Source organism: Orcinus orca, chromosome 13 (assembly GCF_937001465.1).
Source record: "Orcinus orca chromosome 13, mOrcOrc1.1, whole genome shotgun sequence".
NCBI classification, from domain to species: Eukaryota; Metazoa; Chordata; class Mammalia; order Artiodactyla; family Delphinidae; genus Orcinus; species Orcinus orca.
In genome coordinates, this window is record NC_064571.1 from 76,486,837 (window position 1) to 76,616,698 (window position 129,862).

Genomic DNA, 129,862 nt, shown 5'->3' on the forward strand with positions numbered 1-129,862 from the left:
TGCGACACAGTCAAGTGGACACAGATGCTGATGCTACTGGTCCATGACGAGGTTTTGAAACCACTGCTGCAGAGTATCTGCCTCCCTTTGAGGTGGGGTTAGACCATATCCCCTCTTCCAGCAGTATCCTCACAATCTAGAGGGGAGCACCCATGACTCTGGGGCAGGTGCTACAGCAGTGACCAAACTTGACCTGCTTGCAGACCATGGGGTGTAGAGAGCCCATGGTTGAGTGGCAGGAACCCTGCACGGCCAGGCACAGGGCCCATGCAGCCCACAGCACCTCCCTGGGCTTGAGCTCCTTTTAGAGTTCACAGATAAAGCATTGCACAACATTACACTGAAAAGTATTTGTTGCTTATCTGAAATTCAGATTTCACTAGGCATCCTCTTTTTTGTTGTATTTTATTTTTTGCTCAGTTTGGCAACCCTAGTTTCTTTGTGAAACGGGGTACCACCAAAGGGGGTGTGAGAAGGCTTCAGGTGGGCTGCACAGAGAGGGTAGGGCACTGCTGCTGCTGGTAGCATAATGACAGCTTCCAGGCCATGCCACCAAGGGGGAGCAGACCTGTTTCCCCGGGGCTGCAGGAAGCCCAGCCTCCAACCCTGGATGGGGACTAGGGTTGGGGTCGGGGGGTGAGTCAGCTTGAGAGGAGGCTGGGGGACATCACAGCTCACGCCAACTACAGAAGGATGTCACTCTCAGACCAGCCCTGACACCAGCAGTAAACAGGAAGTTCCCTCCACCCACAGGCTCACTGCTCTTCTTGCCAGGGTTAAGATGATTCTAAACCAGGATTCAGAATAGTCACTAGTGCTGGCGTTCAGCACCCCCAAGCGGGATGGCCAAGCCCCCAACCCAGAGGTGCCCCCAGTTTTCCAGCTCCCAGCCAGAAGAGACCCTCACACCCACCCAGTCCCCTCCCTGTGCCAGGGCCCAGACCAGAGAGAGAACTCCAAACCCGGTTTGGCGAGAGGAAGAGCTTCTCCCAGGCTGTCAAGGTGTCCAGGAGTAGAGGACGGGCGCGGTGCAGGGTGAGTGGCGCCCCAGCCCCGGGTGCTCCGTTTGCTGGAGGTCTCACAGATGCTGTAATGTGTGTCGGCACCTCTCAGTCCTACGTGGCCCTGTGAGCTCCAAGGTCATGGGCAGCACAGGGCCGTCACCCACCCTGTGGCCCCACCCCCCGTAGGCCCCATGTCAAGAAACTAGAGGAATGAGGGGCTGCAAAGGCCAGGTCAAGGGCAAAGGCCACTAGTGCTGAGGGAAGTGCGGGGCCGAGACACCCCTCGCACCGGGCCCCCTGGGAGCACAGGCGGAAGAGGAGACAGAAGCCTGGCCCCAAGGGCAAACCACTGGCCACTTAGCCAGCTCCGCCCCTCACTTGGTGCTTGGCAAGTCACTTAGCTGCACCAAACCTCAGTTTCCCTTGTGTAAAATGGGGAGATGATACTACCCCACCTGCCTCCTCAGGCTAGTGTAAGAACCAACTACTTGTGAAAGGATTTCATAAACTTTAAAATGCTGTGAGTTAGGGCTCTCTTAGTTTCAAGTGTGAGAAAACCAGACATAAACCAGATGAGGCAAAAGGAGAGTTTACTGGTTCAGAGTATCAACAGCAGGACAGGGAAAGGTGGCGCTCTCCTCTTCTCTCATCCCTGCTTCTCTCTGCAAATCAGCTCCTTTCTCTGGCAGACTGGCTTCTCCCACGAGCCTGGAGCATCTCCCAGCTTCACCTGCCACGAGGTGCTTCCCTCATCTATTTGCGCCAACATGAAAAATGCCAAGGAGGGCTCTCATCGGTCCCACCTGGGTCACGTGTCCACCCGTGGATGCAGGGTACTAGGTTTAGCACCCTCTTCTAGAACCATATATTTGGAGATCTGGGAGCCTTCGTTCCCCAAAAGAAAAGAGAAAGGGGGAATTCCTCAGAAAGGGGGACAATACTGCAAAGGTATCTACTATGAAGGTCATGTTTTATCAGTGGTATTATTATTATCGTTGGCATCAGCCACATAACCTGGCCACATTTTTCTAATTCCCCTTATCCTTGGGCAAAAGAGTGGCTAAAGGCACAGGCTCTGGAATTCAGACTGCCTGGATTCCAATTTGGGGTCTACCACCTTCTACCTGTGCGACATTAGGCAAGTTGCTAAAACTCTCTGTACCTTCATTCATAAGTGTGTGAAGATTAAATGAGTTGATACATGCAGAATGTGAAAAGAAGTGGATGGTATCTCCCAGGTGTTTGATAAACGCTACTCGTTACTATTGTCAGAAAAAAAAAAGTGGCTTAACCAGGAACATCGCTGCTCACTTACTTCCCAGCTTTCTTCCAGAGTGCTTACAACTTCAGGAACTGCAGCTCACTAAGGACTTCCTGAGCTGTGTGGTATCCCTGAGAATTTTACAAGATGATAGACAAAGTCTCTCTCCTTCAGAAGTTCACAGCCAAGTAAGGGGGCAGACATATAAAGAGAGGGCTTTCCTGCAAGTTGGCTTGTGCTCTTCAGAAGTGGATGCAAGGTTCTGTGGGAAACCACAGAGGGCGCTGGGTCCTGAGGAAGCTGCCAGGAGGAAGCCACACCTGAGCTGAGACCCAGAGGACGAGCAAGAGTTTGTGAAGAAATGCAGTGAGCAGGGCACTGTGCTGATTAGTCCTCAAGCTGTGGTGTCTCCGCTCCAGACCCACGTAGATCCTCTGCTTCGTGCCGCTGGGGCTGGAGCCCTGCAAATTCCACGCCTCCCTTGTCAGGGGTCCCTGGTATGTTCTGCCAGTAGGTGGCACCAGAAGCAGACTGGCAGGCAGAAGGAGGGAAGGCGCTCGCTCCTTGTTGTTTGGTCACTGTCCTGCCAGCTTCTCCCCTGCACGAGCCCACGGGCCGGAAAGCAGCAGGGGAAGCCTCCAGATCTCTGCCGCCTCCGCGGCTGAGCAATTGACAAAAAGCGGGAGCCGAGAGGCTGTGCAGAGAGCAGCCAGGAAAAGCAGTGGGGAGGGAGCGTCAGAAAGACTCCCAGGGGACAACAGCAAGGTCAAGGTGAGGGTGGCCCTCTTACATAGCACTCGATACCAGCAAGGGGCAGCTGGGGGCAGGAGCCAGCGCCGGAGCGGGTCAGAAGCAAACCCCAGACCCTGGGAAGTGGGGGCCAGAGGCAGGGCCTGGGTCAGGGAAGCTATGGTGCCAAGGAAGCCACTCTGCCTTCCCAGCGCTGGTGGTTTGTTCAGACATCCCCGAGGCCAGACCTGGGGCCAGGGCTCCGAGTGCGGCAGGTTACGGGAGGGGACCGCTCTAAGGACAGGGCGCCGTGACTGCCCGCAGACAACAAGGGAGCTGGCTATCCGCTGAGTGCCCTGTTGCCCGCATGGACAGAGCCCTGAGCCCCTCCCCCATATTAAGGGGCTAGGTCTTTACGAGCTCCTCTCTGAGATGCACTTCAGAGAGGGGCGTGAGTGCTGTGACCCGAATGCAGGAAACGTGCACGTGTGTATCTGTGATGAACAGTGGTGGGGGTACTTTTAGAACAGGCCTGGTAGATTCCTATGAGGTTGGTCATTCCCTTAAAACAGCTTGTCCGTGGCGTTGAAAACTTCTGTCTTCAGCACTCTTATTCACTCCCGTGGCTTCCATTTCCACCTTTATTTCTAAATATGCATCTCCAACCTTGACTTGGCTTTTGAGCTCCAGATACACAAACCCCCTATCTTCACAGGAACCGCCTGCAGCACTTCAAACTGAACAAAGTAAAACACCTCCTTTTCCTTCAGACCTGCCCCTCCTCCCCCTTCCCTGTTTCCGTAAACCATCACACGCTCACCAAGTCACCCAGGGGCAAACCCCGAGTCCTGGCTTCCGTCCCCGCCCCCTCACCCACAAGCAAGAAGACCAGGCCAGTCCTCCTTGCCGTATGTCCCAGGTCCCTCCACGACCCTCGCACCCACCGCTACCACCCCAGGTCCCCTCCGCAGATGCTCTCACCCTCAATTCCTTACAGCACAAGGAGCCAGATTCATCTTCCAAAGCACCACTCTCCTCCCCAACGCTGCAGTTTAACTCAAGCCCGGATGCCTCACTCAGGGGCCCCCATTGTCTGAGCCAAACTGCCCTCACAGCCTCTCCCTCTCTTGACCCCATACGTACTCAGCATGGCCCCAGCACACTCCCAGAGCAGGCTAGCCAGGGGCACGCTCCCACGCTGGAGCGGGAAGCCGGGTGATGCAGACTTTACACCTGACTGCTTGCCCGTGCAGACGGGGTGGAATCTCTCCCTGTCTGAGTCTCCCTCTCAAGAGGCCTCCCTCTGGGCTGCGATGATTAACAGCCGTGAGCGGCGCCAGGATCAATGAATCGCAGAGAGAGATGGGCTCCTGGAGCAGGGTCAGTGCACAAAGGCAGTAACTCAGGTTCCCCCAGCCTCACACAGTGTGTCCCTCACACAGTCCCCAGGCGTGTGGGAGGGCCCGGGACATGCGTGCGCCCAGTGAGAAGTGAGGATGAGGCCGGTGCTCTTCTCCGACAAGTGGCTATCTTTCTTTTTTCTCTTCTCATCATCTAGACTTTTTTTTTGTCTTATAGTACTGAACTATATAGAGTCAGATTCTGTGGCACTGACTAGGTGATATATCGATCTTATTATCTCTTATGTGAAATCAGCCTATACATGCCATTTACTCTTAGATTCAGGAATTTTTATTTCTTTCTATATTTTTGAAGGTTTTCTTTAGTTTCTAACTTTGGCAGGTATATAAAAATCGTTTTAACTTTTGCCCTTTATATTGTGTTTTTGAAAGAGCAATGTATTTGCTCTTTGCTCTGTAAGTTTTGAAATGGCATTTAGATAAAACTATAAAATTCTGCTTTTTAAAAATTAATAATGTACATTTTTACCTTCATAAATTATAAAAGCTTTTCGTTTTTAAACAAAAAAGGTGTGTATATACAAATCCAAACTTTACTTTCAAAAGAATACTTCATTTTGATGTGACTTTCAAGGAAATTGTGTGCCTCTTCCATTATTTATTTAATTTAATTCTTAATGTTGTTCCTAAATATTTTATCTTTGTTCCCAAGGATTCTGTTTCCGTGTTAAAATTAGGGCTCAGAGTGATGTGCTTAAGAAACCCAGTTATATTCTTTCATTCTTCACCTAGAAAAGGCATCCTTTTCAAGGTCCTTTAAATCAGTTAGCAACCAGACCACTACTCAGCATGATCCCATTTGTTTTACGCACACGTTCACACACACACACGTGTTTGTGTATGTTTGGAAAATTTCAGAAAAGGTTAACTGTTGTTGCCTGTAAGGAGTGAGATTTGGAAGTGAGTACATGCTTCTGTGGCTGCTGGTGTTTCTGCTGGCAAGTATGGTCAAGGAGGTATTTGTTTCTTCTGTGGTTGCAAAAACAGAAACCTCCTTGGCTGGTCTAACTTTGTAGTTGCAAAGAGATAGAGTACAGGGCGTCCAATTTTTTTACGTGAATTGCAGTGGAGGTGGTATATCCCTAAGTCAGCAGCTGGGGCAATGATTTCCTCGGCAGGCCAGTTCTGTGGCATTGTTATAGGGGAGCCAGTCCTGGAAGTTCAGTGTCCAGTTTGGCCCTCCTGCCTTTCCAATAATTTTGTAATCACCTAACTCCCTGTGTTAAATCTCTTTCTACTTCAGTTGTCTGGAGTCATTTTCATTATCTGCAACCATGCCCTGAACTGACACAGTGGGTAGAGAGGAGAGTTACAAATCTCAGAGGAACTCTTCATATGATATTACCAATGTTCTCCTTTGTATAATTTACCTCCCAAGAATGAACAAGACACCCTGACCCAGATCCTGTCTTTGCACTGCAATACTGGTCCCTTCCTTGTCCTAGTTTCTCTGCCTCTTCAACAAGATATCTGTGTTCATGTATTAGTCAGGACTATTTGGTTGCAAGTGACAGAAACTGTTAATTCAATCTACTATAGGCAAAAATATACACATATTGTGTTAGACACAACCAAACAGCAAGAAGGGTTGGGATGGATCCATCTTTTCCTCTCTCCCTCATCTCTCCTTCTTTCACTCTCTGTTTTTCTGTCTCTCTGTCATGCAAATCTCTCTCTGTTAGCTTTTTCTCTCTTAGGCCAGCTGTCCCCTACAAAAATGTCATTTCGACTGCTGGTGGCTCTTAGCTCATATCTTCATAATTTGTAAGAGAAAGGAGAGGGACTTTCCTCCCCCAACTTCAGTTTGAAAAAACCCTGGGGAATAATTCTGACTAAATTAGTTTGGTTCATGTGCTTGTCCTTTGGATAAATCACTATGTCATGAGAGAGGCTTAGCTTGGTTCAAGCAGGGTCTGTTACTGGAAAAGATGAAAGGATGCTTTAAAAGAAGTAAATGACCACTATAATGTGAACCCTAGGCTGCTTGACACACATGCAATCCTATCTTTTATATATGCAATTCTAATAATGGTCATGCTTAGAAACTGTGAGTCTCAAATATAAAAAAGACCATATTCATTAGATTGTTTCCAGAACAGCTGCTATAATTTCTCTCCATGTGCCCATGCCCTCATATAGATCTAGTGACATACTGTTAAATTGGTTCTCTGAAAAGAGAAGAAAAAAAAAAAAAAAGCCCTGGTTTGTAGCATTTGCCAATTTCTATGATATAAATATTCGCACCATGGCCAATTTCGAGCTACAAGCAGTTTAACCACTAGCTTGCAAAATTCGTGCAAATTTAACTATCAGCTCTCAAGGTCTCATCATTCTGTCCCCTCCCATACTACCCCAGGGTTTGGTCTCATGTCACCTCAGGTGACAATAGCAAACTTGAAGCAAGCAGAGACTTAAAAAGTGCTTGCACGTTCAAGCTTACCCTCTCTTATTCCACTTGGAACCCTGACATCAATCATGTGCATGAGGTAGGTGAATGAGCTGAGTGGTGAGAGATACAAAACCAGTTGTCCTGTTCTTCAAGCCAACAGCCAGAAATGTGGTGAGGGGGTTATTGACCGAAGGCCTCCAAAACTGAAGGAAGGCCACAGAAGCTTGCATGGGCCCAGCCGAGACCCACGGAACTATCCACTGGACCCAGCCCAAATCGCTGACCTGCAGAATCATTGATTAATAAATGATGACTATATTAAGCCACTGTATGCTAAGGCAATTTGTTACACAGCAAAAGCTAACTGATACACTTATCCTATTCCCAAAGGGAAACAACCAAGCATTATATCCAGTTGTTACAGTCTGCTGTCCAGGATCTCTTAATTGTCTCTGTTCTTCTCTGTAAGTTTAAGATATGATTGAGCAACTCACATCTTAAGTGCGGAATTCAATTATCTCCAAAACACCTGGTAAACAATGCTGGAGAAAAACAAGATAACAAAGTTCCTTTCAGAAAACAGAAAAAGAAAGGCAAAATATCTAGTATAACGACATTTGTCATTATTTTTGGGTGCCCAGCATTTGAACTTTTTTTTTTTTTTACATATAAGGAGTCCCTCACCTTATGAAGCAGAACCTGTATACATCCCACTATAGAAGCTAAAAAATATTCCTCAGACTCCCTTCCAGCTTCGGTGTGGGCACATGACCTTGGTTCTGCCACTCAGATGCATTTACCTTTTGAATCAGAGAATTGTGATGTGAAGAGGCAGAAAACCCATTTGGTTTGTGAGTGGTGACATTTCTAGGGACAGTGTCCAGGTGCAGCATCATTGTGTGGGCAAGGCAAGCCTCAGGGTTTCACCACATAATTTATATGTTATGATCTAGACTATTGTCCCTGCCTTCATATCCTTCCAGCCTAACACACACAATACTCCTATCACAAGTTCTACAGAGTGTCGTGGGCAATGGAGAAGCTCTGGAGTCCAACTGCCTGGGTTTAAACCCTGGCTTTATTACCAATTGGCTGTGTGACCTTGAGAAAGTTCCTTAACCTCTCTATGCTATGTTCCCATCCAAAATGTGGGGTTAACCATAGTATCAGTGTCAGAGGTACTATTATTGTTATAAAGGTTGTGGTAAGGATTACAATGAGTTTCATACATGCAAAGAATTTCACATGATGGTTGGCAAAATGTAAGCGTTTAATAAATGTTAGTATTGCTTTATTACTTAATATCACAGTAATAAACTCCTTTTTATGCATAAATCAGTGTATGTTGTTTACAACTAAGAATGCTGCCAGATACAATTAGTCACCAATCCAGAGTTTATACCATATCTTGCTAAACAGGAGTTATAAGGTACAGCTACTTATTAAGTTTCAAATGAGCCACTAGGTTGCTAAAGGCTCTATAGACTGGGAGGATTCACTTTGTCCAGGTCCTCCACGGCCATTGTTGGGGTCTGCTCTACCTTAACAGCTGACCTGCTGTTGCTGCAGGTGTAAGGAGCATGGGGAATGTTTTGATACTCTAGCGCCACTCTGGAGCCACAGAAGACCAGAGAGGCTATCTTGAGGCATTTTGCCTAAATGTGTCATGCCAACATTTCTACATTTCTATGCTGCATCATGTTGTCTTGTACAATGGGGGAATTCTATGACCTGACGTGCTTTCCTGGGTCTTCCCCGTGGAAGTAAGCGAAGGTTCCTCCACCCTCAGATCCCCAAACATATCTGGAGGTTCTCTTAACTCTACATGACTCTTGTCCCAATACGTGCACATATGTGTTACCACAGATCCTCCAAGGAACAGATACCAAGACAAGATTAAATGTACAGGAAATTTATCAGGGGAATCGTCAATGAAGGAAAATGGGGAGGAAGTCAGCAAAGGCTGGAAGAGGTGTCAGCCCATGATATATGCCTGACCTGGAGTGAAGGAGAAAGGCAAGGAAGGATGGAAAGTTGGGAGGAAGTTTTCAGTGCAGTTAGAAGGAAAGCTGAGCAAGGACTTCTCAGGCCACAGTCACCCTCCCAGGAGTCCCCTGTCTCCCAGGAAAGGGCCTGCCATAGTATCCCCAGCTTACTCAGTAATCAGCTGGGAGTAGCTAGGAGAAGCACAGGCTCCGTGGACCCGCAGAAAATGGATTTCAGAGGAAGAAAGGACTTTTCAATACATTATACTGGTACAATTCACTAGACACAATGAGAAAAAAAGCTAGTTCCCTTATTAATGTCATTTAAAAAAATCTAAATGGATTAAATAGATCATGCAAAAAAGTTATAACAGAATGTAAAGAAAATATGGAAGAATTAAAAGACAGAAATATGTGGAAAAAGAAAGTCTGAATTCTAGAAGAAAGAAGACATAGCTATGAGAGTCGAAAGTGATTCTCTCTGGGATAGAAGCAAGAGGAGTGGGAAGGAATGGAACCGAGATCTGTAATATTTTGACTTTTTAAACAATTAAATACAAATAAAGTTAAGGAAAGAGAGTAAGAGAACATTACGTACTACATTTTTGACAAATCTGAAAGTTAGGAAAAAATAGATAACTTGTATGCTAAATCATTAAATAAATTAAATCGGAAGTTAAAAAGTGGGCTTCCCTGGTGGCGCAGTGGTTGAGAGTCCGCCTGCCGATGCAGGGGACACGGGTTCGTGCCCCGGTTCGGGAAGATCCCACATGCCGCGGAGGGGCTGGGTCCGTGAGCCATGGCCGCGTGGCCTGTGCATCCGGAGCCTGTGCTCCACGGCCAGAGGGGCCACACCGCTGAGAGGCCGGCATACCGCAAAAAAAAAAAAAAAAAAAAAGAAGTTAAAAAGTTTAGAAGAAAAACAACAGCCAAAAAAAAAAAAAAAAGGAAACTATCTGTCAAATTTCAAAGAACAGACCATTCTAATATTATGCAAATTATCAGAGAAAAGAAGAAAGTGGAAACATTGCCTAAATCATGAGGTTAGATGAGGTTAGAATAGTCTTAACCACCACCAGACAAGAACAGATCAAGAAAGAAAAATTAAATGTTGAGAATTCCCTGACTGTCCAGTGGTTAGGGCTCCACACTTCCACTACAGGGGTTGCGGGTTCAATCCATGGTCAGGGAACTAAGATCCTGCATGCCACACGCCATGGCCAAAAAAAAAAAAAAGAAAGAAAAATTAAAAGGTAACCCATTTATGAATATAGATGCAGAATTTCTGAACATAATATTAGAAAATTGAATCCAACAATTTTTTTTAGTTTCTCATTATAAAATTGCTTTATCTCACCAATACAAAGATGTCTAAATTTCAGAAAACCTATTAATATAACTTACTTACATATTAAAACATTAAGGGAGAAAAAATATTATCTCAACAGCTTCAGGAAACATATTTGCTAGAGTTTAATATTATAAACTGGGGTTTCTCACAACCGCCTCCTTGAGTTTGATAATTTGCTAGAATAGCTCACAGAATGCAGGGAAACACTTATGCTTGCCAGTTTATAATAAAGAACATAATAAAGGATACAGATGAACAGCCAGATGAAGAGGTACATAAGGCAAGGTCTGGAAGGGTCCCCAGTGCAGGAGTTTCTGTATCTGTGGAGCTGGGGTGCACCACCCTGTACCAACCCAGGAGCTACCTGAAGCCCATAACTTAGGGATTTTTATGGAGGCTTCATCACATAGGCATGATGGATAATTCACTCAATCTCTAGCTCCTATTCCGTCCCTGGAGAACAGGGTTTGGGGCTGAGAGTTACAAGCTTCTAATCATGCTTAGTTTTTCTGGTGACCAGCTCCCACCCAGGAGCCCACCCAGAGTCACTGCATTAGAACAAAAATGCTCCTATCACCCAGGAAATTCCAAGGGATTTAGGAGCTCTGCTAACTCTTATCACCCCCTCGTTACTCAGGAAATTGCAAGGATTTTAGGAGCTCTGTGTCAGGAATAGGGTCAGAGAACAAATATTAGTACAGAAGGTGCTCCATGCACCTTTATCACCCTGGGAATTACAAGGGGTTTAGAAAGTTTGTGGAACTGGGGTCAAAGACCAAATACTAGCAGAAGCTGGGGACAGAGACCAGTATATGTATTTCTTAGTATTTCACATATACCGTTCTCCTTTTGCCCTTTCAGTGGTTTCACGGAGTTGACAATTCTCTATATTAACTTTCTACTGCTAATAAAATTGCTGTGTGGTTTCTGTCACCTGACTGGAAGCTGACAAACCACCTGGGACTTGCAATTGGCATCTGAAATGAGGGGCAATCGTGAACTGAGCCCTTAACCTGTGGGGTCTGTGCTAACTCCAGGCAGTTAGTGTCAGAATTAAACTGTAGGAAACCCAGTTGGTGTCTACTGAAAATTGGAGAATTGCTTGGTGTGGAAAATCCCTCACATCTGGTGTCAGGAGTAGTGTGAGTAGTAGCAAAGGAAACAGGAGTTTCCTTTAGCATAAATAATGGAAATAAATAGAAACTTCCTTTTCTGTCAAACTAGGAAACATACAACCCACAACTCAAAAATGCATAAATGCTACCGAAAGCTGCTAAGTTTACTTCATACTCTTTATGAAGGTAATATGTTGTGAAAGCCCCTTGGAGTAGAGAAGGGAAATGAAATGCAAAACAGCCCAGAAGGAACAGATCCCAGAAACCCCCGCATGAAAACTTGCTTTTGGTAAAAGGCTCAACTTGAAGTAATAAGTCAGTACCCCTTGCGTACAATATAAGAGCCGTGATAGTAAGGAGGACAGGATAGAGACCTCTTTGGGGGGAAGCGAAACAACCTAGCAACAACAATATGAGAAAAACATTAGCAAAACTTTGTCCCCTGAAGCAAACCCCAACAAATAGGTCAACTAGAGAAATTCAAAGGCAGCCAGCTTTAATTCAAAGAGGGGAAAATAAAAACAGGCAGGGAATTGCTGCAAAACTTACCAGCTACAAAGGATCACCAATCAAGTTGCCATGAAATAGGTGAAAATTTTGACCAAACATTTGGCCATTACTTTCAAAGACTTAATAAAGAAATAGCCTCAATAAGGAAGAATGAATTTAAAAAAATATGTAGTCCCAGAGAAGAAATGGTGAGAAGACAAGAGAAAACTTGATCTTACACATTTGCAGAACTCAGAAAAGAGGTACGAGACAAAAAGAAACATCACAAAAATCAAAACAAAAGCAGAGGAGTACAGGGGAGGGGGTACAAATACAGTGGAAAATACAGTAAAATCTTTTGAGGATAGAAATGAAATAAGCATAGAAAAGAAACTATTTTTAAATAAATCCTAAAGACATTGATACACAGAGAAGACAGACAGTGGAGCTGCAGCAAGCACAGAACTGGAGTCCCCAAAGAAGGAAAACAATACCATGGAACTGGACAAATCATGCAAGAATGTTCCTGAAATAAAAGGCAACTTGACAGACTGTGCACCGGGGGAAGTGAACACAAAGTGGTCAGTATGTGCCAAAACATATTAGATGTTAAAAATAAAGACACAATCCCCCTTCCTCTTTTCCTCTTTCTTTTCCCTTTCCCTTCTAGTCAATTCCCTTCTAGTCAATTCAGTCCCAAAGACATTTGGTGGCAAGAAGCAAAACAGGCATGCATGGAGGGAGGGGAGGAAAGCAGTGATGTTGGAGCCTCAGCAGAGTAAGGAGGACATCTGGGTAAAAGAGTGCAGTGGACGGAACGTGTCCCCCCAAAATTGGTATGTTGAAATCCCAACCCCCAATGTGATGGTATTAGGAGGTGGGGCCTTTGGGAGGTGATTAGGTCATAAGGGTGAAGCCTTCATGAATGGGATTAGTGCCCTTGTAAACAAAAGGGTCCCCGGAGAGCTCCCTCACTCTCCTTCCACATGTGAGGACACAGCGAGAAGTCAGCAGTCTGCAAGCTGGAAGAGGGTCCTCACCAGAACCAACCCTGCCGGTACTCTGATCTCAGATGTCCAGTCTCCGGAACCGTGAGAAATACATGTCTGTTGTTTATATGCCACTTAGTCTAAGGCACTTTGTTATAGCAGCCTGAACTAAGACAAAGAGTGACCCGTCCTGTGAGGTTGGAGCCTAAGGAGGGTGCCACGTGGGGAACAGCTGGCTTGCAAAGGATGTCACAGCCCGAGTGGAGTGAGGTAAGTGTCCGGGCTGGAGCCTAAGTGGGTGAGGAGGGCTTCCGCATGGTGGGACAGCTCAGCACAGGGTGTTGAGCCCAAGCAGCATGATAATGGCACAGGATGGGAGGCGGTCCAGCATGACATTTTGTGGCCTGACCAGGGCCTGGGGCCGTGCGTACTCAAGCAAAGCTCAGAGAGCTTTGGCAGGTTATCAGGGCCAATGTGTAGGTGATAAGAAAGGCAGACAAGGAGCCATGGGTAGGGGAGATGTAAATGTGGAACACTCCGCCCCTGGACTCAGGAACCAGGGTGCCCAGCGCAGTGTAGCACACAGTGCCCAGCACGACCAGGAGACCGCAGGCTGCTCAGACCATGCAGCTGGCCCCAGGGCTGTCCCTGGGGACCAACACAACTGTGGAGACACAAACGTGCCAGAGCTGATCAGGGACACTGCATTGCAGGTCAATTTCCCTCCCTCCCCAGTGTCCCACCCCCAAGCTCTTGACGGCCACCCTCTCACCCATTTCTTCTCCCCAACTCAGGACTTCAACAGCAGCTGCCTCTAGTTGATGAGAAGCAGACGCTCTGAGCCTCCTGCAAGAGTTAATGATTACAGCAGCCCAAGGGCGTCTGAACCAAAGGACAAGCAGGCGGCACCTTACTGACTCAGACTTGTGTAAATGCAGGACACATGTTCCCAGGACAACTCAGCCAAGTTCCAGAAAGGAGAGGTTCATGCAAGCTCCTAGGATTCACTCCCTAAAGCCGTTCTTGCTGAAGAGGATTCTGCACTTAAAATGTAAACTCCAAGCAATCGCAGATGGAAAGACAGAATTCTTTGTAATGAGCAGATCAGCAAAGATATCAAGAGTTTCTCCTTGTGGGTCAGACAACATGGGATGAGGGTCACAGGTAAGAAAGCTTCAGAATTAATGATGAGGAACATATGGACAGGACTGGACAGGACTGTTTTCATTAGTCACAGCTGGATAAGGTTTTCAGCAATTTCAGAGATTGGGTGACTGTGGAACAGCGTTGTAATATATTTTCTCTGCCATGGTAGAAATGTTCTCTATCTGCACTAATACAGCAGCACTAGCTACATGTGGCTATTGAGCACGTGAAATGTGACTAGTGCAACTGAGGGTCTGCATTTTTAATTTTACTTAATTTTCATTAATTAAAATATTTCAATAGGCCCATGTAGCTAGTGGCTACCACAGCAGACAGCGCAGCTCTACAGAATTTGTGATCACTGTATAATTCACTGCCGGTGTACTGTGTGAGGTATTTTGGTTGTTTTCAATTGTCTCAGATAATCAAAAAAATATTTCTTGTATAAATAAAAGTCTCAGTTAAAGAACCCTTCTTAATTCGTGTTAGTCAAGTCTGCAGGGCTCTGGAGTCGCATGTAGGCATGGTAAGTGGACTCAGCTGCTAATTGTGGTCCAGGCGGTGGTGTCCAGAGTGGGGGAAGCATATGAGAAAGTGCTCCCCAACGGGCATTACTGGAGCGCGATGATGACCAGTTGCTATCTCGCGTAATGAAGAAGCTTTGTGAATAGGTAAAGTGTCACGGAGACTTCTCAGTGGAGTAGAATTCCCCAGGGATCCCATTCCCACCTACACCTTCTCTACAAAGCCTATCAGACAGAGGCCAAAAGAAGAGGTGGCGTGGTTCTCTTCCCACCAGCACCCGTGGGGTCTTATGTAGGGGAAGTAATAGAGAGAGGGTAGCAAAGACTGGGAAAGAAGAAAATAGACGGGAAATGAGGGGTAGAATGCTGTCAGCAGGAAAGGGAAACTAGTGTCTGAGGTAAGAAGCCAGCAATTTGGGGGGACTTCCCTGGTGGCACAGCGGTTAAGAATCTGCCTGCCAATGCAGGGGACACGGATTCGAGCCCAGGTCCGGGAAGATCCCACATGCTGCGGAGCAGCTAAGCCCGTGCACCACAACTACTGAGCCTGTGCTCTAGAGCCCGCGAGCCACAACTACTGAAGCCCACACGCTTAGAGCAAATTCAATAAGTCAGATTCCTACTCTCCTTCCCACTTGCCCACTCTGGGCTCCAGGGCCCTGAAAACTTCTTAAGCATTTTGAGGAGCTCTCAGGAGGTGCCTCATGTGTGCTCACAGACCAGTCGGGCAGTTACAGGCAGTGTGGACCACCTTCCCCCTGTTCTCCCTCCTGCCGGCCCCTCCAAGTCCCCTCCCAGGATCCTGCAGGGAGGGCACTCTCCTCTGCCTGAGCACCAGTGCCCCCTATGCAAATGCCATGGTTCCCAAGAACGCTCTCTCTCCTTCGTGTCCAAAGCTGCTGCCCGAGGTGCCAGAGGTGCTGGGCTCCAGGCAGAAATGTCCCAGGTTTTGTGAAATATTTTACCTCCCCCGCCCTGGAGCAACCTCCTTATTTCACCCAAATGATCATATCTCAGCGACCTCTGGCCTCCAGATAAGGTCATTAAAAAAAATCAAACTAATTTTTAACAATCATGAGATCCTCCTCGACCTCCCACCTCCCTCCCTCTTTCTGAGGTGGAAGCCCATTTGGTAGCACCTCCCTTCAGGTATTTTGAGGCCCTCGGGAATGCTTTGCTGTCTGTGGTTTACCCTTCCTGTCACTCACTAGCTTCCCTCGCCCGGAGAACTGAGGTTCAAGCACAACCCCAGTGCCCAGACTCTGCAAACGCCAACCTCTGGCCAGGCCACCAGTGGGTCTGGATTCTCTCGAAGAACCATGTATAAATATGCCCTGAAAAATACAAAGTGTTGTGCTCAGAGCTCAGAGTGTTCTTAGAGAGAAACCGAAAAGTCTAAAAGCCCGGTAGAGGGACTTCTCTGGCCGTCCAGTGGTGAAGACTCCACACTTACACTGCAGGGGGCACAGGTTCGATCCCTGGTCGGGGAACTAAGATCTCGCAGCTCGACCAAAAAAAAATTAAAAACAATAAATAAATAAAAATAAATAAATAAATAAAAGCTCAGTAGACACAGCTCTCTTCTCTTGAGTCGGAGAACAGCAGTGCTGAAAGCATCCCCAGAGGTGACCCAAAGTAATGCCATTGATCTACTCGTGAGGACAGCCCTGGCCCCACCGGGCTGGTCATCACAGGAACTCAGGATGGGTTTCACGGGCCAGGCAGGGAGTGCCAAATTTTGGAAACCAGATCACATCAGCCGTTGTGAGTTCTTAGCCTCACCTGCTGTTTCAGACGTCCACTCAAGTGTTTACACCCCCTGCAGCTGCCAGGGAGAAAGACAGTTATCACAGAAGTCCTGCCACTCCCAAAGTCCTATAGAATCTGAGCTAGCGCCCAGGCCCCTGTGCCTGAGGGTGAATGGGTGAGGCCAGCCCGTAAGACCTCAGCGTTGTCATGCCCTGCTGGAGAGTCTGGATCTCCCATTGCCCTCCAGGTCTGGAGGCACCCAGAGGGGGAAACTTCTGCCTGAGTCAAGACTGGCTTCTGGGCGTCAGGCTCCATTCTAAACTCCCAACATGACTGACTGGTTTATAAGGTGGCCCTCTCCTGTCTCTCCTGAAGGGGATAGTCCGTCAGCAGGTGGAGCTCTGGGTCCAGAGCACAGGGCAGCAGGTGATGGAGATGACCCTCCATCCCTTAGGGAGTTAGGAGGAGGGGCCGAGGGACCCTCATGGTGAGGAGAAGGGGTAGGAAGCTTCAGAGGCTGCCCAATGCCTCCGTGGGTCACCAGCAGCCTCGGCGACCCAGGCAGTGTTGATCCCTGCTGGAGGTGGAAAGGCAGCCCTGGATACCTCAGCTGCCTCTCCTACAGAGACAAGGGGAGACGGGAGGGGGTCTGGGACTTGAAGGGGATCTGGGCACTCTCCTGAGCCAACTTCAGTCCCTCCCTGTGGCCCCGTGGTCCACATCCCAGAAACTTCAGCTCCTAGAGCAGTCCTATAAGGCCTAAAATTGTGCTTAGCACACAGCACATACGCAGGAAATATTCACCGAATGAATGGATGACTCTAAAAGTAAGACTCTGCTTACCTGTAGCTGCTGGTTTCATGGCAAAACAGGTTGCAGCTTCTACCTCCTTTGTGTATAGGGATGATGCCCCATTCCTTCACTGTCTCAGTCCCTGGTCCCTGGCCCTTAGCAAGGACTCTGGGACTGTCACAGTGCCCTCTCTGCAAGTCTCACTTGGCACGGACAGAATCAGGACTTGGGAAGGCCCCGAGATTCTCTAGTTTGGGCAGAATTTTGACAAGTCTGGACAGAATCCCGCCCTCACTCCTGTCAGACAGGTTTAGATGGCTCCATTTCACGGGGCCTGCACTCCTAAAAAGTGGCATAAGCATCTCACTTTTCCAGCTCTCCCACACCTCAGCCTCACTTTCCCGGGACAGGTGCCAGCTGCGGTGAGGACGAAAGCAGAGCCAGACAGCGGCCTCCTTGACGGCTTCTCTTCAGAGGGTCTGGAGGAAATCCCTATAAAAGCTTTTTCCCCAGACATGCAAGTGTGAGTAGACACCTCCCACAAGGAGTTCATTCATTCACTCCACACATATTTCTCACATGCCTTCTCCGTGTCAAGCACTGTCCTAGGAGCTGGGGTCCGGCACTGAACACAACAAAGTCCCCGCCCTCATGGAGCTTACATCCTGGTATGGGAAGACAGATCGTAAATAAACAAATAATTCTTGAGACGGTGCTACGTGCCAAGAAGAAAACTCAATCAGAGTAAGAGGATACAAAATGGCTGCAAAGAACATGAGTGACTAGAGAAAGCCTGCGCGCAGCAATGAAGACCCAACGCAGCCAAAATATAAATAAATAAATAAAATTTACTTATTTTAAAAAACACACACACACAAAGACCCTGGAGCAAGAGTGTCTGATGTGTTTTAGGAACAGCCCAGCATCCAGTGTGGCTTAAGTAAGGGTAAGAGGAGTAGATCTGAGAGATAGCTGGAAGCCAGATCATGAATGTCATGGTAAAGATTCTGGATTTATTCCAAGTGACACGGGCAGCTATTAAAGGGTTCTGAGCAGAGGAGAGACATGATCTGACTTGAGTTATAAAAGGGACACACTTGCTGCTGGGTGCAGAATAGACTAGAGCTGGGCAAGGGTGGGGGTAGGGTGACAAGGCTTTGCAATAATCCACCTGGGGGATGATGGTAGCCTAGACCACAGTGGTCGGCGGTTATGGTGGAAGGAGTCAGAAATGGGTGGAATCTGAGTATATTTCAAAGGCAGAGCCAACAGGATTTTCAGGTAGATTGCATGTGTGGTATTAGAGAAAGATAAAAGTCGAAGATGCCTCCGGTGATGACTCAGACTGTTGATCTGAGCAAAGAGGAAGAATGAAGCTACCACGAGTAAATGCTTTCCACCCTGGGATCTTGTATTTCTCTGAAAAGGAAACGAAAATCAGGACATGCCAAGGACCTGGACTTAGTAATCTTAGCCCACTGACGATGGTGACCCTGCGAAGGTGTTGATGGGCATGTAGGTGCACAAGGGGCACAGTGAAGACAGGACACTGATGGGGGGCGTGTGGGTGCAGATGCAGGTTAGCACACGGCACACGTGGAGGGTGACGCTACAGGTGTGCATCACGAGATGCATGTACCATACGGTACTCTAAGACAGAATCTCGTTAAAGCAGCGCTGAAAGAGCAGTTACTCATCTTGTTTTGACAAATGTATGCCCTAGACTTTTGACTTGAATAGTGCAATAAGATTCTCCCAGCTCTGATATCATCTATAGCAAAATCTTGAGGTTTTATGTGGGACTATGTGTAGACACCAAAAGGATTAGTAAGAGCACATGCCCTGGAATGAGAACCACAATCGGTTTACTCTAAATTCTCAAAGACAATGAATTATAAATGCTGGGCAGAAGGTTCTGATCTTGGCTCCAGTTTCTTCTCACTTAGAAACTGGTGAAAGTCTGTAACTGGTGTGGCCAAGAGAATAGTTTCTTCCCCTCAGGTTTCCTCCATGTCCAGCTTTGTGGGGTCCATAACAAGATTGTCCCACAGGGTGTAGTTTGCTCTAGGAGGTTTACCTCTTCCTTCAACCCATTTGTTACTATTCATGGCCAAGGATTCTCAGTTTTCACTTATGTCTGTATTTCAAAGGAGGATTTGCTTCTCTCTAACATGCTTTATAAAATGCTGAATGTTGGCTCTACTTGTTAACCCAAGAAGACTGTGCAACAGGGCAGTTCTGTTTTCCCTGCCACGCTGTTTTCTCTGTGGGATCAGCCCTCTCTGTGAGCGTCAGCGATGGGAGGGATATCTTAAAGCCCCTTGGACACATGCAGCATACAGGGGACCATGAACACAGAGGGCGAGGGAATAGGAAAAACTCTTTGATTCCTCCATGTACCAACTAATAGAAAAACTCTTTTCTCCCTCTGCTACTCTCCATACTTCACCTCTTGTCACCAAATATGTCATGGGTGGGGGAGGGCGGGTTCCCACACCAAGCAATTCTCCAGTTCTCTGTGGACATTAACTGGGTGTCCTGTAATTCAATTCAATTCTGATGCTATCTACCCAGGGCTGGAGCAGACCCCAGTCCCGGAAGACCTGCCCACCCTCCCCTACTGCAGATGCCAATCACAAGTCCAGGTTGTCCCCTGTGCTTCTGACCTACTGGCTATAAATCAGAGGTTCCCAGGTTCCCACAATGACCTCCTTGGTTTTGATAATTTGCTAGAGAGGCTCACAGAAGTCAGGAAAGTAGTTTACTTACTAGATTACCAGTTTATTATAATGGAATACCACTCAGAACAGCCAGATGGCAGAGACGCATAGGACAAGGCACGAGGAAAGGGGCGCAGGGTTTCCATGCCGTCTCCACGTGTGCCATCCTCCCATCACCCCCACATGTTCAGCAACCCGGAAGCTCTCCAAACTCCAGTTGTTTAGGGTTTTTGGAGGTTTCATTTGTAGACATGATTGTTTAAATCATTGGACTTGGTGATGGAACTCAATCTCCAGCCCCTCCTTGCTCTGCTGGAGGTCAAGGGGTGGGGCTGAAAGTTCCAATCTTTTTTTTTTTGTGGTACGCCGGCCTCTCACTGTTGTGGCCTCTCGCGTTGCGGAGCACAGGCTCCAGACGCGCAGGCTCAGCGGCCATGTCTCACGGGCCCAGCCGCTCCGCGGCATGTGGGATCTTCCCAGACCGGGACACGAACCCATGTCCCCTGCATCGGCAGGCGGACTCTCAACCACTGCGCCACCAGGGAAGCCCGCAATCTTTTAATTACCCAATTAATTGGTTCCCCTGGCAACCGGTCCCCATCTTTAGAGGTTTTCCAAAAGTCACCTTCTTAATGTAAACTCAGGCGTGGTTGAAAGAGACTTGTTATGAATAGCAAAAGACACTTTTGTTTCTCTTTTCACATAGAAGATTCCAAGGGTTTTAGGAGCTCTGTGCCAGGAATGGGGCCTACGACCAAATATATATTTCTTAGTATAAATCACAATTTCACAGTAAGCCTGCTGCACTACTAGGAAGTTTCCAATAATATTTTTATATATATTTTTTTCTCATGGGAATGCATCTCTAGTTTAATGACAAAATGAGAAAATATAATCTACTTTCAAAATCTCCATCCCTGGCAGTCTATAAAGCAGAAGATACTAGTAGATTTTCCTAGACATTATGGACTGATGGTGATTTATTTTTTAATTTATGAACATAGTTTGACTCCTTGACTCACCTCACAGCCTCAGAAAGCACCCCGATGGCATGCAAGTCAGACTCTGGGAATTATGGAAGTGCGGTGTGTCTGAGATAGCATAGTCTCTTGTTCCAGTTTGGCCTTTGCCTTGGTCAGAGACATTGGGCAAAGTCATAGATCTCCCGGTTTCTAGGACCGACCTTCCTTATTTCAAGCCAAGGAAGTTGTTACTCTCCACTACGCCCAAATGGCCAGGATTTTCCCTCTGAGAAACCATAAAAAGCTGGGAAAACCCACCCTATCCAGGCATGTTTATATTCAGGGAAACCCCTCTGGCTCTCCCTCTAAAATTCATTTGGCCTCTCCTTCAGGGGCAATGGAATATATAAGATCACAGCAGCCCTGCCTTTATGCACAAACATTTAGAGAACACAAGCAAGTAAACCCACAGCCACCACAGCTTACCCAAGACCTGTTCCCCAAACGCAAAACATACCACAATCCAGATCCCATTGTTTAATTGCCTGTCTTGGAAGGGCAATGATAGTCAAGGTTTAGCTAACAGCGGGCTTCTTTATTTTGTACAGGCTTTAGGGCAAGGGAGTGGAATTCAAGCCTTGTATTTCTTAGAATGCCACCAAAATCACAGAAGGAAACTGTAGAAACCACTTTGAGATTGGAAATAAAAGCTTTGGAGAAATGCTATACTTGAGACTGGATGTTTCACTTTGAGAGCAAGGGATTATTCCATGTTACAGAAACTCACCAGACTAAGAACATCTAAAAAAAATTTCTCCTCATAATTTTGAAAATGGAAAATTGTTATAAACCAAGCCTCTACAAATATACAATTCCTTAAATAATTGGGCTCTGTCCTGGAAGGGGAAGGAGGCGTATGGCAGCTCTGCACGGGTTGGTCAGGACTCTTGCTTCACTTTAGCAGTGAGATAGGATGCTAACAGACCAAGCTGCTACGCTAGGGCAAGCCAAGAGGCAAAGTGGATGTCACCATAGTTTGCCACCTGCAGGACACTCTTAGTTGACACAACAAGCTGAAGCCCAGGGGAATGGAACAGACCTTTGACCAGGTGTCATGGACCTTGGCAAAGAACGTTTAAGAGAATCTCTACTGAGTGACCAGAATCTAGGTCATCCAGCAAGAAATCAACTTAGTGCTGACTGAGCTCTTTCCTTCTCCCACCACGGTTTCCTCAGCCTACAGAAAAGTGGCTTCAAACTATACCCAGTACTCAAACTAACGCTTTGAAGGGAAGACACATTGGTCCCAGATGAGTGAGAACGCTATCAGAGATTTCACTGGCAGTTGCTCAAAGCATAAAGAAAGCATGCCAGGTCTGCCCAGGATGACCTTGAGTAGCAAGAAAATAAAAGGGGCCTTTCCATTAGGCAGATGTACTACAAGGGGGGAGGGGGTGCGGTGGGAGGAGAAGGAATACGTCACACAAAAGACAGCAAACCCACTATGAAAGAAACCATAATCAAAGAACCAAAACACTCCTCACAAAAACTTGTACACAAATGTTCACAGCAGTGTATTCATAAAAGCCACAAGGTAGAAACAACCCAAATGTCTATCAGTTGAATGGATAAACAAAATGTGGCATATCTGTACAATGGAATATTATTCGGCCATAAAAAGGAATGAAGTATTGATACATGCTACCCCATAGATGAACCTTGAAACATTATGCTAAGTGAAGGAAGACAGTCGCCAAAAACCCACATCTAATATGATTCCATTTATATAAAATGTCCAGAATAGGCAAATTATCTACACAGAAAAAAAGTGAATTAGTTGTTGCTTAGAACTAGGAGGTATCAGGGACAGTAGAGTGATAGCCTACGGTATGTTTTCTTTTTAAAGTGATGAAAATATTCTAAAATTGACTGTCTGATGGTTGCACATATCTGTGGATACGCTAAAACACACTGAATCGTACACGTTAAACAGGCAAACTGCATGGCCTGTAAATCTGTTTTAAAAATAAAAGCCAGCAAAGTTGTCTAAAAAGAGGGCTTCCCTGGTGGTGCAGTGGTTGAGAGTCCGCCTGCCGATGCAGGGGACACGGGTTTGTGCCCTGGTCCGGGAAGATCCCACATGCTGCGGAGCGGCGGGGCCCGTGAGCCATGGCCGCTGAGCCTGCGTGTCTGGAGCCTGTGCTCCACAACGGGAGAGGCCACAACAGTGAGAGGCCCGCATACTGAAAAAAAAAAAAAAAAAAGTTGTCTAAAAAGAGACTCATTTAAACAAAAAATAAGATGCAGAAAAAATTCACAATGAAGGCATGGAAAAAGAATTTAAAAAGAAAGAAAAGAAACAGCCACATTTTCTGCAAATATTTATGCTATAATAAACTTTAATAACATGACTTCAAAAAAATTAGTTCCAGGGACTTCTCTGGCAGTCCAGTAGTTAAGATTCCCGGCTTCTGCTGCAGGGGGTGCGGGTTTGATCCCTGGTCAGGGAACTAAGATCCCACAAGCTGCGCAGCGCAGCCAAAAAAAATTCTTTTTAATAGTATCTTTACATTAGCTTTACAATGGTAGTTGCACAAAATGTTTCAGATAAGAATAATCATTGTCCCTGAAGTAAAGAATCTATCAAATGTCAGAGAAAAAATATTCAGAGCTAGTACAGGAATCATGAATTATAACTTATTTTGGATTTGTAACAAGAAATGAATATATAAATGTATGAACAGAAAAATTTCCCTGAAATGATAAAAAAAACCCCACTTAATTTCCAAATATCAAGGTTATATTTTAATACCAGGCAAATCTGTTAGAGACTGACAGTGAGACATATTGTGGTTAAGACACTGAAGTTCAAAAGTAGAGAAAAAGTTCTTAAAATAGGTTAAAGTCAAATCAGCCTCGGGTTTTCCATAAGTCTTTTCCCTAAAAGCAATGTTCACAAAGTCCTGAGGGGAAAAACAGCAAGACCCAAGAATAGTTGTTGCTTGAGTTTAATTAAAACAGAAAGGCATTTACAAGCATGAAATAACTTAGGGAATATGAAGCTATCATGAAAGATTGCAAATGGACACAAATACTTTGAAGTTTCTGTCATCAAAAGATAAAGTCTGGGGGCTTCCCTGGTGGCGCAGTGGTTGAGAGTCTGCCTGCCGATGCGGGGGACGCGGGTTCGTGCCCCGGTCCGGGAAGATCCCACATGCCGCAGAGCGGCTGGGCCCGTGAGCCATGGCTGCTGAGCCTGCGCGTCCAGAGCCTGTGCTCTGCAACGGGAGAGGCCACGGCAGTGAGAGGCCCGCGTACCGCAAAAAAAAAAAAAAAAGATAAAGTCTGTGTCTTCCTCTGTCAAATCCATGCTGGCCTTATGATTTGCTTTGGCCAGTGACTTGTAATGGATGGGACACTGTATGAGGTCCGAACCTAGACCTCAGGGGACATTGCATCTTCCAGTCTCTCACTTTGCCACCATGTGAACAGGCCTGAGCAAGCTTGCTGGAGGGGCTACAAAGGGCCTTGGCTGACCACCTGACCGGAGCCAAGGCTCCCTACCAAGCCACCAGCTGACTGCAGTTGCATAGGTGAACCCAGGAGAGACCAGCTGAAACCCCCAACTGAATGCAGCCCAGCTGACTAACCCACAGAATTGGGATCTAGGAAACGACAGTTGGGGGTGGTTTGCAACCCAGGTAGAGGCTGATACGTGACGAAATGCATATAACCAAATCAAAATGAAGACAGAAATGAAGAAGCAATGAACAATAAATACATTTAACTGGAGAGGGTGTGGAGAAAAGGGAACCCACCTACACTGTTGCTGGGAATGTAAACTGGGGCAGCCACTATGGAGAAGAGTATGGAGGTTCCTCAAAAAACTAAAAATAGAGTTACCATATGATCCAGCAATCCCACTCCTGGGCATATATCTGGAGAAAACTCTAATTCGAAAAGATATATGCACCGCAATGTTCATAGCAGCACTATTTACAATAGCCAGGACATGGAAGCAACCTAAATGTCCATCAACAGAGGAATGGATAAAGAAGATGTGGTACATATATATAATGGAATATTACTCAACATAAAAAAGAATAAAATAATGCCATTTGCAGCAACATGGATAGACCTAGAGATTATCATACTAAGTGAAGTCAAAGACAAATATCATATGATATCACTTATATGTGGAATCTAAAAAAAGATACAAATGAACTTATTTACAAAACAGAAATAGACTCACAGATATAGAAAACAAACTTACGGGTTACCAAAGGGGAAACAAATATGTGGGGGAGGGATAAATTAGGAGTTTGGGATTAGCAGATATGTGCTACTATATATAAAATAGATAAGCAACAAGATTCTACTGTATAGCACAGGGAACTATATTCAGCATCTTTAAATATACTATAATGGAAAAGAATCTGAAAAGAATGTGTATATATATATATATAACTGAATCTGCTGTACACCAGAAATAACACAATACTGTAAATTAACTATACTTCAATTAAAAAATAAAAATACATTTAAATACTGAAATTAAGACAAATCAATATGGAAATGATGGATTAAAATAGAATGTAAATGTTATAAACCCTGACAAAGTGAAAAATAATATGAGCAAAAAATTAGGAAGTACAGGAAGGAGGTAGAAGGAAGTGAAAGTGTGCAGATCTATCTTTCATAGCAGGGAACTCAGTACTGACCAATATTGAAGCATTTAGTTTGAAAAAGTTACTCTGTCCCATTAGTGATTTTTATAATTGTGTTTAACCTTTGAGAAACCCTTTACAAGTCAATTTCTCTTGCAGTGAAGAAACATGCATCTGAGTATTTCCTTCATTTACTTCTTTTGTCAAATTCAAGTAAGACTAAATTCAACGCTGTACTTTAAAAACAGCCTGTGCGAATTGAGCCTATTCCTGTTACACTCTATCTATGTAGCTCCCTATCCATCCTTCTATCTGTATTTATCTATTTAATAATGGTGTTCACCAACTGTGGATATTTGTGGTATTTCTGTGATATTAAAATTGGGATGATATGAGCTTTTATTTCTTGAAGCTTTTATAAAGGTTTAAATTATTTTCATAAAAATGACAAAGTTAGGGCTTCCCTGGTGGTGCAGTGGTTGAGAGTCCACCTGCCGATGCAGGGGACACGGGTTCGTGCCCCAGTCCAGGAAGATGCCGCCGAGCGGCTGGGCCTGTGAGCCATGGCTGCTGAGCCTGCGCGTCCGGAGTCTGTGCTCCGCAACAGGAGAGGCCACAACAGTGAGAGGCCCAAGTAACACCAAAAAAAAAAAAAAAAAAAGACAAAGTTATAAAAGGAGTTTACAAGAAATTCCTTGAGCTGTCCCAATGGAAAGGGGGCATTTGCAAAGGGAATACTGAAATGGCATTATGCTGTAAGATGTGATCTGTCTAAGCTGGTGGTTCTCAATGGCTACACAGTATAACCACTGAGGAGCTTTTTTTTTTTTTTTTTTTTTGCGGTACACGGGCCTCTCACTGCTGTGGCCTCTCCCGTTGTGGAGCACAGGCTCCGGACGCACAGGCCCAGTGGCCATGGCTCATGGGCCTAGCTGCTCCGCTGGCATGTGGGATCTTCCCAGACCGGGGCATGAACCCGTGCCCCCTGCATCGGCAGGTGGACTCTCAACCACTGCGCCACCAGGGAATCCCTGAGGAGCTTTTTAAAAACATCAGTGTCCAGACTTCCGCCCACACCCATTAAATAAAAATCTCTGGGATGGGGCCTGGAAATTGATATCTTTAAAATGTTGCCCGGGTGATCCTGATATGCAACTCTGGTTGAGAACCACTTGTCTCAACAGGCTGTATAGACACATTCCTAAGATGCAATTTGTGTTGCTGGAAGGTCTAGGGCACTCATTCCATCCTATGCCTCCTCTGTCCCATGGGAATATCCACTGGACCTGTTTGTTACTCAAGAAGGGGAGAATGAATAATCTGGGTAGGCTACTTGGCCACAGTCTAGGTTCCCTTGTCGTCATAAGATGCCTGACAGCAGGAACTGAGGCAACATGCTTTCTTGCTGTCTTTTTCACATCCAGAAGGAGGGAGAGACTGGATCCTGCTCCCCCCCCCCAGATGCTCTGAGTTGGCATCTTCGTGTCTCACTGGCTCAAAATGGATAACCCACCCATTCCAGAAACAGTTCCTATTAAGTGAGATGGAATTATTGTGATTGGATCACCAATGCTTCTTAAACATTATTGTGTAGAGAAACTGCCTGGGAATCTTGTTAAAGTGCAGATTTTGATTCATTAAGTCTGGAGTGGGGCCGAGATTCTGCATTTCTAATGAGCTCCCAGGTGATTAAAGTGGCTGTCAGGCCTCAATGTCAATGACATTTACAATGTCCACCTTAAATATCAAGCACACCTGGTATTTATAGTAGCTGAGGCACTTGTTCTTTCCTTGCAGGTAAATCTACAAGAGAAGCCAATTATAATCATAAGGTGCTTAATGAGCAAGTCCAGATTGCAAAGCATACTAAAGGCACAGAAGCAAGAAACTGCTCACCATGCACAGGGAATCAGGAGCTGGAGATAGGCAGTCAAATCACTAAAGGGCTGGGCTTTGATTTGTGTTCTGCAGAGCACAAAACCTCTAACAGATTTACCATGGAAAAAAGTCTTATACAGTCAAATTTGTCTGGGAAATGTTGCATACCATGTCCCTCACTTGGATATTTGCAAAGCATATTTTGATTTTAAGGGTGCTAAGCAGTCTGGTAGTAAAGAAGCCTTTTGTTAAACAGCAATAATACCTCATAGACAGGACGGGCTATATATAATTTGTGGAGCCCAGTACAAAATGAAAACGAGGGCCCTCTCTTTTCCAAAGACTAAGACTTTCTAGATGGCAACAACGAAGCATTAAACCAATTGAGGAACGCTTCTTTCTAAAGCTTGAGGCTTTGTGGGACTGCACAGGTCACATGCTAGTGAAGCACCCTGCTTATGAGTATATTAAATGGGACAACGAAAAAGCTATAGTGCTTGCATACTATAAGCACTAAATAAATAATAACTATGGTATACGCATGGCTTTTAGTTAGAACTCTTGGTTGTGACAGAAACTCTCTTTATCTAGCTGAAGCAAAAAAGCAGATTTTATCTGAATCGAGGCATTTGTTTCACAACCCAAGAGGCCGCCAACAAGGTCCAGGAACAAAGGGAAAGAGAAATGTCAGAACTCTCCTCTTCTCTCTCAACTCCACTCGTCTCCATGGGTTTCCTATCCACACGGTAGGACCAATCAGCCCAGAGATCCCAGGTTTAAGAGACTTCTTAGGGGGAGATTAGGATCTCTTAGTCCCAGTTCCGAATTCTCAGGGAGGGCCTCTGATGGGTTCACCTCTTTTTACCCAGACTAAGCAACTGTACATAAACTCTTTTGCTGTTATCAGCTCAACGGCGGGAAAGGAGAAAGCAGGCAAAATATTTACATCCCAGTGTCTCCTATGCTTACGTGATTATAGGACATTTTTTACAGGGACATCTATTAGCATTGAACAGAACACACTTGGGCGTAGGAGAACCACCTGAGTTTCCTTTGTGTTTACCGGGCCAAGCACGGGGGGGAAGGGGGGCAGCAATCTGCTGAGCCGGCTCCACCTGCCCATGCAGTAAAGACTAGGAGAATGACAGTCCACTTAAAGGGTTCACTCTTCCACCCAAGTTGTGTCTCCACCGTCTTGCTTCGGGGAGAGGGTAAGGGTGAAACCTAAAGGCCTGGATTACTGTCCGGCTCTTGTGGGTGCCAGCACCACGAAAGCGAAGTGCGAGGAGTACACCGAGGTCGGGGGCGCTGATACCCGCACAGGCAGCTGGGGGAGAACAATGAGCTACGGGGCAGGAAGCCGAGGGTAAACGAGTTCTGAAGACTAGGCCCCACGCGGGAAGACAGAGACGTAAGCCGACTTCGGAAACACCACGCCTGCGCCTCCAGACCCCGGAGCGCGCTCCCGAGCCCGGCGCGAACTCTCGCCTGGCGCCCCTGCCGAGCGCAGAACCGGCAGCTAGCCCGAAAGGTGAGGGCGGGGGAGCACACGCGGGACGGAAGGCCGAAACGCGCGAGCGCAGAAAGCGTGCGCACGCGCAGAACTCCCGCCGGCCGGCGCCCGGAGCGCGGGAGAAGCGTCGGAAGCCACTGAGAGGAGCGGCACCTCGGTGAGTGCTCCCCTCCCTTATTTCCCGGAGTGCCTTGCGCGCGCCCGGTGGCCTGGGGGGAGGGGAGGGGAGGGGAGGCGGCGGTGGCAGCCATGTTGTTGTGAGTTTCTGTGTCTCACCCTCGGTACTTCGGTGGTTCGGAGGAGGAGGGGGAGGAGAAGGAGGAGGTGGGGTGGGGGGGAGGGAGGTAGGTGGAGAAAGAAGATATTGCCACCACCGAAGGCGGAGGAGGGGAGGACGGCCAAGAGCGACGCCGCCGTGTGCCCAACGGTCGGTGTCCCCGGCTGAGGCAGCGCGGCCGCAGCAGCCCCGTAAGTCAGTCGCGCTTGCACCCTCTCCCCGTGCTCTGGCGCCGTGGGGTTGGCTCCCCGGGCTTTGTGTGGCGGCCTTGGCGGGGGCCGCCTGCCGGAGGGAGGGTGGATGGGGCCTGCGGGCTGCCCGGGACGGCTGCGGCCTTGGGCCCGCTCGCACAATGCCGGGGGAGGGGTGCCGGAAGGGGGTGTGGGCCCGGCGGGGGGTGCTCTCGGCTTTCCCGCTTCCTTTCCTCCCCGCGCCTCAGCCTCGCGGCGCTGGGTGGCCCACCCGGCTCTTCCTTTGGTTTCGGCGCGCTCGGGGTTAGAGACCGAGCTGTCCGCCCGCTCGCCCAGCCCTTGGGCCGGGAATGGGGGGGAGAGGCCGGGTGGATCCCGAGAAGCGTGCGAGTTGGAAGTGGGCGAAGAGGAAGGCGTGGGCTTATGAAAACAAGTGTGGGAATTCTCGAGGGCCCGAGTGTGTGCAGGAAAAGCTTCCGGTAGACAGGTGTGGGTTTGAAAGAAAAGGCGACTTGGGTTCGGTGTGTTAGGAATGTTGTGTTTTTGTTATCGGAACAGATTTCGATACTTAGGGAAATGTGTACATTAAAACCAAAGAAGAGATTAGGGACTTAAAACATTTTAGCAGTCGTTTTGTATCTGAACTGGGCCAAATTTGGGGAAGACAAATTGTGAAAAGTTGTATGCCCAAACACGCGTGTAAAAGTTACTGTTACTTATGAGAACATAGCTAGGGGAAAACCGATTTTTCTTAGCTTTTCATTGTAACACATATTTAAACATTTGGGTAGGATGGGAATTGCGGACGTATTAGGTGTAATAAGACAATCATGTTAAAATCTGGACTTCAGTACTTTGTGAGATTTTAACTTAAGAAAACTGGTGACAGATTTTTTGGGGTGAAGTTTTTTGAGGAAAGCTTTATTAGATAAAGGCTTTTAAATGCTTGAGAGAAATGTAATACTTGTAAAGGTATTGTATACCAAGAAAATTTTAATAAAGGGTGTTACCTAAGGATTTTAAAAGCTTGTTTACTGCTTGGATTCATGTTTAATAGGTGACTCTTCACCATGTGACCTGGAGCATTGGAGGATGATTTAAGGATTTCTGGCTAGGAATCCGGTTAAAAACACAAAGATAAATAGTTTTAATTGGATACGTTTCTGTTCTTAGTTTTTTAATATCCTTTTAAAAAATGATTTGCTTTATCTGCACAGTCCTAAATAGTTGCTGGCATTTCCCTTATTTCAAGAATGTCTTTATAAGTCCAATTTTTGGTGAAATTCAGTTATTTTAGAATTGTCTTTCGGTGTCCTTGAGGGCGGTTTTTGTATGAAGTAAGCTGTATTTTTTAAAAAATTAAAGTTATATTTCAGAATCCTGGTTCTTTTTTTTTTTTAACATCTTTATTGGAGTATAATTGCTTTATAATGTTGTGTTACTTTCTGCTGTATAACAAAGTGAATCAGCTATACATATATCGCCATATCTCCTCCCTCTTGCGTCTCCCTCCCACCCTCCCTATCCCTCCCCTCTAGGTGGTCACAAAGCACCGAGCTGATCTCCCTGTGCTATGCGGCTGCTTCCCACTAGCTAGCTATTTCACATTTGGTAGTGTATATATGTCCATGCCACGCTCTCACTTCTAAAGTTCAGTTTTTTGTAAAGTTCATTTTTGTTATTTGCACAGGTCTCTTATCTTCGAGTTAGATTTGCGATTAACAAGCTTAAACATCTTCAAACAGTTTAAACTGTTTAATTTTAACACATGGTTTTCTTAATTTGAGTCTAAAGTTCTTTGATGTTTTGATATTAGTAAGATTTCAGCTTTTTTAAAAGTAAGTTAATTACTGCCGTATTAAAGTTGGTGTTACAAGGTTGTCACTTTAAATAGGCCAGTTTTTCTTAGGCATTACAAGTATATAAACCAAATAATGCAGTCTTAACACAGATACGAATATGAGGATTTTGTTTCTTAAACCTTCCATACTTGTCTATAAACATTTCTGGTGTTGAAAGATAATTTATTTTCTTGTGCAGGTACTTATCCTATTTACGGAAGTAATTATCAGAGATTTGGGCCAGGTGTGACATCCAAAACCAATCTTCTCAGTGACCAGACGGTCCCCTTTTTATAGATACTGATAGGATCTTCATAATTTTAAGTGGAGGTTGGTTCTATCTCCTGGACTCAAGTTCTTTGTAGTTTCTAATTTAACAACCTTTGAATTCGTTGCGTTTCTAAGATAGGAAAATATTCCGTATTTTCTCATGTTTTTAAGACTTGTGGATACATATTTTAGACATCTGAATGCTTGTACCACATATGGCTTCGTCTAGCTTGCATTCACAGTTTAAGGCCATTTTTATTGACAGGTGTGATTAAGATAATAATTGTACTTATAATAGTGTAAATTGGTTTGTGACATATTAGATTTTTTGCTGTTCTTAAGAAAGCATAAAAATAGTCTGACTTGCTCCCATTGTCCCACCTTCTCACTCTTCCCTTTGATGAGTTTGTAAGAAGGAACTGATCAAGTACGCTCAGCCCCTTTCCTCTTTCTCTTTGGGCGCCTGCCCCCTGCAGAAAGCACTTTGCTTTTTCTGGAGGCCACCAGGGATAGACTCTGTCCCTTTCTGGAGGAGGACCATGGTTGTCCGGTGCTACCTGTGACTGCGTTAGGATAATTGTGGGGTGTGGTGTTAGGAAGCCCTGTTCCTCTAGGTTTAGATTATGCTTTCCAGTGTAGCTTTTCAGTAATAAAGGAGCTATTTAGATTACCATCAGCCTAACTCCTAATGTCTCTCACTCCTGAATTCTGATGTGGTGGGAAAAAGGTTTCTTCAAACCCTATCATTTAGAAGCTAACGTTTAAATAGTGATTTTTATATTTAGCAATATAGATAGAAGACATTTTTTAAAGTTGCTTTTGCAGTGGAAAAGTGAATTTACAGAGAAATATTATTTTCATGCTTTTCCAGTGATACATTGTATAGAATTATTGTATAGGTAGGTGCATGACATATGCTTTTTCTTCTCAGATTTTCATGTAGCAGTATGCTTAGAGACATAAGCTTAGTAATATTTTTTCCCTAGTGACTTTTCCTTTCAGTAACTCAAAAGATCCAGCTTATTTATAAATGAGAAATTAAAGCTTGCCTAATTGAACACAAGTGTCAGCTTCCAAAGAGTCTTTTTTTTTTTGGCCATGCCGCGAGGCTTGCGGGGTCTTAGTTCCCCAACCAGGGATTGAATCCCGGCCCACAGCAGTGAAAGCGCTCAGTCCTAACCACTGGACCGCCAGGGAATTCCCACAGAGGGTCATTTTAATTCTTACTGAAATTGCAGAAGGTTTTGTTTCATTGACTTTTTAAATTTATTTTATTTTATCGTATTTATTTATTTATTTTTGGCTGCATTGGGTCTTCGTTGCTGTGCACAGGCTTTCTCTAGTTGCAGCGAGTGGGGGCTACTCTTCGTTGTGGTGCACATGCTTCTCATTGCAGTGGCTTCTCTTGTTGCGGAGCACGGGCTCTAGGCACGTAGTTGTGGCACACGGGCTTTAGAGCGCAGGCTCAGTAATTGTGGCGCAGGGCCTTAGTTGCTCCACGGCATGTGGGATCTTCCCAGACCAGGGATCGAACCCGTGTCCCCTGCATTGGCAGGCGGATTCTTAACCACTGCACCACCAGGGAAGTCCCTCATTGATTTTTCTTAAAATGAAAAGTTGTGTTTGGCCCTTGCCTGACTCATTTTTCTAAAGTGCATTAAAGAATTAAAAAGGGATAAGAACCTGCTGTATAAATAAATAAATAAAATTCAAAAATTCAAAAAAAAGAAGTTAAAAGGGATGGTTATTCAAGCATGTTGGCAAAAAGATAGTTTCTTTAGTATATACCACCTCTGCAAATATAGCTTCTGTAATCCCATCCATTTTCAGTTTACATATCACAGATTTTCACTTCTTATTCTCTTACTATTCTTTTATGGAGCGAGAAAAGATTATAGAGTACTAGAAAACATCTAGATTGTGTACACCTTATATATATATTCCAGAATTTCACTGTAGCTACCAAATACAAAAAGGGGGAAGAAGTGTGAAGGGAGAAGGGGTAGTTAGGGTGTCAGAATACTTTGACTGCAAATGGTACAGCAAAAGAAGGCAGCCATTTTCACCTCCCTAGGGTGATATGTATATTTGGGCCATAAAAATCTCCAAAAATCTGCTTCCTGGAAGGGATTTGGTGAAATTGACTGTAAAGTGACATTACAAAACCACGTATTCGATACCTGCCTAGGAAAATAAAACCACCAGAATACATAAAAAATAGTATGGGGGGGGTTTAACTTCTTTCTTTTTTTCCTTTAGTCCCCCAGAAAAAAAGTTTGTAGAGAGACTAGTTTTAGAGAAATCTTTGTGGTTTCAGTTTTACTGGACATTTTATGTCAAGAGTAGCAAGTTCTAGATCTCAAGGTGGTAATCTCTGATTTTAGGCACTGTTTCTGAAAGAGATCAGCAGGAGATAGTCTTCACTAATGTATAAGATGGTTTTATTCATTCTCACGTTAAAAAAAGCTAAATAAATGGCAGAGGCAGGCTGACTCTAAGTACAGGTCTTTTGCTAAGCAGTCAAATGAGGCACATTGTTGGTAGAGAAAAATATGGACTATGGTATGACTTTGTTACATACCAACAAAGAATTGTATACAGGAAGGAGCTACCTGTGTCTTCCATTTTGGTGACCAGGTCATTTATTTAACATCTATGTAGTATTAGCACTTTTAGCATGATTTAATGCAAAACGTTGTACTTTATGTGGCAAAACCTGAGTCATTTGAAACCAATTTAACATAAACAGAATTAAGATTTGGAGTTTAGAGAAGGTGATAGCTCCAGGTTTTGCCTACAGATGTTTTCTTAGACCACCTTGCAGTTGAAATATAATTGATTGCTTTTCATCCAAAGGTGCCTTCATTTAATCTCTAAATTATTTGGCTCCTACACTGGCAAAAATAGGAGTATTCAAGGATCTTGCCAAAGATAAATTGTTAATTTTTATGGTAAGTCTGGTTGAGAAGATACTCATGGAGTATTACCTGACTTTCAGCCCATTTGTTACTCTGGGTATTCTAAGTTGTATCATTTCATCAAGCTAGACTACCAGAAACTTGCATTCATTTTTTGAGGTTTGCAGGCCTATCATGTGCCAGATTGTCCTTAGATGTTAGTGGTACAGTGATCCCTGTTCTTATAGTTTTACTGTAACTATCAGCTTATGTTTACAGTGGAGAGGAAGATGATTAAACTCATGTTTACACAGTGCAGTACACTAAGTGCCACTGGAGGTGGTGTTGCAAAAGTGCTCTGGACTTAGGTAGACACTGCAGGGGGTCAGGAAAAGCTTTCCAGAAGAGGTAAAGTTGACTATAAAAAGACTTAGAAAAGTTAATTTAGTCAAGAGATGGGTGAAGTAGTAGCATTTAGCCAGAGGGTTTAGTATGTGTAGTGACCCAGATAGGGGAGAATGGCAGAGCTTAAAGTGGAGGTAAGGAGGAGAATTGAAAAGATTTGATTGGAGATACAGGTAGCAGCACACGAGATTAAAGGGCCTTTTTTTTTTTTTAATGTATTTATTTATTTGGTTGCGTTGGGTCTTCGTTGCTGTGCACCGGCTTTCTCTAGTTGCGGTGAGCAGGGGCTACTCTTCATTGCGGTGCGTGGGCTTCTCACTGTCGTGGCTTCTCTTGTTGAGGAGCACGGGCTCTAGGCACGAGGACTTCAGTAGTTGTGGCACGTGGGCTCAGTAGTTTTGGTGCACCGGCTTAGTTGCTTCGCGGCATGTGGGATCTTCCCAGACCAGGGATCAAACACGTGTCCCCTGCATTGGTAGGCGGATTCTTAACCACTGCGCCACCAGGGAAATCCAGGGCCTTTTTTAATTTGAATAATTCTGAAGAAGACTTTGGAGATCCAAGATTACATCTTGGGAAGATTCAGACTATATTTTCCAGCAACCCTTAACATAATTACTGTGAATCGCTTTCCCTGGATTGTGTTAGAGGAGTTAGACACATGACTTTCCTTCAGGGATTGACTCTAAAAAAATGAGATTCTGAAACCTTGCATCTGCGAAGAGAGTTGTTGAGCATATTTTCTATTACAACTCTGTGTTCTCTATAATACCCCATATAAGAGATTTCTTTTAAAGCTTAGTGTTAGAAATAAGGATGTCTCCAAGGAATTGGATAATGAAAATTTTTTGTAATGTGCTGTGTCACCCCCCCATCTTTGTGTCTTTCAGAAGTTAAAGTTCTTACTGTTTTTGTTATTTAGTATTTGCTTAGTTATTTTCCTAAGATTAGTTTTTGTTTTATTGTATACATTTCCTATGAGTTACTTGGTGTGCCTTCTTCCAAAAATTTTTATTTAAATGAATATAGAGTAAATTTCATTTAGATTATACTCAAGACTATTTCTACCACAGACACTTTTTATGGCATATAACTTAGTACTCCCTGAAACTGACATAGATTTGTTTTCTCTTTTCAGACACTGCAGTCTAGGTGTTTGGTTTTTGGTTGTTTTCTAAGCAACAACTTAGAATTTTTTTTTTTAAACTTTTATGTCTTTAGGAAATTGGTTTGGTCATATCACTTTAAAGTTATTGGGAAACAGATCACCAATTCAAGGCTTGTTCTTGAATATTTGAGGAACTTTTTAAAAAATCACAATTCATATTCATCACCTAAAAAATTTCCTCATATTTGTTTAATTCAAAGATTTGTACAGCTAATATTTTTCTTAGACTATTTATTATGCCTATCATGAACTAAACATTTTAAAACCTTTTAACTGTCATAGGTTATGACTTTTCCTAGACAAAAGTTCAAGAAAGTTGAAATAGATAACTTGTTCATTTTTTTCTTGGAAATGACTAGAAATAGCTGCTTCTCAAAATAATCAGCTTTGTGTTAACATGCTTACAGAAAGTTACAATAATACTGGGTTAAAGTTAAGCAGATTTATTTATTTATGCATGCATGCATGTCGCACTGTGCTGCTTGTAGGATCTTAGTTCCTCAACCAGGGATGGAACCCAGGCCTTCAGCAGTGTAAGCGCAGAGTCATAACCACCGGACTGCCAGGAAATTCCCAGTTAAACAGTTTTAATTGTGGGACTTCTCAGAGCCTTTACTATGCTGTTATCACAGAGAATGAATTCCAGAATGACCATGTACTCAGCTTGCAAAAGAACAAGTGGGTGCTGGGGAGCAGCATATCTTAAATGTATTGGACGAGAAACCTCTTATTTTAAAGAACACTGTGCATTGGTGATTAAGGAACACACTTTGGAAAATTTTTGTCGGAAGAAAAAATCTTTTAAAAACTGCACTAAAGTCTGCTGCTTAAAGTGGTTTTTATTTTTTCCAGTTGTCTCAGACCATGAACTCAAATGATTTCCTTTAGTCCTCTGTTACAGCCTAATTAACATTTCTTCAGTTATTTCTCCTTGGTGCCATACTGATTCTATTGATACTGTGTAACAATTGAAAATTACTAGGTAGCCATTCTAGACAAGTCTTCTGTTGTTGGGCATTCAGCCTAGTACTAAACTGAACTGAAAATAGCACAAGATTGCTTGTACTCTATTGACTGTGATAAAGCTTCTAAATTATAATGTGTTTAAACTGTATTAATATAGGACCTTTTTTAAAAAAACTTTCATTTGCTAATGTCAACAAGCCTTACAACACAGAAATATAAAAAGATAAAACCAACACCTACCCCCTCTCCTACCAAAGTTAGATGTTTATTTTTTTCATACTCCACACAAATATATACATTGCCCCTCTTTTGTTAAACAAAACTGGGATCAGGTTACACACCTTAGGCAACTTGGTGTTTTTATTTAATATCATGGATATTTTATTGTATTAGTACATATAACTTTAATAACTTGTAATACTTAGTGTATGGCTTTTTATTTTGCTAACGCATTTTTGTCGAGTTTAGGTTGTTCATTTTCTGTTTTTGAACCACTGCAGGCAGTGTTGCAGCAAATACCATTATTCAGTTCATCTTTTTATGTTATTGTTTATGTAAGTTAAATTACCAGAAGAGAAATTACTGTGTCAAAGGATTATATATTGAGTCTTAAACAGAAAAAAATATGTTCACTCATTATGATGAGTTAATATTCTAGAAAGGACTTATATTACAATTTCACATATTATCTATTTTAGTCTGCACAATAACCTTATGAGGAAGCATTGTTATTCTCATCTGTAAATGGGGAAACAGAACCAGAGAGTTCAAGTGGTCTGAGTTCATTCAGCTAGTTAGAGGCAAACATGGTACCATATTCTAGATCTTTTGGTTCTGGTTTCTGTTTCTGTTACACCATGATGAATGACACAAAATTTTTTAATTGGAAAACCATTAGGGTGCTTGTGAATATATCCCTTAGCTGTAGGTGGTATGGTGTATGTAAGGCTTTCAATCCTATCTGCACAGGGAAGCATTGCCTGGAGAGCTTAAAAATGCTAATAAAAATCTGTGCCTTTCTCCCTGCCCAGACTAATTCAAATAAGTCTTAGATAGGTGGGATCTTAGTGTTGGTAGTTTTCAAACCTTCTGTCTAGATTCTGATGTACTGTGAGGATTTGAGAACCAGTGACCTTAAAATTGAGGTGCTAATGTCCCTGAGGAGTACATGAAGTGTTTCCAAAATGTTAGCACGTTTAGTTTCCTGAGGATCAATTTACAGATCCTCACTATGTGTACTGAGAAGGGCACATCTTTGATCCATCTCAGATTTTAATGTGGTGTATTTTACCCCGGATAATTAACCTTCAGGGCACCAGACTTGGAGTTAGCTTCCTCTAGTGATTAATTTTATGTATTCACATTGCTGTGTGAAACTGGAGTATTTTGGCTTCTATTGGGATTTTCTGAATTCGGGTCAGTGATAGTCTTGAGTGGTAGGGAGTGATGGTAAATTGTTTTTAAACCAGCTCACCTCTTCTTTCCTAAGTTTTTGTCAAAGAATACTTACAAAGAACAATACTATGAAATACTTTGAAAGCTAGAAATACGTAAATCATGTTTGTTATAGCATACTGTCAAATATATTGTGTTTAAATGTATGATTTGGTTGGCTCCATTGTTTTTTTTAAACACTTTGCAGAAATATATCAAAGAGTAAGGTAGAACTAACTTAGATTTAAAAAAAGTGCTGACCACAGTGTAATTCCTTTAAATAAGGTGATGATAGAATATTTAGATATACAAATTGGATTTTGATTTTTTTTAAACTCAAAGTCTCATGAAGGTGTGGCTAGAGATAGTTACTATAGTAGGTATTGGGTATATGTGTAAATTCCTTTATATCATCTTAAAAACCCTTAAAAGTTTACAGATAAGGGGTGGGATTGAACCTGGGCCCATGGCAGTGAGAGCACTGAGTCCTAACCACTGGACCGCCAGGGAATTCCAGAGAATATTTTTAAGTGATGCTTAATTTATTGAAAAGATGTTTTTCTGTTATGTTTGTTGATAAGTCATGATAACCTCTCTTATGTATAGGTGTATGTATATTTGAGTTCTACCATATAAGACTATTGATTTCCAAGTTAACTTGTTTATAGTGATTTTTAACGTGTATATATTTTAAATATTTTAAAAATATAAGTAACAAATGGCAAATATTCAGAGTATAGAACTATAAAATGTAAAATAAAAATCATGCATACCCTTTTCCTGATGTGACCACTGTTAATGGTTGTGTCACTCTTTCTGATTGTTTTCTGTTTTACAAAAGTGGAATGATAGAAACACTGTTTTCACCTTGCCTTTTCACTTAGTATCCTAGAATTTTTTCCATGTATGCGTAAATGTATCCATTTCATGCTTTTTAATGGGTGTATAGTTGATAATATTATCATTTTCCCTCTCTCCCTATTACAGTATTTAGTATCCTTCTTTTGGTCTCCTTCCTCATGACTGTTAACATTTCACAGAACACTGGCATAACCAGAAAGTGCAAAATTGTGGTTCATGTTTTTTCTATCATAATTCTGATTGAGAGAAGTTTTAAAGTCTGATGGATAAGATGATATTAATACATTGAAAAATATAAATTAAATGCCATGAGAATTGAGAAAAAGATGACTTGGAGGAGGTTTTAATGGAGAAAGTGGCATTTGAGCCAAACTTTAAGGGATTTGTAGGATCTGCACATGAAGAGATAAATGGCAAAGAGCTGTCCAGGGGACTGGAATAGTTTAGCAAAAGGAAGGTTGGGGAACAGAGTGATGGTTTATGCTTGGTTGGTATAGAAAAGAGCATGGAGCTTTTGAAGTCTTGATGGTGTTGAATCCTCTGCCATTTTAGTAGCTTTGTCTATTACGGTAGGGAAATTGACCACAATTTCCTTATTTGTAAAGTAGGTATACAATACCTACTTTGCTGAATTGTAATGAGAATTAAATATAATGTTCCTAGTATCATCTCTGGCATAAAATCAAGTGCTCAGTACATTCTCTTGTTCTCTTTGGGGGATGGTGTCTGATAGAAATTAGTGCAAGGAGGTTTATGCTCATTTGGAAATCAGTTTTGTTTTGTTTTTTTAAATTTCATATACTACTTGTCAAAAATATGGTTGAAATAATAAGTGATGTTAGGTTTAAACAACAGCTTGGACCATAAGTCAGTTAACTTTCTGGAGAGTAACCCACTTTATAAGTTGCAGTTTATAAATGTTTTGTTTAAAAGTGTGTGTGTGTGTGCGTGTGTGTGTGTGGTGGAGGGGGTGTCCAAATTGTACCTATCCTTCAGGGCCCAGCTTAAATACCACCTGCTTCACATGGCTGCTTGTCATATTGTTATTTTGTTAAACTTATGGAAATTTTCAAGCACAAGTAGAATAGTACAGTACACCCTTGGAGATCTATCATCCATATTCAACAGTGTGTGAAATCTTTATACCCATATTTTACTTTTTTGAATATTTCAAAGCAAATCCCAGACAGTAGCCAGTTTAAGCATAAATTCTCTTACTGATGAGAACTTATTAAAAAATGCAATCTTCTTGCTATTATCACAGCTAACAAAATTCCTTAATATCATCTAATACCCATTCTATATCTAGAATTCCCTGATTTTCTAAAAAGTTTTTTTATAGTTGGTTTGTTAGAATCAGGAGTCAAGCAAGGTTTATACAATGTATTTGACTTTTAAGTCTTTTAGTGTATATAATAGTTCTCCCTCTCCTCTTTTAAAAATTTCATTGATAGTGAAATGAGGTGAATTTTTTCTTTTTTCCATATTCTAGATTGGGCGATTGCTTCCTTGTGTTATCTATTGACTTTGCTCTCTCTCTCTCTCATATTTCTGATAAATCAGTATTTAGATCTAGCAGCTTTATTATTAGATTGATGTTTACTGGGGGGTTTTTTTAGGCAGTAATTCTTCATTGGTGGTACTGTTTTGTATTACATTATGTCATGAGGCATATAATGTCTGCTTGTTCCACTTTTAGGGTGATGGCATATTAAATTACATATAAGAACATTAATTTAGAAATACTGCTTTTGGGGGACTCACTTCATGATATATCTTGGACATTTCACATGTATCTTGGACGCATTAGAGCCACTTTGCATTATCTAATAATTATCTTCATTTCCATCTAAGTTATTTGACCTACTTCTCTCAGGTGATATGTAAAAGCATGAAAAACTAGCATTGATTGAGGTTGTTTTAGTGTGTAGATCTTCTCTAAACAGTATTTTGTTTTTCAAAGAAAAAAAAGAATTTCCATAAGCAGTATTTTATTTCTTAAACTAAACCAATTGAGAGAATGCCTTGTAATACAAGAGACTTTGTAAGGACTCAAATATATGGTGATTCGCCTTTGAGAGAATTCTAAGGGAAAAAAAAAACCTTGTCTTATATTTGCATTAAGTAAGTATATATTTACCCTATTTAATCTCCTTGAGAAATATGATATCTGAGATTGATCTCAAAGAGCTAAAGTATTCTTGCACATAAATATTTGGTTAACTTTTATTTAATGTCTTAATGCCGGTGCTGAAACAATCTTAATTTCTAATCTTAGTTAGAAGATTTGAGCTAGAGTCTTTGAAGATTTCTGGTTTCTGGGAGTCTGTATATTGATAACACATTTTTTTTGCCAAGTTTTATTCAAAATGTAAAATTTGACTTTTCCTTAATATAGTCAAGTCAGTTATACAGTACTGTTCTTAATGCTGGTAAAACAAGTATGTAATTCCCCCATGAAGTACGTGGACAAATGAGTAGCAAATATCAAAAAAATATTTATGGTTCCTGGCTTAGTTACCACCTGAGTGACTTGTCCAACACCACTAGAAAAGTGTGTGATTCAATTTGTACCCCCAGATAAATAACAGATTACTAGGTGTTGATGGTGGTTCCTAGAGACTTCTAATATTAAGTCTGTGAAGGCTAATGGTCTGCCAGAAATACTTACACCTGGATTTACGTTTGCCTTTGTCATATGGATAAGAAAAGGTATTGCTAAACAAATGAATTTTGTTGGAAAATTTGCGTAAGTGATTTACTATGCTGAAGAGACTAAGGTATTCTTAAGGACTTTAGTACCTGTTTTCAATGGATACCACTAATGCTCAATGATTATGTTCACTAAAAACAGTCCAAAGAGTATGACTACTAAGAATATTTTATAAGCAGCTTAAGTTACTCTTTGTGTGTATTGACTTACGTGAATCAATTAAGTTTTCATGTAATTTTTAAAAAAATATTTATTTATTAGGGTGCGCCAGGTCTTCGTTGCTGCATGTGGGATCTTTTAGCTGGGACATACAGGCTTCTTAGTTGCAGCATGCAGACTCTTCAGTTGTGGCACGCTTGAGGGATCTAGTTCCTGGACCAAGGATTGAACCCAGGCCCCCTGCATTGGGAGCATGGAGTCTTACCCAGTGGACCACCAGGGAAGTCCCAGTTTTCATGTAATTTTGTTGTTTTCGTAATGAATGCATGAGGTAGCAGCAGCCTCTAGGTATTAGAGGACCAGTTTGGAGAAGTAGCGCCAATGGGAAGTTGCACTCATTTTATGTTTGGTAAATGTTTTCAGTTGTACAAAAAGTCTGAGGAAAAGTCTTGTTTATGTCTCTATAAAATGAGCATTGTGTATTCATATATATGAAGGCATTTATAAACAGTCACTATCCAGATATTAGATGATTTCATGATCTGAATTTACATTTCATAAAATATAGAACGATTTTTTTCATTCAGTATATATTGAGCATTTTGGTGGCTAAGACACAGTTCCTAGCCCCTTTAACTCCAGAGTTTAATTACTACTATGGCTTTAAAATAGAACTAATTATAAAACTATAAAAATGTAATTGGTGTTATATGCTGGTGCTTTAATACCATTTATTGTAGCTTTAAATGGTTTTTGCCCCCCAACCTATTTTTTATGGTAGGCATATGGTAAGGAATTGGATCAGATGTTACCTAAGAAAATAATGCATATTCTTGGTTCATTACACCAACTATTTGTAAACCTTTTGGCTTACGCATTAGTAAATATGAAAACCCACAAAACTTAACCAAGTTGTTATTTGAAGTACTTGATCTGTTTTTCTCACATAATTAGTAATGTTGTCTACAGAAAAATTAACTAATACTGTTAAATTTTAGAACTTAATAAGACACTCTACTTTTGCTAAGAAACATCATAACCTCAAAAACTATTAACTTTTGTTTGTTTGTTTGTTTGCGGTATGCGGGCCTCTCACTGTTGTGGCCTCTCCCGTTGCGGACGCGCAGGCTCAGCGGCCATGGCTCACGGGCCCAGCCGCTCCGCGGCATGTGGGATATTCCCGGACTGGTGCACGAACCCATGTCCCCTGCATCAGCAGGCGGACTCTCAACCACTGCGCCACCAGGGAAGCCCCAAAAACTAGTAACTTTTTAATTTAAATTTACCTCAAGATTACACATGGTCTTGTCCATAGAAAAGTTTCTATTATGTATTTTCTATATTAGCAAATTCTAATTGTTTAAGGAAATAATATTGGAAAACTTCATGGCTTAATAATGCAGACCAAAAAAAAAAAAACAATGAAGACAGACTTTACACCCCCAAGCAGTATAGTGTGTACTATAATTCTGGGATACATTTTCTTCAAGGGAACTAGTCAGGTCAGTATTATATAACTGATAGCTAGATACTCCATTGCTTGTTGAAAGAAGAGATTGTTCTCTTTCTTCCTTAGGTCTAACCACGCAGGGGAGAGTTGTTAAATTATGTCCAGATTCTTTTCCCTTGCCATCAGGTGACACCAGCGCAGAAATTTTAAGAGTCCTTAGTGGCATATGTGTGACCCCCACCCCTGCAGTTTCATTATGGTTAATATGAAGGTCATTGCAGAAGAATCGAAAGTGTTTATTTTCTTTGTATCTCATTGTTTTGCCTACTTTCTCCTCCATTTGCGTTCTCATAGTTGAAATAAATAACACCTTAAACTGAAAAGCTGAGCTTGAGTCTTGCTTTGTGAGTTTTGTTTTGTCTTTTTTTGTGTGTGTGTGATACGCGGGCCTCTCACTGTTGGCGGCCTCTCCCGTTGCGGAGCACAGGCTCCGGATGCGCAGGCTCAGCGGCCATGGCTGATGGGTCTAGCCGCTCCGTGGGATGTGGGATCTTCCTGGACCGGGGCACGAACCCGTGTCCCCTGCATCGGCAGGAGGACTCTCAACCACTGCGCCCCGAGGGAAGCCCCTATCTTGTTTTTAAAGTCTTTTCCCCATAACCCACCCTGGTCATTGAAAGAAAATAATAAAATAATCTCCATTAAACGTAATATGAAATTCCCGTTCATTATTAAAATAAAAAATGTACATGGTGAGAGTATAAATGAAAAGGTTGAAAGCAAAGCCCTGATGCTTAACTTTGGGTCTGCTCGAGTTTGAGAGTGAATTATCTGCATTTGATTTTTTGTGGAACAGTCGAGAGTAAATGCACGAGAGCAGAGGTCAGCAAACTTTGGCCTACAGGCCAGATCTGGCCCACCAACTGTTTTTGTTTGAACTGCTCTCTAGAATTGACTTCTAGAATTTTTAATGGTTGGGGGAAAAAATCAAAAGAAAAATAATATTTTGTGACACATGAAAAAATATGGAATTCAGACTTCACTGTTCATAAATAAAGTTTTATTAGGACACATTCGTGCTCACTCATTTTCTTATTGTCTATGGCTGCTTTTGTGCTACAGATGCACAGTTGAGAAGTTGAGGGACCATATGGCCTGTAAAGTCTAAAATGTATACTGTCTGGCTCTTTACAGAATAAGTTTGTTGACCCCTGCACTAGGGCATGATTCACCACAAAAGTATGTGGATCCATATAGCTAAGATACCTCTCGCATTTATCCAGAGTTTCTTTACCTTATTACCTTATCTGTTTGGACCACAGATGAAAATGTAGAAGTAAGCAAAGAAGAGGCTTTGGTAAAGCTCTGATGCTTTTATTCCTGAGAAGATTTCTTTTTTTTTTTTTCAGTTTCTCGAATTTATTGTTCTGTCCCTCTCTTTGTCTCTCTTTGTACCAATACCATATTGTTTTGATCTCTTTAGTTTTATCATAATTTCAGTTCATGTTATACAGTCATCTTTTAAAACATCAACTTTATCGAGGTCTAATTTACATACACTAAAAAGTATATGGTTCACCAATACCAATCAATCTATACACTAATGTAACAACCCCAGAATTAATATACAGAAGTACTTCTTTTCAGGTAATCCTCTCTGCTTCCCAACCCCAAGCAACCACTGATTTGCTTTTTGATACTACTGATTCATTTTGGAATCACACAATACGCATTCTTTTGTGTGAAGGTTTTTATTCCACATTTGAAGATTCATCCCTGTTGTGGCACTGTTCGCTCCTTTTTATCAATGAGCAGTACACCATCGTATGGCATAACAGTGTGTTTATCCAGTCATCTGTGTAGAGGTGTTTCTGTCATTTCCATTATAAAGATGCTCTAAATAGGTACAGGACTTTATGTGGGCATAGTCTTCATTTCTCTTAGGTAAATGCCTTGGATGCACATAGCTTGATCACATGGTAAGTGCATGTTTAACTAAATAAGACACTGCCTGAGAAGATTTCTTAAGTCTACTCCTTTTTTCCTAATAAAAATCTCCTTTCATTCATAGATTATACAGATTTATTGTAATAAACTAAAAATTGTGATATTTTTAATAGCTACACTATACTTTATAGATGTGTTATATCACTTAAATATTGTGAGGCAGTTATGCAGCTTATAATTTCAGGATCTGCAAGCAACACTGCTACAAACATCTTTGTACATAAAACTTTTTTGTATTTAGGTTTTCTTTTTAGGATTGATTTTCAAAGTTAGGGAGATGGGCTCAAGATGTACGAACCTGTATATATGATGCCAAATTGCTTTCCTAAGAAAGGATTGTAACTTTAGAATGTGTTTTTGTGTTTGTTGGAGGTAGTTTCCTTCTTAGAGCTTATTTACTCTTACAAGTCTACCACACTCATCTGAGGCTACAGATTACTACAAATTAAAAGCAACCTAATTAGAAAGGTCAGAAGGGATACTGTATGTTCAAGTCAAGTGATATTTAACCTGACAAGGCAGGAAGCTGAAATACTAACAGAAGCATACAAGAAACACAAAACATTGAGCACCCCAAGAGTCTCAGGAAGTATCAGTTCTTTCTCGAGTAGTATGTAATGATCTTAATAGTAACTAGTTATTTGTTCAGCACTTTTTATTAATTGCTCACAAAACACTTTTGGATACATTATCTAGTTTGATCTTCACAACAGATAAGTAAGATTTAGAGGTTGGACAACGGGCAAAAGTTAAAACTCGAACTCTCATATTCTGAATTAAAATCACATACTCTTTGTACTCTACCATATTATCTTAGATATAAAATTTGTCCATTATTCTTTCTTCAGGATTGCAGAATAATGAATCCATTTTAGAACTATTTCCATCCTAAATAATAAGAATCTTATGTTTTTGGCCCTAGTGGAATAATTCTTAATAAGGACAGTCTGTCCTCAGAGGATACAGGTAAATAAGATGTCACATGGGAGATTTTTTTTTTAATGACTGTAATTGGTGTGATCTTTGTATGTTGAGCCCAGATTTCAGGGCTTAATATCATTTAGTGTGTGTTCATAAATTGAATTATGAACTCAAAATTATATGGCTGCATTGTCAAGTTGGTAGGATTTAAATTTGAAGCATTCTTAAGAAATTAGAACACCTCTTTAGGTGATTGAAAGTATCAATACATGATTCCTGATAACATGTCAGCAGTATCTCAAAGCTTTCAAAGGATTGGCCATTAGGTTTGGGAAGCAGTTGATGCTTGGAAGAAGTTGAGGCTGTAATGGGATGGGAAATCTAGAAAATACAAGGTCTATAAAATGTAAGGTTTAAAGAAAGTGAAATCACAAATGTAAATCATCTTAAGAAAAAGAATATAAAGGACATCGAGTCTAGGGCAATATGGAGACCCTAGGAATTATTTAAATAGAAAAATAAAATGGACGCTGCCCAAATTTAGGAAATTTTAAAGAAACAAGGGAAATCAAAGATGGTTTGAGCAGACCATACTAGACATTAGAATGAATTGTGTCATGTGAGATGTAGAACTTTGATTGCGTGACTGAGAAGTGTAGGACACATTTGGACTAAGATTCCTTTACTTAATCAGATAATTGGGGGCCCCTCCAAACTATATATGTATTTAAGGATGTGCAGTTGTTCCTCAGTATCTGCAGGGTATTGGTTCCAGGTGCCTCCCCAGCCCAATACCAAAATCTGAGGATGTTCACGTTCCTTGTATAAAATGGTGTAGCATTTGCATATAACCTGTGTGCATACTAGGGTATACTTTAAATCATTTCTAGATTACTTATAATACCTAATACAATGTAAATGCTTTATAAATAGTTGTAAATACAATGTCAGTGCTATGTATTGATAAATAATTACCAGCCCTCAGGGAATTTAATTCCCTGCTTTTTGGAACTTTCTGGAATTTTTTTTTTAATACTTTTGATCCCTGATTGGTGAAACCTGCCAATGTGGAACTCATGGATATAGAGGGCCAACTGTATAATGTTGTGTGATAAACGAGTATTTTGATCTCAAACTGAGTTTTGTTTTAAATCACTAGGTGTCATGATGGTATGGCTAGAGATATTTTTTATAGTAGGTATTGGTTGTACATGTAAATTGGTTCATCTACATATGTTATCAAACTCATAATAAAATTTTTGCTTTACATGGGCTTATGTGTTTTGAAGAAATTGAGAGGAAAAACTAGTCCTTTGTACTTATGCACATACTTAGCATTTCTGGTGCTCTTAATTCCTTCCTGATTTGAGTTTCCATCTGGTACCCTTTTCCTTTAGCCTAGAATTTTTTTAAGGGATTTTCTGAGGTGGAAGTCTGTTTAACAAATTTTATTTTCCTTTTATCTAAAAATGTCTTTTAGCCTTTATTCTTGAAGGAGATTTCCATCAGATAAAAATTCTAGGTTAGCGTTTTTCTTCTTTCAGCCTTCTAAAGTCTGTCCTTTTTATTCTGGTCCCCATTGTTTCTAGTGCGAAGTCAGTGGTCACTCATCATTTTTCCCCTTTTTGTAATGTTTTTCCTCTCGCTGCTCTCAGGATTTTCTCTTTGATTTTCAGCACTTTTATTATGATGTGCGTAGATGTGGGGTCTCGTTTTTGTTTTTCCTGTTTATCTTGCCTGGGGTTTGCTGAGCATCTTTTTTTTGCGGTACGCGGGCCTCTCACTGTTCCGGCCTCTCCCGTTGCAGAGCACAGGCTCCGGACGCGCAGGCTCAGCGGCCATGGCTCATGGGCCTAGCCGCTCCGCGGCATGTGGGATCTTCCCGGACCGGGGCACGAACCCGTGTCCCCTGCATCGGCAGGCGGACTCTCAACCACTGCGCCACCAGGGAAGCCCCTCACTGAGCATCTTGAATCCGTAGATTTTGCTTTCATCAAGTTTAGGGGAATTTCTGGCCCTTGTTTTTATTAATTGATTGCGACGTTGGGTCTTCGTTGCTGCGCGCTGGCTTTCTCTAGTTGCATCAAGCGGGAGCTACTCTTTGTTGCGTTGGCAGGCTTCTCATTGCGGTGGCTTCTCTTGTTGCGGAGCACAGGCTCTAGGCACGCGGGCTTCGGTAGTTATGGCTCGCAGACTCTAGAGCGCAGTCTAAGGAGCTGTGGCTCACGGGCTTAATTGCTCCGCGGCATTTGGGATCTTCCCAGACCAGGGATCGAACCCTTGTCTCCTGCATTGGCAGGCAGATTCCCAACCACTGCACCACCATGGAAGTCCTGTGTTATTTGTAGATTTTTTTGATGACAGCCATTCTGATAGTTGTGAGGTGATATCTCTGTTGTTTTGATTTGCATTTTTCTAATAATTAGTGATGTTGAGCATCTTTTCATGTGCCTGTTAGACATCTGTATTTCTTCTCAGGAAAAATGTCTATTCTGGTCTTCTGCCCATTTTTTGATTGGGGTGTGTGTTTTTTTTGGCTGGGGGTGGGTTTTTTTTTTAATTGAGTTGTATTGGCTGTTTATTTTGGATATTAACCCCTTGTTAGTCATATCATTTGCAATTATTTTCTCCCATTCTGTTGGTTGTCTTTTCAGTTTATTGATGATTTCTTTTGCTATGCAAAAGCTTTTAAGTTTAATTAGGTCCCGTTTGTTTATTTTTGCTTTTACTTTGTCTTAGGAGACAGATCCAAAAACTATTGCTGCGATTTATGTCAGAAGTGTTCTACCTCTGTTCTCTTCCAAGAGTTTTATGATTTCAAGTCTTACATTTAGGTCTTTAATCCATTTTGAGCTTTTTTTTTTAATATGGCATGAGATAATGTTCTAATCTCATTGTTTTATAATACATGTAGCTGTCCAGTTTTCCCAGCACCACTTGCTGAAGAGACTGTCTTCTTTCCATGTATACTCTTGCCTCCTTTGTTATATAGATTAATTGACCGTAAGTGCATGGGTTTATTTATGGGCTCTCTTCTGTTCCATGTATGTGTTTGTGCCATTTCCATGCTGTTTTGATTATTGTAGGGAAAGGAATTATTCTTAAGGAAACCTCTGAATATTATAATTACTCTCACAGCAGATTATATGTTGCTTTGAGGTAGAACTGGATCACCACTTTAAAAAATTTTTTTATCATTGTTATAAGATCCACAAATAATGAAATTCTGAGAAATTTTGAGAAATCTTAAAGAAGTAGTGCAAAGTAATAATTTTGTAATAGGAATTACAACATTTTTTTTAAAAGAAGATAACTGGGGATTTCCCTGGAGGTCCAGTGGTTAAGACTCCACGCTTCCACGGCAGGGAGCAGGTATCCAATCCCTAGTCCGGGAACTAAGATCCCGCGTGCGGCGCAGCATGGCCAAAAAAAAAAAAAAAAAAAAAAGGTAACTATTTTAGTACGTGAGCTCACTTCTTTTCTTTTGCGCAGGAAACTAGTAGGGGTTTCTTTTGGCACACAGAATAATCCAGGAACCGTTGACCCCAGGTTTCCCACAAATTTTAGTGTAGATTACTGTGGTGCTCTATTTAGGAAAACCTGTCTTTATAGAGAAATGGATTCTTGTCCATCTCAGCTCATGCTGTAACATCAGTAATAGCAGCAGTGTAATATAAAAATAGTTGATGCAGTCTGTTGTTCAAATTTTTCTTTCTACTAATGTTTCTTTTTGTTATTTAACAGGTTTGATCTGTGGATGAAATGAATCATGATTTTCAAGCTCTTGCATTAGAATCTCGGGGAATGGGAGAGGTAAATATTTATGAATACTAAGAATGTATACCTCACTTCGATTATTTAAGCCATTGAGACTTGTTTTTTAACCATAAATCTCCTTGAAAATAGTGGTTATATCTTCCAAATGATGTGGGCTTTTAAAATCTGTGGTTGTGGGATTTTTAGCTTTTTTTTTTTTTTAACTTTTAGCGGTAATTTTAGTGAGGTTATTTGTGTCTAGTTGATTTGATTGACCTGATAATGTCTTCTATTTTGGTAATGGACCATAATTACTTTGATCAGAAAAGAGCCTTCCTTGATCTTTGTCCTGCTGTTTTATATATGTATGCTATGTTTGCTTTAGCCACACTTAATTGTTCACTGTTCTTTCTTACAAAAATTTCTCCTTGTTCATTGTTTGCTTAATAAACTTCTAATCCTCTGCAGGACTCTACTGAAAAAGACTCTTTATTGTCCCATTGATATCTGCAGTAAAATTAATTCTTCATCTGACTTCTCATGGATCTTTGTACATACTTTTATTATATTACTGGTTACAGTTTATTTGTTTTATATTAGTCTCCTCTGTAGATTGTTAGCTTTGAATGACTAGGGCACAGTGGGCACTCTAAAATTTTGGCTTTTATCAGTCCTGTTAATCTGTGATTTTCATTGGGGCATCCCATTTAACCTCACCATTACATAATTTAAGACATCAAAACTACTTAGTTTTCCATATACCTAATGAATATTTAGAAAACTTTAATTGATTATGAAAACCTTGCGGTCACATTTTGTTTTGTCATGTTCTGTAGTACTAACATAGTGTGGACTTTGATAATAGAAAATAACCGTGAACAGACCTAAGATGTGTAATTAACCGCTTGCTCCTGGAGATTATTTTACTTTGGTAGACCTTCATGAGACTCACTCCATCCAATGCTGTGCTCTTCAGATGCAGAAAAAGAGTCCAGTCACTCTTCTGGGCCACAAGAGGGCACCCTGCAGCTAGCTAACCCTCCCCTTCTTCAGAACAGCGTTTTCCAAAGAGTTTGTCATTTTCAGAGGACTGATTTAAGGGTGAGTTAAGGTGCTTAAGCATAAGTATTGCCAAAGTAAACTTGTTAGTCCAGCGCTTAAGGTAAAACTCTGGGCCCTAAGAAAATTTGAGAGAGGGAATAATTTTTTAGTTAAAAAAGAACCTTGTAGCTTCACTGCGGTGCAGTGGCGGCTTAGGCATTATTTACACTATGGGTGAATAAAGAGAAGCAGTTGAAAAGGGCTTTTGTTTTTTTTCCCTGTTACTTGTTTTCTTTGGTCTTTAGAAAGCAGAATAACATATCTTAAAAGCAGGTTTGAACAGTGCTTCAGCCTAGTCTGTGACAAACTTGAACTTGATTTTCTTAAAGACCAGATAAAGTCACACCCTTACCTTGATTCTGTTTAGACCCCACGACGCTTTACTTTGCAGATCTACACTGTGTATGTATTTACAAATTGGCTCTTTTTTTCCCCTCCCTTTTTAAGTAGTATTTGATAAACCCAAAGACATGTTGGCAGTTTAAAAAAAAAATGTCGTGATCAGAAACAGTAGTTGAGAGAGTTTAGGTATTTGGGGGGTGGAGGGAGGGGTATTTGAGGTTTTTGGAGAAGAGAGGCTGGTTTTAGTAGCATGTTAAATGATCCAAGCTTAAATCTAGGCTTTTCTTAATGGGAATGTCAGATATGCAGAGTAAAAATGGCTAGGGTTAGGCTGTCTGGTTTTTTGGCAGGTAGCAGCAGGTCAGTGCTTCTGTGACCTTCATCTATTAAAAATGTATTTTTAAATAAGCTGTTACTCACTAATTAAATTTTTTTCTTAACAGTTTACCAACTAATTCTGTTACCTCTAAGAGATAGCTAAGAAACCTGTTGAGGTTTCTGTCTCTGGGTTCTCTCTCCCACAAGCCTTTCTATCTTTCCTCATCTCGCAGGCAGCAGGGAACCTTCTGGGATTTCCTTCTTTGCCTGTCTCTCTCTCACCAGTCTTCTCCTCCTTTCCTGACAGGTGAGGTTTTTTGATTTATCCCAGAATTCATTCATTTTAATAACCTAAAAGCAGCCTTGAGTTTCTGGCTCTTGAGTTTTCTAAAATTGCTTGTTTATTTTTTTTAATGCGACATCCTTTTCTATATATTGCCCTATCTTGACTTTTTCTTTAAAGATAAAGCTTTACTTATTATGTCTTAAGTTGCTGTAAATCTATAATGTACAAAGCACTGCATTACATACAGGGTTATTTTCAAATGTACTGGGTTATGTAGATCATGATAGCTTTTACTGACTCATCATCAGAAGGGCGGTTTCTTCTAGTTGTTCATCCAGAGTAGGAACAGATTTGTATTCATCCATTCATAAACTCATCCTTTCCAATTTTTTCCGTAGCACATTTTTGTCAAAAGGCCTAACAGTTTGTGTTATGTCACATGGCTTAAAAAGAACAAAGCTAACCCATAGGCGGTTGAACTCAGCTTCATTAGTGTGGTGTTTTAAAACTATACTGCAGAGACACATACCTTTATTTTTATATATAAAAATTAAACAGGAACTTTGTGTGTGTGTGTGTGTGTGTGTGTGTGTGTGTGTGTGTGTGTGTGTGTGTGTGTGTGTGTATGTATGGAAAAAGAGGCTCCTGCCTGAAATTCTTTAGGGAACCCAGAATTTAACTTTAAATCACTGAGTTAATGTGTTTTGGGGAGTATTTTCATAGCTTAGTATGATAAAGCTCCCTCCTTTCTTTTCTGACACAGTACTATTTAAAGAAAACATTAGAGAAAATTTATGTACTAAGATCCCAGGTAGTATGGTGAAGTGGAAAATGTACTGGAGAGAAGAGTAAGGAGACTTCTGTTTTCTCTCAGATCTATCATTAGTACTATGTATTTCTCTCAGATCTATCACTAGTGCTATATCACTAGTGACAAAGACTGACTGCTTTGAAGGTAGTAATAAGAATAGCTTTTTGTATGAATCACATATACCTCCCAAATGCTCTAGCTCTGATCTGAGCTGTTAGGGATAACTGGAATGGAAATCAGCTGTTTTAAATAGCTGATTATCGCCAATGTCTATAAATCCCTATATTAGACATTCTATCATAAACTTTATCCACTCTAATGAATTCCCACATTATATAGTCTGAATATCCTGATAACATCTTGAACTGTTTTATTTTTTTCATTATGGCTAGTCGTGGCCTAATAACTGAATATTTTTAGAAATATTGATGAGTTAGACTATGATTGGAAAGAACCATCTTCTGTGGTAGTTAAGTGTAAAGAAAATGGGCTTTAGAATTAAACAGTTATGGTTTCAGCTCCTAATGCTGCCACTTACTAGCTATATATGTAATCTTACATGTAATCTTGGATAGTTTATTTAACTTCTGATTCTGTTTCCTTACGCAAAATGTGACTTTATTAGGCAACTTTTTTTATTGATGTAAGTAGTGTAGTTTCATGATCCCCCAGGATACTCAAATTTAAAAAGAAGGCAAACAGCTATAGACAAGATTTTTGTAATGAATACTCTTATAATCATTTAAAATAATCAGCCAATTAAATGTTGCTGGCCAGCATGTTACTCATGTTTTAGAATCTTAAAGGATTCATACTTTTCGTAGTGAAGATACGTAATATGTATGTTTGCCACGTGCTAGATGCTGTTCTAAGTAGTTTACTTATATTATTTCATTATTGCCTCATAGAAAACTCTATAACAGTAGCTTTATTATTATCCTTACTTTACAGATGAAGAAACTGAGGCTCAGAACAGTTATTTAACTGGCCCAATACCAAGTAACAGTGCTTGAACAGCAGTTTGAACTCTTGAGTGCCTTGACTGTTTACAGTACTGCTTCCCATTGGGAGTGATGACATCTAATAATATTTGCTGCTGATATTAAGGGATATTGGGAATGTAGAAGACTTGGGGAAGTAGTATGATTTGAAAACATTAAGTATTGATATCTTTCATCAACGGAAAAGATTAAAGTCTGGAAAAGCACCATTCTGGAGTTCTCTTGTGGCTGTTGTTCTACACACTTGGTTATTAGCATCTATGCCTGCCTATCTTTTATGAACTTCCATTGTAAATAGAGTCACCTTACATCCTAATTTGCCCAGACTGTCCAGATACGTGTTTTCGTGGCATAATTGTTAATAGCACTCCCTTTCTCAGAAGTGTCCCAGTTTGGATGTTATATGAACACTATAATGTAGACATAGAGCCTTCAAGTTCTTTTAATTCTTAGGATTATATTAATTTGGTTGACTTGGTGATTTTACATAACAATTTTTTTTTTTTTTTTTTTTTTGCGGTACGTGGGCCTCTCACTGCTGTGGCCTCTCCCGTTGCGGAGCACAGGCTCCGGACGCACAGGCCCAGCGGCCACGGCTCACGGGCCTAGCCGCTCCGCGGCACGTGGGATCTTCCCGGACCGGGGCACGAACCCGTGTCCCCTGCATCGGCAGGTGGACTCTCAACCACTGCGCCACCAGGGAAGCCCTTACATAACAATTTGTATTAGAAAAATCTGAAGTGTAAATGCACCTCATAGTATAAATTCTAGCAGGAATTTTAATAATTATTTTGCGGTAGTATACTATCATGTTGACTGATTTCTTTGGAGATGGAAAAGGGCAAGCCATAAGTGCTTCTTGAAGGAAAGAACTAATAAACTGGTGGATAATGGAGGGATGAATTTGTATGTCCACCCAATCATTTCTGAGTTGGAATGATGGAGGAGTAGGTTGATTAGAAATACTGAGTTGCTTGACCTTGGGTTAGAGCTTTTGTGAATTAGGGAACTAATTTGAAACAGTATTGGATAATATGTTTTACAGATCTTCAAGATCTCTTAGCCCTTGTTTTTGTGCTCTCCCATTTCTACTATAGTAAAAGAGTCTCCAGGGGCAAAACACTACTTTTATTGCTATTCCAACCTTTGTACCACTTAATCTTTTCTTTTTTTTTTTTAACTGTTCTATCCTGGATATCCTGAATTGTTGCCTCCCCCTATATTTAGTCCATTTTAACTTAATTCTTGGTCACAAGCCAGTAGTTTCTCTAAAAATATTTGAAATCAGTGTCTATACTGTCACAGCTGTTTCTAGAATGGTGATAAGGGCCTTTGTTAGGAAAAGTGTTAATTTTATTAACTACTAAATTGTTTGCCAGTCCGTGATAACTTATAAATGTTTGCAAAATGAAGAGACATTCATAGCCCAGTGCCTGGCAGAAAGTAAGCACACTGGGTAAGTGCTTGACATAGACTCCCCCCCGCCCCCAGTTTTACAGTTTGGGTGTCAAAGCAGTGATCTATGAACTACTACTGTACTGCATGGAATCTTATCCCAAAAGACTGGAATAGGCCCCTCAAAAAGATTCTATTATTTCTTTTACCTCAGAAGATTAGTTTGTTTCAGCCGCTTCTATGTCTGTAATAAATGCTTCTACTAAGTTGTTATAACTTCATTTCTGATTTCTTATTTGTTATCCTTATTTTGCTATTAAAACATTTTTCTTTATGAAGTGTGGGATAAAAGCATTATTTGCTCAGGAGCCATTTCCTTCTGCCTGAAATGGCTTATTTATACAGTACTTCAAAGGGATTAACTTCGGTTTTACTATGAATAAATGTTCAATTATTTAAATATATCAAGTGCAGTGTTTTAGTACTGTATTATCAGATTTACATTTTGAATATTTTCATGAAACTTTTATAGTGAGATTTTTAAAAATTGCAGCAACAGAGGTTGTATTTTACCGAGATCTTTATTAGAGCAGATTATTGTTTTAAATGTCTGTACTTTAGGGAATTCCCTGATGGTCCAGTGGTTAAGGCTCTGCCCTTCCACTGCAGGGGCACAAGTTAGATCCCTGGTCATGGAACTAGGATCCCTCAAACCATGCAACGTGGCCAAAATAAGTAAATAAAATCTTTGAAAATAATAAAAATAAGTAAAGAAAATGTCTATAATACAAATCATTTGCAGCTCAGGAAGATCCTAACATGCAAAAAGTTTTCTTTCTTAAAATAGCAGTAAAATTAACAGTATTTAGTTTAGCAAAAGATCCTCGGGATATATGCCCAAATTGAATTTTCCCTCCTCCCTCTAAAGCTGCTTATCCTGTTTTTTTTTTTCTGTTTTGGTCAGTAGTATCATTTACCTCATTACCCACATTTTAAACTTTTATTCTTTTTATCAACCTCCCCTTATTTTTAAAAAATATTTATTTATTTGTTTGTTTATTTGGCTGTGTCGGGTCTTAGTTGCAGCATGCAGGATCTTCATTGCCGTGTGCAGGACTTTTTAGTTGCGGCATGCAAACTCTTAGTTGCGGCATGTGGGATCTAGTTCCCTGACCAGGGATCGAACCTAGGCCCCTTGCATTGGGATCTTGGAGCTGTAGCTGCTGGACCACCAGGGGAGTCCCAGACCTCCCCTTATTTTTATTCATATTCTGTTGACTCTCCTGAATGTTTCTGAAACCCATTTTATTTTCTCAGTTCTTTCTGCCAGTTGTTTCAGTTCTTGTCGTCTTGGCTTTGTTGTAATTCTCCTTAACGATTTCTTTGCCTCTAGTCTAGAATATCCATTATTCTTAGAACTTACAACTTGAATTGTTTTCTGAAACACAGTGTCACTCTTCTGCCATCCTCTCTTGAGTCCCTGTTGCTTCAATGTAATATACTATTGATATTTCTTTAGCGTGTCTTTGAGGTTCCTCATAGTCTGTCTAGATAGCTTTAACAACATCAGCTTCCACATCTGTTCCTCCATCTCACACCCTATTCTACAAACTGCATTTTCTCAAGTTGTGCCTCTGTTCATAATTTCTTGTGTCCTCCCCACCTTACATTCACACTTTAAACCCCCAACAGACATACAGTCTTATCTCTCAGACCCAAGTCAGGTTTCACCTAAGTTCATTTTATTATGGTTAGTTTATATTTGTGAGCTCTCTGAAGATAAGGTCACCAGGCCCTTAAGGAGGCAAACACAGGTAATTTAGTGTGATAAGTGTAGTAATAGAAGTATATACAGGTTTGATTATGAGGACCTAATTATGGGCTGAGAGGGATGGGTGTCTTACAAATGCTTATTTAAATGTCAAATGCATGTTTTAGAAACCAGTCTGCTCTTTTCAAACAAACATATCCTCAGTTTGCCTTCTCTGAGTGTCAGGAAAGGTAGAGAGGGGAGACCTGGATGAACGTTAAAGTCTCATTAGGAATTGGCCAAATGTACATTTTGAATTATCATTGAATGCTTATATCAACACAATTTTTATATGCTTGTGTATGTTAACAGTATAGGATAGGGCACAGGGCTTTGACATTGTTACCTCAAAAAGTATTTAAGGGTCTTTTCTATGTGTCTCTTCTGCCATCCCGTAGCTTCCTGATTTGGGATCAATAGATTGTTAGTATTGAGGACCTAGGAAGAATTGTGAAGTTCACCTCCATTGCATTGTGAAGTAAGAATGAAAATTTTCTATCATTGAAGCTGTAGGATAGTAGGTGATCCAAGGGCAATACTTGGAAGTAAAGGAAAAATTTTAATCATTTGTTTAGATATTTTTATTGTATTACTGTATTAAGAAATTTAGTAAGTCTTTTGAAAAAAATTATAAAAAATATCACATGACAGTAAAACGATTTGAAAAATGTAGAAAAGTCTGAAATCGACTTTTCAGGTCTAGAATTATTAGAGCCAGTATCTAAGCACAAGTGGGGAGTGATTGTTAACTGGACAAATTAAGAAATAGGTCATCTGAATTTTCATTAGCATTGAAAACTAACTTGTGCCTATTGGTGGTAAGTTTACTTTCCTCTATGTTTTAGCTCTTTGTAATTAGAATAAAATTTAAATACAATATTTTTTTCCATTCCAAATAGCTTTTGCCTACCAAAAAATTTTGGGAACCTGATGATTCAACAAAAGATGGACAAAAAGGCATATTTCTTGGAGATGATGAATGGAGAGAGACTGCATGGGGAACTTCTCGTAAGTTATTGGTGTATGTGTGAGAGTTCTGAATTTGTTGCATACTTGAATTTTCTTTTAACCCTGCCCCCCCAGACAGTATTTGGAGAAACTTTGCAATATCTGTGAGGATTTCATATATCCTTATAATGCACATTTTCTTATGTAAAGTAATTCATATCTAACAGTCCACTTATTGATTAGGAATGTTTGTCACAATAAGATTTTATTTGAGGTTAAACTGATTATAAAATTCTGAATTTCAGTTAAAATAGAGGACACATTAACCATAGGAATTTTTAAGCTTGAATTGTATTAATGGACAGTGACTGATTTATTTAATTGCAGCTCAGTCAAGCTTTATTAAACATCAGCCACACCCACAAAGGAAGTAAACCCCCTTAGTAAGGTAGAATTCCCAGAAAGGGAGCAGACTTTGAATGTTTTTGATATCCGTAAGTAGTGAAGAGAGACATAGGTCCAAGAAACTCTTAAGGGAAAAGGAACTGGGGTGTAAGGAGTATAACTCACAAGGGGTGACAGTATTTATTGGTAAATTAAAGAGCATAGTTATATTCTTAAAATAGTACTGATTATATTTTTAAATGTTTCTGACTAGTAAAATTTGAGATATACACATGGAACTTTGAACATGTATTTTACAAATAAGTTTTCTCTTTGTAACTAAGTTTAATGCAGCTTACTAAAGCTATAGAAAATGATCAAAGTAGTATAAAAACAAATTTCTGGATGATAATTATCAACTTAACCTTATATTTTGGGTGTAAATTACCAGGTACTTTTTTATTCTCCAAATTATTAAAAAGATTTTTAAGTCCTATATAGTCTTAAATTTTGTTTTTAAGGGTAAAATAATTTTTTTTAAGTTAGGAAAAGCTGGAAAATTTTAGTGATTAATATTGTTTTATAGTCAAAACTGAAAAAGATTGAAAACTTTGCTAACTACTAAATTAGACTAAAATACTGGGAATTTTCTTTGGTTTCAAACAATATGTAATATAATATGCCAGGTTTGGAGAATACAAAGATAAATGAGATGTATGATCCCCATCCTCAAGGAATTTTTTTTTCTGGATTTGTATTAACCTATATAGATTGCACTCATAAGGGCTAGGCTACATTTTCCCACAAAAGGCACTTTCTTTGCTAAAATAATGTGCTTGAAAACTTGGTTGATAGGCGTGTTTGGTTTATTTTGAAAGTTGAATGGTTAATTGCTCTATTTACCAGAACCAAAATTTTTTAAAGCATTCCAAAGCAAAACATCTTGACCACAACATGGTAATGAGAGATATTTTCAAGATGGATGATAGGGAAATATCTTTGGTATGTTATATTTGGAGGAAAACTAGTACCAGCAATAAAACATTTAAGCAACTGTTTATATATTCCTGATGTATCTTTTTAGCATCAAGTTTATAATTTTAGTCAATTCCTTGTACCACTCCCTCTTCCAACTTAACTTTTTTACTTGTACAGATAAAATTTTGAAGATAAGTATTAGTCTTTACCAGGAGAAATGAGAAAAATAGAAATGAATGGATTATTTTGTTTACTGAACACTTATTGAATGCCAAGCATGTACAAATACGAATAACACATTCCTTGTCCTAAAAGAATTTTCATTCTACGATTCTTTCCATGACTACAGGAGATTTTATCATACACATATTTCCTTCTCAGCTGAACTGAGTTACTTGTAATTGTTAATTACGTTGTGTTCTCCTGCACTTTTAGGCCTTAGAGAAACCAGGATGTCCAAACCGAGATGCTCTTTCCACCCCCCATTTTCACCTGTTTTTTGTTCTCTACTCTTCATATCACTTCCTTTGGGATTCACTCTAAGACTGGGAAGAATTGATAGATGCCCTTTCTTTCTGTTCCCTGGATTATTTTTATTGAAGTGCTTTTACTCTCTTAATGATTGCCTCTTGTTACACCTATAATCTCTTTTGAAGTCAGGGACTGTTTGTTCTTGGATTCCCCATACATAGCACAGTGCCCAGCATAGGAGAGACAGTAAATCAACATTTAAACTGTGCATGACTGAATGAAAAATATAATGACTAATCGCTCATGGATAAAGGTACTGACATGGAAGTGTTTTAATATGGTTTAACAAAAGTACCAGTCATTTTAAAATTACTGCAGTTAATAAAATGATGAGTGAGTATACCTCTATGATAGTTCAGCCCTTTAAGGATAAGGATGATGCCTAATATTTAGTATGGTACGTGTTCACATATGAGCCAGATATAAATAGTGGCTTATTGGTTCCTTTTTAAAAATTTTTTCTGCAAATCTATGTGACCCTTCCTCAAATGTTTTATTATGTTTGTATCTTCTTTGCTTTCAGATCTTAAGTATTGCTTTTTCTTTTTGTCACAAAAATATGTAGAAAATGTATTCATACCATATGGATGAATTTTTTTTAAAAAATAAATGGAAAACTTTTAGACTAGAAGGTGTTTTTTAAAAAATCTTAAGTGATACACCAAGAATAGAAAATTCTGGGCTTCCCTGGTGGCGCAGTGCTTGGGAGTCCGCCTGCCAATGCAGGAGACATGGGTTCGTGCCCCGGTCCGGGAGGATCCTCTGCGGCTGGGCCCGGGAGCCATGGCCATTGGGCCTGCGCGTCTGGAGCCTGTGCTCCGCAACGGGAGAGGCCACAGCAGTGAGAAGCCCGCGTACCGAAAAAAAAAAAAAAGAATAGAAAATTTTGTGATATTACTGGTTTTTCTAAACTTAGTCATTTGTGCTTATAGCAGTACAGCCGTGTGTTCTGAATCTGTCCAGTACGTAACTGAACTTGAGGAGGGCCTCTGCCAGTTTAGAAGTTACTTTTATTTCAGGTTTTATCTCTAAAGTTTTTTGTTTTGAATTGTTTAGAACTTTTTAATAAGATGCTTACAGGCAGTGGAGATGTCAAATTAGTTTCTGTCTCCATTGACCTTTGGGTTTGACTGTTCTTCACATAGGCTTTTACCTGCTTTTTAGCAAATAGCTTTCTTAATCTGTATTCTCAAGAAATGTGCCCAGGCCAGTGAGTCTCAACAGACTGAAGATCTTTTTATAAAGATTACAGTAATATTCAAAATAAAACAATATGCTGATTTTTCTTACTTTAGTATATAAATTCATGTAAATACATTTTGTTAGCTTAAAAGTACAAATTTGTAATTGTGTTCTTTCTTCCAAACAGACCATTCAATGTCCCAGCCTATTATGGTACAGAGAAGATCTGGACAGGGTTTTCATGGAAACAGTGAAGTAAATGCAATATTGTCTCCGCGATCAGAAAGTGGAGGCCTTGGTGTGAGCATGGTAGAATATGTATTAAGTTCTTCTCCTGCTGATAAATTGGATTCTCGATTTAGGAAGGGAACTTTTGTAAGTATTTTGAGTAAAGAAAGGTTTTTAAATTGCTTGATGGTTATTTGGTTGTCTTTAAGCCAGTTTCTTTTTCTGGCCCTTCCTAGAACTAAAGGAAACTTCATAGCTATTGGTGCTCTTGTTTTCTTGTCTTGGCCACTTGAAATACATGAAGTGGTAGAACCACTGGGAATATTTCTAATCTTAACCATGTTACCAAAAAAACCCATATTAATTAAAAAACAAAATTTATAAGATTAAAATTGCATATTCATGGTAGTACTTGATATGAAAATTAAAAAACAAAATCATCTATGCATTAAGTAGAATTTTTATCTCATTTGTGGTGTTACTGCTTTTCCAGCACCGCTATAGTTAAGGTTGCCTTAGCCCTTCTGTTATAAATCACTGGTTTGTACTCAATTTTTTTGGCCTTTTGTAAATTAGTTGACTATGAAATTAAAATAAGATTCAATGTTTTTATTGTTTACATGCACTATAGTATAGTTTTAGGTCACCTCATGGTGCCTTTTTCTGTGTTCTATTAAATATTCAGAATCAAACAGATTCTTTTTCCTCAGGGCACTAGAGATGCTGAAACAGATGGACCTGAGAAAGGAGATCAAAAAGGCAAGGCTTCTCCATTTGAGGAGGACCAAAACAGAGATCTTAAACAAGGAGATGATGATGATTCTAAAATAAATGGCAGAGGTTTGCCAAATGGAATGGATGCCGATTGCAAAGATTTTAAGTAAGATTTTAACTTTCTCGAGAAGAAAAGCATATCTCTTTAGGGATTATTGCTACTAGGTGATGTGACTGATGTAGACATTTTTCCAATTTTGGTTTTTTTTATTTCCCTTTGTACCTTGTATTAATCTGGAGGAAGATTTAAAATTTTTTGTAAGGAATATTAGTTAATGATTATGTGCCATTTTTTAAGAAAACAATTCTTTAAAAGTCTCTAAAACAGATGCATTCCATTGAAGGAATAATGTTAGAAGCTGCCATTACCTTTCTGCTAATATGGTAGTCTAAATTTTAACTGTTTTCTCCCTGCTAAAATTTAGTGAATTTTAGGTTTAATCTGTGATTTTTCTTGGCAAACTCTTCTTGGGTTTGCTCTTGAGCACCTTTCTGTAGAGTTTCCTCTTCCTTCTATCCCTGTGTTGTATCTCCTATCCCCCCTTTTACTCTGAGTTTGTGCTAATACTTAATCTTGCTGAAATTAGGAAGGGGGGGAACATATTAGAGACTTCCAAAATTAGTTTTAAGTTCAGAATTTAAGTTCAGTTCCAGATTTTTTATTGTCTCTTTATGACAAATAATTGTTTCTTTTCTTCTAAGCTTTGGACTTGGATTAGACAGTGCACATTTATCTAAATATTAGGGTGTTGTTTCTTCATACAGGGAGTTGTTTCTTCATACTGATTTCCTATACTTTATACTTCAGTAGTCAGATGCTTTGGGGCCTATACCTGAAAATAAGCTGTTTCTTTGCGATCTTGTGAACCATGGAATATCAGTTAGTTGTAGGTACATGTTTACATTTATTGCCTTTAATTATCAAAAGCAGACTAACAATGCTTCTTAAAAACAGTGCCGTTTCTATCTGTTCTAAATGCAAAAAAGCATCCAAAACCAGTAAACCTCTTTTGACAAGAAATTAATGCTATTCAGTTTGTTTTAGGACCTAATTCTGATTTTGCGCTTCTGCTATTACTTAATCTATGTTTTAGTCAAGGATACGCATTTGAAACTGAGTTGACTATAAACCTGCAGAGTATACATTTATAATTGAAGTGTTAATACACCATTAACTATAGCAAGAAAATAGCACCACTCATAGCATAATGACTTTTTTCTATTGTATCCTCTACTTTTTGCTGTTAGAGTTGTTTTGTATGAGAGGCTATACTTCTTCATATTAATATGAACTTTACATTCAATAGCATTCTAATTTTATTCTGTTTAAGTTTGGGGTATGTGTTTAAAATTGCTTATAAAATGTTTCAGATACAATATTGTCTTCAACAATATAAAACCATTTCAAACTAATAGCTGTGGTCATATGGTCATTATGGCAACACATTATTATGTACATTAACTGATACATCATCAACATATATATTATTGGAGCAGAACTGAAAGGAATGAACTATAGCAGGCTTTCTTTCTTTTTTTTAATTGGCTGATTTTAAAGAGGACCCTTTCAGTTTTATTTTTTTCTTCCCCTATATTCTGAATGAAAAACAAGCCTTGGGATTATTCATATGAAAAATTAGGTGCGGATAAAGGGGAAAGGAGTTTGAAATTTCTTCTGATGTTGCAAGGACAATGGTTAATTTTGAAATAAAATGTAAGTCTGCCTAAATATCCGGAAAACAATTCTTGTAATTAAGCAATTGCTTTGTGAAACGTTCTGTACAAGTTAGCAAATTTATCCCAGTGTGAAGCACCTGAAGGTTGGGGTCAGTTACACAGGTGTAACAACTGACGTTGAAAGCCAGGTAAAATAGTTATTGCCATTTATTTAATGTACGTATATTTGAATATACTATGAACTGATGGTTCCAGAACAGACTTGTTTCTTGTGAGGGAAAGGATCTTATATAAAATATTTCTGTAGAAGGAAAGAGACTGTAAATGAGAATTATGTCAAGAAATAAAGTGAAAATAAAGTTTAGACTGTGAAGGATGTTGATAAAAAGAGAAGAATCAGTGCTTAAAATTTAGTCCAATGTTAATAAATTTCTTCAGAAAATTAAGGCTAGTCAGTGGGGAAAGTTGCTTTTTGTGTGTGTAGGATTATATTTTTCATTGATGTGCATACTTAATTTTTGATTAATATGTTATACATTTCTATTCTCATGATTTAAGCTGAAACAATTTGGTATGATAAAGATGGTTTTTGCAGCGCTCATAGAAGGTTTTCACAAATAGTCTTTTTGTTCTTGTTATTTGGAACCACAAGGTCACCTCTTCAGTCTCAGCAAGGAAACTGAGGCCTGGAAGATGAAATGATTTGCTCAAAATAATACTTAAAGATAGAATCAGGAGTCAGCTTTCTGTCTTGGTTCACTGCCCTTTTCTGTCGTATTGTATATTTTACACCCTTAAGTCATGGAGGCCATATGATTCTTTATGGCCAGTTTTTTTTTCTGAAATATTAAGCAAGATGTTAGAGAAATTATGTGCTGGTGGACAGGATGGGAGTATGGTAGGTGGGTTTTGGTTTTGAGCCTTCCCATATTTGTCACTTGATAGTCTGCTGTTCATACCTACGATTCACTTTGTCTGATTTGAGACAAAAGTTTTGGGTAGTCTAAGCTTAAATTTTGGTATTAGCAAATTTCCTTATCTGTAAAATTGAGTTATATCTTTATGCTATTCAAATCGGGGACAATGGTCACTAATGATATTTAAATAATGAAACCATGTCAGCTCTTAAGAGGAAGCTAGATTAATTGATAAGCTAGAAGCTAGAAGCTAGAAAAAAATTGATAAAGTGGAATGGTTAGTGACCTAGGGTGCCTAATTTGCCCTCTGTGTTTTACAACCATTTGTTTTTTCATGATTTTCCTACTTTCCCATTTCACCTTTTGACATACTTGTTACTTTTACTCATTTCTGTTTTGTTTACATAGTCGTACTCCTGGAAGTCGTCAAGCCTCTCCAACTGAAGTAGTTGAGCGCCTGGGCCCCAATACTAATCCCCCAGAAGGATTGGGGCCTCTTCCTAATCCTACAGCTAATAAACCACTTGTTGAAGAATTTTCAAATCCTGAAACTCAGAATCTAGATGCCATGGAACAAGTTGGTCTGGATTCCTTACAGTTTGACTATCCTGGTAATCAGGTACCAATGGACTCTTCAGGAGCTACCGTAGGCCTTTTCGACTACAACTCCCAGCAGCAGGTAAAGCATGCCACTCCTTTAAAGAAGTTCCTCTTGACTATGTACTAGTATAGCCTGAAGTGCTATGAGACATTGACATAAATAATAGGGGTATTCTTGAACGTTTAGTGTTTTATTGAATAAAATGTCCTTGTAGTTGAAAAAGTGATTCAAATATGTTTTTATAATATTCTATTCTTAGCTTTCTAAACAAAAATGAAATGCTCTGAGACTAAACTTTGTATTAAATATTTTTTTCTTAATAGCTCTTTCAGAGGACTAATGCACTGACAGTTCAGCAGTTAACTGCAGCTCAACAGCAGCAATATGCATTAGCCACAGCTCAGCAGCCACATATAGGTGAGTCTTTATAAGTTACCATTTTGATTACACTGTTAGAAAATCTTGTGTTAAAGTGTTTAGAATGTTCCTTTCGTATTTATTGAATGGTGTTATTTCATTACTTTTGAAACATCTCATTGAGATAAAACAGTAGTAGATTACATGGCAAGAGTAAAGATTAGGGAAGAACAGTTTGGCTTTTATTTGTGTCCTTGGTGAAATAAAAATCTATAACTTGATAAAAACTGTCAGCACATAAGTTTGTTTTTAAAGATTTTTTTTTATGTGGACCATTTTTAAAGTATTTCTTGAATTAGTTACAATATTGCTTCTGTTTTATGTTTTGGGGGTTTTTTTGGCCATGAAGCATGTGGGATCTTAGCTCCCCAACCAGGGATTGAACCCACACCCCCAGCACTGGAAGGCAGAGTCCTAACCACTGGACCGCCTGGGAAGTCGGAGCACATAAGTTTTTTTCTCAGTGTGAAGTCGAGAGCATCAAACACTTGGAAATTCAAGTGTAGTTATGGGTGTTCATATCAAGTCAGAATGTTTATTTTTAAAATGGGTTGGAAATAGGAATCCCAAGAAAATTTCTTTGAATATTTTCTTCCTTAATTCATTAAGCTATTTAGTCTTTGACCTTTATAGTCTTTACTATGATGTGAATTATTACAATTACATATGTGTTACTGGTAGAGTTCAGGCATTAGTATGTGTTTTTGTGTCTTGGGGTTTTTTTTGTTGTTGTTATTTTAAAATAATTACTGATTCACATGAGGTTGCAAGGAGAGTACAGAGAGGTTCCCCACCCAGTTTTCCCTAAATGACTACATCTTAACATAATTATAGTACAATACCAAAACCAGGTATATGACATTGGTAAGTGTGTGTGTATAGATTTACGTTATTTTATCATGTTCGTGGAACCGTTTTTACACCTGATTTTGGCTGACCTTGATTTATTTCCTGGTTGGAAAAGTTGTGAACACTCTCAACATCAGTATGTTTGGGGGCAGTGGGTGGGATATACTAAGTTGGTTCTGTTCCCTTAATTGTGTATTGTTCTACGTCAATCCAAGAAGTCTTTCCAGGTCCAAAATTTTATTTTTGGTTTTAATCAAAGATGACCACACATTTCTAGATGACTTCTAATAGCAGCATGCACTCTGGACCTGTTTTTTCCAGTTTTCTTCAGCCTTCTGTATCCCTGTCCTTCAGTACTTCTTACTCATTGTTAGAAACGTACTGACTCCTGTCTACTCGTGGGCCAGTACAACACTTTTTATTTCTTGACGCTTTGTGGTATGATTTATATGTGGCAGGCTAAGATACCCATTATTGCTCTTCCTTTTGGGAGTTTTAAATTTTTGGTTCTTATTTGCTTTTTCATATGAACTTTAGAATCCTTTTATTTACTTCCAGATCAGGTTAAAATCTTAAACTTAGGAAGATCAACATCTTTATGACATTAAGTATTCTTATCCAGGACATAGTGTATCTTTAATTTTGTTCAAGTCTGCTTCTGTGTTGTTTATGTTGCTTTAAAGTTTTTCTCATGTAAGTTTGCATATTTCTCAATAAGTTTGTTCTTTGGTATTTTATCTTTTGCTATCATTGTAAATGCCTTCCTGTCTTTCATTATATCTTTAAATTGGTATCTATGAAAGCTCTTAATTAGTATTAATTAATTTTATGAATGATATTTTCTAATAATTGAAGCATTCCTGTGTTCTTAGGATTTGGAAGAATTGTATATAATTATTTTAATGAGCTCTTTTAATTTGCTGATGTTTTATTTAGGATTTTTTTTTAACTCAACATATAATGAAGTTAGTCTTTAAGTTTGTATGTGTGCATTTTTGCATTTTTTGTTAGGTTTTGATATCAATATACTTCATAAAAATAATTTAGAAATGTTCCTTTTTTTAATGCCTTGGAGTATTTACATTCTTTCTTACGTGATCTTTAAAGATTTGGCACAACTTAGAACAACTTTGTGAAGCCATCTGGGAAACTATGCAAATAAATTTGAAAACGTGAATAAAATGGAAATTTCTAAGAAAGCATAACTTAGCAAAATTGATCCCATCTTTTCATCTTTGTTCCATAGTTAAATAGAGAGATAGAGAGAGAGAGTTGATCATAGTCCTTTTATCCAGGTTTGCTCAGTCATCTCTTAGATGGCTGATAGTTCATTTAGAACAGCACTGTCCCAAGAGAAATATAATATGTGCCACACAGAATTTAAAATTATTTAGTAGCTATATTTTAAAAAGTAAAAAGAAGTAAGTGAAATTAGTTTGAATAATATTTTATTTAATCCATTATATCCAAAATATTTCAAGTATAATCAATATATACTAATAAGAAATGTTAAATTCTCTTCTTCATATAAAGTCTTTGAAATCAGGTATGCATTTTCCCACTTTGAGCAGATCTCAGTTTAGACTAGTCACATTTTAAATGCTCAGTAGCTATATATGGTAATAACTACCATAACAGACAGTGCATATTCTAGAATGGGGTTGACAAACTTTTTCTATAAAGTCCCAGATAGTAAATATTTAAATTTTGCAAGCCATATGGTTTCAGTCACAGCTACTCAACCCTGCTGTTATAGCACAAAGCAGTCGTAGACAATACATAAATGAGTACAACTGTGTTCTATAAAACTTTACTATGGGCACTGTTATATGAATTTTGTATAATTTTCATTTGTTACAAATTATTATTTTCAACCATTTTAGAATGTTTATTCTTAGCTAATTCATACAAAAATAGGTAGCAGGCTAGAACTTGGCCCATGGACTGGGCCAGAAAGAGGTATAGATACAATACATTTTATGTTTTAAAATATAGAGCCACACTCAAAAGGGGGAGAGAGAGACAGAGAGAGAAAAGAAAACGTGGGGTTGTTTTGATGGCTGGGGAATTTCTGTAGGATAGGAAATGGAGAGGTGATCCATAGGAGTAAACTGGAAATAAATCTGTGAGGCCTGTAGCGGGCTGCAAGAGGGATAAATAAGCAGAAGGCCTGCACAGTGCCAGGATTGGGGTTGGAGGGTTAGACCCCCAAGTCACTAATAAAGACTTGGTTTGGAGACTTCACCTTATGGTGTGTAGTTAGCAATTGGGATGAGTAAGTGTAAGAGAATCTCATATAAGATAGTATCTAAAACAGAAATTACAGTGCAAACAAGAAAGAGCAGTCAGAAGGCAGTCATATAACATACAGTAGAATTTACACCCAAGATGTAGAAATAAGAGAACTTTAAAGTTCTGAAAAGAACTTTAAAATGTTTATTTAGAATATTAAGAGATCAAGGACTTAAGTCATCAAAGATCGGAGGTCTTGAAACAACAAAATGATGTGAAAACAGACCATTTCAGAACCTTGTAAAAAAAAAAAAAAAAAGACATAGGTGGGTTTCATAATTAACTAGCTATCACCTAGGAGGAAATGAACCAGAAGATAAAACTTATGAACACTGAAATATAGCACGTAGTAATCAGGATGTGGGGTGGAGTAGGGAGTAACTAAATCAGTTCAAGGTGTATGTAAAGAAAACTGTAAACTTTTTCTGAAGGCTTAAATAAATGGGGACACATGCCCTTTGGGGGAAACTCATTACTGTAAAGAGGTCAATTCTCCTTAAATTAAGTTGTGAATTTAATATATTGATTGGAATCCCAACAGGATTTTTTTTTTGTTTTGAACTTGAAAGTTTGCTTTTGATGTTTATCTCAGAAAAGTGAAACCGGAAAATTAATAGAACACTAAAATGAGAGGTGGACGTACTCAACCATATTTCAAAACAATTATTATCCACAGTGATTAAAACGGTGTGGCACTGGCCTAGAAATATAAAGTCGATCAGTAAACAAGAACACTCTGAAATGGGTGTGTGTATGTTTGGGGTGCAGTGGTGGGGTAATTTTAACCTTGACATTGCAAACTAATTATAAAAGAATATCTTTGGAGAATAAGTTGGAGATAATCGGGTCATATTCCTGATGAATTAAAAATTTTAATGAGAAAAAATAAAGGTATAAAAGATTTGATATGTTTTTTCTCTTTGATAGCCGAAGAACTATAGATTAAAACCAAAAAATTTGAATGCTTTATTTTACTTCTGATGTTGACAACTTTTAAAAAGTTTGATAATATCCTATTTCAGCGGGAGTGTAAGTGGTATTCTCATATACTTATGGTAGTAATGTAAATTGGTACCACTTTCCTGGAGGGTAATCTGGAAATGTGGATCAAGAAATTATATATATTTGTCCATTTACGTGCATTTTCATGAGGATATGATGATGCTGTATTATACTTAAAGAATAATAGCACTATTTATAGCAAAAATTGTGACTCATCTAAATATATATCTGTAGTAGACTGGTTAAATCATGTTTCTTCTATGTAGTGGGATACAAAACTATGAAGCTATTAAAAAAAATGAACTAGGGCATTCCCTGGCGGTCTAGTGGTTAGGACTCGTGCTTTCACTGCCAAGGGCTAGGGTTCCATCCCTGGTTGGGGAACTAAGATCGACAAGCCACGCAGCACCCCCGCCTCACCCCCACCCCCCACCCCCCCAAAATGAATTAGATAGGTATCTGTTGACATAGAAAGGGATCTGTGGTTAATTGGCAAGTGAAAAAAGCATATTAAAGTACCGTTATACCGTGTAATATAAAATGTATGAGTGTGTGTTTATAAATATAAAAATTTAGAAGGGTATACATTTATACATATGTGCATATGTAAACACAGATTCAAAAACATGTATATATACATGCAAACATATACATATTTATATGTACACAAACAAGCATACGGTTTGATGTCTAATCTGTTGCAAATATTTCTAAGTGAATCATGTGAGCTTAAACTAAGTTTTCTTCATTTTTTTTGGCAGAAGGTTCAATATATATCCGTTAGGTCACACTAATTCCTTGTTTTTCAAATATTTGAAACCTTCCTGCTTTTTATCTGCTTTGTAATATAAATATGGAGAGAGCTATGTTAAAATCATGTCTAAAATTGAAAAAAAAAGTTTTAGAAGGCTATAAACCACCTGCCAGTAAAGGTTACATGAGGACTTTGGCTTTCCACGTTATATACTTAAATAGTATCTCATTTTTTAAAAGCAATCTTTTTTAATCATAAAAATATAGAATATAAAATTAGGCCCTGACTTTTCAATTTGTAGTTATAGGAGTAGAACATGGATATCAATACATCTTTATTCTTGTCATAAAGATAATCACAGTAGAGGAACCAGAAGTAAATCTTGAAACCTTCGACCTAGGACATAGCTAAGAATGCAACTTGGAGCAAATGATTTTTTAAATAGTGCAAGGATTTTGTTGAACCCTCTGTTTAATTCTTATTTTTTTTTTTACTAAAAGCAGATTTTTCAAATGGCCATGCTATGCCTGGGCTTGAAATCAGTATTGTAGCTTGTGGCCAATATTTCTTAAAATTAAGTAATTTAGAAATCAATGAAGAGAAAAATTAAATAGAGTGCATTGGAACCTCATAAGGATAAATATCTTTTTGAGATTTTTGTTTGTGGCATGTGTGTGTATATGGACACTAGGGAAATGTATTTTACATTGTGGGTTACAGTCACAAAATGTGAAAGCCACTATAATATAGTTAAAATTAGGTTTCTGAATCTTGATTTTAAGACCTAGATTTTAAGATAAATGTACCTTTTGAATACTTTTTAAAAAATTGTTTTATGTCCACCTGCTTTATGCCCATATCTCCCCACCATCATCTTTTAACTTGAACCTTTTTGAGCTTCTTTAACTTTAAACACATTCTCTTTAATTATTTCCCTACCTTGTACTTGTCACAGTTAGTTTCCAGAAGAGGAAACTCTCGCAGTACATTTTCAAAGTAATTTTTTAGTACCTTATGATAAAAGGTCTACATACTGATTCCTGCTCAATACCAGCGGTTTTCTTCTTTCTTTAATAAGTACCGCAAATGAATATTTTAAAATCTTTCTTAGCCTTAACCAAATCTATATTGGCATATATTAGACTCAGAAGTGGGTTTACGCTCCTGCTTAAAACTCTTCATTGTTTTATTTTCAGGATAAAGTCCAAACTACTTAGCATGACCCAGGAAACTCTTCATGAGTCTTCATTCTGATTATAACTCCAGTTTTATCTTATACACTACAGCCCCACTCCATCCTACCAAAAGCTTCTTGGATACCCCTACTTTCTGTGCTCATATAGCACTTACACTATATTCTAATTGCCAACTTACTTGTTTTTCTCACTAGATGGAGTGATTTGTGGGTGTAGATCATATCTGTCTCTCTCAGTGTTGAATCCCTAGCTCACAGTATGGCTTAATAAGGATTGAATGAAAAACCACTATTGAACAATAGCAATTCTAGCTCTAAACATTTATTGTGTGTATATGCTAGTACTATACAGTCATGTATATTTAATTCTAACAAAAATCACTGGTGATAAACCAGTTTCATAAACAAAGAGCCCCAGAGTCAGGTTGTATTACATGCCCAAGGTCACTTAGTTAATAAGAATTAGAATCATTATACACCCTCTCCTCCCCCACCAACCCTAATTTCAGAAGAAATGTTTTTTTTTTTAACCTGATGAAGAAAATCATACATATTTTTTTATTTATTATTTCTCCCCCTTTAAAATACAGCTGGTGTATTCTCAGCAGGCCTTGCTCCAGCTGCATTTGTGCCAAATCCATATATTATTAGTGCTGCTCCTCCAGGGACTGACCCGTATACTGCAGCAGGATTGGCTGCAGCAGCAACATTAGCAGGTAACTTACTGTTCATACTTGTTGCTTGTTATGGATTTAGTTTTAATTTGGGGATAAGCTTTATTTTTGTCTATTTGGGCAATTTGAAGTTTCTAGGAGAAAACTGAAACATTTATCCAGAATGAACTGAAGTTTCCAGAGAGTTAGTTTATTTTTCGACTGTAATGCTACAGGAGAAAACCTAAGTCGGATAACTCATTTCCTCCTGTACATAGTTGTTTTACATTTTAGTTTTATAGTCTCAGAAATCTTACATTAGCAACCACAAATCTTTATTCTTGTGACTGATCCCATTACCCACAGAGACAGTGCAAATAAAGTTACTTCTCAGAAAATAAACTGGGGGTAGCTGCTATAAATACCCAGGTCAGGGATAGTACAAGGTAAAGAGGTTCAGTGATCTTAAGAGAATGAGTATCTAAAAAGTAAAGTTAAATTAGCAATGTTAAAATGTGCAGGCAAGCTGAGGGACAAAAAGGTGGGATTGAGGTGGAAAGAACTTATTAAGTGTCAAAGCCTGATAACCACCACTCAAAATCTGAAGTAAAAACCAAAAGTACACAATGTCACATGTCAGTTGTATGGCAGTAAAGCTGGGAAAAAAAATTTTTTAAACCAAACTGTATTTATGTCTTATTTAAGTAAGGGAGAGTTGTGTACCGGTTAGGCACAGTCTTACTGAGCAGAGTTGATTTGCTGATCTTCTATAGGATTTGGGGGGAAGGTTGTTTTATGTTGAGTTAGTTACAGAGACAGGAATGAATTTGTCTTAAGCATGATTTATGTTGGTTACCAAGGCAGGAAGAGGGAGATGTCAACCATAGAAGTGTGTTCCTTGGGTTGAGTCTGTTGATTGGCTAACTTTTCATAACTTTAAGCTGTCACTGATAAGTTCACTGAATTATCACTGATCAATTAATTTTAAATCCACTTCTGGTAGTTATTTATTATTGTGACTGCAGAACAGTTTTTTTTATACTCAGGACTTTAAGACCTGAAAAAAATGTTAATTTCAAATTCTTGTTTGATATCTTAGCAGACTGAAACTAACCTGTCACATTCAGTAGATTTGGTATAGATCTGCATGTGATTCCATAAAGATGTGAGCTTTCCTGGTACTATTTAACTGGATGTTAGTATGTAAAGTGCTAGTATATCATACATACATAAAATCATTAATCTATGGAACTGAAGGAAGCAACTTTAAGAGGTCATTAGTTTTGAGATAAGGATTCCTGGCGTTCTGAACTTACTTAGGCTTTCTAAGATCAGCACTGTTCAGTAGAAATAGAACGTGAGCCAGATAATGTAACTTAGATTTTTCTAGTAACCACATTATAAAAGTAAACCACAGATGAAATTAATTTCAGTATGTTTGATTTAGCTCAGTATATCATGTAATCAATATTTTTTAAATTATTAATAGATATTTTATTTATTTTTAATGCTAAGTCTTCAAAATCCTGTGTGTATTACATACTTACAGCACATCTTAATTCAGGCTCTCCAGCTTTTAATTGTTTAGCCACAGATGACTTCCGGCTACTTTTGGACAGAGAGGTTCTAGATGGATGTCTGATTCTTTTGTTTTGTTTTGACAGTGTATCCTTTCTTCATAAATCCTTTTCTATATTTTAAGAGTCTTCATTGTAGATTGTGCTTAAACTATCTTTAGAAATATATTTTACCTTTAAACTGTTCAAAGCTTTTCATTTTAGTGATTGAGTCAGTTACACTGGGCTTTATTTTCTTCCAAAACAAAGTGAAACCAAGAGTTTGACTTTCTAAAGTATACACATTAGATATACTAAAATCATATCAGTGGAATTTAGGGACATGTATCAGTCAGGAAACATGACATCGTAATCATTAGTTTAATGGCAGGGCTTATTGTGTGATACTATTTACTGTCCAGAAATGAAATTTTATCTTGAATAAAGTAGAATAGAGCAAGAATTCATTCTGTTTTTCCTGGTTTGCTTTTTTATGTCTATGTCCATGATTATATTTCATAGTTCTTTCTTAACTTACTAGTTCCATCTTCCTAACCATAAAGACACTGATGTTTCATTTGTTTTTACGTGATTTTCAATTGTTTTGTGAGAATTGTAACTAATTCTGTTTCAGATATGAAGAATATTTTAAAATTCACAGTTTACAATTAAAATACAGTTGTAGCAAGCTTAGTACCAACATTTTCCTTAGTTTTATGTTATAGATTACAAATTAAAAGCCAAGAATGTTTTGTTTTCAATTTTAAAAATTCCTTTTTAAAGAAAATGCTGAGTTGAGTATAGGAAATCTTATAGTTCTATGGTGTTTAATGTTCCTATTTGCCAGTATCAAATGCATAAACTAGCATTCAATAATAGGTGTTGAAGAGATGGTTCAGTGTCCTGTCAGTTCATTGGTCTTCTTGAGTTTAGTTCACATCTTTTCATTAAGACGACTGCTGTCACCTCTGAATACTTTCTTTTTTAATAATCCATACCTCAGTGAGACTTTCTAGTAAAACTGGGAAAAAGAGAAAAGGGAAGACAGTTGTATGTGGGTAGAGGATTGTAAGGACATCTGCTCTAAGTCTTATGCACTGTCCCTTTTTTATGGTCTAATGGTAACTAACCTTATTTATCTATAAAATGTAGTGACTTTTTTTATTTTTTTTGGGGGGGTGGGATGTGGGGTTTAGGTCCGGCAGTGGTTCCACCTCAGTATTATGGTGTTCCGTGGGGGGTGTATCCAGCCAATTTATTTCAGCAGCAGGCTGCAGCTGCGGCAAACAACACAGCAAATCAGCAAGCAGCATCACAAGCTCAGCCTGGACAGCAACAGGTATAGGCCCGCCTTCATTAAATACTACCTGAAGAGTCTTGGAAATTTCATGAGCTCCCTGCATTCAAGATCTGTGTTTTTTTATTTTCCCCAATATGTAGCACAGTACTTATCATATAGTTGGCATACAAATATTGATTATGTGGTTTTTTTCCTCCAGTAGTCATATATATGAACTTAAAGATCTGGTTGTATTCCACTTCAACATTTCTATTATTGAAACTGTCTTGAAATCTCTAGCAGTTTTAAATTTTCTTTTCATCACTTCTTAAAGTGTGCTCATAATGTTTCTGTCAAAGTAATTGTCATTTCATTTTCTTCTGGGTATTTAAATTGCTATTTTAAATATTAACTTAATATATTTCTGACCAGAAAAAGGAGATTACTGGGTACTTTGTTTTTAAGCGAGGAAAGATGAAATATTTTCACTAAAGGTTAGATTTCTTAAAACAGAAAATGTTTATTTTTAAGGTTTTTTTTTTAAATTTCAGCCACTTTTCTGGAACTATTTTTATAAATAAATGTAAAAGAAAAATTCTGATAAAAATTCCAGAATTCTGTTTGTCAAATTTATCTTTTTTTTTTTTTTTCGGTACGCGGTCCTCTCACTGTTGTGGCCTCTCCCGTTGCGGAGCACAGGCTCCGGATGCGCAGGCTCAGCGGCCATGGTTCACAGGCCTAGCCGCTCCGCGGCATGTGGAATCTTCCCGGACCGGGGCACAAACCCGTGTCCCCTGCATCAGCAGGTGGACTCTCAACCACTGTGCCACCAGGGAAACCCCAAATTTATCATATTTATACCAAAGAAGCAACTTAATGACAAGTATAGTGTTACTTGGCAGTTGAATTTTCTTTTAAACTATATTGATATTCTGTTAAAGCTGTCCTTTAGCTCAGTCCTTGTAGATTATACCACAGCACCATTTAATAAATTCTTTTTAAATCTGTGTCTTCTTTGGGCAGATAAAAATATCACATTGCCTAAACATCACATATACCTGTGCGTGATGCTTACTTACACGGATGGACTTAAGATGAATCTCCCTTGTCCTGAATTGTTTAAGTATTTACCTTTGTGAAATTAATGTGTATCATGCTTGTGTATATATTCACTACAACAACTATGTATTACGAAGCAGTTTGACCAGCCTTAAGAGTTTTCACATTTTTTGATGAAATCTTTTGTTCCTTTTTTAACCCTAAGGTTTTACAGTAAAAAGCAGCTTTTTACTCACTTTAATTAAAGCTTCTGAATTCTGAAAACTTGGTTCAATTTGAAGTTTTCACTCTGCACCACAATCTCGTACCAGACTAATTGAATAATTATACTTAATTTAGAGTTTTCAGTCTTAGAAAATAATAAAATTTAAACTTTTGTCTTCATGTAAGATTTTGCCATTCCCTTCTCACCGCCCAAATATCTGTCTCTCATTTTAATACTACTTTGGTAGGTTAAAGAGCACAGATACTAGAAATAATTGTTCCTGAAGACCCTCTACCATGTTGCTTAATAGATTATGTTTTTGGTGTTACGTTATTTGTATTTTTTTATGGTAAACTGACATTTCATTGAATGTAAATATGTTCAAAGAATATCCAAAGGCTATCTGTGATATATACAGAGTTGTCTGAGATAAATTTGTTATTTTATAATTTCGTTTTTAAGGAAATTGTTTGTCCTTTGTAGGTTCTTCGTGCTGGAGCAGGTCAGCGCCCTCTTACTCCCAATCAGGGCCAGCAAGGGCAGCAAGCTGAATCACTTGCAGCAGCAAATCCAACTTTGGCTTTTGGTCAGGGTCTTGCTACCGGCATGCCAGGTATATAGTTGGTTAATTGTGGAAATTTGAATAGACTTAAAATGTTAAATGTAGATTCTCACACTGAGGAGTGAGAAAAATCAAGAAATGTCTTTAAATCTTGCCTACCCTGCAATGCATTATTTACAACTCAGGTGCCAATAGTTGAAATCAGTATTGCTTGCGAGACAATGACAGGGATGGCAAATATGTGTTAGAATTCTCAAAAACCTTTTTTTCTTAAGTCTGTTTATGGTGTAAATCAAAGCGTCTTTCCAGTGGAGTGTAGCCCAGAATTCTTTTTTTTTTTTTTTAAGATGTTGGGGGTAGGAGTTTATTTATAAATGTATTTATTTTTGCTGTGTTGGGTCTTCGTTTCTGTGCGAGGGCTTTTTCTAGTTGTGGCAAACGGGGGCCACTCTTCATCGCAGTGTGCGGGCCTCTCACTATCGCAGCCTCTCTTGTTGCGGAGCACAGGCTCCAGACACGCAGGCTCAGTAGTTGTGGCTCACGGGCCTAGTTGCTCCGCGGCATTTGGGATCCTCCCAGACCAGGGCTCGAACCCGTGTCCCCTCCATTAGCAGGCAGATTCTCAACCACTGCGCCACGAGGGAAGCCCTCAGCCCAGAATTCTTAATGCAGTGCTTTAAGAAATAAAACCATTAGGTGGTATGTCAAACAAAACCTATTTGCCATTTCTGCCTTACAAGGATAGTTAGTCATTTAATTAATTAATGTTGAAAAGTGTACAGCTAACATTTTCCACTTAGAACATTGCTCAGTCTTGTTTAGCACATTTATATAGTATTTTAACCTGTTGGTTTTTATAACCTAATGGCATCAGCATTTACTAAAGTTTTCTGCCTGTTGCCACAGTACAACTTTTAGAAAAGGCCAACAAAGTACATTTTTTGTGAAGTAAATTTGTGAAACTAAATACAAAATTAGTACTTTAATATTAAACAGTGGAAGATGGAAGGAAGGTATTTTTCTTAAGCTAATGAAGCAGCACTTGTTATGTTTGGTTCTTTTGAATTTTATTTTATTTTATTTTTATACAGCAGGTTCTTATTAGTTATCTATTAGCACTTGTTATGTTTTTAAAGGCTACATTTGAATGTCCGTAGATAATGCATCACTTCCCATTCTATTCCTTCATTTCTGTTCATTCCTAAAGACTCACTTTCAAGCATGCCATTTTTTCACTTTCGGTATATGAGTAGTTACTCCTTCAGCTGTAGATTACAGCTAACCCTTGAACAACCATGGGTTTGAACTGCGTGGGTCCACTTACATGTGGATCTTTTTCAATAAATATGTACTATAGTACTACACAATCTGTGGTTGTTTCAATCCTGCGGGTGCAAAGTATTGGATATGGAGGGTTAACTGTAAAGTTATTTGCAGATTTTCAGTTGCACAGAGGGTTGGTGCCCCAAGCCCTGCATTGTTTAAGAGTCAACTATACTGATTAATGAAATACGTGTTCCAGTTTTCATTAATTGTACTGTAGATAGATTTTCTATTCAGATCATTTAGGAGATGTGTTTAATGCATTGGAAACGATCCTGACTTACATGATTGAGGGGTTTTTTTTACATGCTGCTAAATATTTCTGTATATTATTTTGAGGAGTTCTGTATCAATTACATTCATTCTGTTCTCTCTGAAATTCTAAAGTCTGAGTTTATCATCTTGTTTAGCCTACTGAATGAAAAAAAGGATGTTAATATTGCTGTCCCTGGAGTACAAATGATAATAGAATGGGGACATTCTCATTATTTTCCTTTTTTACCCCAGCTGTATACTTGCTTCATGGAAGCTGCTCTCCCAGAGCTGCTGTAGATTAGAGACCCTGGCAAAAGCAGCCCTTAGTGAAATGGACTGTGAAGCAGAAGTTGTAGGCATGTGGAGAGACATGGAACAGGGCTAAAAGAACTGAGCTGGGAGTTTATGAAAGCCACTGCTAAGACCATTCTGGGTTCCTCTTGGGTTTTAGCTATAAATAGAAAAGGGAGAAGAGTCATGGAGTACAACAGTCCTGTCTTACTAGATTCTAAATAGGATTTTGATTTAAGAGAATGCTTCTGACCTGTGTTTATTTGCTTCTCCCTTTAACTTATTGCTTATTGTTTTAGACTTTTGGTGCTGGGCCTATTACCCATTTCTTATAAATGCCTTTGCTCCTCTTCCTCATATTCACCTCATGTTCTTATTTACTAAAAACATCAAGGTATTTTGCTATTAATTTTATCAGCTTTGGTCTTCTCAAAATTTATTTTTATGTTCACTTCTTTCCATTCTATAAGAAAGCTCTTTATTGCTTTTTTTGTTTTGTTTTGTTCATCAGTGAACTCTATCTTGGTACTCCTAAAAGAAAACCACTTTTTACACGATATTTGTCTAAAAACCATTGACTGTCTTCGGAGTGATGAGAAAATTAAAAGCAATTAAATTTAGGGGAAAAAACCAAATTATTTTACCTAACCTTCTAAGCCACAACATTTAGTCCCTTTACAACTGTAAAATGTAAAAATCATTTTCACAAAAAGGGCTTTACTAGAAATAATATTTGTGTGCCTAAGTGACTTGTTGACTGTTCATATGATTCCCTCACTGTAAAACTTTTCTCTAATACCTTCTATACTTTATTCTGCCCAGGACTATGATGAAATAATTCTCCCTTATTCAAATAGTTACATAGATATAAAGTTTTATGTGTTATATCTTTATATGGTTTAAAGATATAAAGCTAATACAAAAGCTTGCTTAGAAAATTGTTTATTTCTTCAAATCTCATGCAGTCCTTAGCTTTTCCACCTTCTGTCCTTCACTTCTCATCCATCAAATCCCTGTTCCTTGTACTGTATTGATTATAGACTTTCAATCCTTCTGCTTGATTATATATGCCATCATTGTTTTTTAGTCTTGTATTTTCAGTCTTTCTCCCTCTGCCACCTCCTTTTCCATAACCACGATGCTAGTCTGCCTCTTCATCCTAAAAAGCTTTATCTCTCTTGTGCTCCCCTCTTATACTACCTTTCAGAATTTACATTCTACCCCACACTTCTTTTAAGCCCCGCCTCCACGATTCCTTTTCATACGTAGCTCTAATGTAACTCAGTGCCAAAGTATGACTTCCTCTCCTCCATCCTTACTTTTCTCAATTCTTTGTTGTATTACACAACTTTGTTGTATGTCCAACTTTCTGCAGCTCCTCTCTACTACATTTGTGTGATATTTTACTCTCCTGGCTCTCCCATCTTGCTCATTGCTTTTTGTCAGTCTCCCTTTCCTCTGTATATCACTTAAATGTAAAAGACTTTCTGGCTTTAGTGACTAGATGCTTTGGAGTCAGATCTGCCATATTGCTCTGCCAATTAATTGTGTGACCTTGGCCATGTTACTTTCCTCTTTGAACCTTAGTTTCAATATTGGAAAAACAGAGATACTTTATATTTTTTCTGTGGAAGAGTCTTAACTACTTTCATCTTTTCACCTGTCTTTCCTATACCAGTAAACCAGTGAGTTTACGTCTGCATCTTGGATTCTTTTCTGAACACTTAACACATTTCTACATTTGTACAAGATGTTACCGTGTATATGTTCCTGCCACTCCTTAAACTGAAAATGTCCAAAAATGAACTCACCTCTCCCAAATTTGCTTATCTTATTGTTTACCCTATTTCACTATTAACCCCGCTATCCCCTTGAGCTAGAAATTTTTGGCTTCATTCTCAGAGTCATCTTTAACTCTTGGTTTTCTTTTGTGCTCCACATTCAGTGACTTGCCAGTTGTTGTTTATTCTCTCATGTTCACTTCTTTTCATCTCTGCTATTCTTGTTCAGCTTCTCCTATATCCTCCCACTAACTCTGTCTGCCTCCAATCTCTTCTGTTTATTTCATCTTTTTATTCTCCCCTCAGTTACCTTTCAAAAATACAGGTTAGTTCATACCATTCTGCTTCTTAACATTTTCATTAATATAGCTCCAAACTATTGATACCTTTTAACCTAATCAGTACTGTCCTGGTCCTATGCTTTAACACACTAGACCACATACTGTTCCACAAATATCCTTTTATGCCTTTAGCCCTAGCTAATACTTTTAGTTTAGAATACACTTTTATAAATTTTAAGCAAAATTGGGATATATACTTTTACATTTTCCTTTTTAAAGCCTTGCTTTATACTTTGTGATTAACTTTCCTTCTCATCGTTTAATATGATCCTTTCCATGAAGCCTTCCCAAATCTTTCCCACTGCTTGTTCATTAATACTTATTCCTCCTGGGACTTCCCTGGCAGTCCAGTGGTTAAGACACAGTGCTCCCAGCGCAGGGGGTGTGGGTTCGATCCCTGGTCAGGGAACTAAGATCCCACAGGCCGCGTGGCGCAGCCAAAAAAAGAAAAATAATAATAATCATTCTTTTTGCCATTCTTGTGGCACATAACTTGCTCCTTTCTTTACTACTTTTGTCTTCCTTGCGTTTCATTTAGCTATTTGTGGTTTGTTTTCTTAATTATTTTACCATGTTTGGAGGTATAAAGTGTGTTAAAATTAAAGTGGAAGAGTTATGTATTTCTCCCTAAGGAAAGTTATTTGATCAATGTCATGTCTGAAAATAAGTGGCATCTTAGAATTAAGAATATAGTACATTATTTTCGCTACAAATTGTATAATTCTTGAGTGTGGGGACCATGTCTTTTTTAATCTCTTGTGTCTTTTAGATAAGTAACAAAAAGATAATACAATAGAAATTAGAAACTTTTGAACTGAATGATTATGAAAATGCTACATATTTAGACTTGTGGACTACACTTAAAAACAAAACATAGAAGAGGGGTATATAGGCTTTTTTTTTTTTAATTGAAGTATAGTTGATTTACAGTGTTGTTAGTTTCATGTGTACAACAGAGTGATTCAGTTATATTTATATATATATATTATTTTTCAGGTTCTTTTTCCTTATAGGTTATTATAAAATATCGAGTATAGTTCCCTGTGCTACAGTAGGTCCTTGTTGGTTATCTATTTTATATATAGTAGTGTGTATATGTTACTCCGAAACTTCTCTAATTTCTGTCCCCTCTTCCTTTTTAGTAACCATAAGTTTGTTTTCTATGTCCGTGGGTCTATTTCTGTTTTGTGCATAAGTTCATTTGTATCGTTTTTTTTTTTTTTAGATTCCACATATAAGCAATATCATATGATAGTTGTCTTTCTCTGTGTGGCTTACTTCACTTAGTATGATAATCTCTAGGTCCATCCATGTTGCTGCAAATGGCAGGAGTATATAGGCTTCAATGCATACATTAGAAAATAAGTTTCTATCTGGGAACCATAAAAGGAAGAGAATAAACCCAAAGAATTGTAGAAGGAAGCCAAATAATAAAGATAGAAACTGATGTGGATGAAATAGATGACAAACATATAGTTAAAAGAGTCAGGTTATCCCAAAATTTACGTCTTTGAAAAGACTAATAAAATTGATAAACCTCTGAGAGGTTCATCAAAAAAAAAGGTAAAGAGAGAAGACATAATAACCAATATCAGAAAAATAAAATAATCATAAGAGGGTATTCGGAACCAATCTCATGTTAAGAAATTGGAAATTGTAGACAAAGTGGACAAATAACTAGAACAATGTAACCAAACACACTCAAGGATACATAGAAAATCTAAAGTTCATTACCATTAAATCAATTGAGTAATCAAAAATATTCCAAGAAAATTCCAGACCAGCACAACTTCAGTGGTGAATGATATCAGGCATTCAAGGAAGAAATAATTCCAACAATTCCAATTTTTAAAATTCCAGAGAACAGAAAAAGAGGGTGTTCTTCCCATGCCATTTTATGGTACTAGCATTATCTTGATATTAAAACCCGTCAAACAGTGCAGAAAAGGAAAATTGTAGGCTCATCAGACTTATGAACATGGATTTAGAAATCCTCAAATATTAGCAAACCAGATGTAGCAATGTAAAGCAGGATAATATATCATGAACAAGTTGGTTTTATCCCAAGAATGCAAGATGAGCATTAGCAAATCACAGTGTAATTCGCCACATTAAAAGATAATAATCATAAAGAACTTCTCAAAAGATGCAGGAAAAGCATAATAAATTTATATATTGACTTTAAAAAAAAAACCTCTTTAACAGTTATGAACCAGAAGATAACGTCTTTAATATGCTGGGGAGTCGGGAGGGAATTAAACACCCTACCCCACTTCCCAAGGATGATAGACTTTGCTATTTATAGGAAATACTTGGAAGTGTTCCATCTAAGACTGGGAATAAGACAAGGATTTCTGCTAACGATACTTCTCTTCAACATTATATTAAAGAGCCTAGCCAGTATATAACATGAGAGAAATTCTAGTAAAATGAAAAAGTTCTGTAAATAGAAAAACGCAACTGTCATTTGCAGAAAATATGATTGTATTAACTGAATCTGCAGATAAAGTATTAGAATTAATGTGTTTTTGTTAAGGTTTTTGGATATAAAAATCAGGTTAAAAATCTTTCTGTTAGGGCTTCCCTGGTGGCGCAGAGGTTGAGAGTCCGCCTGCCGATGCAGGGGACACGGGTTCGTGCCCCGGTCTGGGAGGATCCCACATGCCGCGGAGCGGCTGGGCCCGTGAGCCATGGCCGCTGAGCCTGTGCGTCCGGAGCCTGTGCTCCGCGACGGGAGAGGCCACGACAGTGAGAGGCCCGCGTACCGCAAAAAAAAAAAAAAAAAAAAATCTTTCTGTTAACCAACAGCCTTTTCTTTTTCTTTTTTTTTTTTTTCCTGACATGCTGCGCTGCTTGCGGGGTCTTAGCTCTCCAACCAGGGATTGAACCCAGGCCCACGGCAGTAAAAGCGCTGAGTCCTAACCACTGGACTGCAAGGGAACTCCCAACACCATAATGTTTTGAAATGAAAAATTTGAAGGTTATTATTTACAGTAGTCAGAAGTACCTAGGAATAAGTCTAACAAAAAATGTGCCCAGTTTCTATGGGAAGCAGCTTTGTTTAGACATTAAAGGAGACCTAAATAAACAAACCATTGGGCAACTCAATATTTTAAACATGCCAGTTCTCCCCATATTAACCTGTAGTTTCAGTGCATTTCCAATCAAAAATCCCAATGGGTTCTTTTGGTGGTTCTTTTTGACAGCTGATACTAAAATTTAATGAAAATGCAAAGAGTCAAGATTAGCCAAAACATTCTTAAAGAACAAAAGTAAGTAGAAGGACTTGCTCTGTTCTAACTTACAGAGTAAGATTTACTCTAAAGCTGCAGTTGAATTACTACATGGACAAACAGACCAGTGGAACAAAGTAGAGACCCCAAAAGTGAGATTCCCAAAAGAAATGGCCACCTAATTAATAGCAAAGAAAGCAGCAAAAAGCAGTAGGGAGGAATGAATGACTTGTTTTATAAATAAGATGAAATAAAGAAAATTGATGATTTGGGCAACAAATTGAACCGCTGCCTTATCCTGTGTTCAGTACTCAGCTCCATTTGGATTTTAGACCTAAGTGTGGAAAAGTGGAATTTTAAAGCTATTAGAAGATAATATAGGGAAATTTTTTTATGAAAATAAAGGAAATAATAAATTTGAACCCATTACTTCAAAAGTCACCATAAAGAGAATCACAGGTCAGGCTAAGAATGGAAGAAGATATTTGCAATACATTAAAACAGTGAAACACCTGAATTCAGCATACATAAAGAATTATAAATCAATAAGAAAAGGCAGACCAATAGGAAAATGGGTGAAAGAGACTTGAACAGCTGTTTCCCCAGAGGAAATCCCGGTGCCTAATTAGCATATGAAAAGATGCTCAGCCTCCTTATGGGGAGAGAAAATCAAAACCACAACAGAACGCTTCTGCCTGTCTTTCAGATTGGCCAGTTTTTAAAAGTCTGACATTATCAAGTATTACTGAAGTCATGGAGCAATGGGAACTCTAATACCAAGGTGGTAAGCATGTAAATTTGCACAACCACTTTGAAGGCAGCTTGGCATTATTTGCCAAAGTTTGAAAATACACATGCCCTTTGGCCCAGGGTGTCAACTACTAGATATATACCTTAGATTAGAGAAATACGTATACATAACACACCAGCATACATATACAAAAATGTTTATGGCAGTCCTGTCGGCAGTGGCCCCAAACTGGCAACCGTGTAAGTGTAGAATGGATAAATTCATTGTGGTGTTTGTCCAATGAGGTGCTACACAATAATGAAGATGGAAACTAGAAGATCTCTGTATAACCACATGGATGAATCGTACCTAAAATTTTTTAAATAATTCAAACCAAATGATTGTTTAGAGAGAAGCGTTTATGGGAAGTAGAATGTGTAACTCTAAGGGAAAGAGAAGACTGGTAGAGCAGGGACTTTCGAGAGGTGGGATGCTGGGCAATTTTCTGTTTCTTGGCTTGGATGGTAGTTATACTTTTTTGTGTTGTAGTCATTATGATGTACTGTTTTTTGTACTTTTTATGTGTTTTATTTCACAATAACAATAAAAATTTTTAAACACCTAAATATCATGCTCTGCTAATGAAGTACATTTTCTGGTTAAGAAAAAAATTACTCTCAGCCCCCTTTGTGTAGCTCGCCTCTGGTCCTTTTTTTACAGCAAAACTCCTCAAAAGCATTTCTGTACTTGTTTATTGTTCTTCCATTCTTTACTGAATTCACTACAGTTTGGCTTTTATCCTTACCAGAATGACTTCCATGTTGCTAAATTCATTGGTCAGGTTCTCAACTCTTAATGGCTTTTAGTAGCATTTGACATTGTTGATCACTCAGTGTTTGTTCAAATTCTTTTTTCTTTGGCCTCCAAGAGACCAAATTGTTTGAATTTTCTTTCTTTACTGGCTGTTTCCTCTTAGTCTCTTCCCTTGTTCCTGCTCTCTGCAACCTCTTAATGTAAAGTACCCTCAGGCCATAAGCCCTGCCCTTTTATTTTCTTGGTGATTTTGTCCTTTTTTAGCTTATACCATCCTTATGTTGACCACTCCCATATTTATAATTCCAGCCTGAACCGCTCTCCTGAACTCTAGACTTGCATATCCTATGTGACAGTTACAGTTGGATAGCTAATAATCTTCTCAAATTCATCATGTTCACTCCATGAGGAGAGGGCTTGAAAGCTTTACATTCCCTCCTAGGTTTTGCCCGATGCTTCTCTTCATTTGGCTGGACCTCCTAATTCATATCCATTGTATTAGTAAAATGGTAATTGCGAAGCAGAATTACTGTATTTAATTAAAACAGCCTTTTCATGTGAAAGTTTTGGTCTTAGTGGGAAAAGTAGTGTTTAAATTTAAAAGTATCCAAGGCTGCCAGTGCAGTTTTGCAAGTGGTCCTCAGACTTTTGAGCCTGAGTCTCTGTTACTGTATAAGACAGCCTTTCTCAGCCTGCGTTCTGGGAGAGAATAAGCCCTATTGCCTTGAAGTATCCACGGTATATATATATAGTTAACTTCTCTCCCATGCATCTTGAGTGGTACTTACTATGCACCATCCTTGAGAGAATTGGCAAAATAGTCAGTTTTCTGTTCGAAATAGTCATTTTCTATTCTGTGGTTCAGATGAGGAGTCCCTACTGAGAAGGTCTATGAAGAGATAAACTTCACTCACCTGTCGTTCTGAATAATGCAAATTGTCACCTGCCTTGTGGTCATGGCTGTAATAAAACTAATGCCTATGTGATTTTCATTCAGATTGCAGCTTGAGAACCTTTACAAATTGACTGTTAAACCTTATGATTTTGAGTTATCTGTTTATATCATGATTTAATTTTTAAAGGGCTGCTTACAAATGAAAATCTAAGGGAATGCTGGTAATGAGGCACTTGGTTTAGAAATTTACTAAAATTGCATAATAAATCGTACAGCATTCTCCCTCACTTCCCCGTAGTCTTTCTATCCATTCTCCTCTCGGGACAACTGACTAAATGGTAATAACTTTCAAGCATCAGCCCTTGATTACCTATGGTTTCAATATCAAGGAATATATCTCATCATTTTGTTGTCCATAAGTGAGAGGCATCTCTGTTAAAATTTAGGAAAAAAATTTACTTGTGCTTTAGTACATTTTCATATATTTAGTAATACCTTCTCAGCTGTGTTTGCTTTTATATGGTGACTAACGTTTTTATATTAACAGTATAAATAGCTGTGTTGATAAAAACACAAATACGGGGGAAAATAAATACATGTTTTCTATAATGTTTTCATTGGTAAACATTTATTTTGATATTATCTAGGCTATCAAGTACTAACTCCAACTGCCTATTATGATCAGACTGGTGCCTTAGTGGTTGGCCCTGGAGCAAGAACTGGCCTCGGAGCTCCAGTTCGATTAATGGCTCCAACACCTGTTTTAATTAGTTCAGCAGCAGCACAAGCTGGTAAGTGTAACTGACATTTTCAGGGATAATATTTTTCTGGTGTTGTTTGAGATGTTTCAAAAATAGAAAATGGTTTTCTGGGTAGTTTTAAGAAGTGTCTGAAATTTAATTTACAGCAGCAGCAGCAGCTGGAGGAACTGCAAATAGTCTCACAGGCAGCACAAATGGTCTCTTCCGGCCACTTGGCACTCAGCCACCACCGCAGCAGCAGCAGCCGCAGCAGCCAAGCACTAATCTGCAGTCGAATTCATTTTATGGGAGCACTTCTTTGACTAATAGCTCCCAGAGCAGTTCTTTATTTTCTCACGGACCTGGCCAACCTGGAAGTACATCTCTTGGCTTTGGAAGCAGTAGCTCTTTGGGTGCTGCTATAGGCTCAGCCCTCAGTGGATTTGGCTCATCAGGTAAGTTTCTTTTTAAGATGAGTGTACTCTGCTAAGTGGACATGAGGTATATGTATTTGTTTTTAATATTAATATAAACAGTAATAGCTTGTGGTATAGAAAGGACAGGAATAAGATACTGGTTTATTGGTTTAGTTTTGTAGCTGAAAAACCACCTCCTGTAACATTTAGGAATGCTTAACTCATTTCAAGCAGTCCATGCTTTACTCAAATATAATACATTTTCCCCTGGCTTTAAGAACTATATTACTGTAATTTTTGTTTTAGTAAGGTTTGTTTGGGATAATATGTATTATGCTAATTACTAGCTCTTCCCTTTGCTCTATAATATTAATGTTCGAGGAAGTAAACATTTTTGCCATCTTAAGTTTCTGGTGTTTTAAAATAATTTTTGTGTGCTCATCAGATGATTTATTCTTATTAAATGCTAATGGTTGTTAATGATCTCTATTTGGTATAATATATAAAAATAAAATATGATGTAATGTTCTAAACAGAAACCCCTAAGATAAATATGCCTATCTTTATATTAAACAACTTAGCCTTTATCACTAGAAGTTCATTTAAAAGGACTTTTTTTCCCATATCCTAGTTTTATATATAATCCTTAAGAAATCCAAATTTTAAATAGCTTCACAAAATAAATAATTTACCCACACAAACTGATTTTGTAACTGAGGAAGAGCTGAAATCAGAAGAGGCCCGCACTGACACCCTGTTGACACACATTGTATTATCAGTCTCTGGTGTTTCCAGAGTATTCAGGAAACAGAGGAAAAACAGCTTACTCTCATTCTCTTGGTACAATTGACAGCCTTTTCTTTATGAGGGGCAGGGCCATTTATTCACACCTCAAGAGGTTTTTTATTCCTCTCATGTCCTTGAGTCTTAAAATCTGGTTCTCATCTGTTTTCCCACCACATTAAATTATATTCTTTTCTGGTGTGAAAAATGGCAAAACTAACACATGCCAGTCATTACTAACTGTGCTTGCCAATTTTCTAAGACAGTATCTTCTGAACTTCTTGAACATTCATATTTATAAATATGATGGTCTAGAACAACTATAAACTTTTAGGTGCAGAATGCTTTTTTGTTACAATGAAATACAAAAGGCAAATATATTTGCCTAATACAAAATTACCTAAAGAAATGGGCATGGGAACTTCTGAGGAAAAGTCTAGTGAACATAAAGACTGTTTAGTCTTAATTTTCCTGTTTGATTTTTTTTCATTCCTTTTGGAGCTTAGTCTTTTTATCTCTCGCCCAAGTGCCCCCATAGACTCATTTTTTTGTTTCTAACACAATTGACAAGTATTTTCCCCAGATAATCCTAGATTGCTGGAGAAAATCAAAAGAACATATAACTTTATAAAAAAAAATTTTGTGTAGAAATAACTAGTTTCTATAGATTGTAGACCCTAAATAATCCAGGAAAAATAGAGAAAAGACTTGATAAATCTCGGTCTGGTATAGATTTGTAGGAACTCCAAATTCCCATTTGTCTCTTAGTTGTTAAGAGCCTTCCCCCTGCATTCAGGAACTGATGAGCCATCAACATTTTGTTCTCTACACATGTCCCCTGCAGATGCCTCTTTCCCAAAAACTAATCATCTTCGTTCCTCCCTTATTTATGAGCATTGCTTACTCCATTCTGATTTCCAGTTTGGGGTACCTCTGTTTTACCTTGCTTCAGAGGACATTAACAGTTGCCACCCCTAAATACCAATAAATAACCTGTCATCTCCCTCCTCTTGGACATTTTATGAGCGTTCATTCAAGTGCTGCACTTAGGTACTCTTCGAAGTCTACCCATTGCCTTTTTGCATTATGGCAATTCCATACCTATATGAAAGCTAAAATGTAATGTGTTTATGTGCTCATGTACACACACAGTAACATATACACATTCTTTTACCCATATGATGAAATTATTAATACTTAGTAGTGTTAAATACCCCAGTTTATAACTCAGCTCACCAGGAAGCTTAGCCATTGTAATAAAGTAATTAAATCACCATTTCTATGACCCATTAGAATGTTCTTTTACAACTGAAAGTTTGTAATTTAACATTTTGTCCACAGTTGATAAATGATTAGTGACTCCACTGTCTAGCCGCTTAGATATTTTAGGTATACTTTGTTTTATATTTTGTAGTCATACTGTTGCAGATAATTTAGGCATATAGTAAAATTTAAGGAGCCAGTTTGTTAGGTTTAAAGTAAAGCTATTTCTGAATTACTTTTAAATGTTCGGCTTGGCTTTTCCTTTTTAGAGGAAAATAATATCGCATGTGTCAAAACTATGGTTTCTTTGATTATTTGCCAGGGGAATAATAGTGCTGCTGCTCTCATTAGAGAGCTGTTGTCTTTTTCCTTGTCATATAAATTGTTTTCTGAAATAAATAGGAATTTTAAATGTAGCCATGTTTTAGAAAAATCACTTTGACAGTGTCCTTTTAAATTAGCATAGTTAATATAGCCATTGACAATTTTGCCAAAACCATTCTTACAATAGTGTTTATTTTTTGCTATTAAAAATGCATATAGTTACTAGTATTTCCCTGTAATATATCTTAAAAAGTGAGAATTTCAATAAAACATGATCAGTCTTCCAGAAACTGCACTCACTGATTTAAAAGATTGAATACTGTTTATATAATATTTTGCTTAATACAGTAGTGTGAGCCTGGTATTTTTCCTTTATAGAATTTTAAATTTGGTAAAACCAATGTAATTAAGTTTCCTATCTGTATTAATAAGCTTAACTTGGTCTACCATCATGTGCTCTGCTTAATTTTTCTCTTTAATCTGTACCCTTATGATCTATTTATAATTGACTTGCTATTAGAAAACCACAACCTAATAGAAACTTTAAAATTCTCTTGAAAAGAATTACCATATTGGTCCGAATATAGAGCTTGTCCTTAAAAAACTTGATAGGTTAAGAAATGTATTATGAAATTATTTTGGATATAAAGGCTTCAGTTTAAAAAGGCTTAGAAACAGTAAAAAACATACTTGAAAATACGGGCTCTAAGTGAGACTTATGAATTGGGAGTTTTGGACAACCCTTTTAAACACTTAGTAAAGAATTTGATTATCCAAATATATGTTGATTAACAGCCAGATCTTGTTGCTTTTCTGAGCATGCATAGCTACATGGTAATGTGAACCTACCATTTTTTTATGATTTTATGAAGTACAAAAGAAAAAAACTAGAAGGTTAATAGTTGAATTGGGGATTAAGTGAAAAACAAAAAAAAATTGGTATGTAGAACAATAAGGGATGTGATATAATTGTATACCATATAAGAAAAGAAAGGCTGATCAGTCTTTACTTGAGTAAGGGGCTCATGAGGCCAGAAATAGAATCTTAGGAATGGAAGATCCTGAGGGGTAAGTGAACACATGTCTTTGGTTGATAACAGTAATGAGAGCTATCAGTTTTCTAAGAGAAAGTTTGATTTTTCCATATGTATTTTGTAATTTAGTTGCTGTAGTGTGTAGTGTGAAAAGTACTGAGGAGTTAGCTGCCATCTATACTTCACAGCTGACTAATATTCGGGCCAATATGGACTTTAAAGGACTATGGTTTGAACACAAGCTGGAAGCCAAATCAAATGTGAATGGTGAGGGAAATGTATTAATATTCTGTTTATCAGTATAATCTTTTCTTGGCATTGGGTTGAAGTCTAAGAACTTGGTTCCAGAGATTAGGATACTACCAAAATTTAACCTTATTGGAATTTAATCTCTAGCATATCCTAAAGCAGACAACTTACAATTTCAGGGTTTATAAATCATACCAGGGTATTAAAGCACAGTAATCATATGTGTCAATGGTAAATATGTGTGAAATAATGAACATATGAGTGACTGCTCTTAAATATTTGGTTATTTTCTTGGGGTGCATTTATACCCTTTTATGATTAATAAGTTAGTATGTATAGTTATCACAGTAATTATCTTCTCTATAATGTTTCTAAAAATAATTATTGTGATCACTTCTGTTATTTCCCAGCAAGAGTTGGGGATAGGTTTTATTCAGTTAACACTGTATGTAATTAGGGTTTTTTTTATTTCTTCTTCAGTTGGCAGTTCTGCAAGTAGTAGTGCCACAAGGAGAGAGTCTCTATCTACTAGCTCTGACTTGTACAAAAGATCTAGTAGCAGCCTAGCACCCATAGGGCAACCATTTTACAATAGTCTGGGATTTTCCTCCTCTCCAAGTCCAATAGGCATGCCTCTGCCAAGCCAAACTCCAGGACATTCACTTACGCCACCGCCATCACTTTCATCACATGGATCCTCATCCAGTTTGCATTTAGGTAAAAAAAAAAAACCAAAACCCTTTTTATTTGTATGTATACATGTGAGTGTGTTTGTGTGTGTGTTTTATAATATGTGTAAAATATTTAATGTTGGATAAAACATGCCAAATTGCTTTTGCTTATAGATATTAGCCTTTTGAAAAAGTTCTACTTTTGTGAAAATTCAAAGTGAGGGTCTAATGTACAGTAAGGTAAAGACCCGTATTGTATCTTATGTTCCTTTTATGAAATACAGTGGTGTGTTTTTTTTCTCGTCTGTGCTTTTGATTTGTGTGTGTTTTAGATCATCTGAAAAGTCAATTATTTATATGTGATAGTGAAAGAAATTTCACGATCAAATGTTTGTGCACACCATATAAAATGGATAAGTAATAAGAACCTGCTGTATAAAAAAGTAAAATAAAATTCAAAAAAAAAGTTTGTGCACACCAAAAGCAATCATTAGTCACAAAGTTATTGAATTTAAATAATTTAGTTTAGTATGATGGTTTTTGCTTTGGCCTTTGAATGCCTGGCCATTTTACCACAGGGTTATATCAGGGTATATGAATTGAGTATGTTTGTGAGTTAGAGAATCTTATTATGTATGGGTTTGGTCCATGTAGTTCTCTTACTTTTGAACACATTGTTTAAGAAAAAAAATGTTCTAGGCTTGCTGTACCCTTGAAATCGGAACATTTAGAACTTTGGTTTATATCTGTATATTAAAATTGCCCCCACCCCAAGATTATTTGAATTGGTGGTTACCTTTTTCCCACTCCAGGAATTATTTAGCCGTGTAGTTAACAGTATATTTTGAAGGGTTTTTGGATATCAGAGGCTGTGTATGAATCCGTCCCTGTCTCTTCAAAGAAAGTATTTTATTAAAATTAGATTTTGGATTTTTGTAATTCTAGTCATTTCAGCTAAAACTGAGAGATTCTATTGCTGATTCTTATGTGCTTAGGAAGATTTAAATCAGCTTGTGATTTAAAAAGTAATGTTGCTTTTGTAAGCAGATATATTATAAATTAGTGATTATGTTTGACCCCGCCATCCCTATCATAAGGCTATAGTTATTTTTTCCTAAAGCTCAGTAATATAGTGAGTGTCCATGTAACAAAGGAATATTTTACAGTGATGATCATTTAGATTTATGTTATTACAAAGTGGGCTAGATTTCTTTTTTAAAGACTGGTCCTCCACCCCAAATTCTGGGCCTTTGCTCTTTTTGGGGATATTGAGTGTATACAACCAATTAATTTATTTGAGTGGGGTCCTAAGATCTGCTTTGCAGCACTGTTTGTGTAAACTTATCAGTTTTTAGCCTACCACTTTCCTTCATTTATCTTTTCTTAGTCATAGGAGCTACTCAATTCCTGATTTTTATTATTTCTATTCAGACCCATTCCTACAACTCCCATATAAAACATGCCTTTGAGACTTTGAAATTGACACCAAAATTTGGAACAAAGCAAACCTAAAAATAGCCTTTCGTAATAGTTTTGTGTTTTATTTGTTAAGATTATATTTGTCGCGTCCTGTCATTTTTTTCATAGATAAGTTTCCGATCAGATTTCTGTCAACTGTTACTGCTTACGTTGTGCTTTAGTGCCTGTGTAAATGGCATTAATTATTCTACATAGCTTGTTTAGAAATTGGTTTATAAATGACGTTTTAGATGTCTCTAATTAAATAGCAATCTAGATTTTTTTTTTGACTATAAAGAACCCAGGCATATAGATGCTTCTAGAAGGAATTCTAGTCAGTTATGAGAAGTAATCATCGTGTGGGCCAGCAGTTCTACATTGTAGCCTGATACTTTTGTACCCATGGTTTAAGCTAAACTCCTTAGTTTAGCTTCACCTTGAAATCTAGTATTTCTAAATCTAGTATTTATTTAATCTAGTATTTAAACACACCTCTGATTGAAATTGTCTGTAGATTATTTTCTTTTGTGATTCCCCAGTTTCTTTTAGCTTTAGTCATATTATGACTAGCAACCTGTTTGTTAACAAGGAATAGACCCTGCCAAGTTAAAAATAATTAAGTAGATTTCATAAATTTGCTCTTTGTGTAGTGTTCATGGAAATAATCTATCTTTCGTTTTCATGTCATTGAATCACGATGCAAGACTTACATGCTCTCTGGTCTAAAAAATATATTTTTTAAATTGTATATCCCCGAAGTGGATTTCTTCATGAATCAAGTTATCAAGGCTGCTGATTGATAAAATACCTATGAAAATGAATTTGCATAACCATTTAAAAAATAATCTTACTCTGCTCACATGTTAAGAATATAATATCATAAAATAGGGATAAATTCTCAGTTTCATTAGAATTGGTTGTAATTAATTAGTTCCAGCTGATTTTCTTATGAGATTTTTAAGACATATAGCCATTGTAGTTATTGGTAGGCCTGGATATCGATATTCTTAAAATATTGGATTAAACAGGTAACTTTTTTTTTTTTTTAAACCACCTATGCCTTTGCTCATGCTAGTTACTTGATTCACAGAAAAAGTGAATAGCAACATTGTGTGCTTCTGGCTTTCCAACAAAGATGTTTCATTTTTTAAAAAATAGTTGTCATTTGATCAACATAAGTATTTTTAGCAGGATGACCAGTAGTCACTTTGTGATTGAAGAACAAGTATTTCAACTGATGAATTTTGGTTGTTCATTTTTTTATAACCTAAAATATTTTTGTTAAGATTTGCAACCTTGTTGCTTTTTAAATATATTGAAGTCAGAAACATGAGAAGTAATTTTATCTTCCATATTCTAGTGTGAAATTTCTAAGAGATAGAGATTCCTTTTTTAAAAACAATTATAGCCACAAAATCATTATCATACCTTTTAAAATTTATAAATTCTCATTACTCTAATTTCCCTAATTGACTTAAATGTCTTTTTACAGTTGTTGTGTTTCCATCAGGGTCCAAATAAGGTCCGTCATTTGTTTGATGTCTTTTAATATGGAACCATTTCCCCATCCTCTTTTTTTTTTTCCTTCACATTTATTTGTTGAAGAAACTTTGTCCTGTTGAATATCCCACATTCTGGACCTCGGTGGTTTCTTCTCCATGGTGGTATTTAACATGTTCCTCTATTCTCTGAATTTCCTATAAAGTGGAATTTAGGGGTTTGATCTGGTTGTTTGTTTGCTTTGCTGTTTGGTTCTGTATTTCTGCTGCACCGTATCAGGAGACACGTCTGGTTATTTCCTTTGTGAGGTTGTCTGCCAGATCCATCTAATGGCTTAGCAGCCTTTGATCATCACCTAAGTATTTCTTCAGAGGTTGCAAAATGGTGATGCTCTGTCATTCCTTTTACATTTTTTAGCTGGAATTTTTCTATGGAAAAGAACTTTCATCAATTGTGAGGTTACCCTAAAATATATAGTTCATATAGGAGTCAGGATAATGCTTGATTTCTTTTCCTTTATTTTCTGACCTTGGGAAATGAGAATTGAGAATGAGAATGAGTTGATGCCCTAGCAACTTCTAAAGGTGACTTGCAGGGTTTTTTTGTTTTTGTTTTTAAATCATCATTGTTCCCTATAGTGTAAATTGATGGATTTTAGGATAGTTATGTTTCAGTCCATTGCAGACTGGGAGATAACACTTTTTATACCTTTTCTTGATGCTAAAATATTACTATCTTTGGCCATTTGGAGTCCCTTCAGATTGGTTCCCACATTGACTACAACTTGTTAAAAGCAGCACTTAAAATACTGATCAGAGAAACAAGTGGAAAAGAACAAGGAAGGAGAACAACTTTAAGATTAGTGGTTTTTATCTTGAAATGCAAAGAACTATGTCAAATTCTGGGCTTCAAGTTCAGCCTTGAATATTAAGTGAATTATTTTCTCATGTTATACTGATGTATAGAGTTGGGGGGAAAAATCTTCTACCTGTAGTTGTTTTTTTAACTCTTTATGATAGAAGTCAGTCTCTTATTTTGAGATACGTTACTCCCAGTAAAAGAAGATTAAATATTTCAAGTATTATTTATTTCATCTACCTGGAGCTAGCTAACTAGTTCTTTCCTTCCTTGTTTCCTTTCTTTTTCTTCTTTGAGTAAACGTTTAAAATATGTTAGTGATTTCTTATTTACTCTAATCTTTATGCTCATAATAGATTGATATGGAACTTCTTGGGTATAAAGTAGCATTTTGTGTTTTTATTTGACTTAGGGTTTGACAAACTAATGGCTTCTTCCCTTGTACCTCTTCATTTTTGAACTGGCTTGTTTTTTCTTAAGAAAAGGGTGATAAAAAGTCTAATTCCAGCTTTGAATTCAGTGAAATTAGTTAATTCAAAGGTGGCTGTCAGTTTTGAAGATTCCTTAATGTCATGTATTCAGTAGTCACATAGTGCTTTAACTTGCATTAGATTAAAAAACTTTATAACCTATCTTCTCTCCTAATCACAGAAAATTTTATATGAAACATAGACATGGTACTATTAACTGTTAGAGTCATTTTCCCTGTTCAGTAGTAGTTAATCTGTTGAAATTGCTGACCTTTGGCAGATTTGGTCATCCGCTTCTCTTAGAATGAGATGTTTGAGAATTAAAACAAGTATGGCCTAATTGGTTGTAAGGCTATGTGCGGTTTTTCTGAGTTTCATATATGGTCTTAAAGCAGAAAACAATATAAATTATTTTGAAGTTTTCATTGAAAGTATTATTATCCTTTAAGTAGCAAGTTCCCTGTAACTGAATAGCATTTGATAGTTTTGTAAAGCACTTTCATATTCATTATTTCATTTCATCCTAATTGTTAACATAAACTGGCTGAGTGATCTGCCCATTAAAGATGAGACAGTTATAGGTCATATGAGCCCAAGAGACTTGCCCAAACCAGTAAATGGCAGAACTGAAGCTAGAACACTGTTCTGACTCCTGATACTATCTTTTCTTTTTCTGTTCTGCTATTCTATAATGAATTGAACAATTTTACAAAATATATCAATAACAATATTCTACTCAGCCTCTCAAATTTAACCTCACAATGGTGTAGGTTATGTGTTTTTAAAATGTGTATATAAGATTACTAGACTTCTAGATCCCTTTCTCAGTTATTCTTGAGATTTATAGAAAAGCTCTTATCTACTGTATGAAATAAGAATATGTGTTACTCATAAGGCAGGCCACTCAGGGACTGAATATATGTTGGACAACAGGACTGAATAGATAGGACAACATACTCAGCTCTCAACAGAATATTATTTACAGGTTCTCGTGGTGTAAATGAAATCACTGCTTCAACCCATTGGTGCATCGAAAAGTCATTTATTTGTTGAAAAGTATGAAATATGTTGTGGAAAAGTTCTAAAATTATTGTGTGGAAGAATTTATTATTTTATGTTTCATTTCTGTGTACAAATTCATTAGTCTTAGTTCTGGTTTGGGGTCACAATGATTAATTTTTGCCCTTATGTTTTATCCATTATCCTCTAATAATGTTATCTATGACTTTGTGCTTCTAATGACTGAGAATGTTTTTACCAGCTAATTCAGTTAAGGTAATCTCAGATTTGAGACTAAAAAATACTTGGATGATTCGATTCAGTGGTTTACCATACCAGAATCACTTGTAGTGCTTGTTTAAAATACCTAGAATGAGGAGGTGAACGATTTGGAAATTTGTGGCAACAGTTTTTGCTTGTCATCATGATTGTGGGGATTCTGTGGACATTAAATACCCAGCAGCCAGATGCTAAGCTTTTCATTTAAAAAGGATTATCCCACTGAAATTTCCAGTAGCACTCAGGTGAAGAGAGACACCTTGGGACAATTCATAGTTTATAGAAGGCGTTACTCCAGTTCACACTTCTTTGTAACTCATAATTCCTGGATCTCTAGTGTGTTATATGAGCCTTTGATCTTGTCCCCCATCATCTCCCTAATGGATTTCTTTCTTCCTGCCTTGTTTCCTTCTATTGACCTGAAGTCTGCTTGTGCCATTGCATTTTTGAAAAAAAGCTTATGGGATGAGAGAAAATAGAAAAGTCTGGTCTCTTACTGAATATGTTTTTAAATATTTTTTTCCTTGATATGTATTTTGCAAATTGGAGGCATTTATTTAATGTTGTTGACTATAATTCTGTATATCATTATTTACTATCATTTGGTTGTTTTACATTTTATTCACTGGCTCTACCTTTCCTTCATATTTGCATTTCAGCTCCTCCCTCAATTGTTTCTCTACCTTTCCTTTTTACTGATATCAAATAAGTCTTCATGTGCCTTAAAAACAATCAAGAATTCACCAAGAACTTACATCATTGCACTGTTTATACACTAAATAATGTGCATTAAGTAAACATAGGATCAAAAAAGTAACTCTTAAAATATAGGCAGATGTGCTTCATGAGAGATCTGCAGCTTTAGCCAAATAACCTTTAAAAATGAATGCAGCATAGGTCTCATGGGGTAATACTGAAAATTGACTTATGTTTAGAATATTTTTACATGAGACTGTTTCCTTAACCAGGAATAAGTCCATTGGAGGAAGGGCAAAATCTTTACACTGTAAACCATAAAAGCACTGACTGAAGTTAAAGAAGGCAAATAAATGAAAGGACATATCATGTTTGTGGCTTGAAAGACTCAGTATTATAAAGATACCAACTGTCTTCTAATTGATGTATAGATTTAGCACAATCTCAATAAGAATTTTTCAGGCTTTTTTAAAGAAATTGATAAGCTGATTTATTTAATATGAATGGGAAAACGGAGCCAAGAGTAGTCAAGACAGTCTTGAAGAACAAATTTAGAATTTAATAACTTGGCCAGATATCAAACTTATTAAAACTGCAGTGGTAGTTTTACTAAACTTGTGGTATTGGTACAAGGGTTAGAGAAATAGATTGGTGGAATAGAGGATCCAGAAATAGACCTGCTCGTTTAGTTACCTGATTTGTGGCCACTGGTGCCACTCTGGTGTATTTAGGAAGGATGGTCTTTTCAGTAAGTTGAACTGGAGCAATTGAATATCCAAATGGGGAGAAATTAACTTTGACTCCTCTTTCACACCACACACACACACACACACACACACACACACACACACACACGCACACAACTTCATTCTCAAAGCAATCAAGGAACTTGCTTGTAGTCATGAAGTTAGTAAGGAACAAAAATTTTGAGTCCAGGTCTACCTGGTTCATTCCAAGGTGTCACACTGCTTCTCAAAGAATGCTTTTATTTCTGTCTACTGTCGCTCTAAATAAATAAAGGATCTTTTCCTATTCCCTAAGTTTAGAATTTTTGTGAACTTTTTATAAAATTGTGGTAAAATATAATTTAGCCTATTGTGAGTTGGTGGGGAAAGTGAGTTTGAATGTCAGTATATTGGCATTTTTCACTTGCCTGCAATTGACTTTTTTTTTTTTTTTTTTTTGGCTCCTTTGGGTCTTCATTGTTTCGCGGGGGCTTTCTCTGGTTGTGGCGAGCAGGGGCTCCTCTTCCTTGTGGTGCGCGGGCTTCTCACTGTGGTGGCTTCACTGTTGTGGAGCACGGGCTCTAGGCGCACGGGCTTCAGTAGTTGTAGCGCACAGGCTCAGCAGTTGTGGCTCGCACGCTCTAGAGTGCAGGCCCAGTAGTTATGGCACACGGGCTTAGCTGCTCCGTGGCATGTGGGATCTTCCTGGCCCAGGGCTTGAACCCGTGTCCCCTGCGTTGATTCTTAATCACTGCACCACCAGGGAAGTCCCCCTGCAATTGACTTTTAATCTAAATTAAATACTTTTTACTTCAAGGATCTCATAATATTTTATTGCTAATTTTTAAATTAAAACTGATCAGATAAGGGTCTTTACATGATATTCTAAATAGGATAGTAATAAGCTTAATTTATACTGAAACTAATCCCTATTTTATGTTTATCTTTTATGTGTAGTTTTATTGGCCCCCGTTTAAGAATTCTGGGGTCTCATGAAAATTTTTATTTAATTAATTTATTTTGCTTAATTAATTCACTTAATTTATTCAACCAATGTCAGATCCCTATATGCCAGACTGTGCTTGACTTGAGAGACACTTGAAGAAAACATTATTCTACCCACCATCATCAAGTTTGATTTTTTTGTGGTGAATACAGATGAGTAAACCAGTAATTACAGTATAATGATTGTAATGCTATTGCCTTATTGCACTTTATTTAACACAGTGATTCTCTCCATTAGAATTATTATCTTTCCTTTCTGGTCTTTTTGTACCAAATTAACCACAGGCTAGATTATATTAGAGTTGTTTCTGGGTTTTTTCTCCCTACTAGATTAGAAACAAGAAAGCTGAAACCATTCTCCACAGCTTTAACAGTACAGTTGACCCTTGAACAACACAGGTTTGAACGGCCCAGGTCCACTTATACATGGATTGTTTTCCCCCCAAAAAATGCGGAAAACTGGGAAATTTTTTTGGAGATTTGCAACAACTTGAAAAAAATCGCAGACTGCATAGAAATATCAAAAAAAAAATTAAAAGTTAGGTATTTCATGAATGCATAAAATTATAATTATATATATAGCATATAACGTGTTAATAGACTGTATGTTACTGGTAAGGCTTCTGGTCAACAGTAGGCTGGCTACTACTAGTTAAGTTTGGGGGAGTCACAACTTATATGTATACTTTGGTGGGGTGGGGTGGGAGTCGATGCTCCTAACCTCTGTGTTGTTCAAGGGTCAACTGTATTCAGATCTCAACCAAATGGTTGGAGTAATTTAAGTGGCTTTGTTTCTTTCTGTTTTATCGATGAATTTATTTTTGGACACTGGCTACTTGTTTAAAAAAATTATTTCACATCCTATATAGATTTCTACATTAAAGCATTGTTTAACTGGTAGTGTGTTCTCTGATCTGTGTGTTAAGATCATACTCTGTAGAGTACTGCACTTTGAGAAGTTTTATGACGGTTGTGAGTTTTTATTTTTGCCTGTGTGTGGTGTTCTTTGGTTTGGGGTAGGGGTAGGTTTTTAGAGTGTCCTCATGTTCAGTAATCACAGAAGTAGTTTAGTTTTCAATAAAGATGTAAGATTCAGACAGTTCTTGAAATCATACAAGCCTTTTTTGATGGAATAATGGAAATTGGCAAGGTGAGTAGAGGTAGAAGTGAGATATAATACTAGTCTGAACTACATAGTTCATATGTTAAAAACTCAGTCTGTTTAAATGCTCTTTGATGAATGAGGGAAGATTATTAATATTAAGTATCTTCTGTGAAGATGGCCTCTCTCTTACCTTTATATTTTTAAAAAGTTGAAGCACTAGATGCTAAAAGGTAGATTAATTACTTAGTTGCTTTTAGAAAAGAATTACAAGCAATAGAAATGGAAACAACAGATTTTTATTTTGGTTTGCACCTGATATTGTTTGCTTACAGATGGTCATAAAATGTAAAAATTTAAGATAGCACACTTGACATATTTATGCTTTTTGCTTTTTATATTAGTCTTTTAAGATGATGTGGAAGATTATACTTTTAACTAGAATTATGTAGGTTTTTTAATTCATTGAAGCCTTGGTTTTTCCCGAGTAAAAATTTTGTGTCTTTATATGGCAAATATATAGTTAAAAAATTTACATGGTTTACTCTCCCATGTAACCTCAAGCATATCCCAGATTTAAGTATGGTATATGGCATTAAATGTTCTTCATGAGGTGTAGCAGAGTATAACCGAAAGGGAATTATTCAGATATAATAGTTAAAAAAAAAACTCAGTCTAGTTATTAGCTATGCATCCTTGAATAAGGATTTATTAAGGATTTAGCTTCTCTAAGCCTATTGTGTCACAAGTAAAATGGAGATAATATCCTTGTCTCAGAGTGTTGTTAAGATAGCATTATATATTAGTGTTCTAAGGCTGCTGTTACAAATTACAACTAAGTGGCTTAAAACAGATTTATTGTCTCACAGTTCTGAAGCTTAGAAGTCAAATTAAGGTGTCAACAGGGCCATACTCCCCTTGAAGGCTGTAAGCACAATCCTTCCTTGCCTCTTTCTGGCTTCTGATGGTTGCTGATAACACTTAACGTTCTTTGGCTTGTAGACACAGCACGCCAGTCACCGCCTCCATCATTACCTGGCATTCTCCTTATGTGTCTGTCCTAATTTTCCTTCTCTTATAAGGACACCAGTCATTGGATAAGAGCCCAACCTACTCCAGCATGACACCTCATTTTAACTTGATTACATTTGCAAAGATCCTATTTCCAAATAAAGCCAAATCCACAAGTACCAGGAGTTAAGACTTGAACATATCTTTTGGGGAAGCCCAGTTCAGCCCAGTACCATGTAAACTCTGGTCCCCCCAAATTCACGTTCAGCCCACATGCAAAATACATTCACCCCATTCCAGCATCCCCAAGAGTCTTGAACCATTCCAAAAATCCCAAATCTTATTTTCTAAATCAGGTGAGATTCTGAATGTGGTCCACCCTGCGGCAAAATTCCTCTCCATCTTTGGGTCTATGAAACCTAGGAAACAAGTTATCTGCCTCCAAAATACAGTCATGGGACAGGCATAGGTTAGACAGTTCCATTTGCAAAAGGCAGAAATTGGAAGGAAGAAAGGAGTTACATGGCTGTTACAGTCTACTCTGAATGTTCCATATATTTCTTTTGAAAAGTAATCAGAGAAAAAAAATAGCGAACTGAAAGTACTAAGTGTATGGGCTCTGGGTTAGAACTAACTGAAGGTAATAGCTTAAAGTGGAATTAGGTCATCCTCATTTTAGACTTTTTCCAACTATGCATTCTTTATCATTTATTCTTTGCCCACTCCAACTAACCTAGTCATCTTTCATTATCATCTTATCATTCTTGAGCTTTCCTCGCCTTCTGAAAGGGACTCTACCTAGTAGCCTATATGTAGTTGTACCCTTTTCGGGACCCTGAATCTACTTGGATTACCATTTTTATTTGAAATTAGTAGTTGAAAACTTGCTCTAAAATGAAACCTTAATTTATCTTGATTCTAATTTATTAGCCTCCAAACCTCTATCAGAATAATCTTCAGGTAGACTTTTTTTTGTTTTTAAATAAAAACTATCCACTGGGAAAGATTTGAGAATCTTTATTTTTTAAAAAGTAGAAAAAGTAGGGGCTTCTCTGGTGGCACGGTGGTTGGGGGTCCGCCTGCTGATGCGGGGGATGCGGGTTCATGCCCCGGTCCGGGGGGATCCGGCGTGCCGCGGAGTGGCTGGGCCCATGAGCTGTGGCTGCTGGGCCTGTGCGTCTGGAGCCTGTGCTCCACAGCGGGAGAGGCCGCAGCGGTGAGAGGCCCGCGTACCGCAAAAAAAAAAAATAGAAAAGGTAAATAAATAAAAGAATAGGCTCAGGAGTTGTTATTCCAGATCCCAGGGAGGTGGAAAATAATGAAAAGAAAAAACTTTTGAGATTTGTTTTGTGGTGGTTTCAGTTGTTTTATATTTTTCTCCCCTGTGTTTTTCACAGTATTAAGATCTTTTTGATTTCTGGTATTAAATAGGGAAGAATTCTAAAACAATAGACTTCTCAAGGAAATTAATGAAAACTTATAAAATCGTATTATTTCTACTAGGATAGTTGTGAGGTGTTTGCCTTCATTCAGTTGTCATGAATGAACTTGATAGATGCCTATGTAAATAGCGTATAAGGGGCAGCACACTACTGTGTGATGAGCTCTGGCCTAAGACTCCTGGTTGCCTAGCTGCATGTCACATCACTTTTGGATTATAGTGACTTCATCTGTGAAATTATAGTACAGATCTCCATGTCCCATACACTCTTATTAAGCTAGTGATTAAGCAGTGATAAATGATAGGGGTGAGGTCAGTGATAAATTGAAGGGACTGTTACCGTTTAACACATTTGGTGCAGAACACATCTTTTAGATGACCAGTAGCAATGGTATGAATATAGATGACCAATTTGTATGTTTGTTTTTAACTAATTTTGAAATAATTTCAGACTTAAGAGGAAATCATTAACAATTAAAAAAAAAAAACCTAGCCAGATTCTCCAAATGTTATTTAACTGAATTTGCTTTATTGTTGTTTCCCTCTCCTCGCTTCCCCTCTCTGCATTTGCCTGTCCCTTCACACCCATTTGTTTTCCCTGATAACTTTTGAAAGGAAGTTGCAGACACAGTGTCCCTTACTCATGAACATATCAGTGTGTGTGTGTGTGTGTGTCCTGAAAGTAAGGACATTCTTTTGTCAAAGTCAGGAACTTAACAATACTACTATCAAATCAGCCGACTTTATTCACTTTGCCAGTTGTCTCATTGAAATCCTTTATAAGAAAGGCGGGGGGGGGGGGCATTGGGGCAGAGAGGGCGATTGATGGATTTGGGGGCTCACACATGACATTTATTTGTCATGACTCTTATTAATCTTGAACTATTTCTCAGTCTTTTATGACCTCAACATTTTTGAAACGTATAGGCCAATTTTGTAAAACATTCCTCAATCCCAAAATAGTTTTGGATGACATGCTTTCAGTGTTTAAAAACAACCAGTTTTGTTTTTTTTTTTTTCCCCCACGTGGCTTGTAGGGATCTTAGTTTCCTGACCCGGGATTGAACCCAGGCCCTCAGCAGTGAAAGTGAGGAGTCCTAACCACTGGACCACCAGGCAGTTCCCTAAAAAACCAAATTTTAAATGTTTAATGAATATTTTAAATTGAGTTGAAATGCTTATTTAATTAATTTGTAAGGAAACGAAGGTATCCTGGCCCTTTGTGAAATTAATTTTTCAACTTTATAAATGAAAGTGCTAATTAGTCTTCTAGAACTGAAATTCCAAGATTTTTTAAAACTCAAGGCAGTTTGGCATCATTAGACATTTTAAGTTGTCAAAGTGCATCAGGAGTTTGGTATATTAGGAGCTGATAGAATATAATCAAGAAATATCTAGACACAGGAGGAATTCTTGTTGGATATTGATAGGACTACTTGGAAGGTACCAAATAAAATTGTCTTTTCTGGGGTAAGTATGTATTTTGAATTTGGTGTTGAAACCTTTAGTGCATTAAGAATAAGGAGGTAGGATTAGGCCTTGTTTCAAGTAGTGATAAGCAGTGGTACAGAGATAGTAATGAATAAGAAGGAGAGAAGTGAACAATTAGGGTACTATTAGGAAATTCATGTGAAAAGTAGGTTTGGCGTAATGACTTGAAAAGTAAGCTGAAGAATATAGAGAAGGTACTCTAGCAGGATGCTGTAGGTTTTTAGTATAAAATGACATCATCAAAGTGGCCTTTGAATGGGAAGATATAATTGTTATTTATGAAAACAGATTGGAATGATAAGCAGAGCACCCCTACCCTACAAAAAGTTTAAAGAATTGTTATCGAGACTCGAATGGGCTAATGATCAGTTATTGTTGTGAACGGTTGATGGTACTATAAACAGAAATAAAAATAGGGGACTAGAAGGATTAATAGTGAAGAGATCGAGACAGTATTAAAAAACTGAATTCTTTTACTTTTTAGACTTTTCATATATGAGCACGAGTTTATGTAGAACTGCAATGAACATGAGAATTTGATGTCAATGACTTTGGTGTATAAAACAGCTTGTTAAAGTTACACACTTTCAGGAAAGATATTACAGAACTAGACCTCAGGCAGTTGATATTACATTAAATATGTATAAATATTTGTGTACTCACTGTGTATGAGGCATCGTTTTAGGTACCACGTATCTAGCACGTAGGCGAATGTAATTCTATGGCACTTACATTGGAAATGGGGCTGAGGATTCAAATAAATAATAAATATGTATAATATACTGGATGATGGGAAATTTAATGAAGAAAAATAAAGCTAGGGCAGTGGGGACTGAAAGTAAAAGAGGGATATTCTAACCCGCTTCACTCTCCAGGATTATAACTCTTTTACTGCTCCTTGTCCCTGTAACTCTTTTTGGCCCTTAATGCCTCTCTATAACTTTGCACTGACAGTGTGTCCTTGGCACCATCTATACTTTGTGGCCTGGATTGTACATACAGCACTATTCTAAATAGAAGTGATATACAATAGTGAAAGCTGGCGGTGGGTTTTGTTTATCTGAACTACTAAATCTGCATTTTATAATTTTCTGTACATTTTTCTTTTTTAAAAGGACACTGTCAAGTACTTTTAAATGGTTATATGTAATAAGAACAATTACCTGCTTCTATTTATTTTTGTTTTTATCAACTGCCCTTTAGTAGTATTCTTTGGAATGGGATATAAGTTAAAAAGGCTTTTTATTCATTTGTTTTAAATGGTCAACATTAAAGCTCTAGGAATAATAAATATGTTTACTGCTACTATTTCTTGTCTGTAAAACAGTAGTATTTTTATGGAGAGTAATTTTTAAATAAAAAATTTAAATAGTGTGTAATTTGGCTTTATTATCTGATATTGTGGGTTTTTTAAGTTTGAAATTTAATCGGGTTAACTAAGAAATCATTTTTCTTTACATAAGTATATATGACTTAATGAATTTTTATATATTCCAAAAAAGTACAGATTTAGTTGGTGTTAACACTGTGAGTAAATTTCAATTAAACTTTTAGTGGCTTAAAATCTGAGTTTGCTAGCTGTTTGTAACTTGCTTGTTAATGTAATTGAAAATTTTGTTGGTGGTTTCAGTATTCTGGTATTGATACTAGTATGTATGACATTAGTTGTTATAATTATGTTTTAAACTAAACTTCCAAGAACGAATACAGGTTTTGTGTATGACATTAGACGTTTTTAAACTAAACTGCCAGGAACAAATACAGGTTTATTTTTCTCATGTTTTCTAGTCTCTTTTTTCCCCCATATTATAGCCAGACACATTAAGTAAATGTGTGAGATTTCTCCTTCAACTTTAATTTTCTGTTATACCATATAGGAATTAGTGGGGTGAATATTTCTATATTGACTGACTTCTTGGTTTAAATGACTTTTATTTGAGGAATGACTTTGTCAAAAATATTTGCTGACCACAGCTGCTTTGTTGTAGGAGGACTGACAAATGGTAGTGGTCGATATATCTCTGCAGCACCTGGAGCAGAAGCAAAATATCGAAGTGCTTCAGGCACTTCCAGTCTGTTTAGCTCCAGCAGCCAGCTCTTTCCTCCTTCTCGGCTTCGGTATAATAGGTCTGATATTATGCCTTCTGGCCGAAGTAGATTGTTGGAAGATTTCAGAAACAACCGCTTCCCAAACCTTCAACTTAGAGACTTGATTGGACACATAGTTGAGTTTTCTCAAGACCAGCATGGTTCTAGGTAGGTGATTATTATTTATGATACTTTCTATTGCATTTTTGCTTTGAAAGAGCCAAAGTTTTTCTTGACTAGAATGATTTAACCTTTATAAAAGTTAGAATTGTTTAAAAAATAAATATCCAATATGGATTTTTCTTTCCTGTTAGGATGAACTATAAAAATACAGGTTTTTAATTTATTTTCTGTGGTTCTTCAGTTTTCTATAATAAAAATAGAGCAATGTCCTTTTATTGGATTATCTTTATTACATTGACAGAATACATTTAATTTCTTCAAATTTCCTTTTGAAAATAATGTTCCAAATTACATTTATGGACTTGTGTCCCTGATATATACTTTGTCTAAAAAAAAGTTTAAAACAAAGTTTACATTAAACAGACCACGTGTACTGTAATGCTTGAGGTACATGCAAATTAGTGTTCTCAAGATAATACACAGAAAGGAAAATAGTAGTAGAATTCTAACACATTTACTAAATTTGAGGTATCTTTTTAAAGTAAATCTAAAATTTTTTAAAGTAATTTTTCATTATATAGTTGCATACAGATTTTATCTCCCTATGGTTGAAAGTTCTTAAAGTTCCTTAAGAGTAGCAAATCGACCTTGTGTCACTCACAATGGCTAGCTTTTTTTTTTGGCCGTGGCATGCGGGATCTTCCCCAACCAGGGATCGAACCCATGCCCCCTACATTGGGAGCACGGAGTCTTAACCACTGGACCACCAAGGAAGTCCACAGTGGCTAGCTTAGTTAGGAATTAAGTTGTGTCTCATGAATTTTATTTCTAAAGGTTTCTTTTATTATGTTCTAAAAATACTTAGTAATAATATGATTATTAAAAATAAATGAATACCAGTAATATCTTTGTAGTTTTTCATTGATTATAATAGAACCAGAACTAACTTAAGAGGCATTAAACATCTTCACGTCCAGATTTTTTGCCAGTCTAACTAGAAGTTATTTTAAATTAAGGTGTTAACAAAGAAATGCTCCATAACTTTTGTTCTTTTTATTTTAAATTGAATAAAATGTTTTAGTACTATTTCTGGAAATGATTTTATTTATGTGGATATGTACACACACACACACACACACACACACACACACACACACACACATATACACGTACACATATATATCCAATATATATCAGGGTGTATAATACTCGAGTCAGATTCGGATATTGCCGGAGCTTATTATCAATATACTGTCATGGCATTAAAATTTTTCCCACATAGATTCATACAGCAAAAGCTAGAGAGAGCTACTCCAGCTGAGCGACAGATGGTATTTAATGAAATTCTACAAGCAGCCTATCAATTAATGACAGATGTTTTTGGCAACTATGTTATACAGAAATTTTTTGAGGTAAGCACACATACATGTTTGTATATGCTTAATGCTTAGAAAAGCTCTGAAAGTTGGGTGAGTTTATTTTCATATAAAAATATGTGAGCTTGGGAGAAAATATTTACAGATCATATGTCTGATAAAGATTTTATATCCAGAATATATGAAGAATTCCTGAAACTCAACAACGGGAAGACACCTCAGTTAAAAAATGGACAAAGGGCTTGAATAGACGTTTCTCCGTAGGAGATATTCAAATGTGCAGTAAGCACATGAAAAGAAGCTCAGCACCCTTAATCATTAGGGAAATGCAAATCAAAACCACAAGGAGAGTCTATTTTACATCTAGTGGGATGGCTGTAATTTAAAACACAGAAAATAACGAATGTTGATGAAGATGTGGAGAAATGAGAACCCTTGTACATTGTTGATGGGAATGTAAAAATGGTGCAGCCACTGTGGAAAAGTTTGGCAGTTCCTCAAAAAACTAAACATAAAATTACCATATAACCCAGCAATTCCATCCTAGGTGTATACCCAAAAGGATTGAAAACAAGGACTTAAACACCAATGTTCATTTCAGCATTGTTTATAATAGCCCAAAGGTGGAAACAGTCCAGCAGATGAATGTATAAACAGAATGTGGTATATACATGCAGTAGAATATTGTTCAGCCATAAGAAGGAATGAAGCTTTGATACATGCTTACACATGGATGGAACTAAGTGAAATAAGCCAGGTACAAAAGAACAAACATTACAGGGCTCGATTTATGTGAAATACCTAGAATAAGCAAATTCATAGAGACATAAAGTCGACTAGGGTTTCCTAGTCTTACTAGTAGACCGGTTGGGGTAAGAGGGGGAATAGGGGGTTATTGCTTAAAGAGTACAGTGTTTCTGTTTGGGGCAATGGAAGAGATTTGGAATCAGATTGTGGTGGTGATTGCACATGGTGAGAATATAGTCAATGCCACTGAATTAAAAATGGTTAAAATGTCATATTTTATGGTATATATTTTTTAAGTGTATGGTCTTACATTAAATGAGAAGTTTAATACCAATCCTGATTAATATTTGAAATATATTTGAAAATATAAAGCATTAGGAGTAAGTCTTATGTGAAGCAATTAATGAATAGTAGTACAGTCTTTATGTGGATTTGTTAGGTGTCATTTATTATGTAATTCAGAAATTTTTTTAGTTTATAACTAAACATCTATGTTGTAGCTTGACTTAACAGATTTTCTCCACAGTCAGAATATAGTTGAGAATTATCTGGTCTGAATGTATGCCTCAGAAATTCATTTTATTAGAAGACAGTGGGGGTGTTTATTTGAAATGAAGAGTGAAGATGTTTACTTTAAAAGAATAACAGGTGGTTAATATGTTAGTAAAAAGGAAATAGTAGATAGAATGACTTACCCTCTAAAAAGTGATATTATTTCAAGCATCTCTGGGTCTCTCTTAATTCGCTTTTACCTAAATGCCTTCTCCCTACATACTTGCCAAATGTGATATTTTATAAATAGATTAAATAGACTGCAAACAGTGGGTTATTCAAGTTTAACAAAGTAATATTATAGTCATTTTTATTAATTTTTTTTTTCTGTCAGTTTGGGAGTTTGGATCAAAAATTAGCCCTGGCTACTCGTATTCGTGGTCATGTTCTACCCTTAGCATTGCAGATGTATGGCTGCCGTGTTATTCAGAAAGCATTAGAGTCTATTTCATCTGACCAGCAGGTAATTGTAAGTTAAGACAAAATTTTTGTATTATTTTATCCAATTTTTAAATTTTTATCTTACAATAATCTTGGAGTGAAATGTTAAATATTTCCACAGACTAAAATATTTTTTAAAATGTATCTCAAACAGTATGTAATTAATTGAAAGTTACACAACACATCTTTGATCTGTCCTTTGTTCATTTTCTTCATCTTTTCATTTCTAAGTGAAAGTGAGTACCTACTCTATGTCAAGCAGAGTGCTAGATGGTAGGTGTTTCTGCTACCACTACTCACTTGATTTTCTGTAGTATCAGGAATACATTTTACTATTCCCAGTGTTTATTTGGATTACACTTAAACTTCTATCATAAGAATAAATATTTTAAAACCAGTTGTATTCCTATATGCCAGTTAAAAATGTATATACAGGGAATTCCCTGGTGGTCCAGTGGTTAGGACTCCGCGCTTTCACTGCTGAGGGAGTGGTTCAGTTCCTTGTTGGGGAACTAAGATCCAACAAGCCGCGCGACGTGGCCCAAAAAAAAAAAAAGTGTATACAAAGTTTTAAAAATTTCATTCAACAGGAAAAGTAGCCTCAAACATCCTCTTAACAAGATTTACAGTTCTTTAAGAGAAAAGAGAGCACATATAAATTAATTGGGAAGTATACCATGTTCTTGGATGGAAAGGTCTAAGTATTTTAAGTAAAAAAGGGATTAGTACAATTCCAATTATGTACTCCTAGGAATTTTCTTGTAAATGATAAAAATAAATTTTTAAATTATTTTAAATAGACAAGGATATTAAGGAGAGTAGGGGATGAGGAAAATTGCTTATCCACTAGATTTTTTAAAGAAACTGTAGCATCACTAATTAATTAGCATGGTTTGCGCATGAGGTAAACAGACTTTTAAAGTGAAATTCATAACCTCCCATAGATACTGTATATAAGTGGTTTATGTATTACAATGAAATGTAGTAAGAGTAAAGAAAATAATTATTTCTTAAAAGGTATTGGTAATTAGTAAGTTTGGAAAGAGATTGGCTCTGACTTTCAACCTACATTCATATGATAAATTCCAGAATTAAAGGCAATAATGTATGTGGATGGATAGATGGATGGATGGATGGATATGTATGTGTTATGTATATACATTAATCACAGCAGTGAACATCTGTGAGAAAATAGCATTGTTTCTCTTGAGGAAATCCTGAGTTTTAGAGTCATTGAAGATGTGTCATAATGGAGAGAGATTAGATTAACAGTTTGACTGTATTGGTACTTAGAACTTCTCTGCTCTTAACTCTCAGACTGGTATAGATACTTTAAAGATATTTTGGGAACAGTTCTCAGAGCTTTCTGAGATGCCCTTCCCAGGTTATAATCCTCAAGTTTGGCTTGAGTAAAATTTTCCAATTCTTTCTTTTTAAAAAAACCCGATATTTTACGTGTCTTTAATATTTGAAAATATAAAACATTGGGAGTAAGCTTCAGATGATTAATGGTATTACATTTCCTCTTTGGATTCTTCCCCCACCCGGCTCTGCATGGCTTATGGGATTTTAGTTCCTTGACAAGGGATCGAACCCAGGCCCTCGGCAGTGAGAGTGCAGGGTCCTAACCTCTGGACCACCAGGGAATTCCCTCCTGTTTGGATTCTTAAGTACATTTGATTTTGTAATTTAGTCCATATTTTTAGTTTATAACTAACATTTGTGAGATATCTTGACTTCAAGGATTCCTCTAGTTATGTCAGAATACAGTTGAGAGTTTTTTGGGTGAGAGAGTTTTGGGGATTTTTTTTGGCTGTGTTGGGTCTTCGTTCCTGTGCGTGCGCTTTCTCTAGTTGCAGCAAGCAGGTGCTACTCTTTGTTGTGGTGCGCGGCTTCTCATTGCAGTGGCTTCCTTTGTTGCCGAGCACGGGCTTTAGGCGTGCGGGCTTCGGTAGTTGCAGCATGCAGGCCCTGGAGCGTGTGGACTTCAGTAGTCGTGGCATGCGGGCTCCATATTTGTGTCTGGTGGGCTCTAGAGCGCAGGCTCCATAGTTGTGGCGCACAGGCTTAGTTGCTCCATGGCATGTGGGATCTTCCCGGACCAGGGATCAAACCCGTGTCCCCTGCATTGGCAGGTGGATTCTTAACCTCTGCGCCACCAGGGAAGTCCCTGGGTGAGAGAAATTTTAAATATGAATACCGGGAATTCCCTAGTGGTCCAGTGGTTAGGGCTCTGCACTTCCACTGCGGAGGACATGGGTTCGATCCCTGGTCAGGGAACTAAAACCCTGCATGCTGCACGGCGCAGCCAAAAAAAAAAAATGTGAATATGTTTACACTAGGTGTACTCCATTTCTTCACAATACTATTTCCTGTGGCACTAAAAAGGCACGCAGGTTATTGTGTGGCTACCTATATTTTCCCCTAAGGATTAAGATGTTTATTGAATGAAGTCTTACAAACTTATGAGAAAAATACTAAGATTGTTAGTTAAAAGAAAATGCACTTAGTAAATAAACCTTACTGTAAATAAGTTTAACCTTATTAGTAATCAAATATAAAATTGAAAGGTGTCATTTTTGCCCATTAAATGAGCAAAAATCTAAAATCTCCTGAGAATCTGTCCCTGAAGAAGGTATCAAATGATAAAGGAAAGTTATATTGAGTCAGGTTCTTATTTTGTTTTTTGGCCACACCAAGCTGGGATCTTATTTCCCCGACCAGGGATCAAACACAGGCCCCAGCAGTGGAAGCTCAGAGTCCTAACGCCTCGACTGCCAAGGAATTCCCTGAATCAAGTTCTTTGTTATAAGATTATTAAAAAGAAGAGTAAAAGTGCTCAACAATAATTTCTTCTCATAATTGAGATATTACGTGAAAATCACATAGCCCATCAGTGCTCACTCAGCTCCTTACTCTTTTCCGGTCACTTGATAAACTCAAGGAGCCATCAAAAATAATTACTTGGGGGAATTCCCTGGCAGTCCAGTAGTTAGGACTCCTCGCTTCCACTGCAGGGGGCACAGGTTCAATCCCTGGTCGGGGAACTAAGATCCCGCATGCTGTGTGGCACAGCCAAAAAATGATAATAATAATTATTATTTGGGGGAAGGGGTATGCTAAGTGGATAAAAAAACGTAGAATTCTAAAATCATTATCTTAGTTGTCAGCTGAGAAAGATAAGTGGAAGGTGTACACAGTGAAGATAGTAGTATATAGCAAATTGAGTACCACTAAGTTATATTTCAGCAGGTATCATTTACATTATAATCCTGTAAAATGTTTTAGTAATTCTCACCTTCAGTGGCTTCTGCTTATTACACTTTGGGGGATGGGGTGGGAATTTTAAACTTTGACGTATAAAAAATTGCAAACAAATTTTTGAGTATACTTTTGTTCCTATCTCAGTACTTTTATGTAAAATTCTTCTATGCTGTTTGGTGAGGTAATTTAAATGTCTTCTCTTGCAGAGTGAAATGGTAAAGGAGCTAGATGGTCATGTACTGAAATGTGTGAAAGATCAAAATGGAAACCATGTTGTACAAAAATGTATTGAATGTGTTCAACCACAGTCACTACAGTTCATCATTGATGCTTTCAAAGGACAAGTAAGATTGATTTTGGGCTTCTAATTAGTTAGAATTTGAGTGTTAATTGACATGTTTTTTATAAATCAAAAGATAATACCCAGTACTTTCATACAAAAATAGGAGATAAATACTGAATGTGCATTAATTTCTGCCTCTTTTATAGAGTGAGTCAATAGATAGCTTCATTTTTTGCAGCTGAAAAATGTAGAAATATGAGTTTAATTTATATTACTCTAAGAAGTAAAGAAAGACAACTACTGTTAGAATTGTAAACCCAACCGTGTTTTCCAAATTTTCTGGGAGAGGGAGAGGAGGGAAGAAGACTTAGGACTGTATAATAAAAGGCAAAATAAATATCAGTTAGTAATTAATAACATAATAATTAATAGCTTCTAATTACAACATGCACTACCCCTACTGCACAATCCATTCCTTGTCATTATTACATGCCTTCCATCTTCTGATTAGGTTCCTTTTGATCAAAATATCCGTTAGTGAACTTATGGTTACCAGCAGTGGGCGAAGGGATAGTTAGGGAGCGTGGGATTGACATGTACACACTGCTGTATATCAAATGGATAACCAACGAGGACCTACTGTATAACGCAGGGAACTCTGCTTAATGTTATGTGGCAGCGTGGATAGGAGGGGAGTTTGGGGGAGAATGGATACATGTATATGTATGGCTGAATCGCTTTGCTGTGTACCTGAAAGTATTACAACATTGTTAATCGGCTATACTCCAATATAAAACAAAAAGTTTTTTAAAAATCAGTATAAAAACAAACAAAAACAAACAAAAAGTTTTTTAAAAATCAGTATAAAAACAAACAAAAAGGATGTCCATTAGCTCCTAAATTCAGTACCCTGCTTCCCAGCCTTTGTCACATGACAGTTGGCATATTATCAATAAATGTGAATTCCCCATTCTATTTTAAATTAATTCAGCATGTTATCAAAAACCTGTCCTTCCAAAAATGTCACAAAATGGAAATTTATTTCTTCTAATTGTTTTAAGGTGTTTGTACTTTCAACTCATCCTTATGGCTGCAGAGTAATCCAGCGCATCCTAGAGCACTGCACTGCAGAACAGACCTTACCTATCTTAGAAGAACTTCACCAACATACAGAGCAGTTGGTACAGGTATAAACTCCCTAATATTTTGAAATGTTTATATATTTTTGAAAATATTCTGATTTTTTAAAAAGGAAATATAATTTATTGTTAACACATTATAGAAAGACTCAGTGAGACAAAACCTGTGGTATTCTCCTGATTGTACTGTTGGATTTTTAGAAAATTGATGAATATCTTTTTAAAGAATTACCATTATTCTTAAGGAAAGTAATTTTTTAATATCTGCACTTAGGATCAGTATGGCAATTATGTTATTCAGCATGTACTGGAACATGGTCGACCTGAAGACAAGAGCAAAATTGTTTCTGAAATCAGAGGAAAGGTCTTAGCCCTGAGTCAACACAAATTTGCCAGGTACTGCGTTATTTTCTAATTCCAGGGGTCAAGTCTTTCAACTCTCTGGCTTTTATTAGTAAGCACAGAAATGCATATAGAATATAGCGTTGGAATATAGTCTTTTTTAGTAGAGGCAAAAGGTACATAATAGAATGTTGCTTTTGTTCTTATAGAATTTACACGACAAATTGGTTTGCCCTCATATATTCCATTTTTGAAATCTGTATTTGGAAAATTATTTCTCCCCAAGATGTGTAAATAAATGCAAATCTAATTTATTTAGTGCATGTTCATGAAAGCCTTAGACCTTATTAATGATCTACTCCCCCCCCTTGAATTACAGTTTTATTTATTATTTAATTATAATTTTGAGGCCTGTAATTAAACTTACAGATATCCAATATGGGTTCTTCTATGATATTAATTTCTGTTTTGAAAGTAACTGTAAGAGAATTACAAGAGAATCCTATTTTGACTCTTCTGTCTTCCAGTGTGTTGAGCAGGTACTTTCAAAAACCAAGGAAATTTTTCTATTAAATATAACAAAATAACTTTTTGTGTATGTCCTTTAAATTTTTAGCAATGTAGTAGAAAAGTGTGTTACTCATGCCTCCCGTGCTGAGAGAGCATTACTGATTGATGAAGTTTGCTGCCAGAATGATGGTCCTCACAGTGCCTTATACACCATGATGAAGGACCAGTATGCCAACTATGTAGTTCAGAAGATGATTGATATGGCTGAACCTGCTCAGAGAAAGATAATCATGCACAAGGTAATACAGTTTGTAGCACTTAAAATAGATGATTCAATTTGTGTGACTTCAGGCTACTCATTTAACTTCCCTAGGCTTTAATTTCCTCAGAATTGTTACAACTGCAGAAAAAAAATTTTTTTTTTTTACATCTTTATTGGGGTATAATTGCTTTACAATGGTGTGTTAGTTTCTGCTTTATAACAAAGTGAATCAGTTATACATATACGTATGATCCCATATCTCTTCCCTCTTGCGTCTCCCACCCTCCCTATCCCACCCCTCTAGGTGGTCACAAAGCACCGAGCTGATCTCCCTGTGCTATGCGGCTGCTTCTCACTAGCTATCTATTTTACGTTTGGTAGTGTATATATGTCCATGCCTCTCTCTCGCTTTGTCACAGCTCACCCTTCCCCCTCCCCATATCCTCAAGTCCAGAAAAACATTTAAAATCAGTGGGAAACCGTTGGCAGATGTAGGTATGGAATACCCCTTTATTAAATTCTTAAGGTAATCAACTCAGTAAAATCACATTCATTTCTCATCTATTTACCTACCGTTAGTTAGCATTGTTTTTCCCTTCACCGTCTTATTTAGGTATATTTGATTTGCTATAATACATTGGCTGAACATTGATTTTAAAATCTGATTAGATTTTCTCACTAACCTAGTAAATTTTCTTAAAGAGAAAATTTATATCGGTTTGATTTTTTTTAATCAATTAAGCTGTTTTCTCTCTCTGTCCTGCTAGAATCAAATGATTCTTTAAGAAATCATTAATTTCCACAGGAAAACTTACTGTTAAAAAGAACACTGGTAGTATTTTTGCCCTCTTGATTTTCTGTGTTTTTAAAAATTTAGTATTTCTGCTTAAGAATATATAACTATAACATTTTTTTCAGTCTTATTTTTAACAACTACATTATTTAATCAATATCATATTTAGGGCATTTTGATTATTTAATAACTTCTTAGCAGTGTTTATATAAACAACTTTGCATAATTAAGTGTTTTTGTAAGGTAAATCCCTAGATGTGGAATTGCTGGCACAGAGTATGTGAACATGTTACATTTTAGTAGATTTCTGCCAAGTAGCTCTCCAGAAATCTTGTACAAGTTTGCAGATCTATCTAGTATTTGAGAAGAGTGCCTGTTTTACTGTTATCTCATCAATACCAGTTATTATTTATAAAATCTTTGCCAGTCTGGATGGAAAGATAATGATATGATTCTTCTCATTTGCATTTTTAAAACAATTAAGGAGATACTGAACGTGTTAAATGTATTAGCTATCACACGTCTGATTGCTTGTTCATGTCTTTTGCTCCATTTTGTATTGAATTTTTGTCCAGTTGCTTAGAGTTACAGAATTTTGCCCTCGTAAACCTTAGAATATAATAGCTCATTAGTGATACTTCTCTGCTATGTTTGGAGCCCCTCTCCTGTTTGCATGTGTAGTAGTTTATAGGAATAGTGGTTTGTTTATTCACTGAACAATTTTGAGAGTAGAAGTTGGGAGAGATTGAGTGGAACAGAACTGCTTTTGCAAACAACTTTCTTTGGATTTGAATTTTAAAATTTCAATTATTCTTCCAAATCACCCAAATTTGGGGGCACTTTTTTAAGGAATCAGAAACTAAAATAACTTAGATTTCCTAAGCAGATCATTTATTTTTCAGATTCGACCTCACATTACTACTTTGCGCAAATACACATATGGGAAGCATATACTGGCCAAGTTGGAAAAATATTATTTGAAAAATAGCCCAGATCTAGGGCCTATTGGAGGACCACCAAATGGAATGCTGTAAAGGAAAAAGAGAAGATGATGTAACCATGTGAGAGGAACGTTTCTTTTGTGAATTATCAAAACACAACTCAACTATGAATCTTCAAATTTTTTTTAAAGTGAAACTATTTATTGACTTTATTCATCCATTTGTAAATTTTTAAGGTTCTTGTGTATATTTGGGGGTGGGGGGTGGTGAATTATAAATTATATTCAGCCCTGAGTGGAGACCTATCAGATTGGATTGCTGGCAAAGCACAGAATGCCTGTATATGATGTAACTGTATCAAAAAATGCTGTCACATATTTTGTAAATTTTTACCTTGTAAAGTCACAAAAATAGTTTTTAAAGGAAAAAGTACAGTATTCTTTTAATAAACTGGCTTGCAGTCTGGTAGGTCTACGGACCCCATAGCACAACAGGTTTATAGAAATGTATATAGAAATATAGTCCTTATGGGTTTTTTTTTTTTTGTCCTTTGTGTGAAGCCTTTTATAACAGATTAACAGTCAACTGCATAAATATTATTAATATTTTTAAAAGAAAGTTAAGTTGTATTTTGGTAATTCACAAACTATCATGCAAATAAAAACTCGGCAAGTAAGACAAGAATTAAATGATTTGAAATGAACTTACATTATTTACAGTAGATGTGGTTTTAATACAAATACTGCCCCAAAATGTCTCTGGCAATGTACAGAAGTATTGTATATACTTACATATGTAATTGTTGTAAGAGGTAGAAAAAACAAAATCATGGTGACACTTCCATCCAGTTAAGTACGCTAAACGAAAAGTTAAGTTCCATTTTAACTTTTCAGTTTGGTTTGCGATGAGAAAGAGTGGAGATTTGTATATTGTTTTGCTTATAGAATTACAAGGACATGTTGAAAAAGTGTTGAGATTTATTTTGCTTTTTCATAGTAGATTCAGAAAGTAGGAACAAGATAGAGGTGAAAAGGGGCCACTGAAAAGTGAATTTGATAGCTCAACATTTAAGCATGATTACATATTCAGATAGCTTTTTTTGCTTCCTATAAATATATGCATTGTGTGTGTGTAGTAATAGATGTAAGTTTACACTTTGAAAGCAAATCTTGTTTCAATGTTTATTATAAAAAGCCTTGCTAATTTAGTAATGATGTTTTCTTTGGTTGTACAGGTGTACATTTGTAAACCTTAATGCTGTAAATGGAATTTGTTTTATCTCTTTGGGAAACATTTGCATTTTAGTGTACATTTATGTCCCTGCCCTCTGACCTGGCATATAGTGTTGTATAATGTAAATTTATTTCTCCAAATCAAGAGTGATTTTTTTAAAATTTTTTATCTTTATATGGTTTCAGAAGTATGAACCAGCTTTCTTTTTATTATTGTGAAAAACATTTTGTTTTATAACATAGTTGTTGACTCTGTTAATATGGACATGCTAGGATTTGGATCACTTTCAAGAAGTCAGGGTATTGTGCATAATAGAAAGTATTGGACTGAGATATTTGGTTACCATGGAGGCCAATGCTTTTTCCATCTTATTAAATGTGATGTGACTTTTTTCTTTGTACAGAAGAGTACTGTATTTTTGAATAGCCTACTCCCAAGTAATAGCAAATCTGTATGATAACATTTTTTCTCTGGACATAAGACATAACAGTAACATGATGTACATTTACAAGCGGCCTTATGTACATTTCCCAACAATCTTTTTAAGGCAAAATTGTGACCATATGTGTATAATTAAAATCGTTTTTAATCCTTTGCCTATGAAAATATTTTGGAAAAAAAAACTTGCTTTGTATATTCAGTTTCTGAAAGATAAAGAAAGTGCTTTGTATTTTGTTGAAGTCAGTATTTTGTATAAAACTTTTATGTTGACCCACTTATGTTTAAAGCTAAAAACTAATGAACCATGCTGTCTCTTTCAATTGAACATGTAAGGGATTTTTTTATTAGAAGTCTGCAGAAGAAAAGCAATCTTCTGAGCACAATATTAAATATAAAGGTTTTTTCACATAGCTGTTCATATCATGAACCTAAGAATAATGGCATGAAGTTTGGGGTGCCAGGCATACTTTTTCATGTTTGATGTTGAGTTATTCTAGTTTTCTAATAACCCAACATTTCGTGTTGAGGCCATAAAATTTAACCACTTGTCAGTGTCACGGTCCCTTCTCATAGTCACACTAGTTCATCAGCATGTCCCAGGCACAGTAACAGAGCTTTTTTCCCTCCATACAGAACTGCTCTCTGCCACTCTTCCCCACTTTGTTTTGCCAGCCTCAGAATGTCTTGGACCTGTGTTGAACTTTTGTTCCCAGTATCAGCTCATGGTTTCAGGATCAAAGTTGTCCTTGTTGCAGATTGGTGGTGACTTTCCTGGATTTGCACAGTTGAATTCCCGGTTTTCCTTTATCCTTATCTTCTGTTCACACAGGCAAATTATTTCTGCAAATTTAGAAAGTCCTAGAGAATGGCACATTGGGAAACTGAACAGTTGTCTTGGGTTCCTGATGTTCCCATGTATCCCAGTGTTGACAACCAATCTTCCCAGTATTTTAGGGTTTATTGTATTTTCTAGAAATTTTGCAGTCTGATATTTTTGGTGCCCACCTCTCTAATTCCACCTTTTAATAAATTGGCGTGGAGTTTTGGTATAATCTGAAAATGACATTTCAGAATAAACTTAATTAGGCAGAACCACTTAGGCTTTGCTCTTGGGTGTCTTGATATGGATTGTTTCTGGACCAGTTTGTCTTAAGTCCTGGCTCTTATTGGTTCATATGAAATAATGTTATCTTCACTTCTTTGTATATTATGTATAAATTAGAAAATGAAAAATGTGTGAATAACATTGTATGAAATAAATCTGGTCTTGTGTTTTTCTCTAGATAAAATACCCCTCTGTACCTCAATTACAGTTCCATTGACCATTCAGATTTACTCTGATTGAAGGAAAACAAAAATATCTTTATCACATGGATGCTAGTCTAGGGCCACTGATGATTACACTGATGGTATTAATTCTGTCTTTTAATATTCATAATCTAATTACATAGCGTGATTACACACCTCATATGATGAAACTTTAAGCCTGTTTCCTTACTGATAAAATGATACTGATAAAATGATGGTTTTTGAGGATCAAATTAAATCACATATCTTTACCCACACGTGTTTGTTTCCTTTCCACATGCACTTCAGGAGACTAAGTACAGTTTGGGTTCAGGCACGGATTTAAAGTTAACCTCACTGTTTACAAACCTTGTGAACTTGGGTGTGTTAGCCTCAGAGCCTTCATCTTTACTATGAGATGGAACTATTTTTAAATCCATGGTTTTAAGAATTGAGAATATATATAAAAAGATACCTAGAACCTAATTCTCAACCGCTGCTAATACTGTTTCCATTTTCCTGTCCCTTCTATAGCTAATTTTTTTAAATCTATACAGATAATTCAGTGGAATCCAAAATGGTGATCTTATAAAACTAAATGGGAAAAGGAGTTTTCATCATACACATTGTTTATCCTCCATTTTAATTTTATCCTGGTTTCCTTCTATTACAAACTGAAAGTCCCTCTGGAGTTGTTTACTTGTGCCGCTTGCAGTGATGAAATTAAGGATCCTAAAAAGGAAATAAATGTCATGTCCTCCCACCCTAGCTTATCAACTTCAAAAAAGTAGTTTCCTCAAGTGACCTGGGTAGTGTTCTATAATATTTGCCCTAATGACAGTGGTTTCTCAGAAGGGGGTGGGCAAGTAGGGGAGGAAGGCAGAGGAAGCCCTGAGGAGCAGCATTCAGTGTCTGCCTTACCCATCTAACTTGAAAGGACTGGATTAACATATGTGATGGAATTTGGATGCTACAGACATTTAGTAAATTCATCTCTAGACAGAGGTGAGAAGGAATAGTGCCCACTTGGAAGAGGCTGCAGTGGGCCTCTGGAAGGCACTGCTGAGGGAAAAGGAGTGGGTCAGGCCTAGGTTGGGCCCTGAGGCGTGTGGTCTGTGTGGTAACCCTTTAGGCCTTTAAGTTATCTATCTGCACAGTAGGAATAATATCCTGACTTCCCACAGAACCTCAGATCTGAGAGTACTTTTGATGCTAAGAACCTTACAACTACAGGATGGATCCTGTGGGAAGCTCAAAATTAAGTTGAATATTTGTTGAACTTTATTACCTCCACATCCTGTAGATAATTTCTTGTTTATGTTCCAGTCATACAACTTTCTTTTCTAAATATTTACCAGGAACTTAAATGAAATAGCTCTGTACTCTATTTGATAGTTTAAGAAAGAAATTGGCTACCTTAAGATTCAAATTTTCCTGGGCATTAGCATGTCATGGTTCAGTTTGGATTCTGGAACTAGACTGCCCAGGTTCCTTTAGTTTTACATTGTTAGGCAAGCACTTTCATCTTTTAAGCTTTAATTTCCTCATGTGTAGGCAAGGGAAGAAATTGTGAGGATTAAATGAAAATATGTGTGACATGCAGGGGCAGTGAGTACTCAGTGCCTCCTGTTACAGTTAACTTTTGAAAAGGGGTTTTTTGTTTTTAATTTGCCTACATACAGCCTCAAAACATTTGGCTTGGAGCTCATGTTTCTGCAAATGAGCTCTCGATTCAAGCTGCAGGTAAATCACTAAGTAGGAAAACTACTGAAGATATGAGTAAGGAACTTTACAGCATTTTAATTCTTTTTCTTTGTACAGTTAGTCTTTTTTTCTTGGTACTAATATAGGTAACAGTAGCTTTGCCCTGATGTGTATGGCTGCCAGGATGGAGGCAATGCGAGGAAATCAAAGGCAATGTGGTGGGAAAATCTCTCACAAACACACACACCTAGGAAAGCATATTACAGGCTCAGAAGCCACTGAGGTTTTTGGTCTCTGCCATTCCTCACAGCCATCCCTTGCATCATTTTCACTGAGTAGTTTGGGAGCCCTTGGTTCTGGGATTATGCTTCAGTAAAAAGAGTGGTCTGCCAATATATTGATTTCTTTTTTTATTTTATTTATTTATTAATTTTTGGCTGTGTTGTGTCTTCGTTGCTGCATGCGGGCTTTCTCTAGTTGCAGCGAGCGGGGGCTACTCTTCATTGCCATGCGCAGGCCTCTCACTGCGGTGGCTTTTCTTGTTACGCAGCACGGGCTCTAGGTGCGCGGGCTTCAGTAGCTGTGGCTTGAAGGCTCTAGAGCGCAGGCTCAGTAGTTGTGGCTCACGGGCTCTAGAGCGCAGGCTCAGTAGTTGTGGTGCACGGGCTTAGTTGCTCCGCGGCATGTGGGATCTTCCTGGACCAGGGCTCAAACCCGTGTCCCCTGCATTGGCAGGCAGATTCTCAACCACTGCGCCACCAGGGAAGCCCTATATTGATGTTTTGCTGAGTGTAAGATTAAAGAGTCGCCTTGGATATTTTATGGGTATCTGCTTGCTTTGAGAGGTGAGCTCTAGTGATAGCCAAGTGAGGAAAAGCGTTCTGTATGGGTCCATCCGACTGATGTGACTTGAAGCCACAGTAACACTCCTCAGTAATTTCTGCCAACTTGGCTTATTATAGCAAGGGAAGCATTTAATTGAGACAGATAATGCCTGTTGGCCTTCTAAATCAATCCCTCTGGCATCTGCCTGCACAACAATGTTAAGACAAGCTGAAGTCTCCTCAGAGTAGGTATTTAGAAATCAGAAACCCAGAGGGTCTCACCCAACTCCTGATACCACTCACAGAATTCAGCCTGAGTCGGCCCGATAACTCCTCATGCACATGGCCGTCTGACTTCCTAGGCAAGACAAGGGCTGCTTGAGAAGATTGTGATTTTTCCCACCTCAGCAGACATTTTAGGAGCAGTGCTGGTGCCCGTGCAGTTGAGTAGGAGATTCCCTTCAAGTTCAGGACCAGGTCTTTATTGTGTATCCAGAACCTAGGTCACGGCCAGACAGGGCTTATGGAAAGAATGGTAAACAGTGGAGAAGAATACACCACCATGGATCTATTCCATGATCAAGTAAGATCATGCTGAGAAAACATGTCCCATTTATTGTTTGGAAAGAGAGTAAGCCTGAGAAAAAATTAGTTTCTATCTCAGTAGCTTTAAATCTAGACGGAAATCAAGATTTCAAAGATAAATACTGGTGAAAAGCACAGCACTGGATGCAGTGCCTTGGGCTGGTAAGGGGAAGGAGAGGTGAATAGACTTACACTAGGATGAGTAGGAGGGCCTGGGAGGTTGGGGTTGAGGCTGTGGCATCAGCTACCATGTTTTCTTACAGTTGTATTTGATGAGCACCTCAAAGAATGAGGTCCTTGAAGCAATGCTGTGGTTAACAATAGGAAATCGTCATAAATTCTTGAGCAGGGAGTGACAAGTGCAGTGCTGGAAAGGATCCACCTACATGATGGGCAAAGCATCAGAAGTAGGGAGAAACTGGAGGGAGGGTGAAGTTAGCTCTGTGAGTTACAGAGCTAAAGAATTCCCATTACAACTGCCAACTCCCATCTCTCGCCTCAGTCTCACCCAGGCCTTTCATGAGAAGGAGCCTTGAAAAGTCAAGGGGTCTCAACATCTGGTGGAACCATCTTACACCAAAGGTTAGGAGGAAAGCATGTGGGTCACCCAGAGGAGAGGAGGGATGTTTGGGAGCCCTCCCTGCCCCTACTTCTTTGAAGCTCAGTTCTGAAATCATACAGGGCACATTCATTGAATGGAATGCAGTAGGATTCACTGAATAGAATTTAAAAAGGAGGCTGAAAGTATATCTTAGAAATATATCTATTACTAGAAATATATCTTAGGAATCTTTGAAATACTGTTCATTTTTAATAACTCCTAGGTAAAAGACCTAATCTAATCTGGAATAAACTATTTGGGCTAACTTCAAAATTAATTACAGTGAGAGTGCTATGCAAAACCTGGGGGACTCGAGCCAAAGCCTATTCAGAGAAAATGCTTAGCAAAAAAGTCTGAAGATAATTTAATAATTTAGTAAAATAAAATAATTACCAAAAAAATAAGTGGAAGGAATTAATAATAAACCCCACATAAAAGAACAGAGTCAGTTAAAAACAAGAATGAATTAGACATGCTTTTGGCAAATTTGAGTTATGAAAAAAGATGGAAGATGCAAACAGTAATCAGATATAAAATTATTTTTTTAATTATAGGAGACCATTTATATTAAAAGTCTACCTGTAAATTAAAAATCAAATGAAATGGATAATTCTCTAGGGCAATATAAAGTTCAAGAATTGATTCAAGAGAAAGACAAATATTATATGATACCACTTATATGTAGAATCTAAAACATAATGCAAATGAATTGAGATACAAAACAGACATAGGAAACAAACTTATGGTTACCAAAGGGGAAAGGGAGCAGGGGAGGGATAAATTAGGAATATGGGATTAACAGATACAAAGTACTATGCATAAAATAGATAAGCAATAAGGATTTACTGTATAGCACAGGAAACAGTATCTTGTAATAACCTATAATGGGAAAGAATCTGAAATATATATGTATGTATATGTGTATATGTGTGTGTATATATATACATATATATATATCTGAATCACTTTGCTAACTAACACAATATTGTAAATCAACTATACTTCAATAAAAAAAAGAATTGATTCAAGAAGAGTAGAAAATTTGAACAGACCAATAATCATAAAAGAAATTAAGGTAGTCAAAAGAACAAAGTTGAAGGAAGGTCTCACATGTCCTGATTTCAAAACTTTTTATAAAGCTACAGCAATCAAAAAACAGTGTTTGGATGTTAACTAGAATTATTGTGGTGATCATTTTGCAATACATACAAATACCATATCATTATGTTGTACACCTGAAACTAATATGTCAATTATATCTTAAAAAATCAAAACAAGACAAAACAAACAGAAACAGTGTGGGACTAGCATAAAGACAAACATATAAACCAACAGAATAGAAGAGAGAGTGCAGAAATAAACCCTCACGTATATGGTCAAATTCAACACGAGTGCCAAGAACGTTCAATAGAGGAAAGAACAGTCTTTTCAACAAATGGTGCTGGGAAAACATGATATCCTCATGCTAAATAATGAAGTTGGACCTTACCTTACAGCATGTACAAAAATTAACTCAACATGGATTAAAGAACTAAATGCAAGACCTAAAACTATAAAACTCCTAGAAGAAAACATGGGAAAAGCTTCATGACATTGGATTTGGCAATGATTCCTTGCATGTAATGCCATAAGTACATGCAACAAAAGCAAAAGTAGTTAAATGGGACTGTATCAAACTTTAAAATGCCTGCCTCAAAGGGAACAATCAGCAGAGTGAAAAAGCAACCTACAGGATGGGAGAAAATATTTGCAAGCCATGTATCTGATAAGGGGTTAATATCCAAGATACATGGGACTTCCCTGGCGGTCCAGTGGTTAAGACTTTGCCTTCCAATGCAGGGGCTGCGGGTTCCATCCCTGGTCGGGGAGCTAAGATCCCACCTGCCTCTTGGCCAAAAAAACCAAAGCATAAAACAGAAGCAATGTTGTAACAAATTCAATAAAGACTTTAAAAATGGTGCACATCAAAAAAAATCTTAAAAATATATATAGAGAGAGAGAGAGAACTACAACTCAAGAAGAAAAAACACAACCCTATTAAAAAATGGGTAAAGGACATGAAGAAACATTTCTCCAAAGATGATATACAAATGGCCAACAAGCATATGAAAAAATACTCAACATCACTAACCATTAGGTAACTGCAAATCAAAACCACAATGAGATATTACCCCTTGCCCATTAGAATGGCTATTATCAAGCAGAAAATAGCAAGTGTTAGTGAGGATATACAAAAACTGGAGCCCTGTGCACTGCTGTTGGGACTGTAAAATGGTGCAGCTGCTATGGAAAACAGTATGGCGGTTCCTCAAAAAATTAAAGATAGAATTACCATATGATCCAGCAATCCCACTTCTGGGTATATATCCAAAAGAAAGTAGGATCTCAAAGAGGTATTTGCACACCCATGTTTATAGCAGCATTATTCACAATAGCCAAAACGCAGAAACAATCCAAGTGTCCATTGATGGATGAATGGATAAAAAAATGTGGTATATACCTACAATGGAATATTATTCAGCCTTAATAAAGAAGGAAATTTTGACACAAGCTACAACATGAATAAACCTTGAGGACATTATGCTAAGTGAAATAGCTAGTCACAAAAAGACATGCCGTATGATTCCACTTAAATGAGGAATTTTAAATAGTTAAATTCATAGAAACAGAATAGTGGTTGCCAGGAACTGGGGGGGTGAGGGGGAAATGGAGAGTCGCTGTTAAATGAATATAGAATTTTAGTTTTGCAAGATGAAAAAGTTCTAGAGATCTGTTGCACAACAATGTGAGTATACTTAACACTACTGAGCTGTACACTTAAAAATGTTTAAGAAGGAAGGAAAGAAAGAAAAAGGGAGGTAACAAAGATACACCCTTAAAATAAAGGCACAAGCCCAGACTGTCTGGGCGGTGAGCCTACTGTAAATCTTCAAGGAGCATGTAATTCCTAGTTTATATAAACTTTACAGACCATGGAGAATAATGAAAGTTTCCAGCTTATTCTACAAAGCTGTGATAACCTGGAAAACAACACAGAATGATAGTACGCACACAAACAATAACCATGGGCTATTTTCATTTACGTGTATAGATACAAAACTCTTAGGTAATACGTAAACCAGTCACATCCAGCAGTCATATTTCATGACCACGCAGAATTTTATCACAGGAATTCAGGATAGTTGAACATTAGAAATTGTATTAATGTAATTTAGTACATTAATACATAAGGGAAAACAAATCATATCAAACAGTAAGAAAAGCAACTGATAAATTTCAATACCCATTTCTTTTTTTAAAGTTTTTATTGAAGTATAGTTGATTTACAATGTTGTGTTAGTTTCAGGTGTCTAGCTCAATACCCATTGCTGATAAAAACTCATAACAAGCTAACAATGTTGAGAAACTTCCTTAACCTAAAAAGTAGTATCTATCAAAAATTTAAAGCAAATAGCGGGGCTTCCCTGGTGACACAGTGGTTAAGAATCCGTCTGCCAATGCAGGGGACACAGGTTCGAGCCCTGGTCCAGGAAGATCCCAAATGCCTGGAGCAACTAAGCCTGTGCGCCACAACTACTGAGCCCGTGTGCCTAGCGCCTGTGCTCCGCAACAAGAGACGCCACCGCAATGAGAAGCCTGTGCACTGCAATGAAGAGTAGCCCCTGCTCACTGCAACTAGAGAAAGCCCGCATGCAGCAGTGAAGACCCAATGCAGCCAAAAATTAATTAATTAATTAATTTAAAAAATAAAATAAAATGGCTTGGTGTTTGTATTATAAATAAATAAAGCAAACAGCAAGCTTAATGTTGAAACATTAGAAGTAATCCCATTAAAGACAGAAGCAAATAAGGATGTCCACAATCTCCACCGTTATTCAACATAAAGCAGGGGGCCCTAGACAATGCTTTAAGAAAAGCATTAGAGGGACTTCCCTGGTGGTCCAGTAGTTAAGACTCTGTGCACCCAATGCAGGGGGCCTGGGTTTGATCCCTGGTCAGGGAACTAGATTCCACATGCCGCAACTAAAGATCCTGCATGCTGCAACTAAGACCCGGCACAGCCAAATAAATAAATATTTAAAATAAAAAAGAAAGAAAGAAAGAAAGAAAAGCGTAAGAAGTATAAGTTTTAGAAAGGAAAAAAATGATAGAATGGTTTACCTAAAAAATCCAAGAGAATCAACTGAAAAAGTTTTAGAACTATTAAGAGTTCAAGCAGTTGGCCAGATACAAGATTAATATACAACAACTAGTAATAGCTATAGCTTTTCTATCCACCAAAAAGAGCTAAATTTTTAAAAAATTCATGATAGTACCTAAAGCTCTGAAGTAACCATGAAAAAAGCAAATAAGAAATTTTCAATGTGAAGAAAATAATTTTCATTGAAAGATGGTAAAGAGGAATGGATGAAAATAGCGACAGCATATTCCTGGATAAGAAGATTTGATGTTGCAAATTGTTATTTTCCCTCAAATTAATCTATAAATTCAATTCACCCAAAGAGTTCAGACTATGTTCTTCAAGTGCCATTTCTCATTGGCTAATTACAGGTCTAGGGTAGGAAGTGTCCAAGATGAGCCTGCAATATTCTGTCATATTCTAATACATTTTGCTCTATTTTTGCTATGAAATAAACCACCTCCAAATCCAGCAGCTTAAAACGACAGCAATCCTCCTTCTTCTTCTTCTTCTTTTTTTTAATTCATAGATTAGTTGGGGAATTCCCTGGTGGTCCAGTGGTTAGGACTCCACGCTTTCACAGCCAGGGCCCGGTTCAATCCCTGGTCAGGGAACTAAGTTCCCACAAGCTGAGTGGTGCAGCCAAAAAAAAAAAAAAGCACTCATAGATTAGCCGTGTGGACCAGAATCAGCAGGGCAGCATGTCTGCTGCATTTGGTCAGCTGGGGCAGGCTGAAGGCTGGGGGCTAGAATCATAAGACAGTGAATTCTCTCACATGTCTGGCAGTTGACGCCAGCTGCCAGCTGTCAGCCACACACGGAGGCCTCTTCCCATAGCCTGGTTTTCTCACTTTGTGATGAC

General features: G+C 37.9%; 1 protein-coding gene and 2 long non-coding RNA genes across 13 annotated transcripts; 2 read left to right on the plus strand and 1 right to left on the minus strand.

Annotated features, from left to right (window-relative positions):
- Positions 1–1,577: 1,577 nt before the first annotated feature.
- On the minus strand, positions 1,578–17,342 carry LOC117203240 (uncharacterized). The gene is made up of 2 exons (XR_004485929.2): positions 16,996–17,342; positions 1,578–1,889 (listed from the first exon to the last, which is right to left on the minus strand). It is a non-coding gene; the product is annotated as an uncharacterized LOC117203240 (long non-coding RNA).
- LOC125960901 (uncharacterized) lies at positions 6,475–14,353 on the plus strand. Its single transcript, XR_007471052.1, has 2 exons — positions 6,475–13,003; positions 13,528–14,353. It is a non-coding gene; the product is annotated as an uncharacterized LOC125960901 (long non-coding RNA).
- An 11,656-nt stretch (positions 17,343–28,998) lies between the features above and the next one.
- Positions 28,999–121,108, plus strand: PUM2 (pumilio RNA binding family member 2). 11 transcript variants are annotated; one of them, XM_049696358.1, is made up of 24 exons: positions 29,051–29,152; positions 49,989–50,057; positions 50,977–51,101; positions 57,463–57,542; positions 57,964–58,072; positions 61,275–61,462; positions 62,026–62,195; positions 65,092–65,362; positions 65,608–65,701; positions 72,384–72,509; positions 75,199–75,341; positions 77,029–77,158; positions 87,417–87,566; positions 87,680–87,964; positions 92,059–92,295; positions 107,273–107,540; positions 108,778–108,907; positions 109,488–109,628; positions 110,505–110,639; positions 114,082–114,219; positions 115,220–115,345; positions 115,572–115,693; positions 116,256–116,448; positions 118,107–121,108. In XM_049696358.1, the coding sequence occupies exons 6-24, from the start codon at positions 61,283–61,285 to the stop codon at positions 118,236–118,238; spliced, it is 3,171 nt and encodes a 1,056-aa protein (XP_049552315.1). In that variant the 5' UTR covers positions 29,051–29,152; positions 49,989–50,057; positions 50,977–51,101; positions 57,463–57,542; positions 57,964–58,072; positions 61,275–61,282; the 3' UTR covers positions 118,239–121,108. The 11 variants fall into 11 exon arrangements, with proteins under 11 accessions (XP_049552311.1, XP_049552312.1, XP_049552313.1 ...); XM_049696354.1 differs by lacking the exons at positions 50,977–51,101; positions 57,463–57,542 and having other exon boundaries at positions 28,999–29,152; XM_049696355.1 differs by lacking the exons at positions 50,977–51,101; positions 57,463–57,542 and having other exon boundaries at positions 28,999–29,152; positions 110,505–110,633.
- Positions 121,109–129,862: the final 8,754 nt, after the last annotated feature.

What these genes read in the sequence shown, in the direction of transcription:
- PUM2 (XM_049696354.1), top strand. Translation starts at nt 50,007, where the DNA reads ATGAATCATGATTTTCAAGCTCTTGCATTAGAATCTCGGGGAATGGGA. An exon ending in TCTTGCTACCGGCATGCCAG is followed by an intron (nt 77,159 to 87,416) that starts GTATATAGTTGG and finishes GATATTATCTAG; the next exon opens with GCTATCAAGTACTAACTCCA. An exon ending in TTATACAGAAATTTTTTGAG is followed by an intron (nt 108,908 to 109,487) that starts GTAAGCACACAT and finishes TGTTTATAATAG; the next exon opens with CCCAAAGGTGGAAACAGTCC.